Source organism: Caretta caretta, chromosome 1 (assembly GCF_965140235.1).
Source record: "Caretta caretta isolate rCarCar2 chromosome 1, rCarCar1.hap1, whole genome shotgun sequence".
In the NCBI taxonomy this organism is placed as follows: domain Eukaryota; kingdom Metazoa; phylum Chordata; order Testudines; family Cheloniidae; genus Caretta; species Caretta caretta.
The window spans coordinates 109,515,249-109,659,427 of NC_134206.1; the positions used below are offsets into that span (position 1 = coordinate 109,515,249).

General features: G+C 43.6%; 1 protein-coding gene and 1 long non-coding RNA gene across 6 annotated transcripts; one reads left to right on the top strand and one right to left on the bottom strand.

Moving 5' to 3' along the window:
• Positions 1 to 14,679: 14,679 nt before the first annotated feature.
• On the bottom strand, positions 14,680 to 66,629 carry ANKRD10 (ankyrin repeat domain 10). Of its 2 annotated transcripts, none has more exons than XM_048855244.2 (6): positions 66,429 to 66,629; positions 58,499 to 58,651; positions 51,464 to 51,555; positions 33,337 to 33,557; positions 19,215 to 19,310; positions 14,680 to 16,314 (listed from the first exon to the last, which is right to left on the bottom strand). In XM_048855244.2, exons 1-6 carry the CDS (start codon positions 66,627 to 66,629, stop codon positions 15,848 to 15,850), a joined length of 1,230 nt encoding a protein of 409 aa, XP_048711201.1. In that variant the 3' UTR covers positions 14,680 to 15,847. The 2 variants fall into 2 exon arrangements, with proteins under 2 accessions (XP_048711201.1, XP_048711214.1); XM_048855257.2 differs by lacking the exon at positions 66,429 to 66,629 and adding an exon at positions 61,415 to 62,643.
• LOC125638943 (uncharacterized) lies at positions 65,690 to 73,573 on the top strand. 4 transcript variants are annotated; one of them, XR_007357330.2, is made up of 3 exons: positions 65,690 to 65,859; positions 71,457 to 71,657; positions 73,443 to 73,573. It is a non-coding gene; the product is annotated as an uncharacterized LOC125638943 (long non-coding RNA). The 4 variants fall into 4 exon arrangements; XR_012669032.1 differs by having other exon boundaries at positions 65,696 to 65,859; positions 71,566 to 71,657; XR_012669033.1 differs by lacking the exon at positions 65,690 to 65,859 and adding an exon at positions 66,565 to 66,698 and having other exon boundaries at positions 71,566 to 71,657.
• The last annotated feature ends 70,606 nt before the right edge of the window (positions 73,574 to 144,179 follow it).

The window sequence follows — 144,179 nt, forward strand, 5'->3', positions numbered from 1 at the left end:
TTCCCCCTAGCCGTACCCGTAGTGGGGGAGCGCCCCAGCGACCCCTGGAGTGGTGCCTCCATGGCGTGGTATAAGGGGAGCTGCGCGCTCCCCCCACCCTCAGTTCCTTCTTGCCAGACAGAGGGGAAGGAGGGCGGAGTGTGCAATAGACATGAGCAACACATCTCAAAGAACACCAGTTACGGAAAAGGTAACTGTCTTTTCTTTTTCGAGGGATTGCTCATGTGTATTCCACAATAGGTGATTCAAAGCTATATCTGTTGGAGGTGGCTAGGAGTTCACAAATACTAGGTACGGAGTACAGCCCTGCCAAACCCAGCGTCATCCCTGGTTTGGGAGACGATCACATAGTGCAAGGTGAACGTGTGAACCGAAGACCATGTGGCAGCCCTACAAATGTCCTGGATGGAGACGTGGGCTGAGAAGGCAGCCAACAAGGCTTGCACTCGAGTTGAGTGCGCCTTCACAATCGGTGGCGGGGAGATACCCGCCAGATCATAACAGGTACAGATGCACGAAGTGATCCAGTTGGAGAGCCGCTGAGTGGAGACTGACTGACCTCTCATGCACTCAGCCGAGGTGATGAACAATTGCAAGGACTTTCTGAACCGCTTGGTCCGCTGGAGGTAGAAAGCCAGAGCCCATTGCACATCGAGGATGTGGAGACTGCGCTCCTCACTGGATGCATGGGGCTTGGGGCAGAGGACCGGTAGAAAAATGTCCTGACCCATGTGATAGGCGGAGACCACCTTCGGGAGGAATGCAGAGTGTGGGCTGAGCTGGACCTTGTCTTTATGGAAAACCGTGTATGGAGGCTCGGAGGTCAGGGCCCTAAGCTCCAAGACCCGCCTGGCCAACGTGATTGCGACCAGGAAGGCCACCTTCCACGAGAGGTGGGACCAGGAGCACGTGGCTAACAGCTCAAACGGGGACCCCGTGAAACGGGCCAACACCAGGTTTAGGTCCCGCTGCGGGACCGGGGGCCTAGCATATGGGAAGAGATGGTCCAAACCCTTGAGGAACCGGCCACTCATAGCATGGGAGAATACTGTGTGACCCTGCACTGGCGGATGCAAGGCCGATATGGCCGCCAGGTGCAGCTTGACTGACGAGGGCGCCAGGCCCTGGGCTCTAAGGTGGAGAAGGTAGTCCAGGACAAGCTGGATCGGGGCAGCCACCAGGGAAACACCCCACTCATTCACTCATCTGAAGAACCCGTACCACTTTGCCAAGTAGGCATGATGTGTGGAGGGCCGCCTGCTTTCTAGGAGGACGCGTTGAACCCCTTCTGAGCACATCCTTTCCTCCCTACCTAACCCTTGAGCAGCCACACTGTGACGTGGAGAGCCATTAGGTTGGGGTGGAGGAGGTGGCCCTAGTCCTGGGAGAGCAGGTCCGGGCGGAACGGCAACAGCCATGGAGGAGCAACCGCCAGGTCCGTGAGGGTCCCGTACCAATGTTGCCTGGGCCATGCTGGGGCAATCAGAAGGACCCGGGCCGTGTCCGTCTTTATTTTTTCCAGGACCTTGCTGATCAGTGGGAAAAGAGAAAAGGCATAGAGAAACTGGCCTGACCAGGACAGGAGGAAAGCATCTGAGATAGCACCCCTTCCCAGTCCTGCCCTGGAGCAGAACTGGGGACCGTGGCGGTTCTGTCTCATCGTAAACAGGTCCACATGGGGAGTCCCCCACACTCGGAAAAGCCTGTGAGCCACCTCCGGGTGGAGAGACCACTTGTGCTGAGAGGAGAAGTCCCTGCTCAAGCGATCCGCCCGTGCGTTCCGGGTGCCTGGTAGATGGAAGGCCTTTTGGCAGATGTTGTGGGCTATACAGAAATCCCACAGCCTGAGAGCTTCGCGGCAGAGGGCAGAGGATCGGGCCCCGCCTTGCCTGTTGATATAGAACATAGAGGCCACGTTGTCTGTGAGGACTCTGACCACCCTGCCCCCCAGGTGAGAGTAGAAGGCCACGCACGCCAGCCATACTGCCCTGAGCTCCTGGACATTTATGTGTAGGGTCAGATCCTGAGCCGACCACAGAACTTGGGTCTGAATATTCACCACGTGGGCCCCCCCAACCCAGGTCCGATGCATTGGACACCAGTTGCAGCGATGGGGCCCTGTCCCTGAACGGGCCCCCTTGGAGCATGTTGCTTGGGGCGGATCACCACCGTAGGGAGGCAATCACTGAGTTGGATATGGTGAGAACTCTGTCCATCCTGTCCCTGGCCTGGGAGAACTCCGAGGCCAACCAGAGCTGAAGGGTCCTCATCGTAAGTCTGGTGTGACGAACCATGTATGTGCATGCCTACATGTGACCCAAGAGCTGGAAGCACGCTCTGGCTGTTGTCACCAGGAACCTTGTGACTGTGTCGATGAGCCCCTTCAGGGTCTCAAACCTGTCTGGTGGGAGGGAGACTCTAGCCAACAAGGCATCCAGGAGCACCCCAATAAACTCTATCCATTGAACCGGGACTAACATGGACTTGCTGTTGTTTACCAACAGGCCCAAAGCGGTGCACATGGACAGGAGGAGCATCACGTGATCCCTCACCTGTGACTGGGAGCTGCGCATGACCAGCCAATCATCCAGATAGGGAAAAATCTGGACCCCCCCAGCGCCTGAGGTAGGCTGCTACCACCAACATACATTTTGTAAATACCCTGGGGGCAGTGGACAGGCCAAATGGGAGGACCATAAATTGGTAGTGATTCTGCCCCACCACAAAACAGAGGAAGCATCTGTGCCCCTCGAATATATGAATGTGGAAGTACGCATCCTGAGGATTGAGGGCAGCGTACCAGTCCCCGGGATCCAGGGAGGGGATGATGGAGGCCAGGGAGACCATGTGGAACTTGAGCTTCACCATGTACTGATTCAGATCTTGCAGGTCCAGGATGGGCCTGAGTCCCCCATTGGCCTTCAGGATAAGGAAATAGCGGGAGTAGTACCCCTTGGCTTTGAACTCCATAGGCACCACTGCAACAGCTCCTACTCCCAGGAGCAGCCCCACCTCCTGCTTGAGCAGAGTTTCATGCAAGGGGTCCCCCAGGAAGGACGGGGGCGGGGGATGGTTGGGCGGAGAGGACGTAAACTAGAGGGTGTAGCCCCAGGCTATGGTGTTGAGGATCCATTGGTCCGAGGTCATCTGCAACCACTCTGGGAGGAAAGCACACAACCAGCTGGAGAAGGGAAATTTTATTGAGGGTGGATCCCTGATGAGAACTGGCAGGGCTCCCCCGAGTGTCCCGTCAAAACCACCTTTTCCCCGCCTGCTTGCCCTTGGAGGACCCAGGCTGGGGGGCAGGCAGAGACTGCCTCTGAGGGCATCTCTTGTAGTCCCACAACTTCTTATAGCTGGCCTCGTATTTCAGGTGGGTGGCCTGAGCAGGAATCTGCTGCGGCTTGAATTTAGATTTATCCGGAGCTGGAACATAGAGACCGAGAGTCTGGAGGGTCGTGCGGGAGTCTTTCATGCCATGCAGACTTATATCCATTGCAAAGCTGGAGCAGAGCAGTTCCGACACACCTTCGCTAGCGGCAAGAAGGAACTGAGGGTGGGAAGAGCGTGCAGCTCCCCTTATACTGTGCCATGGAGGCGCTACTCCAGGGGTTGCTGGGGTGCTCCCCCTGTATGGGTACTGCTAGGGGAAAAACTTCCGGCAAATGGTGAGCACGCACACCTATTGTGGAACACACATGAGCAATCACTCGAAGAAGAAGTCTCCGTCAGGGGTCTGTTTCAGTTGGACTTGCTGAACGGAGCTCATGGTGTGAAGTGGGGCTGCTGCAGGCCCAGAGGGCCAATCTAAGGAAGTGGAGAATCCACATGGCTTACCCTGGAGGAAGAGCAACAATCCTGGGGTGGGGACTGGCACACCGAAGGGTTTCCTCCTAGAGACTGTTCCAAAGCTGGAGCCATAGCATTGAGCCTGTGGATCTGTGACAAAAGGTCCTTTACAGCCGTTCATTTCTATGATTCTCTACTTTGGTACTAGCAGTGGCCAATGAGAAATACAGTCAGCATGACAGGCAGTCGTCTCAGCACACTAGCAGCCTAGCCATTGTCAAGGTCTCCAGCCTCCTCCCACAACCCAAATTCTGCCTGCTTGTGACACAAAAATGAAATGTCACTCACTGTAAATTGGGACCTTCATAGTATTATGATTAATTGGCTGATATGTCTGCAGAGATCAATATGATGAATCTGCTGAGATGAATTTGCTACCACTCTTCTCTTCCTGGGTGGTGGTGGTATGGGGGTGGCTGGTGTGTGTGTGTGTGAGAGAGAGAGAGTGTTCAGGATAGTGGGTCATAGGGGCAGTGTTTCTGGAGGCCTGGACAGATATGCTGTTGAAGACAGTTGGAACCCATCAGGCCTGCGGGCCTAAGTCACGTTTGAAAATGGGATTTAGCAATCTAAGTCACTTAGGCCTTGCAACGTAGAGCAGAGCAACTCTAAATATCTTATAAAATCTTGGCCGTAGAGCCTGTCATAAATATAAAGGGAAGGGTAACCACCTTTCTGTATACAGTGCTATGAAATCCCTCCTGGCCAGAGGCAACATCCTGTTACCTGTAAAGGGTTAAGAAGCTCAGCTAACCTGGCTGGCACCTGACCCAAAGGACCTATAAGGGAACAAGATACTTTCAAATCTTGGGGGGTAAGGCTTTTGTTTATGCTCTTTGTTTACGAGGTTGTTTTCTCTTGGGACTGAGAGAGGCCAGACAGAAATCCATCTTCTCCAACCCATCCTAATCCAAGTCTCCAATATTGCAACCAGTATAGGTAAACCGGGCAAGGCGGATTAGTTTATCTTTTGTTTTATGTGAATTTTCCCTGTGTTAAGAGGGAGGTTTATTCCTGTTTTCTGTAACTTTAAGGTTTTGCCCAGAGGGGGATCTACTTTGTTTTGAATCTGGATACCCTGTAAAGTATTTTCCAACCTGATTTTACAGGGATGATTTTTACCTTTCTTTTTTTTAAATAAAACCCTTCTTTTAAGAACCTGACTGATTTTTCCATTGTTCCTAGATCCAGGGGTTTGGGTCTTTGATGATTTTGTAACCAATTGGTTAGGATATTATTCTCAAGCCTCCCCAGGAAAGGGGGTGTAGGGCTTGGGGGTATATTTTGGGGGAAGACGTCTCCAAGTGGCCTCTTTCCCTGTTCTTTGTTTAAACCGCTTGGTGGGGGCAGCATACCGTTCAAGGACAAGGCAAAGTTTGTACCTTGGGGAAGTTTTTAACCTAAGCTGGTAAGAATAAGCTTAGGGGGCCTTTCATGCGGGTCCCCACATCTGTACCCTAGAGTTCAGAGTGGGGAAGGAACCCTAACAGAGCCTTAGCAGTTGAAGTGCCTACAGCACTTGCCTCAGCTGTGATACACCCTGCAAGATACCAGGGGCCCTGTCAAGGCAAGGCCTGTTGAACACAGCACTGTGTTGCCCTCCATGGAGTCTCTAATTATATAACCATTGTCCTTCTTCTTGCATGTTATGATCAGCAATGAAATAGTTTAAAATGTTGACATTTAACTTTAAATTAGGCTTCCGAGTTAACCCAGTTACTGTTCACACCTCTTTTAGCACTATTGTTTCAGGCTATCTGCAAATGCAGGCAGACATCCCTCCATCAGTTTAATTCAGTTCACATTCCAAAGGTTGTTTTCATAGCCATATTTGTTAGAGGTTTTGTTTGTTTGAAAGTTGAGTTTTTTGAGCATAAGATGCAGCCATGAGGAAAAAGTCTCAGTTTTCACAAGCTGATGTCAGCCATTCTGTTCAATCCCTTTCATTAGCTGTCTCCAGAATTCTGAGGCAGGCCCAGTGCATTATTGGTGCAAACATGGCAGACTGGAGATAGTTACATTTGGGACAGGGTAAAACATTGTTTTGCAGGCCCATCCAAAAGCACTAAGGCAAGTGTGACTGTAAGAGCCCCTTAGAGAGCCCCTTGTTTTGTAAACCCCTACCAGGTCTGACACACTCCCTACTCCTAAGACATTGCCATCATAGTATTTATCTGTAAAGAGTATTGTGTGTAGTAGCAAATGAAAACTGGTGACACACAGGTCATTAATAGCACTGTGTGATGTATGGCTGGATGGCGTGTAAAAGGTCGTGTGTGTGTATGTGCTTGAAATATGTACCTAACATACGTTTTGGGGGCAGACTTGATAAACAAGTTTGTCCTAGACAAAGGCCTGTTGCATCACCTCTTTGCCTGTGTCTATAATGTAAATTGAGCAGGGGGATGCATGAGTTAATGGGCAGTTCATTTGCATCTGAAGTAAACACCAGTTGTCAGGAGGAGGAGGACGCAGCATGGCGTTGGCCCCCTGGAGCACAGACAGCAACGGAGAATAACTTTATCTGGAGATTCAAAAGAATCTATTTCCAAGGTTTACTGGACTATAAGAAGAGAGGGAGAGAAGCCCTTTGTTATCCACCCCTCAGAGAACAAAAAGACCGGGCTCTGTGCTTTGATGCGTGGTGGATCCCCAACTAGGTGGGCTGGTGCCAAGGAGAAGTAGCTTTGGGTAAGAAACTTATCTTAAGGATTGTAACTTGTTAAGTTTTAGACACTAGAACATCTGACTATACTTTTGTTTTATTTATAGCCATTTTCTGTTTCCATTGTCTCTATTTAGTATCACATATCTGTTCTTTATTAATAAACTCATTCTTGTTTTATTATAAATCCATCTCAGCACTGTTCTGTTAATGCGAAGTGTGCATCGTCTGCTGAGCCAAGGAGACAGTGGAGTTGGTATTTTCTGTATGTGTCCAGGGGCTGGATACTGCTGAGGAACCCTCTTCAAGAGGGTTCAGGATCTAGGAACGTCAAGCATTTTCTCAGGCGTCTGCCAGTCTTTTTCTTGCCTTACAGTGTTTGTTGGACTGGCTAACAGACTGGAATGTCTGGTAGCTGACACACAGTTTAGCAGCAGCAAATCTCTCTCTTGTTGAGACAGAAGGGTAACAAGATTAGCGAACAGGGAACTGCGAACAGGGGAGTTTGAGAAGGAGTTTGAAAGAGGGAGTCATAATATAATCGCTAGGGTTAGGAAGGGCCGCATCGCCAGTGCCAATGCTGCTGATGTCTCCTCCACCTGGACCTGTATCCAGACAGACAACCTAACCAGGGATGCTTCTACCCAGATCCTGGTGTGGATTTGCAGAGACTGTGGCCTGCATTTTCTCACCCCCAGAAAGCCAGGTTGGGGGGACCATCTAGTGTGAAAGGTGCCTGCTGGTGGAATCTCTCAGGAAGCCTGTGGGAGAGCTACAGGAGGAAGTGGCTAGGGTGAGGAGTTTCCGTGCCCACAAGGAATTCCTCAGGAGTATTCATATAGAGACATTCAAGGCTAAGGAAGCTATCTAACTAGAGAGGACTGCTGTCACACCACCACGGGAGGAGGATATGGCTCTGTCACAGGGAGGACACTGGCTGTTGGTTACTTCTGGCTGCAGGCAGTGCTTCACTGCTACTCCCAACCCACCCACCATGGTGATGAAAAATCGATATGCTGCCCTGGCAATGAGTGATGGGGAATCACCCCCAAAGGTGGAGGAGAAGCCATGTACCCCCAAGGCTGGGAAAATCACAGCCACCACTCCTTGGGGGAAACAGGGTACTAGTGGTTGGTGACTCTCTTTTGAGGGGGGCGGAGGCATCCATCTGTTGCCCTGACACGGCGAGGTATGCTGCTGCCAAAGGCCCATATCAGAGATGTTACGGAGGGATTGTCAAGGATCATCTGGGCTCTTACTACTACCTTGTGCTACTCATCCATGTGGGCACTAAAGATACTGTGAGGTATGACCCTCAGCAGATCAGAAGTGACTACAGGGCTCTAGGAGTACGGGTGAAGGAGTTGGGAGCACAGGTGGTGTTCTCTTCGATCCTTTCGGTCAAGGGTAGTGGCCCAGGCAGAGACAGATGCATCCTGGAGGTGAATGCCTGGCTGGGAGGATGGTGTCGCCAGGAGGACTTCAGCTTCCTTGGCCATGGGACGCTGTTCCAGGAAGAAGGACTGCAAGGAAAGATGGGGTCCACCTATCGAGGAAGGGGAAGAGCATATTTGGATACAGACTGGCTAACCTCTGGCTTTAAACTAGGTTCAAAGGGGGCAGGTGACAAAAGTCCCCAGGTAAGTCAAAAACATGGAGACCGGGGAGAAGGTTCGGAAATTGGGGGGAGCAAGGGCGGTTATAGCAGGGATAGAGTAGAGACAAGACAGAACTGGGGGGAGGGATCAAATCAGTAGTTTAGATGTCTGTACACTAATGTGAGCAGTATGGGGAATAAGCAGGAAGAACTCAAAATGCTAGTAAATAAATACAACTGTGACATAGTTGGCATCACAGAGACTTGGTGGGATAATACACATGACTGTAATATTGGTATAGAGGATACAGCTTGCTCAGGAAGGACTGGCAGGGAAAAAAGGGAGGAGGTATTGCCTTATATATTAAAAATGTATACAGTACACTTGGACTGAGGTTGAGATGGAAATAGGAGACAGACTTGTTGAAAGTCTCTGGCTAAGGATAAAAGGGGTAAAAAACAAGGGTGATGTCATGGTAGGGGTCTACTACAGACCACCTAACCAGGAAGAAGAAGTGAATGAGGCTTTTTTTAAACAAGTAACAAAATCATCCAAAGCACAGGACTTGGTGGTGATGGGGGACTTCAACTACTCAGACATCTCTTGGGAAAATAACACAGTAGGGCACAGATTATCCAACAAGTTCTTGGAATGTATTGGAGACAATTTTTTATTTCAGAAGGTGGAGAAAGCTACTAGGGGAGAGACTGTTCTAGATTTGATTTTGACAAATAGGGAGGAACTGGTTGAGAATTTGAAAATAGAGAGCAGCTTGGGTGAAAGTGATCATGAAATGATAGAGTTCATGATTCTAAGGAATGGTAGGAGGGAGAATAGCAAAATAAAGACAATGGATTTCAAGAAAACAGACTTCAGCAAACTCAGGGAGTTGGTAGGTAAGATCCCATGGGAAGCAAGTCTAAGGGGAAAAACAATTGAAGACAACTGGCAGTTTTTCAAAGAGAACATTATTAAGGGCACAAGAGCAAACTATCCCACTGCGTAGGAAAGATGGGAAGTGTGGCAAGAGACCACCCTGGCTTAACCAGATCTTCAATGATCTAAAAATCCAAAAAGAGTCCTACAAAAAGTGGAAACTAGGTCAAATTATAAAGGATGAATATAAACAATAACACAAGTATGTAGGGGCAAAATTAGAAAAGCCAAGGAACAAAATGAGATCAAACTTGCTAGAGACATAAAGGGTAACAAGAAAACATTCTACAAATACATTAGAAGCAAGAGGAAGTCTAAGGACAGGGTAGGCCTATTACTCAATTGGGGTATGAGGGGGGGAAGTAACAACAGAAAATGTGGAAATGGCAGAGGTGCTTAATGACTTCTTTGTTTCAATTTTCACCAACAAGGTTTGGAGGTGTTTGGAAGTCTAACATAGTGAATGTCAGTGAAAATGAGGTGGGATCAGAGGCTAAAATAGGAAAAGAACAAGTTAAAAATTACTTAGATGTCTTCAAGTCACCAGGGCCTGATGAAATGCATCCTAGAATACTCAAGGAACTGACTGAGGAGATATCTGAGCCACTAGCAGTTACCTTTGAAAAGTCATGGAAGATGGGAAGAGATTCCAGAAGACTGGAAAAGAGAAAATATAATGCCAATCTATAAAAAGGGAAATAAGGGCAACCTGGGGACTTACAGACCAGTTGGCTTAACTTTTGTACCCGGAAAGATAATAGAGCAAATAATTAAGCAATCAATTTGCAAACATCTAGAAGAAAATAAGGTGATAAGTAACAGTCAGCATGGATTTGTCAGGAACAAATCATGTCAAACCAATCTTATAGCTTTCTTCGACAGGGTAACAAGCCTTTTGGATGGGGGGAAACCGTAGACATGGTATATCTTGACTTTAGTAAAGCTTTTGATACTGTCTCATATGACCGTCTCATAAACAAACTAGGAAAATGCAATCTAGCTGGAGCTACTATTAGGTGGATGCAAATCTGGTTGGAAAACCATTCCCAGAGAGTAGTTATCAGTGGTTCACAGTCATGCTGGAAGGGCATAGTGAGTGGAGTCCCGCAGGGATAAGTTCTGGGTCCAGTTCTATTTAATATCTTCATCAATGATATAGATAATGGTATAGAGCAGTGGTGGGCAACCTGTGGCCCGCATGCAGCCCATCAGGGTAATCAGATTGCAGGCCATGAGACATTTTGCTGACGTTGCCCTTCCGGAGGCACAGCCCCCCACAGCTCCCAGTGGTCACGGTTCACCATTCCCGGCCCATGGGAGCTGCGGGAACCGGGGACCAGCACATCCCTGCGTCCCACTGCTTCCCGTAGCTCCCACTGGCCTAGGAGCTGAGCATGCGTGCAGAGCCCCATGGCCGCCCCTGATCCTTGAAGCCAGAAGGACCTGCCGGGTGCGGGATCCGGGCGGCACTTACCTGGTGCAGCTCCTGGGAAGCAGCCAGCAGGTCCTTTTGGCTCCTAGGGTCAGGGGTAGCCAGGGGGTTCTGCACGCTGCTTGTGCCTGCAGGCCCCGTGCCTGCAGGCCCCGCCCCTGCAGCTCCCATTGGCCGCGGTTCCCAGCAGTGGAATACAGTGGTGGGCACAGCTCACAGAGACCCACCTTGGCTGCCCCTCCGCCTGGGGGCTTCAGGGTCCTGCCAGCCACTTCCCGGCAGCTGTGCAGAACCAGGTAGGGAGCTTGAGAGCTACAGTGACCAGTCCAGCTCTGTGCCAAATATTGGGACAAATTGTGTCCTGACTGTCCCAGGATGTGGGACAAACAGCTAAATATCGGGATGTCTGGTCACCCTATTAGTCTCCCTCGCCGACCATAAGGAGTTTGTATTGGAGGTCCCCTCAGTGCACCAGAGGTTGATGACACCAGTCAGGACCAGAGACCTCCTGGACTATTGTCAGCAGGAGTAGGTGGACCCCAACACCTTCATTCAGCAAATGGGGTTGCCCACCCCACATGTGCCACAGGAGGTAAAGGCAGCCCTGCTCCCAGCCTCTAGTGTTCCCTGCCCACCCATTTCCTCTGGCCTTTCTAAGCTTCAGGTGAGGCCCCGACTGCTTTGAATTTCCCATATAAGCCAACTCAGTAAGACCTGGCTGACCTGATTCCAAGCCACGTCACAGGAACATCTATACAAGCTCATGCACCATGCTATTCATTTCTTCACCCTCATAGCCACCCCAGTACATAATGGTGGGACATGTTGCCATCTATGGAAGGTGAGAAGTCTTGGTGGGATTGCTTGTATTGGTGCCACAGCCTGTCAGGAATATAATTAGGCAGCCCCTTCACAGAGCCATGAACAGAGGCCTATTGTTGATGGTTTTTGGATTCCCATTACAGTTGTTTTTCTTGTGCTGAGAGGAAGACCCTGGCACATGCATATTGACAGTGGGCTGCCCCTTTTCTGCCTCTTCCAGAATGTCTTGTTGAGGTTCTATCTTCAGTTTTTCCCACACCTTTTGATTTATGCACATCTTATCCATAGGCCCACAAAGTTGCAGAACCTCCTTGTTGACCTCCTTCTGGCTTTCAGCTAATGGGCCATATATCCAATCCAGAAGGAAGGAATTGGATGGAGGGCTCACCTGTGACCAAGACTGTGGGGGTTGATTTTGTGCACTTGTTTGTTCAAGTCTCTAGGAAGTGTTTCTCTGAGTGGCATCGACTAGCTCCCTGAACTTTTGAGGAGCAGTGGATATTGTCCAGGCATCTCGGCTTGGTGTCCCCCTCGGAAACACTGATTGTAAACCTATGACCCTCACTTCCATTTATGTTTTTTCATTTGTTGTCCCCCAGAATCGGTTGATAGATGTATTTCTTCTGGTCCTTTCCCTCTAAAGAGCAGGAGGTCTTTTTTGGTTCACTAGATAAATTGCCTTCAGGGATCCATGAAGTATATAGGGACCCTATAGGCCTAACCCCATGCTGAGACACCTGACCATAATGCTGGGCCTGAGACCCTACTTACTCCAGACCTAAGCATAGACTTTGGGTCCCTAACTGCCCCAACCCTAACCCTGGGAGCACTATCTACCCCAGCCATAACCTGAGAAACTTTTTCAGCCTTAATGCTAAACCTAGGGTGGGAGGCCCTACCTGTTCCAACCCTAACCCTAGGGGACTGTACCTGCCCAAACCATCACTTGTGAAAGTTTATTTACTCCCAACACCTAACCCTAGAACATAGTACCCTTCCTCCCCAAACCCTAGGCTGGGGGCCCCTACCTGACTTTCACTGTAACCCAAGCCTGAGCCAGTTTTCCAGCCCAATTCTAACCCAAGCCCTCATTCTCACTGGGACACTTTCTGGTCTCACCCCAATCCTATACTGGGGTACCTCCATCCCTAACTCTGGACCAGGGGGACCCTACCTGCCTTATCCTAGCCCAGGCTAGAAGGGTGGAAAACTACTTCTAATCCTAACTTTAGGATGAGGTGCCCCATCTGCCCTACACCTAACTGTGGGCTGGAGGGACCCTACCTGCTCCAGCCCCAACTTTAGGCCAGAGAGACCATACCTGGCACTAGCTCAGCACCAACCTGAGACAACCTACATAATCTTGCAATAAAATGATGCATACTAGTTCCATCTCTAGGGTACGCATCCTCCCCTTTCCTTACACTGATTGGGTAAGAGCAAACCCCAATCACCTCATAAAATTACAGCTCTGTAGTGTGAAAACTAAATTTCCACTTTCTCAGCTCACAAACAGACTTCTACAAACTAGTCCCACCTACTGCATATACCATTCAATATAGCTACATTCCTGTGAATGCAGCTGCAGTGTATGCAGCTAATTCCTAGTGGGTATTGCCGGCGGCATGGGGGCAGAGGCAAGATTGGGTGCACGTTTACTGTAACAGTGTATTTCTTGGTTTTCAGTTTAAATTAAGCTAAACTCAACATTCTGGAAGGACATGAGCTGTCACTGGAAAATTAACCGTGTAAATGTTTTTTGCCATTTGATTGTATATAGTTCAAATCCATCTACACTTTTTCTGCCAGAAGCAGCTTTTATTACACTTGCTTTTCATTATACCATTAAAGTCAATGGAGTTACAAACATGTACGATAGCAAAATTCATCCTCCTATTCAAAACAGCAAATTTGAGACTAATAATTAAAAATAGTCAAATAGCCTTTAACTATTCATATCAGTATTCAATCTGTGAGACCAGGAGTATGCTCCATCTTTCTCCAATTCTCAGCCTCTGTACAGTAGTGAAAACAGGGCTATGGTAACAGCCTATATTTCTCACTTTCAATTCCAGTATATAAACTCAAAGTTTCCTCATCTATCTCCTTCTGAACTCACATACTGCACTCTTGCAACCTTGTTTTGCTTTGAGGACTTCAGTGGACCTTCCATATACTAAAAATGTTCAGAAGACATCTTGAGAATTTACAACAAGCAGCAATCAAGACCCTCTAGTTTCAGTTTTGGAAATTTAGTCTTGAAAGCAATAAGCATTTGAAGGAGAAGAGGGGTTTGAAGAAAATTTTTCACAGATAGGATAGAGATACTCAAGTTATTCAGTCAAATATTTTTGAAGAAAAATGTGTCTGAAATCTGTTTAAATAATAGTGAATGAAAGCCAAATATAGTATATATTTCCTTAAAAGCTTGTCTGGCAGGAAATTTAAGTCTTGAGTTATACTTCACTTGGGTACATAAAACCTCATTGAAAAACTATAAAATGTGGCCAAGCAACATGTGTGCAAGATTAGTTGTAACCTAAGGAGGAAAATTCAGACAGCACACTGCTATAAATACTAAGGGCTTTGATTTGCCAAATGAATATAAACAAAATCATATGTAAAACTCTAAAATAGCACTTGGAAAAAAATGTCTTAATCAAGCTTTAAGTTAATAAGTCTGAAGTGTTAGTTTGACCAAAATTATAGCATGCTAGAGGCGCCATGCTTCCGGTGAGATTTAGGTCCCCCTGCACATCTCATCTGTCACCAGAAGTTAAGTGCTTGCATTATTCTGGCCAACTGCTCCATTTGCTTATACTGTCATTGTAACTCAACTAGTATCTAACTCGCTACACTTTAATTTGCTTTGTGGTATTTTATATCGGAATGGTGATATATGAAACAATATTGTAAGTTCTATTAGAAAATACTGAGTTTTTCAGACTTTTTCCTAATGAAATGTTTAAGGGAAAACTAAGTACTACACAATTTCAGGGTGAAACACAAAACTAACATTTCTGATCTTTCTTTGGAACTCAGGACTGAGAGTCTTTACACATAATGTAGAAAACATGTACTAGTATCTTTGAAAGAACAAAGAAACTCAGTCAAAGATGACTTGCCAGCCTATTTACCTTCTTTTTTATAATTCCACATAATGAAAATAAACAGATTCCACACAGGCGTTAAGAAGGATTAAATAGGTAAGTGAGATTTGACTTTAAATCTATTAAACACTTGTTCATATAAATCAATGAATGTGTCACTTCTAAATAAAATAAATCCAGATACAATATGGAATTATTTTTTTAAAATTCAATTTGTAATGTCCCTTTTAAACAAAACAAAAAAAATTGATACAGTTCAAAGCTTACTGGGTTTCTCTCTTGTTTAATATATTCTCCCACCATTCTTTTATCAAATCACAAAAGTAGTATCTTACATTATTAATGTGTATACAGAGCACTTGTATGAATTTTTACTTGTGTTACAGGATTTAAATACAATGTATTTTCAGTGAACAAAGCCCTAAAAGTATCTTAACTGGCTAGATATACACGGCATTAGATTTTCAAAACAGTTGTAAAAAACACAAAGCAAACAAAATATATGTACAGTATATCAAAATCAGTCAAATATTTTGACCTGACTATTTCTATAACAAGTAGCAGTAATTTTAAATTGCATAAAAAGCAAAAACAGTGCCAACATGCATCCAGGCTATGAGCTATGGTAAAATATCAAACACATAAGTAAAGTAGAGAAGCAAAATAAAAAAAAAAGCCATAAATCAGAACCAATGCTGAAGCACACTCTCACTTGCAACTGACCATAGGTAATCTGCTTTTCCACTTCTATAATGCAAAGGGCCCTAACAATGAAGAAAAGAATTCCTATGCTACACTAAATTGAAAAATGTTTCTAACTTGTCTTTGCATTTTTAACATTTCATTTGTCATAGAACGAAAAGATGAAGTTCCAATTCTATTAAAGAAACATACAAATTCGTAAATCAGAGAAGCTCCTTTAAGAACAACACTTTTCAAACCTTGCATAGTGACAGCTGGCATTGATATCGCTACCATAGCTTCAGCAGAAAATACAAAAAAGGAAAATATTTACTTCAAGATTGATACACAAACACAACTTGTTTTCTGCACAAAATTCAATACAGTTTGATCATATTAATAAGAGGGAAAACACTTTTAAGAAGGGGAAAGATAGTGTTCACTAGCTTGGAAATAAAATAAAAAAAAAACAAATAAACGAACAAGTACAAAACCACAACATTCTATAGTAAAATGCAAAGAATAAACATTTCATTGTAACACCACCTACTTGCATCACTAGATAAGCCTCATACATGCAACAAATTAGAACTATAGTATAAGACTGTCAAATGAAAGATTTACTTTTTATATAAACAAAGTGTAAAAATAGTAATAGGTGCATTTTTCAGATTTAATGCTAGATGAGGATTTTTTGTCCCTCTCAAACATTTGCTAGCAATTTCAATATGAATTTGACAAACAAGATGTTGATTTAGGAACCATGATAAAGATACATTGTGCCTAAGACAGTATTATCATATTTCTGTTCAACTTTAACAGAATTGGAATGCTCAACAACACTGTTAAGTTCAGGGATGCTTTCAGCAGTATCCCCAAAACCATGATAATGCCCATAGTGCAAAGTATCTCCAAGATCTTCAGCCCATGAGGGCCTGTTAGACACAAAGCTACTTGGGCTTCCATTCAGATGCAGTGAACCACACATATCGGCAGAAGTATTCATGGCTTTTTCTGGTTCTTCAGTGCCATTACAGGTGTGAATTCTGTGCCTATTGGCAGAAGCTACTCCAGAAGTTATTCCATTAGGTCTTAATGTTAAACATTCTTCATGCCTGGAATCCATTCCATTGAACTGTGTTATGGTGGTGAAGTCCAAATGTCCATTGATGGTACATCCATTTGTCAATGCATTCAAAACGGAGCTACTGCTATTCATATCTGCATTAAGAAATACATCTGTCACCAAAAATTGAGAATCAATGGAAATACATCAAAATGTCTCCACTGCACTCCACTTTGTTTTTCAAAACCTATGCACAGAAACTTGGGGGTGGGAGTGGAAAGACACTTGAGTGCAAACCTAATTTTTATATTCCACGTCAACATAGGTGGTTTAAAAGTAATATAATCTGACTCTGACCAGTAAATTTGAAAGCTAATTTTAATTTCAAAAACATAATTGCTAACTAAATTAGAAATGTATATATATATATAGCTATGCTAATCTTTCTAAGACACTGTGAATTTTAGAAAAATAAAGAAGTTAAGTGACAAGTGTAGAGTAACAAAGCAGACAACATTCCAAACAGTATTTTGGGAAACAGGACAAATTTAAAATCCACCTGGAACTAAAGAATCTATGTGCAAGAACTTAAATTTGAGTGGACTACAGTTTTTAGCAGTGGTGATTATGTTTCTTGCCTCCTCTTTAGTGACAGATCTCAGGTAACAATACATGTTGAAGCAGGCAATATGAACAAGCTTGTGTCAATGGGGAAACTAATATAAAATGTTTCCTAAGGTTGTATATCAAACAATTTCAGTATAACTAGTGGTTTACTTGAGAATATATTAGGCGGGAACAATATGTTTTTTCTTAATGATAGATTTGTAACATCTGTACAATCCACATGCAAAATGCCATACAACAGCAAAATGCACAGAAGACCATAAGATTACTAACAGAAAACAAGAAATACTAAAAATATGCATGCAAAAAACAGACTGGTTTAAGCAATTTCTCATTTGAATTTTAGTAATTAGTACGCTAATTACCTCATCTGTAAAACTAAATTTCAGTCAAGTTTCAAATGTATGTTTTTGTAGTGGTACTGAAAGTACTAGCACAAAAATAGATTACTGGGTGTGCCCTAAAATTACCTATTGTGTGTGCACGTCTGTCTAACGATAGGCAGGGCAAACCTAGAAACTAGCTCTGTATTTTGATTTTTGAGCATTTTACATTTTGTTTTCTAGGTCTTTCTGAACGTATGCACATACATTTATGTACATATTAATGCATAAATCTTTGTGCAGAAAAGTATCATTTGTTTTATTTCTAGCTCAGGGCAGTTAAGTATTCTCTTACTAAATTGCCAAATTTTAAAACACGGGGTCTTTGTTTGAAGGAAAGGTAATGAGTACCACTGCTTTACACTGAAGAAGTGGAAAGTTGTGGTTCTCCACATAAATATAAACGGGTATATATAATATGACATTGGTATTTCACATATAGTAACACACAATGCCAAGGATGTGAATGAACTGAGAGTTATCTGTGACACTAAGTGCAGCAACTGAAGTTTCCTGCTTATCTCTACACTGCTTAAAATAATCACATTAACTAAACTTATTAGCCATAGAATCCTGTTGGAGGTCAAGTTCAAAAAAAAAAAAAACAAACTCAACATATTATGCCTACTAATATTGTGACGAAGACGCACATTAAAAATTTGATAAAATATTTATTAACTGGAAAAAGTGCAGTCCCGTTTTAAAATTGGTAATTTAGGCTAGCTTTGTTAACAAAGTTAACAATGGCATTTCTGTTAGTGAATATTCAAAAGCATATCGTGAATAGTTCTAGTGATAATTACAGCATTTTTATATTTGTTGAAAATAAGCACCTAAAACAATACACAATATTTATGAAAGAGAAAGTCAACTACTTTTCAATAAATATAAACATTTGGCAACTATCACTGGAGCTTTTCATCTACTTTCAAACTAATGAAAAGGTTGTTGTTGTTTTTTTAAATCCCTACATATTTTAATGTCCATTTAATATAATTTGGTGAATCCGACCTATGGTATCAAGCAGAAACATTTTATTATAGTATGACTTACGACATGAATATTCATTTAAAATTTTAATAATACACTAAAATAGTAACTCCTCCCTTTACCTACCAAGTGGATGGACAAGCTGACCCAAGACAATTTTTCTTAAGACAGCGTAACTCTATATACACTCTTGGGTTATTAAAAAGCATCTTGATCAAGCGGCCCCTGAAAAAATTAAAGTACTAATATGCACTACTACTAACAATATGGCTGATTTCATGAAGACTGATACAAAATCCAAAGAGTGGTTTCCAAGATTGTTCCAAATGGCAACTCAATGAAAGTCCCATGGCATCAATAGTCTTTTATCCACATAAAACAAAAGCAATAGCTGTTCACAATATGATTTCTACAGTCATATTGCGGTGTTTGAACAAATGTTGAACACACAGTCATTAGGTTTGGACTATTATTTGCATATGTTGAGCAAGTCTGAAACTAGCTAAGAGATATCACCCTGTTTCAAGAACTATATAAACCATTAGGATATAATTGCCAATATTGTACAAGGAAAAGTAAGTCTATTTGGTACCAATGAAATCAATCATTTAAAATACCTCCGAATTTTCCTTTAAGCTGCAAACATAGTAACTAAAAACAAGGCACATGAAATGTAAGCCTTTAATAAAAGTGAAATAGCCATAGTGAACTTCTATTTAGATTAGATCTATCAATAAGGTTTCCCTTATACCCTTGCAGTGTGTTCTATGAAACAGCTAATCTTTGATATCTACTTAAAAACCCAAATATAATAGCTGTTACAGTAATACAATAGTTTGCAAGACTCTGGACAACAGTGTGCAAAAAATAAAAGGATGTTTTATATTTAAATTAGAAATAAAATGCATATTGATTCTTGCAACGACAGGGAGTTTGCATTGCAGAAACTGTGTAAATTTCAATCTCTTTTGGTCCAACAGAACCACTCTCCTGTTGTTTGGTGTCTTCGACCATTTGAATGTTGTTGTAGTTAACAGGAAACTGTCCACTCCCACCTGATACAACAGCAACCTCTTTATCAATGTGCATATTGTCAGCATCATCCTCATTTCCTCCATTCATCATTGGTATTAAGCCATCAAAGCTATGAGCTGGTTAAAAAAAAAAAAAAAAAAAAAGGGTTAGATTTAGTTTAGATTTAGATTTAAAAACTTGTAGCCAAGCCAATAAGTGTAAATATTCTCATGAGAAAAAACCGGCTATATGGAAACTTTAATTGTATGGTCATAAAATAAGAATTCTGAGGGGTGCTTGAATGGAACTCTGGATCAGAAGTGACCAACTGTGGGAGAATTAATGATTTGGCAGGGGGCAGGGCTTAGCAGCCCTGGGGATCCTTTCCAGTTTATATCTTGTGTTTTTAAAGCTCATACTTTAGGGCTTCAGCTGGTCACCCACAGGGCTCAAGAAAGGATTCTTGCCCCCAATGTATCCTGGGGTGGGGATTTTTTGGTCACCCTCCTCTGAAGCATCAGAGATGGCCACAGATGGAGATCAGATCCATATGTGGGTCTGGCAAGAAATTTCCCCCCAGGTCAGATTGGCGGTGACCTTTGGGTTTTGGTCTTTTTGCCTTCTGCAGCATGGAGCGCAGGTCACTTGCCAGGATTATCTCACTTCATCAATTCCCTGCCATTGCAGGGACCTCAGGCATTGATGTACACTCAGTTTCTCCTATTTTCTGTCAGTGGCAACATAGTAGTTTTAGTCTCCTGTGTGCTGTAATACTTTGGTTGTTGGTTTTAGTGTGTGTTGATGCTGTTTGTTGCCCATCATATACAGAAGATCAGACTAGATGATCTGGTCATTCCTTCTAGCCTTAAACTCTGACTACGACTCAACACAAACTAGACACCCCATTACATTCAAGTACATTAGATTGATTTTTCTGGTGAAGTGAAGAGAAATAGTTGACATTTCAATTACCCATCATTAGGCTTCAGTTAGCACAATGATATGAAAGAGAGCAATTCATACTTCTCAGAGAACATTTCTAGCTTGGAATCAGACACCATTATATTGGATTCAGATTCTGAATGCTCTCTTTGGAACCATAAAGTCTATAGACAATTTTGCTTTTAAGTAAAAGTTTACATTCTGGAGCATAATTATGACTAATGCGTATGCATGCACCCGCTGCATCCTTGCACAGGCAGGGAACGTGTATGTCAAACTAATGTAGCTTAGCCATTTGCTTACAAGGGGAAAAATTGGCTTCATTTACCTCAAGCGTCTTATTCTCAACAGTATTGCTTCCAGAGCCACAATATAGGAGTCAGAGCCTTTCAGAAGGGGATTTTCATACTATAAGAGAACCTTTGGAAGTCAGTAGTGACAGTTGTAGTCTAGGACATCAAGCCTACTTGCCCCAGAGAGTACAGGTGGCCTTCCCTCACCAATGCTCTCCCTGTTTGCCTCCAGAACACCTAAACGTAACTGGGCTCCAAAAACAGTAGAGGGAGAGAGGGTGACCCAGTGTGGTGCTCTATAGAGGCTATACAGTCACAGAACAGGAGTTATGTAAGACAAGCAATGCCCTTTTTTCCTTCCTGGCTTTGCCTCCATGGAGCCTTGTTAATTGGCCAGTGGAAGAAGCACTGTGCTCCCCAAACTGCCTCTGTTCTTGCTACATTGTAGAGAGAAAAGACAGTTACCTTTTCCGTAACTGGTGTTCTTCCAGATGTGGTATTCATGTCAATTCCATATTAAGTGTGTGTGCTCGCCACATGCACCAGTGCTGGAAGTTTTTCCCTCAGCAATATCCATAGCGGACTGGCTCTGGAGCCCTCTGGAGTGGCACCCGCATGGCACAGTATAAGAGGCACTGCCGGCTCCCCCCATCCTCAGTTCCTTCTTGCCAGAAACTCCGACAGTGGGGAAAGAGGGTGGATTGTAGAATGGACATAAGCAACACATCTCAAAGAACACCAGTTACTGTCTTTTCTTCAAGTGCTTGCTCATGTCCATTCCACATTAGGTGACTCCAAAGCAGTACCCCTGGAGGTGGGTAAGAGTTCATGGACATGTAGATCGCAACACAGCTCTGCTGAACCCAGCGTCATCTCTGGCCTGCTGAGTGATGGCATAATAAGAGGTAAATGTGTGAACAGAGGACCATGTTGCAGCTCTACAGATGTCCTGGATAGGGATGTGTGCCAGGAAGGCTGCCGAAGATGCCTGCGCTCTTATCGAGTGGGCTCTGACAATCGGTGGCGGTGGAACCCCCGCCAGGTTGTAACAAGTCCTTATGCACGAGGTAATTCAATTGGAAATCCTCTGCGAAGGCACCGGGTGATCCTTCATCCTATCTGCTGTAGTGATGAAGAGTTGAGTCGATTTTCGGAAAGGCCTGGTACATTCTAAGTAGAAAGTCAAGGCCCTCCGGACGTCCAGGCAGTGAAGGCGCCTCTCCTCACTGGTCTTATGCGGTTTGGGACAAAACACTGTGAGGAAGATGTCCTGGTTCATATGGAAGGTGGAGACAACCTTTGGCAGGAAGGCAGGGTGGAACCGCAACTGAACCTTATCTTTGTAGAAGACCGTGTATGGAGGTCCTAAGGGCAGCTTTAATTTCAGAGACCCATCTTGCCAACGTCACCGCCACCAGCAACGCGACCTTCCAAGACAGTGGGAAAGGGAGCAGGAACCCAGCGGCTCAAGGGGTGGGCAGGTGAGCCTAGAGAGGACCAAGTTAAGATCCCACTGCAGGACAGGAGTCCACATCTGCGGGAAGAGTCTCTTGAAGCCTCTCAAGAATCTGACCGTTATGTCATGAGAAAACACAGTCTGGTCCTGGATCGGTGGGTGAAAAGCGGAGATGGCCGCGAGATGCACACTCATGGAAGTGTGTGCCAGGCCCTGGCTCCTCAGATGAAGCAGGTAGATTAAGATAGTGCCTTGCCTCTCTTGATCTTTGCCAGGACCCTGCTGATGAGAGGAATCAGAGGAAACGGGTACATCGTGTTCCCTGACCACGACAGGAGGAAGGCATCAGAGAGGGAGTCCTTGCCCAGGCCTTCCTGCGAACAAAACTGGTGGCATTTCCTGTTTAGTCTGGTGGCTAACAGGTCCACTTGGGGAGTTCTCCACCTCTAGAAGATCATGCAGGCTACTTCTGGGTGGAGCAACCACAGTAAGAGAAGTCCCTGCTAAGGTGATCTGCTAGTGTGTTCTTGACGCCAGGGAGGTGACAAGCTTCCAGATGGATTTCATGGCTGATGCAGAAGTCCCGAAGATAGTGTGCCTCTTGGCAGAGAGTCAACAAACATGCTCCCCCTTGCCTATTGATGTAGAACATTGAGGCCATGTTGTCCATCAGAACTCTCACCACCTTGTCTGACAGGTGAGGTAGGAAGACTCCACATGCCAAGCGGACGGCCCTGAGTTCTTTGACATTTATGTGTAATGTCACACATACCCTGGGTCTGGAGGTCACGGAGGTGCGCGCCCCAGCCGAAGTCTGAGGAGTCCGATACCAACTCGATGGAGTGATGGGGGGTGTCAAATGGAACCCTCTCCAAGATAGTCATGCGATCGCAGCGAGGCAAGTACCCTTGGGGAAATGGTAATGATCTTGTTCAGGTGATCTCTGGACTGGGAATGGATCGTCACCAGCCATTGCTGCAGGGGTCACATTGAGAGCCTGGCATGATGGACAACGTAGGCGCATGCTGCCATGTCATCCAGCAGGCGCAGGCAAACGCTGGCTGTAGGCAGGGGGAACGTGGAGACCTCCGTGATGAGGTCTGTCAACATCTGGAATCTTTCTAGCAACAGGAATGCTCTGGCGCAGGTCAAGTAGAGTACCATTCCAATGAATTCTATCCTTTGCACCGGAACTAACGTCTACTTTTTATCGTTCACCAGTAGGCCCAGGGAGTGGCACGTGGCTTGTAGCACCAGGACATCTCTTGGACCTAAGACCTGGAGTTGCCCTTGACTAGCCAGTCGTCAAGGTATGGGTAGATCTGGATGCCTGGACACCTGAGGTAAGCAGGCACCACCAACATGCACTTTGTAAACACCCTAGGTGCTTGTCATCAGGCCCAACGGGAGGACTGCAAACTGGTAGTGGTGGGGCCGCACAGTAAACTGGGGGAAGTGTCTGTGACCTTGAAAGACCGCTATGTGGAAGTATGCATCCTTCAATTCGAGGGTGGCATACTAGTCTCCTGGATCCAGGGAGGGGATGATAGAAGTCAAGGAGACCATGCAGAACTTTAGCTTCTTTAGATACTTGTTGAGGTCCATCAGGTCCAGGATGGGCCGCAGACCGCCCTTCGTCTTTGGGATTAAGTACCGGGAATATACGAACCCCTTGTTCCTGTACTCGAGAGGAACTTCTTCCATCACACCCAGTTGTAACAACCCCGTTTCCTCCTGTGCGAGGAGACTCTCGTGAGAAGGGTCCCTGAAGAGGGATGCGGAATGGGGTGGGTGGGAGTAAACTGTAGGGTATAACCCTCCGCCAAAGTATTGAGGACACAGCGGTCTGAAGTTATAGTTGTCCATGTGGAAAGAAAAAAAAGAAAGGTGGTTGGAAAACAGCAGGACAGACAAATCTGGGGTAAAAAGTCTGGCACATCGCCCTCGAGCGCAATCTCGAAGGAGGAGGTGGGTGGCTCGGGTGGTGCTTGTAGCCCATACTTTTCTTGGGGGGGGGGGGGCGGCTCCTGGTGGGTTTGACTCCGTTGGCCCTGAGATTGTTGCAGTCTGAACCACTTACGGGCTGGACTGGAACATACAGTCCCAGAGTTTTCAGGGTAGTGCAGGAGTCCTTAAGGCCATGCAGGTTACCGTCCGTCTGTTCTACAAACGGGGCCTGGCCGTCAAAGGGGAGGTCCTGCATCGATTGCTGAGCCTCCATTGACAGACCCGAGAGGAGCAGCCAGGATGCCCTTTACATGGAGATGAGCCGTGAAGCCTGCTGCTTCCGAGGCTGCTTGGAGGGCTGCTCTCATTGCAGCCGTGCCCTCTTTGAGGATGGCCCGGAATTCCTTCTTGGACCCTTTGTGTAGTGAGACTTCGAATTTGGACATAGACTGCCACATATTGTAGTCATAGTGGCCAAGGAGGGCTTGGCTCAACTAAAGGCTGGAAGACAAATTTTTCACCCAAACAGATCCAGTCTCTGAGTCTTTATTCTTGGGCATACCCCCAGGTTGCCCCTGCCTCTCTCTTTGTTTTAACAGCCTCAACTACAAGGGAGTTTGGGGCCAGGTGGGTATAGAGATACTCATGGCCTTTAGCTGGCACAAAATATTTGCACTCAGCCCTTTTTGAGATGGGTGACAGGGAGGAGAGGGTTTGTCATAGGGCATTAATTATTTTTGATACCCCCTCGTGTAAGGGTAAAACCACTCTAGCGGGTGCTGTGGAGCAAAGGATGTTGAACAGTGAGTCTGACGGCTCCTCAAGTTCCTCTGCCTGGAGCCCCAGGGTAGAGGCAAACCCTCTTCAAAAGCTCCGGATGAGCCATGACATCATCTTGCAGAACTGGGTGAGGGGGACCCATAAAAGCGTCTGGCGATGAGGAGGACAAAGCTAGCATTGAGAGCTCCAACACATCCCTTGGTAGTCCAACTGGCTGCTCCCCTAGGTCCTCATGGGCCTGGGGCCAGTCTTCCCCTGTGGAGCCTCCACCTCCGGAGGAAGGTGGGATGCTGCGGCCGATGTCCTATCTGAGGCCCCCACCACTGATCGGGCGGCCTGGGAAGACTGGGTGAACCCCCATGGATTCCAGGGATACCACACTGCCAGCCATTAGCCCGGAAGCCATGGGGTCGGTTGCGGTGCCTATGAGGTCGATGGTACCACTGGTGCCAGGACCTGTCCTGCTACCAGGGACTCCTGATCAGCACTGGAATTGTAAACAGAACGGACACTGTGGAATGACCATGACTGGCTGGCTCGGTGGCCCTCCTCACCGCAGTGCCTCGACGCTGACCTGTCCAATCGGGATGAGTTCCTTCTGCGGGACCCCAGGGATCTTCGTCGTTTGGCAGATCTGCGTTGGTAGATCTACACTTCACGCTGCTTGACCTGTAGCAAGATCTAGAGTGGGACCAGGAATTGAAGCGTGCCGGTTGTCGACAGAATCTTCCTGATCAAAGGGATTTGTGTCTTAGTGATGGGTGCCATTGGGCGGGTGACCAGTGACCCTGTTCCTCCAATCAATCACAGGACCGCTGCCGAGACATTGGAAACCCGATGGTCGGTCTCGACACTCATGCTGGGGGACGTGTGCCTCCACAGGTCTGCGCCAGGTTACCAGTGAGCCACGCCTCGAATCCCACTGTCAGTGCCAAGGGTCCAGAGACCAAAGAGGGCTTCTCTGAGCCTGCCTCCCAAAGTCCGAGGCATGACAGCTCCATGCAGCAAAGCGCTGGCGGGATGTCCCCTGTGATGGGGAGCAGCGCTGCTGAGGCGGGGACACTCTGAATGGTCCCAAGATGGGTTTACCACTTAGCTTGGTTACCGCAAGAGCTGGTGTGGGCGGCACTAGTAGCATCAGGTTCTCCTGCGCTGCCTGCAGGGCCTCGGGCATCGACGGGACTTCAACTTGATGGAGGCCCTTATCACTGTCCGATGTGACAGGCACAGTAGAGGAGGGGCTTGACCGCTTCATATGAGATAGGACGACTCCCGGATGGAGGCTTCCAGCCGTCCAGCACAGGTCTTGGCTCTCCTCCAGCCCTCTCCTTTCCCTTACAGGAAGTGGGAGATCTTCCCCTTGTGGACCTCTTGGGTTTCTTTGCCAGGGGTGGGGGAAGCAGTGCCAGCTCGTAGACAGCACCAGCAGGGTGCTCTGTACCAACACAGTGGTGCTTGGGGCTGAGTCGGACCTCTGCTCTGGTGCAGGGGTCAGCGCTAACTCCATCAGGAGTGCTTATGTGTCCTTCTCCTAGACACCTTAAACAACTAAAGTGTGGGTCGTTGATGGGCATGGGCCACTTACAACCGTTGCCTGGTTTAAAGCCTGGGTATCGGGCATGCCCCGTCCCTAGGTGGGGTCCCATCCGGGACCAACTAACTAGAACTAATACTAAGGGTAAATACTAAACTATATACAACTATTTTACAAAGAAATGTTTGTGAGACACACTGAACTAAGCGAAAGCTAGCCAAAGCAGCAGCAGAAGTTCCAGCACCATCATTGGCGGCAAGAAGGAACTGAGGGTAGGGGAGCCGGCAACATCCCTTATACTGCACCATGTGGGCACCACTCCAGGTCCCCTACAGATACGGATAACAGAAAAAATTCCGGCACCAGTACATGTGGCGCACACACGCACTTAATATGGAATGGACACGAGCAAGCACTCGAAGAATTGTGATTTATGCAGTGGCAAACCAAGCACCAAAAGACTTCTGACATGGCTACAGTATAGACACGGCTTGTTGAAGAGTATTCTCTCGGGTGCTCCAGCAGAACATCATTACTTAATTCTTAACAGGACTGGATGCATCACTTAAGTCATTTAGACACTTTTGAATATAGATGTCTTGACCTTGGATTTCTCTCCAAACGCCACACAGAGGTCCAACCTTTGTCAGAAATGTTCGGTGAGGTCCAAGAACCATCTTGTCTGCCTGATAGAATCTCGGTGATTGACACCTCCAGAGAATATATCAGCAATTTAGGAAGACAAGTTAACAAACCTGAACAGCTTGTACTCGTTTTGTACACTTGATTTAACCCACCCTTGTAATGGTTTCATCTGCAGATATGCAAACAGGGTGACAAGTCTGCAGACTGCAACTGAGCCCAACTTCTTCAGAAAACTGCCTTAGTAAGTTCTGTCAACTTGCCTCGAGGTAGACAAAGCTAAATCCCTTGTGAAATTTAGGGTAGATATTATGAAAGTAAAAATCTTAACTGGAATAAGGTCTAATTTTTTTCTTTACTCAGACCAAGAGAGTCTTGAAGATGAAACACTTCTTTAGGGCGTAACTTAACCCATGTTAAAATAAAATTCCTATAAGCCAGTCATCTAGGTATGGAAAGTCTGTAAGCCCTGATGATGCATGTGAGTTATGATCACAACCAAGGATTTGGTGAACCCCTTAGGAGATGCCACTCTCCCAAAGGATAGTGCCATCTATTGGTAATGATCATTGTACATCATGAACTTGTGGTACTATTTGTGCTTTCACCGTATCAAGTTGTGTAAGTAAGCAAGTAAACAAGGGACCCAAACCAATGCAGGACCAAAAAGGAGTTATGTTCCCCAGAAGAAACCATATGGAATCTGATTTTCCCTTGGGCATTTGTTTTTGGGGAAGTCTAGAATAGTTTGCAGGTAAATTTTATGAAAGGAAGAATACTGGGAATAAAATCCCTTTCTCCTGTAAGGATCTGACATTTTCTTTTCTCATAAATTTTACTAACGCCAAAACCTTGTCCTATAAGTTTCTTATGAGAGGGATCGTTGAAGAGAAAAGAGAGACTGAGTGTGTGAGAGAGAGACAGACACGACACACACACAACCCGGAACTGAAAGTCAGACCCCCGTCTGATAAATTTTCTGGTTCCATCAGCCCAAGAAAATGGTTTACTATGTCAAAGAAAAAAAACCCCTAAGGACAAACGGTCTCAAAAAGGGAGGCACATAGAAGGATCTGTTTCCTTAAAGCCTGGAACAGGGTCATCTCTCTCATCTTCAAATTGCTGCTTGGCAACAATGCTGCCTGAAGCAGAAGTGAAGTTCCTTCATCTATCCGCTCTGAAAGGTGTAAGACACTTTCTAGTTTGAATTTCTATGCAGAACTGACCCATAAATAGATGGCTGAGGCCTGAAGCAGTTGATTTAGTCACTTTCAGCTTCTCCAGGATCTCATTTGTTTTTGGATTAAGGTGGTCCATACACCTACAACAGAGATCCAAAATCTGTGTCTAAGTCTCAGAGGAAATGCTGAATTCCTAAACTATACCTGACTTCCTAAAGACACTACTGAAGTTAAAGATCTCTCAGCAGTGTCTGAGACAAAGGGGATCTTTGCCAGCCCCTGTGCCAGAATCTGGCTTTCCTAAGGAAATGGAAACTAAGCAAGGAGCAAAAGTCAGTCTTCTCAATTCCAACCCTTCACATCACCAACTCATAAAACTTTAGCACCTGCCTTCTCTAGAACTAGTGCATTAAGGATGCACTATTATCACAGATCCACAAAGTCCAGTGCTCTGGAACAGCTCTGGAATAGTCCCTGGGAGAACCTCTTCATCCGCCAATTGACTCGCACTGTGCAAATCCTTGTGTTCTGATAGGTTGACAATATGATTAGTGAACAGGAAGCCCATCTCATAGCCTTGCTCCAACCCAATTAGGATATACAAACCCTCTAGCATGGTGACCCCTGCATTCTTACCCCATCTGTCAAAATACGCTCCCATCAGGATGGTGGCTTCCAAGTAGGTCACATTCTAAGTCTTTTGCACACTCTGAAACCTTTTCCTAAATGCTTCAGGAGTCAATTCAAACTTGAGCAGCAAAGCTTTTTTGAATAGTTCATAGTCCCCAATATCAACTCCATCCATCTGGCTGTAAGCCTATATGGGTTGGGACCAAGTAAGGGGGTGAGACAGCGAAGCCAGCCCACAGGGTTAACCTGGTTCAAATTACAAGCCTTTTCAAAGGCAGTGGGGTAGGCATCTACATCCCTGCCTCCTTAAACTGGGGCAGCAATTTGGTATCTAGATTCCTTGTGGACTTGGCATCCCATGGCCTCTCCTCACTTACCCCTATGTGGGTCCTCTTGCTCCTCTGCTTCTTCATCTCCCATTCATGCTTTCATTACTTCTTGCAGTCTTCCAGCAACTTCTCTCTCAGCTCCAACTCCCATTGCTTCAAATCTGTTTATGACCTTGCTCCCCATGAAGACCCCTAGGCTGGATGGTGGAACTGGGTCTTGTGGACACCCTGCTGCTGCCCTGGCTGCTCTCTCTGGTGCTGTCCCTGGACTCTCTTGGACACACATTTGGGGCTGGAACCTGCCTCTTACACTGATCATTCTTCTCCAGCCATGCAATGTTTCCAAAGCCTAATCCTCTCTCTATGCACAGGTTTGCAATTCCTTCTTAGGAAGATGGTAATACACCATTTTCTGGCTATTTCCTTTGACTACTTTTGTTTTATTGCTGCTAGTCACGTACTGCAACATACTCCTGGTGCATTCAGCAACCAACCATACTCTTGGTGCATTCAGAAGCCATCCTCTGCTACCACCGGTCATGGAGCCAAAGGTCCAGTGCTCTAGAACAGTCCAGGGAGGACTCCCCTCAGGGTGCCAGACCTCCTTAGGATCTCACTCTTTCACTAGGGTAAGACATTTGGCTTCCCTGTCTCCTTGAACTGAACCTCAGAACCTCCAGCACCCCTGCTTCACACCATGAGCTCTCTTCAGTGAGTCCACCTGAGTTGGACACCCCAGAGAGATTTGTACACCCAAAGGGGGTAATGCACCCCCACGGTCAGCATTTGTAGGGACTTGGCAGGCACTGCAAGAACAGCAGTGTTTATTAGATGTCTGGAACATAGCATAGAAAGTCCTTGGTTAGCGTAAAGAAAACAAAATTTAGAGCATGCGCCACTCTGGTTATCCAAAGCCCAGCAAAGCAGTGTCCATCCTTGGCTCCTGCTCTCTCTCTCCATCCTCTTTGTTCAAGTTCCCAGGCCAGTTCTACTAGGCCCCTCCTCAGTCAGTCGTTGTCCAGCTGGTCAAATATGGCTAGCCTCCTCCAGAGGCAGTGGACCATTCATGGTCATTAGCTGCTAGGTACCAAAAGTTTGGTGATTGGATTTGCTGTTGTCTTCACAGACCATCCATTGACCTAGGCCCCAAACCCAACAGAGCCAGGTGCTATTCACACGACTGCCCAAGAGTAAACAGCCTTTTCCCAACCACCTAGTTATCCATGCAGCATATAGGGGAAACTGAAGCGCACACAGTACTCATAAAAATTAGCAGCAAAAATTCCCCACTTCATCAAAACTACCTTGGCAACAATGGTAGGGCAATCAAAAGCTAGCAACTCCAATAAGGAATAATCACAGCTGGGCACAGAGGATGGTGTAGAATCTTCAGAAAGCCGTCCTTTGACACCTTTAGAGGCATTTCTTGGAGATCATGCTGGATGTATCAGATGAGTGCCTTAGTGCAGGAGACTAAACCAAATGGCCCAGATACAAGGAAGTTCTCTCCTTCAGGACAACTAAGATCTGGGAAGGCCAACTGCAACAAGGTCTGGCTGAACCTCTTGGAGCCTCACCTTAGCGCAGAGCAATTTTTGAAGTCAACAGAACCTAGAGAAGTGCTACCCCTAGATTCCACCAAAATCTCAGATACTGCAGCCTCTGAAACTTCTTGAAGGGTTCCTACAAGGCTATCTTCTGCACAGACTGACTTCTCTGTCTGAGAATCTAGCAAAATATGGTGCAGAAGTGGGTTTCACAGACACACCACTCATGCCAAAAAGATTTTTTTCAAAGGCTTTTGCAACTTCAGGGCTGAAGGAAGTAATTTTGGAATACCACTTGCTGGTCTGGCTTGTCTTTTGGGGCTCTTTTAAAGGGCCAGCAGGTGTTCCAGGATTTTTGCAAAACTATCTTCTTTCAAGTACATAAAGACATTGCTCATGCCCAGTTCAGTCATTTGAAAGGGAAAGAATCACATCTTGTGAATCTCTGCTTTTTGCAATGCTACAAAAGGAACCCTGCTGGATCACTAATATCTCTGACTTCTGAAAATAAACAAAACCTTGTCTCATCATCAGCAATGCCGCTATTAGAGGATGATCTCTACCATGGATTTACAGATGGGTCCTGAGATGACTCAGGAGTCTGATCCTGGAACCACAGATCTGCCCACAGTAGGTACAGAGATTTCCTGGTGGGTCAGCTGCCTGCTGAAAAAGTTCTCTCTTTTTCCTTCTCTCTCTGCATTGTTGAGGGCAAGGCGCTTCTCCTTGAAGTGGACCACTGCCTGATGGAGGTTGGTTGGGGACTTGCTCCTCCCAGCTTGTGATGTCCACATCAGTTTTCTTCAGATACACTTTCAGTGTGTCCTTGTAGCGTTTCCTCTGACCACGGGATCTCCGACAATGAGCAAGTTAAAAGCAGAGGTCTTGTTTTGAGACACAATGTCCAGTCCAGTGGAGTTGGAGCATGAGGATCATTGCTTCAACGCTGGTGACACTGGCGTTAATGCAGCAATCCTCCCACGTGATGTGAGGATCTTTCGGAGGTATTGTTGGTGGTACCTCTCCAGACTCTTGAGATGCTGTTGATAGGTCACCCAGGTTTCGCAACCATAAAAGGAGTGTAGGAACAACAATAGTCTTATAGACCTTGGTATCCTGCCGTAGGTCACGGTCCGTGAAAACACGTCAGGATCCAAAGGACGCACTTGCGAACTGGATCCTGTGCTGGATCTTACTGTCAATTTTTGCAATTTGAGAAAGTTGGCTACCGAGGTAGCTGAAGTGCTCAACTGTCTCCAAAGTTTGTCCCTCGATGGTGATTTGTGGTGGATTGTGTGCAAGGCCTGAGGCAGGCTGATGGATCACTTTAGTCTTCTCAATATTGAGTGAGAGTCCCAAGCTTCAGTAAGCTTGTGCAAAAAAATCCAGTGTGGACTGAAGGTAATTCTCAGCGGGTGCAGGGATGGCACAGTCATCAGCACACTGAAGATCAATAATAGATGCACTGAGTACTTTAGACTTCAAGCGGAGACTTCGAAGATTAAAAAGTCGCCCATCCATTCTGTATTGAATGTCAACTCTATTGGGGAGGCAACCTTTAAAGAGGGCCAAAATGACTGCTAATTAGATGGAGAACCCAGTTGGGGCAATAACACATCCCTACTTAACCCCAATTTTGATGACGAAAGCTTGAATCTCCAGGCCATTACAGAGAATGGTGGCAGTCATGGAGAAGCCTTAGGACCTTAATACGTTTTTTGGAGTGCAGCCAAATCTGGCCAGTACCTTCCACAGAGTTTTGCCGGTGGAAAACCTTGTCTAACAAACCATTAAACTATTTATGTAGGATTTTTTTGGGAAGTACTGCATAATGCTGAAGGGAAAGGAAAACGTTCCCAACTACGGCATACGGCAGACAGAAAAACAGTGGGATTGTTTGTGAGGGCAGCTATTTATATTCTGGGTACTTTAAGAAGGCCTCCACCTAAGGCCTCACCAGTGCCAAGCAGGACTGGACAATTACCTCCCGTGTTGTAAGACAAGCGAGGCAGATGTCCTGCTCTACTGGCACTGGTGAGGCTACAGCTGAAGTACTATGTCCAATTCTAGATGTCACGCTTTAGGAAAATGATGTAGACAAATTAGAAACTGCCCAGATGAGAGCAACAAAATGATAAAAAGGTTTAGAAAACTTGATCCATAAGTAAATGTTAAAATACTGGGTTAACCTGATAACAGTGTTCAAATATGTTAAGGGTTGTTATAAAGAAGATGGTGATCAATTGTTCTCCATGTCCACTGGGGTAGGATAAGTAATAATGGGCTTAATCTGCTCCAAGGGAGATATACGTTAGATATTAGGAGGGGGAAAAAAAAAAATCTTTGATTCCAAGGTTAGTTAAGCACTGGAATAGACTTCCAAGGGAGGTTGTGGAACCCACATCATTAGAGGTTTTTAAGAACAGGTTAGACAAACATCAGTCAGGGATGGTCTACATTTACTAGGTTCTGCATCAGCATAGGGGTCTGGATCTGATGACTTCTACAAGTCCATTCTAGCCCTATATTTCTGTGACTATATATTCTTTATGACAGAAAGACGCTAAAAGATGCTCCGCAGTCCTTTTATGAATCAACATCTGAGTCAGAAGAGAGTGCACACATTCCTTCCAAGTTACTTCCTGTCCATCTAGCTCTGGGACTTGCAGAAGTGAGGTATGTACTCGCTAAGAGTGGGAACGTTCAAAGGTAATTCTTTAAGGAGGCCACCAGTCTTGTTTTCATAATTGTTTTATTCATATTTGATTCATGTATCCCTTTTTAGGGATGTCAAAAATAAACTTTCTAGCCCAGAGTACCTTCTGTTATTCTCACAGTCAACAGTGATATTGCCCCTCCCACTTTTACCTCTGAAGTCTCACCTTCAATCCTAGCTTTCTTTACTCCAGCAGAATCCACATCTTCAAAGGATCTCTTTCGACTTGTCCCACCATTGACTGGATTGGGACCTCCATTTAACGCGCCATTGCTAAAGAAACGGTTCAGGTGACAGTTCTGGAGGTTCAAGAGAAACTGGGCACACTCTTGGAAACCCTGGGTATGCGCAAGATCTGCTGCTGTCAGTCCACTGGCATTTCTCAAGCTGCACAATACAAAGAAACTGAATTACACTCATTCATCAACCCACCTTGACTGCTGCTGCTGCTCTTACTGACTAACTATCTGCAGGTGATGAGAGAGAAAGAACTTAAATAATTCCTTAATGGAAATTTGCTATCAATCTTAGTTATAAAACTAACTTAGCTCTTTGCACATATCTGGCTTCTAAGCAAAATTTGGGAGACAATATACTTTTCAATAAAATCAATATACTATGTGTCTTTAAAAAAGCATCTTCCTATTTAAACATCTCAAAATGCTTAATTTCTAAATTACAGTCTGAAGCATCTGACCTTTACACAGACTTCAGACTCCTAAATCTAAATCTTGAAATCTATCACCTTCTGCAGCTTATTTTGACAATCTATTTCTTTATCTTGAGTAAAAACCACCCTCAAAACAAACTTAACATGACTTAGCAATTGTCCATGGCATTCCGGTATCTAAGACAACAATAATTAACATCACTCATCTTCCTAACAATAAAATATAAAAGCTATGCTTAGTTAGGCTTTCCTTAGGATTTGTTTTTTGCTCGTTTCTTATTTCAAAGTGTGTGACATTATAAATGCTGGGGACTTCTTCTGTTATTTGGCTCAAGATTGGTCCAAGATGGAACACTGGCATTGAATTTTCTAATTTAGCAAGATTATGAATTAAATAAAGCCAGCTAGGACATCCACAGTTACAGACGAAAGTTTCAATTTGAAAGAGTTCTCCCTTTGCCCTTCCCCACTGATAAGCATTTACATGAATGGCCTCTGACAACAGTAAGCCTGTCTTTAGAAATATGGACATTAAAGTGTAATAAGAAAACGTTGCTACAAAAAAGTGTAGACAAAGGGAGTTGGCAGCAGCAGAATTAGAGGGAGGAACAGAGAATGCTGATGAATCTTTCCTAACTAGATACACTGTGAAACAAAACTTCCCAGCCAGAAAACTGTATCTTTACTTCTTAGATTTCGTAGTTTGGGCAAGAAGCTTATTACTTTAAGTTCCTGAAAATAAGTAGAGGGACCAACAGAGGGATAATTTAAGAGATTAACATAGCCAATCCATTGAACTGTCTCCTTTGTTGAAATTCCCGTGAAGTATAATAAATTGCTCTTGCCAAATACATGAAAACAAAGGAACTGAGCAAGTTATAGACAGGCTCTAAATTATACCAATGTGACATACGTAGAATAATGTTAAATAATGCTAAATAACAATGTTGACATTTAAAAACGTTATTAAACTATTTCACTGCTCTAAGCAGTAAAGAAAGGAGGGTAAAATGGTAAGAAGAGCTACACCAGCATTTCCCAAAGTGGTGGAGGGGGCAAGAAAGACTATCCAGGTGGAAGATGTATAAATTAAGATGCTTAGCCCTTTAACATCACATGGCAAGGCTGCAGAAGGGCACAACTACTTTCATTTTCCTGAAAGAGGTGTTAAGTTACTAATTCCCAAACTATTTAAATTAATGGGGGAGAAGAGAAAGTGAATTTTTTTTTTTTTTTTTAAAGCATGGTTTCTCCCTAACTTGAAGATCCAGGAACTTTGCCTTCTATGAAAGAGCTATCAGACTACTACTACTAGTAGTATTGCAGTAGCACCTAGGGGCCCTGCTATGCTAGGTACTATTAAAAAACAAAAAAAACAAAAATCCGGTAGCTGCACCAAAGAGCTCATAAATACATCGGGGGGGGGGGGGGGAAGGGAAGGTGTGAAGGGGGTGGGTGTTGAAAACTTCGAGTCAGATCTTAACTAAATAAAGCAAATGGGAATTCCCTATTTAAGGAGGCTAGTAATGGGAAGAAAGAAGTGGACAGAAACTGGAATTGACTGAGGGGGTTCCAAGAATCCAAAAGAGACCATCAAAGAATAAAAAAACCTAGTAAAAAATAAACCTAAACAGGCCTACCAAGTTTGGGTATCTTTTCTTAGACATATCTAGAAGGGAAGTTTGTTGACAAGAGCACAAAGTGACAAAGAAGCCACAGCACTCTGAAATACTAATGGAAGCTAACTGATGGAAAGACTTAAAATACTCAATTAGCAATCTGCATGGAACAGACAGGAAAGAACCATAGGGATTATTATAGTTATAGGATTTGGATAGAGGTCACACACCTTACAGGTGCAAAATTAACCTTCATCAAGCAAGCAAATGGGTTTTCCAAGCAATGTAATGGAAAAGACTGGTGAAAGCTGCTGCCATCCACCACTGACAGGAATCTGCGTAGACAATGAATCGCAATATTCTCACAGAATCTTCTAAAGGCCCTGAGTCAGAGCATGACTACATATTAAAAAAAACTAAGAGCTCCACTGTACCTTTAAAAGCACTAGCTTGGATGGGGGCTGGTGCCGACCTGGTCTATACCACCTTGGGAGCAAGCACATCCTCTTTCTATACCCCTTCAGGGGCTGCAGTAGGTATTCTCTTCCGTGGCTAGCCAGTGGTGCTGCAGATTTTCAGAGATGTTGGTAGCTAGCTCTGCCCATCACTTGTGCTAACATGAACATAAAACACTAACTATGTCCAGGATGGGAGTGACTCACTGCAGCATACCCTGCCTTTCCCTACACTTTATACCTTTCCTTACACTGTGTGTCCAAGGGTCTGGCTACAACTTGCTTCTCAAGTCATTATGATCCGAGCTCCTATATTAAAGTCTCCAAAAGACATTTCCAGATGAGAGTCAGAGTTCTACGCTTCCTCTAACAGGAAGGGAAAGAGGGATAGAGTGGCAAGCTGAATACTCCTTTTAACTATTAAGTGAGGTGGACTGTGCCTCTTACCACTGAACAGTAACTAAATGACCTGTATCAATTTCTGAATTAGTATAGATGACTGGGAAATAGAAGGCAAATCCAAGACTGTGGAATGTGACTGTATACCAGGGTTCACTGAAAAACAGAAAAGAGGCTAAACTGTTTCCAACTAGAAGACTTACTGGAGGCTAGTACTAAGGAATACAAGGTAGATTATTTCTCTAAAGTGACTCAGATTCTCGGCCATGATGCAATCAGAGGTGCCTGGTCAACTGATGAAGAGAATACTTCACACTTTCATACCTACTTGAAAAAGCAGTAAGTCTTCATAAACAACACCGATTCTAACAAGGCCTTAAGAACATAACAATGGCCATATGGGGTCAGACCAAAGGTCCATCTAGCCCAGTATCCTATCTTCCGACAGTGGCCAATGCCAGGTGCCAGAGAGGGAATCAACAGAACAGGTAATCATCGAGTGATCCAACCCATCACCCATTCCCACCTTCTGACTAGCAGAGGCTAGGGACACCATCCCTGACTTCATGGATCAAACCCTGAAGGGCAAAGAAATTTAAGAATACATGCCAATCTACGGACAACAGGGAAGGGAGTTCTATCAGACTTCAGGTTTCCCCTAATCTACTGTCCCAAATTTTTAGAACACTACAGAACACTCTGAAACCAAATTTTAGACATGGTTCTGACCAAACCCGGATAGGCCTGAACCTTGGGCTCTGACATCTCTTTCAAAAGAGCCCAAAGGCATTGGTTAAAGATTCCTGCTAGTGATGGCAGTGTGATGGAACTGTTGTACTTATAATTTTACAACACAGAATATGGAATCCAATCTGACAAGTGTCTCAAAAGGCTGTAAAGAGGATGAACTAAACTTCTTGACTTTAGCAAAGCTTTTGACACGGTCTCCCACAGTATTCTTGTCAGCAAGTTAAGGAAGTATGGGCTGGATGAATGCACTATAAGGTGGGTAGATAGCTGGCTAGATTGTCGGGCTCAACGGGTAGTGATCAATGGCTCCATGTCTAGTTGGCAGCCGGTATCAAGTGGAGTGCCCCAAGGGTCGGTCCTGGGGCCGGTTTTGTTCAATATCTTCATAAATGATCTGGAGGATGGTGTGGATTGCACTCTCAGCAAATTTGCAGATGATACTAAACTGGGAGGAGTGGTAGATACGCTGGAGGGGAGGGATAGGATACAGAAGGACCTAGACAAATTGGAGGATTGGGCCAAAAGAAATCTGATGAGGTTCAATAAGGATAAGTGCAGGGTCCTGCACTTAGGACGGAAGAACCCAATGCACAGCTACAGACTAGGGATCGAATGGCTAGGCAGCAGTTCTGCGGAAAAGGACCTAGGGGTGACAGTGGACGAGAAGCTGGATATGAGTCAGCAGTGTGCCCTTGTTGCCAAGAAGGCCAATGGCATTTTGGGATGTATAAGTAGGGGCATAGCGAGCAGATCGAGGGACGTAATCGTTCCCCTCTATTCAACATTGGTGAGGCCTCATCTGGAGTACTGTGTCCAGTTTTGGGCCCCACACTACAAAAAGGATGTGGATAAATTGGAGAGAGTCCAGCGAAGGGCAACAAAAATGATTAGGGGTCTGGAACACATGAGTTATGAGGAGAGGCTGAGGGAACTGGGATTGTTTAGCCTGCAGAAGAGAAGAATGAGGGGGGATTTGATAGCTGCTTTCAACTACCTGAAAGGGGGTTCCAAAGAGGATGGCTCTAGACTGTTCTCAATGGTAGCAGATGACAGAACGAGGAGTAATGGTCTCAAGTTGCAGTGGGGGAGGTTTAGATTGGATATTAGGAAAAACTTTTTCACTAAGAGGGTGGTGAAACACTGGAATGCGTTACCTAGGGAGGTGGTAGAATCTCCTTCCTTAGAGGTTTTTAAGGTCAGGCTTGACAAAGCCCTGGCTGGGATGATTTAACTGGGATTTGGTCCTGCTTCGAGCAGGGGGTTGGACTATATGACCTTCTGGGGTCCCTTCCAACCCTGATATTCTATGATTCTAGAACAAACTACAGAAATATCCAAAGATAATAAGGGGGGGGACTTTAATCATGTAGACACTTGTTGGAAAAGTTATGCAGCAAAACACAGAATGCCAAATAAATTCTTAGAATATACTGGGGCCAACTTCTTGTTTCACAAGCTGAAGTAACCAACCAGGGGGACAGCCCTTTAGAATTGATTCATTTAACAAGAAGGAATTAGTTACAAATCTGAAGTTGGAAGGCAATTTGGGAAAAAGTGATCATGAAATGACAGCTTTCACAATTCTAAGGAAAGGAAGGAGTGGCAAGAGCAGAATTAGGACAATGGATTTTAAAAAAAGAGCAGACTAAAATTCAGATAACTGGTAGGTTAGGTCCCATAGGAAAACAATCTAAGGTGGGGAAAAAGCTCGGGAGAGCTAGTGCTTTCTCAGAGACAATATCAGAAGCACAACAGCAAACTATCCTGATGCAAAGAAAAGATAAGAAGAATAGTAAGAAGCCAACATTGCTCCAACCAGGAGCTCTTTAATTACCTGAAAAATGAAAGGAATCCTACAGAAAGTGGAAACATGGACAAATTTCTAAGGAGGAGTAAAAAATAATAGCAAGCATGTATATGCACAATCAGAAAGGCACAAAAGGAGTTACATCCAGGAACAGACATAAAAATCAGTAAGAGAAGATTCTATAAATACATTAGGAGCAAGTGAGAAACAAAGAAAAGTGTAAGTCCACTACTTGATGGGGAAAAAGAACTAACAACAGATGACATTAAGAAGGCTAAGCTGTTTAATGCTTATTTTGCTTCAGTCTTTGCTAAAAAGATTAATGGTGACAGACACTCAACACAATTAATATTAGCAACAAGAGGGAACCAATATAAGTCAAAATAGGACCTTTGAGAGCTCATGGAAGATCAGGGAGTCAGATCTCAGGCTACTGGAAAAGGGCAAACATAGTACCTACCTTTAAAAAAGGTGAATAAAGAGGACCTGATGAATTATAGACCTGTCAGCCTAACTTCAATACCTGGAAAAATATTGGAACAAAATGATTAAACATCAATTTTTAAGCACCTAGACGATAAAAGGATAAGTAATAGCCAACGTGAATTAGTCAAGAACAAATCATGCCAAACCAATCCAATTTGCTTTTGACAAAGCTACTGGCCTAGAGGATGGGGGTGTAGCTATTGATCTGATATCTTGGTTTTAATATGGCTTTTGACACAATCCCACATGAGAGTTTCATAAACCAACTAGAGAAATGTGGTCTAGATGAAATTACTATAAAGTGGGTACACAAGTGGTTGAAAGACCGTACTCCGAGTAGTTATCAATGGTTCACTGTCAGACTGGGAAAATGTATCCGACGGAGTCCAGCAGGGGTCCATCACTATGTGATATCTTCATTAATGATTTGGATAATGGAATGAGGAGTTTGCTTATGAAATCTACAGATGGGAAGGGTTGCAAGCACTTTAGAGGCCAGAATTAGAATTCAAAACAACCTTGACAAACTGGAGAACTGGCCTGAAATCAACAAGATGAAATTCAATAAAGACAAGTACAAAATACTATTTTTAAGGAAGGAAAAACAAAAAACAAAAAAAATCAAATGCTCAACTACAACATGTGGGACTAACTGGCTAGATAGTAATACTGCTGAAAAAGATCTGGGGATTATAATGGATCACAAATTGAATAAGAGTCAACAGTGTGATGCAGTTGCAAAAAAAAAAAAAAGTTAATATTCTGGGGTGTATTAACAGAAGTGTCATACATAGGACATAGGATGTAACTGTCCCTGTCTACTCAGCTAGAGCACTGTGTTCAGTTGTGGGAAATCACACTTTAGGGAAGATGCGGAGAGAGAGTCCAGAGGCGAGCATCAAAAATGATGAAGGCTAAGAAAACTAGGCATGTTAAGTTTGGACTAAAGAAGATTGAGGGGAAACCTGATAACACTCTTCAAATATGTTAAGGACTGTTATAAAGAAAATAGTGACCAATTGTTAACCATGCTCACTGAAGGTGGAAAAAGTAATAATGAGCTTAATCTGCAGCAAAAGACATTTAGGTTAGATACTAGGAAAAACTTTCTAAATACATGGATAGTTATGCATTGGAACAGGCTTCCAAGGGAGGTTATGGAACCCCTGTCACTGGAGGTTTCTAAGGGACAGTTTAGGTTTACTTGGTCCTGCCCCAGGCCAGGGGGTTGGACGAGATGACCTCTCAAGGTCCTTTCCAATCCTATATTTCTCTGATTCTGTGAACTTGGGCTTGTAGACAGGGACATGCTTTCCCTTCAGAGCAATTTGTTACCCAACTGACAAAGTTTTGAGGAGGATGAGAAACAACACAAAATACTTTCCTTAGAAGGGATCCAAACAAGAAGTAACCCGGGGGGGGGGGGGGGAGGGAAGTGGGAGAGGAAGAAGAATAGCGAAGCAGAAAGACTGGGACTAATTTAGCCTTGAAAAACTACTGTAAGTTGGCCAGCCCAATCATAAGTTATATTCCTCAAACTTTTACTGTATTATGTATGATAAAAATTTCTTCATTAAGTTGCCTATCAAAAGGTTTATTTGCTCTAGGCAAGAACTTTCCAAGACTGGCCTAATTATTTGCACACAAAAAACAAAACAAATCCACACAACCCTTTTTCTATCCAAGAAATGGAGGACTTCTCTGAAGGAGCTCAGTCCAACTTTAGGAGCAGAATGGGAACTTCACTACAAAGGCAGCTCTAATGACATGAACGTTCTGATTCCTTTTTTGGCCCATCTACCCTACTGAGAGAAGCATAGAGCTGAACTGGCAAATATGACAAGGAACTTTTAGTTAACTTTAGATGTGCCTCTTTATTAAATCAGAAGGTCAAGTCACTCTGTATTTAAAGAACAGTTATGTCTGGCGTCTATTTAAAAGCAACTCCTTAATTCCTGCAAACAGATGAGCAACATTTAGGTTCTTTCTTGTGGAAATGTTTCAAGTTTGACACTGATTTTCTCCGAAGACTTTACACCAAAATTCTTGGATTAATGTAAAGACAGATATTTCCATTTTGCTCTGGAAAGTAAGGATGAATACAATGGAGAGAGAAATCTCAGAAAGAGGCTATACAAGATGGAGAAACCAAACGAGAAATTTAATTACATGAGAGGTATAGTCTAAACATGAATAAAACTGGATGACTGCAATGTTTGCTTGTTTACATTTTATATTTCTTGAGCTATTTGGCAACACAGGAATTTTATACATAAACTGTGCATGTTTTTGAATTTAAATGCTTAAATCCTCTGACTTGAGAAATACATTTATTTGTATACCTTCTCCTGAAGAGTTACGGACAACATTCAGCAATAGAGTTCTTCCCTTTCACCTGATCATTTTGCTTCATGCAACACGAGGTGTCTTCAGAACTATAACTTCTCTTGGTATAAAAGAGGTTTGTAGTTTTCACTCATGTTTTGAGTTTCCATTTTTCTCCTACAGTAAAAACACTTTACTTTTTGAAGAGCTTCATGCTGCAACTGAATTTACTAAAAAGAAACGTGTGATCAAATTCTTTCCTGCAAGTGAACAGATTTTTGCTGTCTTAGGGAAAAGAGCGAGTTTAATAGTTGTAAGTAGTCTTAAAAGATGTACCTCAAAGAATCTTCCACTTATAATGTCACATCCTTTAGAAAATAGAGCAAGTATTTGCTACAAAAAATAATCCAACTTTTTAATATAAAAAATATATATATATAAAATTCCCTGAAACTACCATTTTAAAGAGTGATTATCACATCACCTATTCTTTGTTAATGCCATGTGACAATCTAGGAAAATAAACCACAGTTTTTGTATATCAATGTAATACTTCTGTTAAAAAATACTGATCTCAATTTACTTATTGTTAGTTTACAAATAAAAATGTAGATATTGTAAATTAGGGTAAGCAAAAGCATGCAAATCTATAGATTCTATATCTGAATTCCTAGATTAGCATTAAAACCAATCACCGCAACAAATACCTCAACAGTATGCCTTGTGTGCAGAAAGGAAGCGATACTGAACATTCAATGCCACAACTGTAAGGTTTTCGGAGAAGCACCTGTGGCAGTTTCAGCAGTTTCTATATGGAATGCTCCCCCTTTCTAGGATTACTTGAAAAAATCAAGTCAATTCGAATTACGTAGCTGTAAAACATTGACATGTGTAGTTTTTACAGTTTCAGAATCTTCTGTTTGATTTAAACGGGCAATGGTGCATAAACAGGAAACTTATATCATAAGGGATCACATATTTGCAGGCAACATTAAGATTAAAAGTTACATTAACATACATAGAGTGCAGTAGCACGTTAGTCATTGTGTTTAAGCCATCACCATGTGACCACCTTAACAATGAGACACAGAGCCTTTCTGGCTTTTAAACATTACTACTTTCATGCTGAAGCCAATTTAATTGTGAAGTTCTTTGACGAAATTTAAATAGTATGGGCTAAAAACTACTGATCAACTCATGGCTTCAGTTACTTTAAATTTAATATGCTGTATCTCAAATGAATTAGTACTATGCTTATACAAAAGTTAGCAGAGACAAGGATTAAAAAAGGATCAGAACACTAATATGTCGACAGTGAGAAAAATCTTTTCCTACAGACATCAGTATACTAAAGTTTCTAAAGCAAAATATTTAAAATACTAAACTTAAAATGTTTTAACCCTTTGGTGTCCAAGTACAGAAGTTGCAAAATAATTTTTTAAAATGCATGTTCTTCAGATAGTGATAGTAGAAAAGGAAAAACACTCTTAATTAATGGCAGTTGAGATTTGCTGAAGAAGTTGTGAAATGTTTTGGTGGAAATACATACTGGGCTTCTACACACAGACATGAGAAGTTGGTGCCAAGTTTTCATTTCACATCCAGTGTCATGGTATAATGAAAGTTGAATTTTAATGAAAATTATTTTAAATATTTTTAAATCATTGGCCAGAGTCTCCCCTTACATCTCCACACAGAGCGTGTTAGGAGGAGGAGTGGAGTGCCATTCTACTAAGGCAATTCTCATACATTAATCTATGTCAGGGCCATGGTAGCTTGGGAACCATGGAGCTGTAACATTCAGCAGAAATTGACAGATTTTCCACATATGCTGTATTACACAATAAGTGTTTCCTAAACACTGTTCAAAGACCAGATAAAAGGGACTACAATAGTTTTCAAAGTGGTAATCTGTTCACCTAAGCACTGCACCATAATGGAAAAGGTTTTCTCCGCTAAAAAGGAAAAAGATCACAGAAACTTCCCAGATTGTCAACAGCAATGCTCAACGAGGCTTTACAGCATCACCACAGTACTTTGCCAGATTGACCCCAAGGAACGTTCACAGGAGAATACTAGAAGTTATAGAGTAAAAGAGAAACCCAGGCTCCAACAGAATACCCACTTGTTACAAATGCAACTGATGAAGTACCGCCATTTCTGCTATGTCAAATATATGTACCAAGGTCAAACTGGATGATCTACATTAGCGAGTCAGAAGAGAGTAAATATTATTGCTGCAGCTACTTAGTGACTAGAGACAGATTAGAAATTCAAGTTAAGACTTATTTCTATAACGGAAGTGTGTTAAGGAGGTGTCAAAGTAGAAATTGCAAGGGGTGTGTGTTTGTTTGCATCTATCAAAAGGCAAGAAAGTTGTATTTGAAGTGTCAAACCCACTCAGGAAAGACCACCAACCAAATAGTTTTCAAAAATCAAGACAACACACAAACCTGAGAAGCTTAGTAGTAAAAATGCTGCTGCAAAAGAAGCAGAGCTTTTACATGCCACAAAAGGACAGGCTGTGCATGGTTTTCAACAACAATCATCACCTCAACACTGCTCAATATACACAGAGAAGACCAACGGCAAAATATAGACAGACAGTTTAACCAAGAAAATTTCTCATGTCAGAAAGCCTGAATCATGTGGTGTGGGAACCCCTTTGGACAATAACCTATATGAAAACAAGTTATACTTGAGGGGAGTATTTAACATAAAAATTGAAGGCATGAAGTAGAACAAATGATATGATTGATGTAGGTCATCTTCTTAGAGAAACTTTTCTTAAATGTCAAGTGAAAGTGAAGAAATAGACATACAATGCAAAATTGCACCAATGGCAGTTAATTACAGACCAAATGATAGATCCACTAGTTTCCACTAGCGGTGAAAGATTTTTAGATTCAGAGAGCACTGGAATACCTTCTGCAACAAGATGACTGGATGTGATTATGTAAGTTAAGCTGACAAAAGACCTTCTGGGTTCAAAACTGGCAAGGTTTATGAGCAAGATTTAGATGAGCAAGAACTCTCTCATGACAAACTCAAAGAAAACTAAACCAAAAAACCCCCAAGCTCTGCCACACACTACCATATATAAAACAAGACAGAAAAAAACCCAAACTTCTAAAATATGAGTATTAATATACTAAAGCAATGGTTCTCAAAACAGTGGCCAGTGATGTACTTCTAGGCAGTTGGCAGATATGCTTTTGTCAGAGATAAAGCATCTGTCAGGCTTTGATGCAAGTCACAGACACAAAAGGTTTTTCAGAGCCTTTTTTCACCAATTAAACAAAATTTCTGTGTTTGTGGGACTGCTTCATGTTTTTCTATGCCAGTTGTTTCTTTGGAGTAAGTTCAGTCATTATCAGATCTGTTGAGAAAGCCAAAATTAGAGCTGGAGACAAAAATATGACAAAACTAAATTTGGCAAAAACTACCTGTAGAGATTAAAGCAACAGAGGCTGCAGTGAAATATAGTACGAGTTTAAAGTCATACACTCAGGCAGAGGGTATCAGGAGAACAAATACAGCAAATTCTACCCCTTCTCTTATTGTCACAGGCCTACAGCTAGTCAGAACCTGATTTTTGTGGCTAACAGGGTATTTCCCCACCACAGCAGCTGCTAAAATAACGCCCTAATGAACATTTTCAAATCACTATTCTCTTGGTCATCCTGAGGTCTCTCCACTGGATTCCAGAAACAAGCACTTTCTGTTGTAACTATCAACTTATTTTACAGAAAAGTTCCCCTACATCTGGATTAGTCTATCTGAAGAAGACCTGCATGTTGAGAACAAGCCCAATATGCTCCATCTTCGAGTCCATTTCCACAACAACGAATCCTAAAAACACTCCAAGAAGCCAGAGCCATGATCAACAACATCCTTTGAAGACAAAAACCTATTATCTGTACTTTCAAGTAATCAATTGAGCAAGTACTTAAACCCACTGGAGAAAAAAAAAATGTAGCAAATTACCACACAGCAGCATCTAAACTCCCTTTTCTAAGCAAAAGAATCAAGAAGTTTATGAGAAACTAGTTAACAATTCAATTAGGCTTATGCCAATATAATATATCCTTTCCAGTGGAGTTCTAGGCAGGGGCATGGAAAAAGATTTCTGTTGTTGCTTGGATGGAGGACTTCCTTTCCTCTATGGCAGGGGTTCTCAAACTTCACTGCACCATAACACCTTTCTGACAACAAAAATTACTATACGATCCAAGGAAGTGGGGCGGGTGGTGGGGAATCAAAACCGAATCCCAAGGGTTTCAGCCCTAGGATGGGGGCCTGTAACCTGAGCCTAGCCACCCAGGGCTGAAGCCCTCGGGCTTTGGCTTTGGCCCCCAGCGGTGGGACTCTGCCCCCGGCAAGTCTAACTCCAGCCCCAGCGACCCCATTAAAATGGGGTTGGGAGCCACTTTGGGGGCCTGACTCAGTTTGAGAACCGCTGCTCTATGGACTTTAAGCAGGCTCTCTCAAATGGCAGTATCTCTCATTTGTATCTGATAATACTGATAACTATGGCTGTCCCGCCTCATATTTAAGAGCATGCCGCTACCAGAAAAGACACCCAATTCTTATCTTAATAGAATCTGAAGGCAAGTTTTTTCCTGGACTTTTTGCTATTACTGAATACCCAAATAACTACAGCTGTGAAAAAAGCTCTGTCACTTTTGGCTGGCAAGGAGGCTAAGCCCAATCACATTCAGTTTCTGACTTGACTACAGCTATCCATGTGTGTGACTCTCCAGCCTAATGGACTGTGTTGTAAGGAAGCTTCCAAGCTTAAAGCACCCATTACTCCAAAATGAAACAGCCCCCACTTACCAAAAGAGGCCTCCAAGAGCACATTAACCTGGTGGTCTGGTCTCCCTACTGAATACAGAGTCAGGCTTAAGGTTTTGGTATTTTCAAAAACCTCTTTGAAATTGATCCTAACAAGATCTGTGTAACAAAATAGTTTAATTTCGATTGCATCTTCTTGATAATGTCCTAAATTACTTTAAGTAACCCAGAGGTATAGATGCCACAGGGAAGGTGAGGAATTGAATTTGGAAAGGAGGTACCTACAAGATGGTCTAAAGTTTGCAAAGGTCTATGTAGTGGTTTACCATAAATATGAAACACTGTGCTAAGAAGCATTTAAATGACAGTAAGATGGAAAATAAGCAATAAGAATTAGAAGTATTTGGGCATAACAAAACTACTAGGATAATTCTTCTATACTGAGTGCCAGTATTGCCAGGTATACTCTACTGGAGAAGAAGTGGTGTGGAAGTTCAAATAAGGAAAAGGAACTAAAGCACAGTGGGCATCAGCATAACACATTAAGAAAGATAATGACTGATACTTTGGGTTTCTCTGCAAAGGATGGAGTGAGTATATGAATGCTTTGATGCCAGAAGTCTTGACCATTGTGAATTATCACAAACACTCCAACCCAGTAAAGTAGGTAGAGATCTTGCTAACTGTATTGATAAAAAAATTACAAAGTCAAAAGGCCCTTCCTAAGTGTAAATAAGTATTTTTCCTGTACACATCAGGGCTCTCGTCATATTGAGAACTCTTTTCAAGCTCAAGGCTGAGCCCTGGCAAACCACAGAATGCTAACTGGGAATTAATACATAATCAATAGATCAGGCAACAGTTCTGGTTAGAAAGTAGCTGAAATTTTTGTGTCAGCTAGAGCTGAATGCATAAAGTATCATTGTGATGTAGGTCATTCACCCAACAGAAGCAGATGTACTACTGATTTCACAGTTTCAAATGCCACTGGTCTCATTTTGACTTTGGCCATTGACATGTCTATCTCAGTACTTCGATATCTTCCCCTGGAGACCAAATTAAGTTATCACAAACCAGGAAGGAAAACACTTTTTCCTCTGTAACTTTTCTCTAATGGCCATAGACAATGGTACTGGCGCATCACTACCAGGCTTTGACAGCTTGACAAACTATTTTTCTACAATATTTTACAGAACTCTTCCTCAAACAAATGAAGCTTTCATTTGTATTTCGGTATTCAAGAACCCTGAACAATATATCTGAATATTTCAAGAACATAGTATGGAAAGAACATGTGGAATTTCTTCCTTTTTATCAATTTAAGCAAAACAACTGCCCATAGCAAGATTTAGCGTGTTCATCTTAATGAACACATATCAAACTACCCCATGATCTCAAGTCAAGAGTTCTCTCGCCACCATAGCAGGATTCAGATGAATCAACAATTGGCCATTAGCAGGGGGGTCTCTTCCATCAATCCAACTCAAGACTGAGTCATTGAAGTAGTACAGCGTGGCTGCTCAAATGGCAGTTGCAGAAGCCTGAACTGTTCATACAAACAGGAAAAAGAATGATGTGATCAGAAATGTGTGATATGATGCACAGATGCAAAGTGCCAGAAACCGTTTTAAATGATCACGGTCATTAATAACAGCAGATATACTGATGTGTATTTCTTTCCCATTTATCCAACAATGCGTGTTCAGCATTTATATTTGGGTATCTTTTTTAAATGAGTGAAATGTTATAAAAGTGTATTTTTAGAAGTTATAAAATAATTTGGGTCTGAAAAAAGATATATTAAAAGGTCAAAAGAAAACCTGGCACCAAGAAATCTTTTCTTTGTAGAGTTTTGTGAATACTTGTTTCATCATTATTTTTAATGTGCACAATTTTGACAAATATATAAATTGTGCTATTATGCCATTTTAATAAAAATCCAGCAATTATGGATTACTTTTTTAAAAGCATTATCCATATTAATAAGTCAGTTACACAGCAAACCTTTTCACTCATATGAGGACATTGTGACCACCTGCTTCCCCCTCTTCAAGAATCCATGAAAACCATAGTTAGAAGCAAGCATTTCTATGGATATAGGACATCCTGTGCACAGAGTATGATTCACCTAATATGAGAAGGCAAATACCACCAAAAAAAGTCAAACTATTTTCAATGGGGTACATTTAATATTGTTTTACAATTAAAAATTTACACAGGAATGGAGACCCATATTTTCTTTCATCAATTAGGGAAATAATACAAATCTTAGTCCAGTTTAGACTGCAACATATTGAATTTATTTTATAGGAGTGGTGAACTACCAAACTGGAAATAAAGTAAACTTGAAGAACTTCAAGAAAGTAAATTTATTCAAACTAAAGTTATCATCATCTGTCCAACAAGGATAAAATTAAATACGGTCAATATTAGTTAGTTTCCAATTTAACTTAATGAGTAACAAGAATACTGTAAAAACTTATCAAACATTGTGGTAGCCCAAGTTAGCTTTTGCACTCAATTTTAAAAGAGCACTATTTCAATTATCAGGCTTTAATAAGAGATACCCTGATGAAAATATACTACTACTACTAGTAGTAAGTCCATAGTGAAACAATGGAGTCTTAGTATCCTTGTGTTACTTCCCATACAACACAAGTAAATGATGTGAAATTCAGCATACATTGTATACCTGTTTACATCAGGTGTCTTTATATTTGCCTATCTGCAGTCATAGTTGTATTCTCTGCATCTTCATGCAACTACAGTTTTTAGTAACAAAAACACTGTATAAAGAAATAAACAAGAATTTATTTATAGAAAACAGAACAAGAAGTGCAAATTACTATGAACCAAGGGCCAAGTTCACCACCAGTACCTGTGGGCACAGTTAACTAAAACCAGAGAATTATAATTGCTTTACTTCATCAGTGTATTTGATTCAATGTGTATAATTCCGTATTTAAAAATAAAACTTCTTTTGATTCCATATAGTCAATCATTTCATTTACTATATCCATGGTTGAATTAATTAGTATAGCTAGTGGGAAGAGTCCATTTTTTCCTCTTTAAGACAGAGAATAGATAAGAATAAAAATTTAATACTTAAGGTACTCTGCATTTTATTACATAATCAACAAGACTATTAACTGTGGGTCCAGATTCAAACCTGGATGCTTAAAAATCAAATACCCTTTTCAGATGTTTAAATATGGGGCTTAATTTTAGGCATTTAAATTTGAAAAACTACAGGTGAAATCCTGGCCCCACTGAAGTTAATGGCAAAACTCTCATTGAGTTCACTGGGCCCAGGATTTCACTCCATATGAAACTGATGAATCAAATTAAGGTATTGATCCTGCTAACTGATCTACAAACAGAGACTTGTGGGCTTACACAGAGTCCTACTACATTCACTTTGGGTCCATGCAGAGTAACAGTCCACAGAAGCAAATCAGATTGAAAAACTGAGGCCTTAGACAATAATCCCCTCAGGGCAAGGCCTGTTACTTTACTTGTCTATAAAGCCCCATGGAACACTGAAGGCACTGTATAAATATTGAAATACCACATAGACAAAATTGGTAATCTATTACATAAAATTGTCTTCAATCTGCACTATTTCTGTTGCACTTTAGATTACATTAGAAAGACCAACAATAGTTTTGGCCAAAGTTAGATACCCTCTACAAAAGTTTATAACAATATTTTGCCTACAACGCACAACGACATGTCAATATCAGGAAAGATTAATGCAATGATTTAAATTTAGAGCCGTCTTTCTTAATTGTACTGCTTGCATAAGGAAAACCCTATTAGTGCTAACCATTAGTTTATTTTACTTCTAGAATCTTATTTATTTCAAGTACTTTATTATAAATTTCTATACCACTTAACATTATCCTTTCAGCCAACTTCAAAATCAACTGATCACATACTAATTGATGATGATAATTAAGGTTTCCTCAATTCCACAGTAAATTTTAATTCCAGTTTGCCTCAAGCATTCACTTTCAGATGTATTCAGTTCAAAACGGGGATTTATAAAGTTAAATTTGATTTCAAGTAACATGTCAAGATTCTACTCAGAGTTTGCATAACAATTTTTAATTGAACACCATTATACTAGCAAGATAGTTGTGTTTAATATTATTAAACTGTAAATTACGCTTTCTGGACACTATATAGTACTGTAACAAAAAACTAATTAAGGCAGATTTCATTGATGCAGCATTACAAAAAACAGTAAGATGGAAACCAAAGGGTTAAACAAGAAATTAACTCAGATTCTTATTTCACTTATAACTCAGAGATTCACATTGCAGGTTAAAATACAAAACACACTAATTATCATTAAATAATAAAGCTAGTTCTAATTATAAACAAAGTGCTAAAGTATTTACAGTATTATAAGCCGTAGAGCTTATACTCAACATGTCTAGGTGAAAACTGCATCCATTTTGTCCATGCTGTAAGTTGCAAAAGTTTGTGAAATTTTCTGAATGTTTTTGCAGTATATAAACCTTTAAAGAAAAAAGTTAACAGTGCAAATACACAATATATACTAACAAAAATTATTACACTAATAGCTAAGTGAAAGTTTTTTTGGCAAATAACTCTGCTCTAGCTCTTTTGTAAATGTATTCATTAATATGATGTATAAAGTGTTGTAATAGATAACTACATAACAGACAAGATGTAAAATTTTGGGGCATTTTACAGAGGTGTGATAAATATGGTTTTAATAACTTAAAAATACACTCCGTTTCATATATTGCACTGATTGATATCATTACAAGTGCAATATTTTTTATTACAAGACATGTTAAAAACCTTAAGTTTTACAATAAATGGACATGTCTAACTGAAATTTTCTTAATAAGATGTTTGCTGTTCTGATTTTTTTCAGTTTTATTAGTATCTAGGTTTGCTATCCTATGTTAGTTAGTTAGACACACAACGACCAAGCAAAAAACCTCACTTACTCTATTTGAGCTCCATGAGCTACAAGGGCACTTAAGGAATCCATACTACCAGAACGTGCTGCTTTATGAATAGGGGTTTCACCAACATAATCCTGAAAAGACAGAGCACATTTTGTCAGGTATAACTGCCCCAAAATAAATAAATAAAATAAAATAAAAATTACATTATTTCTAAACATTCAGTGGCTTTTTCCTGATATGAATTAAAGAAATGGATTAGTAAAGGTAGCCAGTATCCATTTGTGAATGTGACCACTACTTTAATAGTATTGTAAAGGTTTTTCTGGGTTTCTCTATTTTGGCTGCCTCATATGGAAACTAATATCACGTGATTATGGAATGATCCTTCTTTGAGGCTATCATCATCCATTAGTATTACAGTAGTGCTCAGAGATCCAAATCAGGATTGGAGCCCCTTTGTAATTGTTGCTATATAAACAGCCCAGCAAAAATACAAATTCTCTTTCATGCAATTCTCCCTCCTCTCCCTGCCCAAAAAGCCTTTACAGGTTTGACAGGCAATCTACAGCAGTGGTGTCAGTTTCATTTGTAGGAGAGGGCTGAATTCTGATTATGATCCATGGGCTCACTATGAATTCAGAACTACATGCTTCCCACAATGTGCCACGGATCTCCCACTGACAGCAGTAAATGTACCCAGAGATCATAAGGAGAATGTGGGCTTGAAGTAAATGTTCAGTTGGTTTTTCAGTGCTGTACTGTTGCAGTCATCGCTCAGTGAGAAAATATGCTTCCCTTAAAGCCACCACTATTCCTGCCCTGTGTTTTTTTTCCCCTTTCCCAATCTTTGCAAGTCTCTTGTTCTCTCTGCATGTCCTGCACCGCAGCAACTCCCAATTCCTACCCCAGGTGCTTCATTCCTACCCACCATTCTATCTGTTAAGATGATAAATGTCAGAATTAACTATTTAACTGATAAGGATCATCACTGGGTTTTAGAATTGATGATCCAATGCAATTAATAAAGGATATGGGGGTTCACAGCTCTTTTAGTCATTGATTCAGGGTATCTGCAGAGTAAGACAGACATCACTGCATCGGTTACATTCTGTTCACGTTTGGAACCTTATCTCTGCAGCTGTGAGAACTAGATTTTTTTAAAAATGAAAACCAAGATTCTGCACATTCTGGTTATGCCTTGTGGGCCACACAAAGACAGCTTGCAGGTTAGTTCCGGATAGTGGAATGTATGTTTTATATACCTGATTTAGAGTCTGTCAATAGTTTGTTTCATAGTAAGGATAATTTTACAAGGGTCATATCCGTGCTCAGCTGACATTAAGCATGGTTTGTTTTAATTCCATTCTCCATTTTAAGTAAATCTTTTTGTTAAGGTTACTGTTATATGCATACTGTCACACCGACCTTTTCAAAGAGAAGACAATCCTATAACTTCTAAAAGAAGAGGTGCTGAAGGACAAAGTTTCTCTGGAACCTCCATCCCCCTCAGTCTTGGGCAAGGGCACAGACAAAGATGTCCTATCTCCGTGAGTTGTGTCCCCATCAGACAGAGACAGGAGGAGTGGCCAAAAGATCAAGGAGAAAACAAGAGCTGACAGAGGTATTGGTCAGAACAGGATTTCAGCTTATGTTTTCAGCTTGCTGCTTTGCATTATTTTCAGAACCAATGAAATAAAATATATGTTACTGATTAGAAAAGCAGGAAAGCTGGCCAGTTACACCGATAAAAACTCCGTTCTATCTGCTACACAGCAATTGTCCCAGACAATGCAGAAAAACAGACAAGACACCAAGAATGTGGTTGAGCTAGGCTACTATCCAGCAATAACTTGTCCAGTGCAGGCCACCAACCCTAGTGTAATCAGTTCCACACCCACTGGAGGGCTATCATCAGCCTCCAACATCATTAACCAGCACTGGTGCCGAGACTCATTGCCCTCTCTCATCTGAGGGTAAGGGAGTAGGGAAAAGGGGGCCTCATTGTATTGATCATTAGGAGCTCCTATCTCATTTCCCATTTTCTTTAGGAGACGCCTTCTCCTAATCTGCTTCCAATTCTGATTTATCAGGAAACTAGACACGCCCCCCCACTGCATGCTTACCTGCAGTAAGCACCTGCCAACCTGGAACAAAAATGAATTTTACAACATAACCAACCCACCAGCTCCCTGGGCTGCTGAGAGGAAGGCAAAAAACTCCACACTGACCTGCTCAGGCAAATCTGACAGAAATGAAAAGGAAGGAATTTTCTCTAAGACATAACTAACATGACTTCCACAGCAAATCCCAAGAGACCTGGTCCAACTCTCATCCCAAGAAGCGGAGGTGGGGAGCTTTTCTTCCACTGCAGAATAGCACCCAGGGCTGGTAAGAAGCTTATAAACCAGGAGTTCTCAAACCAGGGGTCAAGACCCCTCAGGGGGTCGTGAGGTTATTACATGGGGGGAGGGGGGGGGTCACAAGCTGTCAGCCTCCAGTTCAAATCTCGCTTCGCCTCCAGCATTTATGGTAGTGTTAAATAAATTAAAAACACTTTTTTAGATAAGGGGAGATTGCACTCAGAGCCTTGCTGTGTGAAAGGGGTCACCAGTACAAAAGTTTGAGAACTGCTGTTATAAACCCTTAAGTGCACAGGAGCCAATAGGCTTTGCTACTGCCTTATGACCTACCATTCAGCCCAGAGTCCCCTTATAGACCATGAGAGGGCTGAATGTCTTATTAAGAGGATTAGACAGAGGTGTGCTCCTTAGATGGCTCAAGGAGTTTTTTTCCCTGCTGTCCCAGAAAAAAATCCCTCAAACACCCGTGAGACCATGGAGTGGGGTGGTAATGCCGCTCTAATTACAGACATTTAGTGGATTAAGGGAATTACAGAAAATATGATCATTGTGCTTATTTACAGCATTTGTTTAATAGGAAATCCTATACTTAAGGTGGCAAAATTTAAATTATAACTACTATTCACTTGCTACACCTCTACCCTGATATAATATGGTCTTCGGGAGACAAAAAATCTCAAAGTGTTATAGGTGGGACCGCGTAATATTCAACTTGCTCTGCCCCCGTTCCCTGACCGCCCCCTCCAGAGACCCCCGTCCCTAATCACCCCCAGGCCCCCCCCCACCCAACCCCCTCTGCTCCCTGTCGCCCAACTGCTCTGACCCCCTATCCACATGCCCCGCCCCGACAGGCACTCATCGGCAGCAGCAGGAAGCGGAGCAACGTGGCCCCAGCCTGCTCCACTCCACCAGCTCCCAGCGTGGCACTCCGCTTCCCGCTGCAGGTGAGTATGGGGGCGGGAGGGGGAGCTTCCGCTTCCCACCGCCAGCGAGTGCAGGGAGGTTGGGGAAAGGACGCCCCCCGTACTCACCGGTGGCAGAAAACAGAGCGATGCGACCCTAGCCGCCTCCACTTTCCTTGCCCCGGCCCCAGTCGTGTCGCTCAGGGGGGTTGGCGAAAGGTCCTGCACTCACCTGCAGCGGGAAGCAGAGCACCACAGCTGGGAGCTGGCGGAGTGGAGCGGGCTGGGGCCGGGCTGCTCCGCTTCCGCCACTGCCGGTGAATGTGGGGCAGGATCCCTTCTTCCAAGCCCCCTCCCCTGAGCAACAGGGCTGGGGCAGTGAAGTAGGCTGCTCCCGGCCTCCCGCTAATTCCCCAGGCCACTCTGGGACTGCGGGGCCCCCAAAAGTGCCCCCCCCCGAAGCTTCTGCCTCCCAGACCCTGTGCGGGGGACGGGGGGGAGGAAGAGACCCTGACAGCCCCCGAGACCCTCTGCCCCTTATCCAACCCCTCGGCCACGGCCTGCTTAACACGCTGCTCAGAGCAGCGTGTCAGAGCTTTTACCACGTTGTATGCGAACCCACGTTATATCAGGTCGCATTATATCGGGGTAGAGGCGTACTTTTGAAACACTCTTCCGGAGCAATGAAATTATTTACAATTATTTTTAACTAGAAGATGATTGGTTTGTTTTGTTAGATTATGAGGAAAAAACTCAAGCATGTTGATATTTACATCAGACTGGAAAACACAACCCACTTACCATTGAAAAAAGTTATTCCCCATTCCTGAATTTAAAAAAAAAACAAAAAACCTGAATTTTGAAAACTAGCAAGTAAATTTTATTCTTTCGGAAGGACATCTGAGATCAAATTTATGGGAAAATTAATGAATTCTCCCTACCTCCAAAATTACTCTTTTTATTAGGTACAATACTCTGGATAGATTACCAGATAGAATGGGTCAACAGGAAGAACCAATCTCTCTTTTCCAGTGGCCAACAGGCTGCACAGAGTACAGCAAGAAAAGCACTTCTCATCCAGACCCTTTCTATGAATCGGTTGTTACTACAAGGGAAGGCTCATCACACTATACTGAGACAAGCAAAGAAGCTAGCTGGATAATAAAGCTATAAATCTGGAAATTCAGTTCTTAGTTTGAGGATGCTCAGTTATAGCAGATCCTAATTAAGCCCCTCTTGTGGCAACAAAAATGCACCTTTCTGAACAACAGCTCCAGAGGTTGATGATGGGGTAACTTTTGTGTGGGAAGTTGTTCATGTCTCATTGAAACAATCATAGCACAGTCCTTCCTCAAGGCAAAATCTAACCTCTTTCCCTCATGCAAGCCTCTATTAAGACACAGTAAAATGTGACTTCAGTAAATGCTCTCCTATCCCATTCATCTTAACAATCGAGACCATTTGGATATTAAAATTGTCACATAAAATCTAAAAATGAAAGTTGTATTTTAACTGTGCAACTTTTTCTTTTAAAAAAATTACATTAGAAGTTAACGTTACTACAGTGGAGTTAACTTGACAATATTGCACATCCTATTTGTTTCATAGTAAATATTATACAGCATAAATAGAGTGAAAGTAACCCCTTTATTTATTTAATAGTGAAGTATTACCTAGGCAACTGTAAAATTTCTGATCCACCACTGTAGATTTCTTTTTTTAAATCTATATATCTGTTTATATTAATTGCCACTCCACAGCATTATAATAAATGTTTTCACTGCTGCTAGAACAGCGATTTTCAAACTTCACTGCACCATGACCCCAGGAGTGGGGACTGAAGCCTGAGCACACCTGAGCCCCACTGACCCTGGGAGCTGTAGTCTGAGTCCCAACACGCAGGGCTGAAACCCTTAGGCTTCAGGTGGTGGGGGCTGGGCTTCAGCCTTGGGCCCCAGCAAGTCTAAGCCAGCCCTGGCGACCCCATTAAAATAGAGTTGTGATCCACTTTGGGGTCCTGACCCACAATTTGAGAACCACTGTGCTAGAATATATATGGCACATTGTTCAGCACTAAAGGAATTTATGGTCATGCTTGCTGTGCATTAATAACCACATTTTTTGCAAAGTCACAACAGTACAAATCTGTAATTATTACTGCTTGTCTCTATTACTGTTAAGAAAGTTCCAGAGTACAAAAGTCACCCACACAATTTCATTGCCTGTTATACTAATCCATCCTCCACCCACAAATAAATCTTAGTCCGGCCTCACAATACAGTAATGAAGATTAAGTAGCTCAGATAAAATCTATTCAACCACTGATATTATGATGCTGAAAAATGTGTGTCTTTTAAAAACAGTTTAAAGAAGTCACTTGTTGAATTTTATAAAGACCTTTAGCCTCAGAAGAGAAATATTATGAAAACAAGTACATCCTAAAATAATCTCAGTCAGCTCCTATTAATACCAGTTAGAATTTTGATTGAATCATGTTGCATTGACTAGTGGTTTCCATTATTTAATTAGATATGGTGGCTTGACTTACAGTTGCATTTTTTACATTCTTATCTGTTTAAGAGATGCATTGTAACAACAGAATTGTGGTCATGCTGCTAATACCACAGCAACTTGATAAAGACAGTTTTACTGAAAACAGCAGCCACAGCTCAAATCTTGGAGCAGAAAAATGGGTTATTCAAATCTTCAGTTGAGTTAAAACACATTTACTAAAACTGTCATTATAATTTCTTTATAAATCTCATTTTATAAGACACTTATGCTTTCTACAGTTAATGCATGAGATACAAATAATTAAAACTTTTTCCGAACTATCCTTCATTAAGGACTATGGCCCAGAGCCACAAAGGTACTTAGATTCTTCAGTCCCGTTTTCAGGCCTCATTGCAACCCATAAAACTCCTGCTCAGCTGCTGCCTAATCCTGTAGGCACCTGAACTCACTCAGTGCCTAAGTTTTCAGCATAAATATTTCCTAGGTGCATATGATTCTGCCCATGGGAAAGTGCACTGCTACCTCACTCCCACCTAAGCCCAAGAGCAATCCACAAACTGGCAAGAGGAAAGACAAGTGAATGCCTATTTTGTGTTCGGGGCCCAATCCAGTAGGTGTGTGGTATCATTCAAAATCCACTCACGTTATAACATTCAGCCCAAATGATTGGAGCACTCAGCATGGGATGTGGGAGAACCAAGTTCAGTTCCCCACTCTGCATGATGGGGAGAAAGGATTTGAATAGGTGTCTCCTACTTCTAAGCAGCGTGTTTAACTCCAGAGCTATGGGATATTACAATGTGAGACTACTTCAATCTCTGCTGTTGAAGCTTTGGCTGAGTCACTGGAGCAGTGGGGCTGGAACCTGGATCTCCCACCTAAGTGATGCACTAACCATGAGGCTTTAGAGTCTCTCTCTCCACCCTCCCATGGTGGGTTCCTAGCAGAGCTAGGCACCTCTCTGCAGCCTGGATGTAGGTTACTATCTCCATTAAAAGGGTAGAGCTTAAGAAACCTCTCCCATCCACATCTGCCACTGGCTAGTTTAGGTTGCTCCTCGCCTAGCCAGCTAGCTTTTGGGCATCACATTCTAAGATGCCTATCCTCTCCCCATTCATCGTGTACCAGGTTTGGGCACCTAACTCAGGCTTTGTGGATTGCAACACTGTTCCTATGACTTTTTAGGTGCCTAGAAGTTAGGCACTGCAACACTCAGCACAAGTCCCTTTGTGGATCCAGACCTATGTGAGTATTTTTTAAAAAACTAAACAAATATCAAACCCAACATTAATCCATACCTGCTTGTTTATGTTGGCCCCTGCTTGAACCAACCAGATCAGGCACTGAGGATGTCCTCCAAAAGCAGCAATATGGGCTGGTGTTTGGGCAAAACGTGTTGTACAGGCATTTACAGTAGCGCCAGCTCTCACTAATTGCATTAGACACTCCAGCTTAAATAGACAAGGGGAAAATAATTCAGAAATATTACCCATCAAATATACCCTGATACTTTACAGATCACTGATTAAATTAAAGGAGAAAGTGGAACAATATCAGTTTAAATTGACCATTAGTGGAAGCAGGCTGAACAACATGACTAACAAAATAATAAACTGGGCCTTCACCACCTCTTCCAGGTTTCTCAGGGTATGTCTACACTACCCGCTGGATCAGCAGGCAGCGATCGATCCAGCAGGGATTGATTTATCGCATCTAGTCTAGATGTGATAAATCAAACCTGAGCGCTCCCCCGTTGACTCCTGTACTCCACCATCACGAGAGGCGCAGGCGGAGTCAATGGGGGAGCAGCAGCAGTCGACTCACCATGGTGAAGACACCATGGTAAGTCGATCTAAGTACATCAACTTCAGCTACATTATTCACATAGCTGAAGTTGCATATCCCCCCCTCTTCCCCCAGTGTAGACCAGGGCTCAGTCACTAAAGAAGTAGCCAAGAGAAATTTAATTCTTGCCAAAAAATCTTTAACAAACCCAACACCATTAATTTGATAAGGAAAAAACTGATACTTTAGAGATGATTATAGTAGGGATTTATATAATGTTTGCTTCTGTCAGAAAAGGTGTTAAGTTTCTGATCTGGAAAGTTGTGAATGCGACTTTAAACAGACACGGTCAAGTAGCATTTGCTAGAACTTTGTTTATTCAATAAATTAAAACCTACCGTGAACTTAAATGTTCTCAGGAAAGTTTAAAAGGAAGGGAGCATGAAGAGTATGCAATAAAGAATTACAACTAAAAATTCTACTTTAATATTTCCCTGCAGCTTTGGAAACCCAAACTCTAAAAAGAAAGTAAAATGCTTATTAACTTTTCAGTGCCCTTGCTGAGTTCATTGACAAAAGTAACACAAAAACGCTGAAGAGTATGTGCATTACAATTCTTTCCATTTAAAATTTCTGTAGTGCATTCAGTGGTAACATAGCAAAAGGATCTGTTTGGGTTTTTTGGTTGTCTTTTCAAATATGATCACTTTGGCAGTTTCTCTTTATCGTAACTCTTCACTTAACGTTGTCACATTGCTGATCTATTAGGGAACAAGCTCGTTTAAAGTTGCGCAATGCTCCCTTATAACAAAGTTTGGCAGCTGCCTGCTTTGTCCACTGCTTGCAGGATTCTCTGAAAGAACAGCCCCTCCTTGTGGGGATTAGAACCGGGGGGGCCAGCAGCCCCCCCATCAGCTCCCCTAAATTCCCTGTAAGGTATGTGGCTTGGCAACTGCCCAGCAGCAGTTCAGGTGGCCCTCCCCCCACTGCCATGCTGATCCTTCCCTCTGCCTTGGATCCTGCCCTCTGCCCAGAGGGTGGTGGGGGACAGGGGTGCTGATATCAGGATGTCCCCCTGCTCCTTCCTCCCCCCCATACCCCTCTCTACCAAGCAGAGGAGGGGGACAGGGCTCAGGGACAGAAGGAAGGGAGCTTGCTGGAAGCGGTTGCTTCCTGTTTGATCTGCTTAAAAGGGCAACATACTTGAAGTGGGATCAGAGTACTTAAAGGGGCAATGCACCTCTCTGTCTCGCTCACTCATGCACGCACCCCCCAGCACTTTGGAAAGTCAGCACCTTTACAGCCATGCATATGCTGTCAGGAGGAGGGATCGGTATGCTCCAGCTGGATAGCATGGGCTCATCATCATGTTCAGTTTTTGCAGGGAAGGGTTTGCAGCTACTGCCCTACATCTATTGTGTTTCCTCCCTCCTGCCTCAGTCCATGCTTGTAGAGTGTGAGACTACATTAACAGCAATGTATTAACCCTTGAGGGCTCAGCTGAGTGCTAGTTCATCGTTTAGCAGCAAGGCATTCCCGGGGAAATATTCCACCCTCTTACTCCACCACTTCAACCAAGCTTCACAATCATTCATTGCTGTGTACAATATTAAACTGTGTTTAAAACTTATACTGTACATGTATATAATGTCTTTTGTCTGGCGAAAAAAATTTCACTGGAACTTAAACACCCCCCCCCCCCCCATTTACATTAATTTTTATGGGGAAACTGGATTCGCTTAACATGGTTTCGCATAAAGTTCCATTTTTCAGGAACATAACTACAACATTAAGTGAGGAGTTACTGCATTCTGACATTCAATCTCATATCATACTATGCTGAAATTTTTAATATTTCAACATTAAAATAATTATGAGAATGCTTTGAAAAGATGTCAGATTAGTAGGGGGTAGCAGAATTGCAAAGGTAATGGCTTAGAGAAAAGTGGTTGGAAAATTGTGTCACGCAATAGCACCAACTTTTGGCCTTCAGGAACAGGAATCATTAGGAAGTTAGTTTATGTACAAACATACATTTGTTTTATACTAGGCATCACTGTAGTATGCTTAATTTTACTCTAAAGAGTAAAGAGCATGTAGATCAAAGTTTTCGAGTCAAATGACTAAAATCAGGCATCTTGGTTTGAAAATTTTAACAAACACATGATCACTACATATATTTTCTAAACTTCAACTGTAATTGGGCAAATGTGTTATGGCATTAGCGACTGTCCCTACCAGTTTAATAAAAAAGTTAAAATTCAATCTGTAATTTACGAATTTATAGATTTAGTTTTAAGAGAACTTTGATTACTAACTGTACTTCTCTGTTGAGAAAACAGAATGTATAAACAGCATACAGGAAATAAAATGCATTAAAAACTCTCAGTGGATTTAAGATTGGGTATAAAGGAAATATAGTAACTCACCATGCAACAGAGAGGGTTCAGAGAAGAGCCATGAGAATGATTAAGGATTTGAAAACATGCCTTATAATGACAGACTCAAACAGCTCAATCCATTTAGCTTAACAAGGAGAAGGTTTAGGGGAAAACTGATTATAGTCTATAAGTATCTACATGAGGAGCAAATATTTAATAATGGACTCTCACTCTAGCAGAAAAGGGTATAACACAATCCAATGGCTGGAAGTTGAAGCTAAACAAATTCATAGTGGAAATAACATATACATTTTTAAGTGAGGGTAATTAATCATTGGAACAGTTTACCAAGGGTTGTGGTGGATTCTCCATCACTGATAAATTTTTAAATCAAGAATGGATGTTTTTCTAAAACTTATGCTCTAGGAATTATTTGGGGAAGTTCTATGACCTATGTTTTATGGGAGGTCAGGCTAGAAGATCACAATGGTTCCTTCTGGCCTTGGAATCGACGAATAAAAGTATCTTGGGGTGAGCAAAGAAGTATAATGCTAATGAGCCTAGCTCCCACAAACCCTAACATTCAACATGGGAGAAGGTATTCTTTGAAAAGAAATAAATAGATGCTAAAACAACTGCAGTAATAATTAAGAGTTATATCAAGGGGTAACGAACTTAAAGATGCTGTAATAGAGATACAGTTGTAGTAGTGGTGTGAACTCTGCAAAATTTGACCACCATTACCAACACTGGTTAGCCTCCACTGGTGTTTACACACCAAGGCCCCCAATGTTGTTGATGGGTTACCATAATCAAGCAGGGGTAAATAATTTGTTTAAGACATCAGTTACAGCCAGCGGCCCATCCACCAACATTACAAACAAAGGCGAAATTGAACCAGCATTAGCAATTGTAGGAGATTTTGCAACATAAAGACTAAGCTATCTAAAGGTTCCAGTGAAAGTGCTAATCTTTCACTCTGCCAAGAGCAAAGGATTTTTCTTTTTTTGTCATATAAATCCAGATTACTGGCCTGAAGAGAGGCAGGGAAACCTTAATGACCACTTACTGTGAGCTACACGTAGGTCACAGTCTGTCAACTCCAGAGAAAAGCAATGCAACTGCAGAACCAGTGCCCTTCTTCTAGCATTTAAGGTTGATTTGTAACCCACACTAACATGGTTTCAAAGCCTGTAACTCAACAAGGTTATTTTTAAAATGGTTCTTTTTTTTTTTCTTAAACTTCTTCTCTAATTTTAAGAAATCTAATAATAGAGAGGATGAGTTGCTGCGCTTCATTGAAAGTCAGAACATGTGGCCTTCTGCCTCATGGACTGAGAGACCTGCTTCTCGGAGTCCCAACTCCATCAGAAAATGGAAGTAGCTGCTAGTCAGGAAGAGGCCAGAATCCCTTATTCTTGTCCCATGGACTCGAACACTGAGCACTGGTTTTGGTCATCATCTTTTTGGTTTCTTTAATAAAAAAAAAAAAAAAAAGAATATTTTTCAAGTTCATGATATAGCTACAATGGGGATTGGGAATCAGGGTTAATCAGAGGAAGATGGGGGGGATTCCAGGGATTTACACTTACAAGATGGGGAAGGGGGATACTGGATTACGTATTTTTTTTTTAAGTTGCAGCCCAAAGAGGAATAGAATTTACTTACCTTACATTATATATATGAAAAGTAAAATAGTCCAACAACAACAACAGTCAAGGATCACAAAACAATCAAGTATTAAAAAAGTAAGAGGCAAGCTGATATGGTCATGGAAAAAATATGGCCAATTAGTCAAGGATTTAAAAAAAACCCAAAAAACAAAACCACCACATAAATATAGAAGGAAAGCATTTTAAAAAAAACAAAACAAAACAAAAACCCACCACTATCTTGGTGCTGTATTCCTGCCCTCAATTCCCTTGTCTGGATGCTGGCTATTTAGATCATATATTCTTTTATATATTGACCTATCTTACAGCTCTGTACAACACCCAGCATAATTCAAGGCACTATATAAATGAACTAGACAATATTTTCTTGAATACTAACTAATTTGGATGCATTTTAGAGTAGCAGCCGTGTTAGTCTGTATTTGCAAAAAGAAAAGGAGTACTTGTGGCACCTTAGAGACTAAAAATTTATTTGAGCATAAGCTTTCGTGAGCTACAGCTCACTTCATCGGATGCATTCGATGAAGTGAGCTGTAGTTCACGAAAGCTTATGCTCAAATAAATTTGTTAGTCTCTAAGGTGCCACAAGTACTCCTTTTCTAATTTGGATGTAGCTGATTTTCCAGGAATCCCTTAGTGTCCCAGGAGACAAGCATATCTCAGTTTTCAGGGAATACACAGAAAACAGTGACTGCTCCAGGGGTATCTAAGGTAAAAAGGAGCAGCTTGGGATTGACTGTGGTTTATATTCATGAACATATTTCAACACCAAATCCTACCAGTGGAGGTCCATACTGGCAAATGAGCCCTCAGACCTTACGAATACCAGGGCACAGTTACCTGCTATTACAATTAATCATATGTTTTCTTACTGTTTTTTGTTTTAGAACTGTTCTCTATTTGTAATACTTTCTTAGAAACTAGAATACGGCATTTATCTTCCTACTACCTTTACCCTTTTCCATTTACAAATATTGATCCTGGTCATCCCTTCCTTACCTTCCCAACCCTCCAAAAAAATTTAGTCTCTTTCTAATAAAACTAGCCATTTCAGTTTGCTTCCTTGTGGGGGCAGTCACCAAGATAACAGTTCTTGTTTACTGATATTAGTCAAAACATCTACTTTTTTTTTTTTTAAAATGATCTATGAAGATAGTGAGGCAGAGTCTCTTCTGTACCCAGTACCTGCTTGGTGCAGGAGGGAGTGGGTGTCTACAAAGGAGCAACCTGGGGCTCTACAATCCTGGAAATTGTTCTACACAAGTCCCAACATACATAAGAATGCTGGTCTAAGGTTTGCCTGATGGCTTTGGCACCCATAAGGAGTACTCCACCGGTCAGGGATGACCAGAGCACAATAATGTTTCAGCTACATCCCCTACATGGGGATGAGGGTAGCCTAGGAGCTGGATTCACATCACTAGGTGACTGACCCATGCCAAGAGAATCGGTAGCTGGGATGGGAAGATCTGTCACATTTATGGCCTCTTTGCTCTTCTAGAGCAGCAGAAAGGGGCTAGAATAGGGAGGAGAGTCAGGTCCAGTAATTTATTTTTTTATAAACAAATGTTTTTAAAATCCACAATATGTTTAGAAATGCAATTAATTTCACCTCCAGTTATGATAATTTTGAACTAGAATAAGCTCCACTCAAGAAAACACAAGAGCAGGAAAAAAAGTGTGTGCATAAGTTCAATGGAAGTGGCTGTTTTCATTTCTCAGCAACACGCTGTATTTATGTTTATCTAATAAAAGATGTTCCCAAATTTGTGATCTGGTACAAAAATACCTGGAACTAATTACCTGATAAATGTCTATTTAAAATATTGTATTTTCCCCTAGCACAAATATAAGAAAAGGTTTGTAATTGAAATATACTACATCAATGTGTACAGAAACTCTTCATAAACCCAGATACAGCAAGGCTCTGCTACAGCAAAGGAATTCACTGAGGTTTAATGAACCAGCTCTGTCCCAACCTTGGAGAACTGAATTGAGGCGCCTTAATTTAACCGTGTCCTGCTTATCCTCTTTGTTGGCTTGCCCTCTTGGCTCTCTCCTCAAAGGCTTAGCCTCTTTTAATTGAGCTAATTGCTCTGACTTGCCACACTGCCAAAAGTGCAGCAATCTAAGAGCACTAAAATATTAGTTATGTTTTCATGTATCCTATCTGTATGCAAAACTGTATACAAACAAATCTTCTGCATTCCCTTTAGTATTTTCATTAAAGAAAGATGTCTGGCCACGGCTTGCAGGCCTGACTGGTCCCTCTACACGTTCCTTTAAGAACCTTATAAAGCCTGATATAAAAAGCAATGGTTAAAGGCACAAACGGCTGCCCTGCCCCCCATAATACAAGAAAGGAAAGAGCCGGAATAAGGCTTGCAGACAGAAAAAGTCACAAAAGATGAGGGGAAAGAACCATTTTCAGGGACTGGGGAAAATAAGGGAGTTAACGTTCAGATGTTTGGGGGCCACCACGCTTCGTTCACACGGGGCCACGTCCTGCCCGCAGTTATAATACACAACTGTCTCCGGGGACCCAGACCCGACACAGCGGCTGTGGCGCGACCCAGCGCGTCCTTTCACCTCCCAGGCACGGCAGCGAGGGAGCCGCCAGGGCACAGATCCCCCCGCGCCGCTCACACGCAGGGCCCCTGGGCCGCGCTCCGCCCAGCGATCGCCTCCTTCCCAGCGCACACGCCGGTCGTCACAACACGGGCACCAAAACAGAGCCAAGTCTCCAGGTGGAGCCTGCGCGCGCAAGAAGGACCGTTACTAGACCCGGGGGGGGGGCGAGACGAAAATGTGGTTCCTCAGGTAACTCAATACCCCGCCCCGCCCCCGCGCGCTGGGGGAGGAGCACCTGCCCCCTCCTCCTCCCCATTGGCTCCCGCAGCCGCCGCCAGTGACCCCGGCACCTTTCGAAAGCTTGGCCAGGGGCCACGGATCTGTCCCTGTCAATAAAGCGCCGGGGAGGGGGCGGCGAGCGTCCCAGGGGCCGGCCGGGCTCATTCGAGGCACCGGGCCCGATGAGCTGCGGCGCTTCCTCGTCCCATCAGCAAGCGCCGGCTGCCGGGGCCCGAGTCGCCGCCCCTCCTCCGGGCCCGATGCCGAGGCGGCCCCGGCTCTCTCCCGGGACGTGGACAGGCCCCCCCACGAGAGCCCGACCCGTCCCGCGTCCCCCCCGGCGCGGGGCCGACAGGAGCGCCCCCCACAGCCCGCTCCCTTGCGCTCCCTGGGGGGTGGGGACGGCCCCGAGACTCCCGCTGAGCCGGGTGGCGGTTCCCAGGCCGTCCACCCGCGGCAGCGAGCACGGCAAGATGGCGCCGTGCGAGCCTGGGGTCCCGCGGGGCAGCGCCCCCTCCCCGGGCCGGGCCGGGCCGCACCTTGCCGAAGTGCGCGGCCCAGTGGATGGGCGTCCAGCCGTAGAAGGAGTCCTCGACGGCCAGGTCGGAGCGGGGCGAGCCCTGCAGCAGCGCGCACAGGCTGGGCAGGTCCCCGTCGCGGCAGGCGCGGTGCAGGGGGAAGCGCAGGGTCAGCAGCTCCTCGCTGGAGAATCCCGCCTCCGGGCCGACTCCCAGCGACATGGTGACAGGGGGCGACGGAGGCTCGAGGCTGCTGCCGAGTCCCGACCGACTCCGAGCACAAAGAACCAGGTGGGGCGGGCGCGTGGCTCCTCCCCGAGCGGCGTGGGCGGAGCGGCCAGCGCGCGGGGCGGCGGGGAGGGGAGCGGTTGGACGGGGGCCGCGCGCGCGCGCTGAGTGTTCCTGCGGCCCCTCCCCCTGTCACCGCCTGCAGGCCGCCAGCCGCTGGTGCCGCGAGCTTGACCGGGAGCTGGAGGGAGCGCGCGCAGCATCGGAGCGTTGGCCCTGTGATGACGACAGTCCGATCCCGCGCGCTCCGGCCACCCCGCCCGGCGCCGCGCAGGGCCTAGCCGCTCAGGGAGTCGAGGGGACTAAGCTGGGGGCGGCAACGAGCAGCCCAGAGAAGCGTCACAGGAGCCGCTCCAGGGCGGGCGTGCAACGGTGCCTCAGACTGATCATGGGCAGCCTCGCCTTAGTGTCAGGCGTTCCTGGGGAGTCGATTTTTGTCACCCAAACCAACTATATCCGTCCATAATGCAACTTTACATCTAGGCAAGGGGGGTGCCAAGAGCTACTGAAGTGAACTGTAAATCCTGTATGTAATGGAAACCACTTCAAGCCCTAGGGTGCAGGAGCAGCGCTAGTTCCAGCATCTATGCTAGGCACAGTAAGAAAAATGCTGCTGGAGACCTTATCACAATTAGCTTTAAGGCTGTTTAATTTGTATCAATTGATGTGATATTGAGAATTTGTGTTTTTGAGTCATAAAGTTCTAACTTTTTGACTCTCAGTATCCACTGCCATCAGTCCCATTGTCGGATCTTCCCCTTTCCCACAGCTGTGAACAGTTACGTTGTTAAATGGAAAAAAGCTTAAAAATAAATGGTTGAAATTATTAAAAAAATTTAATTCTGGCAAGGCTATTTATAGTCCAGCTGGTGTCTGAAGTGGTGAGAAAATGTACACTTGCCATCTCTCCTCCATCCAATTGTACTGCTGCTGCAACTTACATTATGTAGCTACCATAAAATCAATGCTCTCTCACAACAACCAAACATAATTCTGGATCCTGAGCAAGAACAGAATTTTGCACTTTCAAAAGGAACAGATCCATTTTTCAAAATGGATGATATGGTGGTTGCAGCTCTTCAAAACATCCTGGTTCCAAGATATTGTGAAAAGAAAAAGGACTATTGTACTTACACCACTCATCAGTTTAAAGAACCCTGGGTATAAAAATTGCCTTTGCAAAACTGATGAATTCATGGCTTAATGTATTTTGTGTCATCAAATATTTTCAATTAAATATGAAAAGAGAAGAGCTCTTGCCATTCATGTGGAATGAATAAAACACAAAGATGCTGTGAAAAATCAGAAATGAACTCTTTTTTTAAAAAATATCAAAGAGGACACACTTCAGGAAAGTCTAGTGCCAGCAGAAAAAATACAAGAAATTTACCATGGCGTGATTGATCATTTATTTTAATCAAGATTGGCGCAACACATGGCTTCCAAAATGTCTATCAGATTCACAAATTGTGCAAAAAAACAAAACACCCACCAACCCAAGTCTTCTGAACCTACAAAAGCACCTAGAATTCCTAAAAGTGGCACTGAAATTGAAGCAACTTTTAGTTAATGATCTCAAATTAGAACATTTTTCTCCTCAGTCAGAACAGATCCCTCCAATAGGGGAAATAAATGTTTCCTGATTTCTGTTGGTTATTTTTCAAAGATGGAAGGGATTTAAAAATGGCTTACTTGATTTTTACCACGATAATGAGGAGACAAGTAATGCTATTGTTGTAGGTATTTCAAACATAGAAGAAAGTGACCTTATATAAAGTGTGTGGTCTTGTGTAGCTAATAACGTCTCTGACTTTGGAAAAAACAAGTCAGTTTACCAGAAGCTAAAACAAATGAATGACAGAATGGTTCAGATTGGATGCAAGTGCAATGTGATTCATAACTGTTAAAAATGGCATGAAAGCTAACTTTTTTAAAGGGTTCCACAGCCTATCCTGGCAATTACAGGCTGGTGCATCTAATGTCAGTACCAGTCAAATTGGTAGAAACTATAACAAAGCAACTGAATTATCAGACACAAAGATAAACACAATTTGTTGGGAAAACATGACTTTTGTGAGGGAAAATCGTGCTTTACCAATCTAAAATTCTTTGAGTATGTCAACAAGCATATAAATAAGGGTGATACAGTCGATACAGTTACGCCTGGGGGAATTCTGTGCCTAAAAATTCTGTGCACAATATTTTAAAATTCTGCAAAATTCTGCATATTTTATTTGTCAAAATAACACAATATAATCACACCAGTTTCAATTATTTTTGGTCATTTGTTTCAAAATACCTGTCAGCAAGTATGTCTGTAACAATACAAACAACAAAAAAGATTTAGGAAATGTTTGACAAATAGATTCCTTACTAGGCATATTAATACAGAACTCTGAGTAATAATTCATTTAAACTACAATATAGAACCGTATTTCCCACACCCTGCAGAAGCACTGCAAAGGCTTGAGGGAGTCAGGGGTAACGGAGGAGCTGAGGGAGAGGGAAGTAAATTGCTGGGAAGGAGTCTGGGTGTGAACTTGGAGGGTTGTTGGGTATGGGTGGGAAAAGTATGGAACAGGTATTTTAGGGGGGTGGGGAAGGATTGTTAGGGAGCTTCCCCCATGCAGACCCTAGCTGACCCCTAGCCTCTCCCATTCAGTCAGGCACATCTGCCCCTGTCCCCATGTGTCCTGCACCCCTACTCAGACACCCCCCTCCTCATATGGCTCTGTACCTCCTCCCCATCCCTATGTGTCTCTGTGCCCTCACCCAGCCACTCCCCTATGTAGCTCTGCACCCCCTTTGCCATCACCATGTGGCCCTGCACCTCCCTCCCGCCTGAGGCTCTGTGCCTCCACTCCCATTCAGCCCCTTCTCCAGTCTGTCCTCCCCTTTCTGACCCCTCTCCCCCAGCACCCCACCCTGTCGTTCTCCCCATAGCCCCTCTCTCCTGACCTGGCCTTACAGGTGTTGTGAAGAAAGTGGGCTCCTTCCCTGGCTGGCTGGGAGCTGCTGCTTTGTTCTATCTCTACAACGCTCTCTGGTGGACAAAAGGCAGAACTGCAGAAGTTATTTTCTGTTGGGAGCGCTGCTGTTCTTGCACCATAGCGTCCTCTGGTGAGCAAAAGCTGGAACTGCAGCAACATTTTGGCAGAAGCTTTTTTCCCTACAAAAAATTAAAAATATGCACAGCTCATTAATTATGCACGTGCACAGTATTCTCCCAGGAATAATATAGTGTGCTTTTTTTTCAGAAAGCATTTGACAAGTTCCCTCACCACAGGCTTTTAAGTAAGCAGTTATGGGACAACAGGGAAGGTCCTCTTATGGATCAATAACTTGTTAAAAGGTAGGACAGAAAGAGTAGCAATAAATAGTAAGTTTTCACAGTGGAGTGGAGTCCCCTAAGTATCTGTTCTGGGACATGTGCAGTCTACATATTCATTTGTGATCTGGAAAAGGGAGTTAACAATGAAGTGGAAAAGTTTTCAGACGATACAAAATTATTCAAGATAATTAAGTATAAAGCACACTGTGAAGAGTTACAAAGGAATCTCACAAAAACGGAGTGACTGGACAACAAAATGGCAGATGAAATTCAACATTGATAACTTCCAAGTAATGCATGTTGAAAAAAATAATCCCAACTATATGTATATAATGATGGGTTCTAAATTACCACTCAAGAAAGAGATCTTGGAGTGATTGTGGATAGTTTTCTGAAAATGTCAGGTCAATATACATCAATGGTCCAAAAGGCTAACAATGTTAGGAACTATTATGAAAGGGATAGAAAATAAGACAGAAAATATCATAATGCCAACTATATAAGTTCATGGTGTGCCAATTATGGCTGCCTTATCTCAAAAAGGATATACTGGAATTGGAAAAGGTTCAGAAAAAGGCAACAAAGATGATCAAGGCTATGGAATGGCATCCATAAGAGGACAGACTAAAAAGGATTAGGGCTGTTCTTAGAAAGGAGATGATTGGGGGTATATGATAGAGGTCTATAAAACCTTGACTAGTGTGGGAAACAAGTGTTTTTTACCCTTTCCCACAATACAAAAACCAGAGGACACCTAAATAAATGAATAGGCAGCAGGTTTAATATAAACAAGAGGAACTACTTTTTCAAACAAAATGCACAATTAACCTGTGGAACTCATTGCCATGGGATGTTGTGAAGGCCAAAAGCATAACTGGGTTTAAAAAAGAACCAGATAAGTTCATGGAGGATAGGTCCATCAATGCCTATTAGTCCAGCTGATTAGAGATCAACCTCATGCTCTGGGCAACCCTAAGCCTCAGATTGCCAGACACCAGGAGGGGAAGACTGGGTGGATCTCTACAAAACTGCCCTGCCCTGGATCTCTGGTATTGGCAACTCTGGGAGATAGGATACTAGACTAGATGGACTATTGATCCTACCCAATATGGTAGTTCTTATGCGTATAAGAAACTTCTTCATAATGTGCCAATGAGGTATCTGTCCTTCTGCCTGCAATGGAATGAGTCCTACCACACTGGCCTGCATTAAAGCAGAGTGGATAAAAATACAGGATGTTTTTGAATTTATTTTTTTAAATCAGGTTTTTTTTATTTAAATAGGATTTACTTGTTATTTTAAAAATAAGCCTGTTTATAATTAAATCTGAATTTAATACAAAATTTGTTAAGGCCTAAATTTATTATAGTTTCTTAAAATATTTAAATCAAAAATAAATATGCTGAATCCATGAAAATTCCTGTCCCCAGACTTTGTCTCCTGAACCCCAGCTGGAGATGATTCTCAAAGAAGAGGAAAAAGATAAAAATGAGTAACAGAAGCCCCAGATCACCTCTCTCCCCTCTTCTCTACTCACAGCATCAACACCACTTGAAAGAAAAGGAAGCATCATTGAACTGGGGGTGGGGTCCTGGCTGACAAGAATCCAACTAGACTGCTGTAAGCATGTGGTAAGATAAATCCTTTTGCTTTAAATTCACTTAGTTTGTTAAGTTAGGCATTAGTTTGTGTTTTATCTTTTATTTCTTTGTAACCAATTCTTACTTTTATGCCTCATTACTTGTAATCACTTAAAATCTAAATTTCTGTAGTTAATAACTTGTTTTACCTACACCAGTGTGTGTTTGGACTGAAGTGTTTGGGAAACTTCATTTGGGATAACAAGATTTGTGCATATCATTTTCTGTTAATGAAACAACGGACTTTCTATGAGTTTGTATTGTCCATGAGGGTACTGGGCAATACAAGACACACATTTCTGGGGACAAGTCTAGGACTTGGAATTTGATGATGTTGCTCTGTAATATAATTTAGGCATGGCTAACTGTATCACTCTTACGATATAGCTGGGAGTAATTTACATGCTGGAGGCTCTGAGTGAACAGGTCAGGAGTGGCTGCTCCCACACTAAAGCAGTGTAAAAGGTTCCCCAGGTTGGAGTACTGAGGGGACACAGCTGTTCAACAGTCCAGATTGTACTCTAGGTAATGTCACAGTAGCAAAAAGATGCACCAAATTTAGTGTAAAGGTTCTTTTTAGTTGTAAATCAATATGTCGTAATAGTTATATCAACCAATGAGAATATACCTTTCTTTGTAAAATAACTGAAATAAAATAGAAATATTGATTAAAATCAATTATTTAAACCAAGGCTTTTAAATCCATATGTTGGTTTAAATAGCTGATTTAAATTGCCTTGATTTAAAATCAATCCACTCTGTATTAAAAGCATATTTATTTCAGAGGGGGAAAATTATGCCAAGATTATTTGGGAAGCATTCAGTGAGGATGATCAGGAATCTTTCTTTGTTAAATTTACTTCCTACATAACCTGATGGGAGTATTTTTGAAGCACTCAAAAAGCTAGAATGCAACAATACCAGTTGTATAGAATTAGACTGTCATTCTAAACTAAAGAGAAGGAAAGAGGACCATCAGTGCAGGCTATTTTGCGCAATCTCTATAGAACAGGTGAAAATCTGAGGAGGAAGCAGATAAGGGATTGTCAAGATGCAGTGCATATCGTTAGAAATGGTATGATGGAGACATCTGTTTCCAAACGTGTCAGTCTTCTTACTGGACAATGAAGTGGAATGGTTTGATACTGAGAAGCGGGCTGAAGTTCTTAACCTTGAGATTGATTTTAATAAGCTATATGATGAGTACAGCATTTTACAGCAAATTAGAAAAATAATTTCAAAGGAGCAAAAAGCTGATCAAAGATGCTGGAAGTTTTCAAAAAAATACCACACATTTTTAAACTTGTATCTTTCATGCTTTCAATTCCAGTCTCAAATAAAAATCCTTTTGCAGTATGCAGGTTAGTGACTCAGCTTGGGAGGAAAGAAAGGAACTGATTAAGTGAACGTATTGTGAAAGCAAAGCTAGGTATAGGTACACTGAAGTATGTCTTGTGATGACATTTATGAATGTCAGAAAGTCTCCAGATTTGCTGAAAACAGCAAGAAATTACAGGTTTAAGAAGAAAAAAAAAAACCAGGAGCAAAGGCATTCAACTACAGGAGAACCAACTTATATAAGTTAAATGAAATAAAATGTGTTTATTTATTAAGTCTAATGAATGCCTTTTGGCTGTATCAGTCATTTGGTGATGGTATACTATTTTCGCAGCTCTGATAAATCTTGAGTTTTGCTTTGGTGTTGTATTTTGATGATTTCCAGATGGTATTTAAGCTCCTGAAGGTGTTCCTGGATTTATTGCTTTTTTTTTCCAGATGTCCTGGCTTGTTCCACCATTCTGGCTGATGGTGCTGCCCAAGTATGTGAATGTTTCTACATTGGTGAGAACATAATCCTCTATCCATACTGGTGATGGTGAGGCAATATTAAAGGTCATGATATCTGTCTTATTGTGGTTGAGTCGAGTTATTTTTTCTTGTATATGGTGTTGGGTATGTGATAGGAGAGCTACATCATCTGCGAAGTCCAGGTCTTCAAGGGATGAGAAGAGTGTCCATTTAATGCCTCTTGGCATGTCTTATGTTGTACACCGCATTACCCAGTTGATCTTTTGGCCTAGAACAATCTCAAACCAAGATCTATGGACACAGTGCAGCCAAGAGGATCTGAGCACCATCATTGCCAGGAGGCATGAATCATAGAATCATAGAATATCAGGGTTGGAAGGGACCCCAGTAGGTCATCTAGTCCAACCCCCTGCTCGAAGCAGGACCAATTCCCAGTTAAATCATCCCAGCCAGGGCTTTGTCAAGCCTGATCTTAAAAACCTCTAAGGAAGGAGATTCTACCACCTCCCTAGGTAACGCATTCCAGTGTTTCACCACCCTCATAGTGAAAAAGTTTTTCCTAATATCCAATCTAAACCTCCCCCACTGGAGATGGATTGGTCATGTGCTTAGGATGGAAACTGATTCCATCACCAGAGTAGCAATAAGATGGACACCTGAAGGCAAGTGAAAACAACATGGCGAAGAGCTATGGAAGCCGAGCTGAAAAACCTGGGGCACAGCTGGGGAACCACTGAAAGACTTGTCAGAAACAGACAGGAGTGGAGGAGCTTCGTCATTGCCCTAAATGGCAGAGGCATAATAGGAACATGATGATGATGATGATGATACTGTTTTCCTTTGGTTATTTTTAAATAAAATTAAACACACACAAAACATTTAAACAAGCATTAAAAATGAAGTAGCCTATACCCTATCACACTTTTAAAAATAAGATTCACAATACAACTGGTAATTTTCCATATTGTTTATTCATGTCATGAGCATGAACTTTGCATGCACATGAAAAATCTGACACACATGCTGGTCCTTATTTTCCGCTGGGGACAAACTGCTTACTCCACAATAAATGAGTTTCAACATAGCCCAGGCCTTAGCTATTATGTTATGTAATGAAACCTTTTGGAATATGTCTGTGATGGGTTGCCCCCCCTTCCGGGGTGCCACCTGACGTACTGGGGTACCACTGAGCCCACCTGTTCCACGAGCCTGGACTCACTCGCCAGGCCCTCAAGCCTCCTCTAGCACACACACAGATAGGGACACACCCAGCTGCAGAAAGACACTTAAATCAGTTGTGCAGGGGAAGGCTTTCAGCTAAGGAATTGCTCAGCACTCAAGGGGATGGGGAAGAGAAGGGGATATGGGAATGGGCGGGGGTACGGGGAAAGCAGGATCGCAGCATGGGGCGTTCCCTAGGCGGTGGCAGCCCCAGCAGGGAGGCAACTGTAGCACACTGAGAAACAACACTAGCTATTTTATGTATTGCCATAGTCTCCCATAAGGAACAAACCTACATTGTACTGGCCACCATACAGAGTCTGAGACAATACCTGCCCTGAGGAGTTAATAAACCAATGAGGCACCTGGGTTTTAGCCTAAATTGTCAGGCCTTGACCACAGTATAAAAAGGAGACCTATAATTTTCCACTAATGCAACTGCACTGTGCTTGCCTACACTGGCAGCAAGGGGACCTGTAATTCTCTATAGGTGCAGCTCCACCTGTGGGAGTTTAGTTGTAGACAGAACTGGGTGGTGGGTGTGACGGGTTTCCCTCGGGGTGCATCTGGAACTGGGGTACCACTGAGCCCCCTGATTTACCAGCCTGGGCTCCCTCTCACACTGCACTGCCGTGATAAGCTGCAAAGCCCTCCAGCCTGCACTTTCACCAGCATTCATACAGGTAGGGACACACCCAGCTGCAGTTGCATGAAGGGCAGACTCTCTAACCACCAGTTTCCCCGCCTGGGATCCCAGAGTAGTACAGTCCTGCCCTGGTCAAATCTGGCCAGCATATGGGTTTAATACTTGGTCCGTCTCTCCCTTAATTTGAAGAAAACAATGCATTCTCTTCTGCTAATGGGGTACTATACCTTCATGCTTAGAGGAACACAAACACAGCAATATTCTCTTCCTACTGCCCCAGAGGAGAGATGCTAACTTTTAGCAAATATTCTTTCTTTTCCCAGAGGAAAATGCTGTAATGCACAGTACCTTAATAATAATTCCCACTTAGGGACCCCCCCTAGTCTAGACAAAGTGTGCTGCTTGCACTTTCACATTTTGAGCAGTGGTACTTCAGGTCCTCCTCAGGGGAGAATGGTTGCTATTAAAAAGCAAAAAATGTTAACATTTAACTTTCTTAAAAATTATACTAATTAATACTACATTGAATCTAGGATTGTAGGATAGGATTCTCAAAAGTGCCTAAGTGATTTGAAAGTCAATAGAGCAATCTTCTAGATTATTTTGAAAGTCACAAATAGAAAATTTAGAGTTACAGTTCCCATAATCTAAGAACATATGAACGGCCATACTGGGTCAGACCAAAGGTCCATCAAGCCTAGTATCCTGTCCTCTGACAGTGGCCAATGGCAGGTGTCCCAAAGGGAATGAACAGACAGGTTATCAAGTGATCCATGCCTGGTCACCCAATCCCAGCTTTTGGCAAACAGAAGCTAGGGACATCATTCCTGCTCATCCTGGCTAATCTCCATTGATGAACCCATCTTCCATGAATCTATCTAGCTCCCTTTTGAACCCTGTTATCATATTGGCCTTCACAACACCCTCTGGCAAGGAGTTCTAGAGGTTGACAGTGCATTGCGTGAAAAAATACTTTCTTGTGTTTGTTTTAAACCTGCTACCTATTAATTTCATTTGGTGGACCCTTGTTCTTGTATTATGAAAAGGAGTAAGTATTATAAGAAGGAGTAAATACAAACCTATTCATTCTTGTCAACAACACAGTTCGGCACAGGCAGCAAGCAATGGACTCAGAGGAGACAGGAAGATGGTGTTTAAACCATCTCCTAAAAGAATACAAAAGCAAATTTGACAAACTAAAGAAATTCATTAAGCCCTGGTCCTGCAGACAATTATGGAAGTGAATAATTTTATTCCAACTGAAATGAGTTGGATTATTCCTCTGCATAAATGTCTGCAGGACTGGGGTCTGGACCTGGAATCGGAATAGTAGCTGTATTCTTCCCTTGTCACGCATTATCACCACTAGTAAAAAGACGGCTGGCTAAATCCTACACTTGACACCAGTGTAACCCCACTGCTGACAATGGATTTACACTGATGTAAGTCACTGGAACCTAGTGAACAATTCTGTTGATACCCAATAAAATACAAATAATACACAACATTTATGTGAAAAAGGACTAGAATCCAGACCACTGTCTTAGATTCATTGATTCCACAGAAACTTTTAGAAACTTTTGTGATTGATGTTTGTTGCTTTATACACAAGGGGCAGTCACCTTTAAGACTAGAACCATATCTTAATGTCACTCAGATAAATTAGTGATGAACTGCATTTAGCTTCAGCCAAAAGATCTAACAACTGCTTTAGATTTTTAAACTTTGGAAAAAGACTAGATCTCTATTAATATCCTTTAATACTATTTTTAGGTTGAGGAGTGTTTTAGATAATTGCAGCTTTTATTAACCTACAAAGGATGTGTTGACAAAACAATTTTCTTTTGACTAGTAGCTGCCTGAAATAGCAGATCTAAACATTGCTGGAGTTCTGTAATTTGTTTATACAAGTATAAATATTTTAGTAATTACATACCAAGTGGACCAGAATTTTCTTTGTCTTTCTGGGGTTAGCAGCCTAAAGTTTCTTAATATAGAAGCAACTATTTTCAAAAGTACTGGCAGAGCCAAGCATCTTATTTTTAGATTTCCTTCCAGCATCAAAGAGTGTGAACTACCTTGTGGATCTGATAAGAGATCCTGATTTCTCAGACAATGTATGACTCTTATCTCTAAACAAATCAGGAATAGGGCTGGTCAAACAATTTCCCATCAAAACTGTTTTTCAGTGAAAAATTGGGTTGTCAACCAAACAACATTTTTCGTGAAAACCACCTGATTTCTACAGAAAATTTCAACTTTTCAAAAAGATAAACACTCAAAATCTGAAAAATGTCAGCCAAAACCTGCAGAATTTCAATTCTGAAATGATGCCATGGTGCGTTATAGAATTTTAGCTGGGGCACTTCATGCCTCCATTCTGTATTGGCTAGGTTTCCCAGCTGGACTGCATCTGAAGTCCATTACACTGATGCTCATGATAGTAATACTGCAAGGCACTAACGTTCATCATATAATTGTTCCCCCCCCTTATAGGGTCTCTGGAGTGCTGAGCTACATAAACATTTGTCCTGAACAGTCTTTGGTGGCATTCTCTGTGCATCATTAGTCAGACAAGCATTAAACCAACTCACTATAGCCTCCACACTGCTCCCTAAGATCCCACAACACACCCTGCTTCAGCGGCCAATTGCCATGGAACCTTCCTCTCATGTTGACCTATGTACCTCCTGAGCAGAAGGAAATTAGCAGCAGCATATTTACCCTTAGACCAGGGGTTCCCAAACTTGGTTCATGGCTTGTTCAGGGTAAGCCCCTGGCAAGCTGCGAGACTTTGTTTACCTGAGCATCCGCAGGTATGCCGCTCTGGCTGCTGTTCGCCGTTCCCAGCCAATGGGAGCTGCCTCTTCCTGCAGCTACCATTGGCCGGGAGCAGCGAACCGCGGCCACTGGGATCTGGGAGCGGCCATACCTGCAGACGCTCAGGTAAACAAAGCATCTCGCGGCCCGCCAGGGGCTTACCCTGAACAAGCTGCAAACCAAGTTTGGGAACCCCTGCCTTAGACTATCCATCATACTGCCCTCTGCTGACCTATTAGTGCTCATCCAATTCCTCACAAGAGATACCCCCTCTCATGCTAGATCAGAGTTTCTCAGTGACCAGTCTGTGGTCACTGAGAAACTCTGATGTACTCAATGCTTTTTTTGCCTCTGTCTTCACTAACAAGGTCAGCTCCCAGACTGCTGCACTGGGCATCACAACATGGGGAATAGATGGCCAGCCCTCTGTGGAGAAAGAGGTGGTTAGGGACTATTTAGAAAAGCTGGATGTACACAAGTCCATGGGGCCGGACGAGTTGCTTCTGAGAGTGCTAAAGGAATTGGCGGCTGTGATTGCAGAGCCATTGGCCATTATCTTTGAAAACTTGTGGCGAACGGGGGAAGTCCCGGATGACTGGGAAAAGGCTAATGTAGTGCCAATCTTTAAAAAAGGGAAGAAGGAGGATCCTGGGAACTACAGGCCAGTCAGCCTCACCTCAGTCCCTGGAAAAATCATGGAGCAGGTCCTCAAAGAATCAATCCTGAAGCACTTACATGAGAGGAAAGTGATCAGGAACAGTCAGCATGGATTCACCAAGGGAAGGTCATGCCTGACTAATCTAATCGCCTTCTATGATGAGATTACTGGTTCTGTGGACGAAGGGAAAGCAGTGGATGTATTGTTTCTTGACTTTAGCAAAGCTTTTGACACGGTCTCCCACAGTATTCTTGTCAGCAAGTTAAAGAAATGTGGGCTGGATGAATGCACTATAAGGTGGGTAGAAAGTTGGCTAGATTGTTGGGCTCAACGGGTAGTGATCAATGGCTCCATGTCTAGTTGGCAGCCGGTGTCAAGTGGAGTGCCCCAGGGGTCGGTCCTGGGGCCGGTTTTGTTCAATATCGTCATAAATGATCTGGAGGATGGTGTGGATTGCACTCTCAGCAAATTTGCGGATGATACTAAACTGGGAGGAGTGGTAGATACGCTGGAGGGCAGGGATAGGATACAGAGGGACCTAGACAAATTGGAGGATTGGGCCAAAAGAAATCTGATGAGGTTCAATAAGGATAAGTGCAGGGTCCTGCACTTAGGACGGAAGAACCCAATGCACAGCTACAGACTAGGGACCGAATGGCTAGGCAGCAGCTCTGCGGAAAAGGACCTAGGGGTGACAGTGGACGAGAAGCTGGATATGAGTCAGCAGTGTGCCCTTGTTGCCAAGAAGGCCAATGGCATTTTGGGATGTATAAGTAGGGGCATAGCGAGCAGATCAAGGGACGTGATCGTCCCCCTCTATTCGACATTGGTGAGGCCTCATCTGGAGTACTGTGTCCAGTTTTGGGCCCCACACTACAAGAAGGATGTGGATAAATTGGAAAGAGTCCAGCGAAGGGCAAAAAAAACGATTAGGGGTCTGGAACACATGACTTATGAGGAGAGGCTGAGGGAGCTGGGATTGTTTAGTCTGCAGAAGAGAAGAATGAGGGGGGATTTGATAGCTGCTTTCAACTACCTGAGAGGTGGTTCCAGAGAGGACGGTTCTAGACTATTCTCAGTGGTAGAAGAGGACAGGACAAGGAGTAATGGTCTCAAGTTGCAGTGGGGGAGGTTTAGGTTGGATATTAGGAAAAACTTTTTCACTAGGAGGGTGGTGAAACACTGGAATGCGTTGCCTAAGGAGGTGGTGGAATCTCCTTCCTTAGAAGTTTTTAAGGTCAGGCTTGACAAAGCCCTGGCTGGGATGATTTAATTGGGGATTGGTCCTGCTTTTGAGCAGGGGGTTGGACTAGGGTTGGACTAGGGGGTTGGACTCCTGAGGTCCCTTCCAACCCTGATATTCTATGATTCTATGACTGTTGCTGGTCCCTGAGATCTCCCTGACACAGTTCAGAAAGGCAGCAAGCTGGTCCCCGGTATCAAAAAGGTCGAGAAACACTGTGCTAGATAATTTAATACTAAAAGATACATCCTTTTAGAGATATGTGAGGTTGACTTGGATTAGCTTTGCCAGATCTGTGTTACTGTATCCCTCAAATTCCCAAAGATAAAGCTCAGGTACAAACTAGAATAAAACAAAACACAACCCTGAAAACTGACCATAGTAAATAAGCTGAGAAAGTCACATCCTCACACACATTCTCCACCTCAAAATTCCTCTTTGCATGGAAATAATCTTAGTGATAAAGGGAAAACAGAAATAAATTGATATATAGAACTATTGCTTAATGGAGATGTTTTCAAATTCTCCCTGAGACATCAGTGGTATTGAGGAAATTTACTCCCTCTGGAAAGGTTCCAACACCAAGAAGTAGGGTGACCAGATATCCCAATTTTATAGGGACAGTCCTGATATTCAGCGCTTTGTCTTATATAGGTTCCTATTACCTCCCATCCCCTGTCCTGACTTCACATTTGCTATCTGATCACCTTACCAAGAAGGTTATTTCTGGATTACAACTTCCCTGAATCTGATTAGATACTGAAAGTAACTGAGGGGAGATGACAGATTTCAGAGTAACAGCCGTGTTAGTCTGTATTCGCAAAACGAAAAGGAGTACTTGAGGCACCTTAGAGACTAACAAATTTATTTGAGCATAAGCTTTCGTGAGCTACAGCTCACTTCATCAGATGCATACTGTGGAAAGTACAGAAGATCTTTTTATACACACAAACCATGAAAAAAAAACCTGGATTTGTGCTGGAAGTGGCCCAACTTGATTATCATACACATCGTAAGGAGAGTGATCACTTTAGATAAGCTATTACCAGCAGGAGAATGGGGTGGGGGGAGAGAAAACCTTTTGTAGTGGTAAACACCCATTTTTTCATGGTTTGTGTGTATAAAAAGATCTTCTGTACTTTCCACAGTTTGCATCCGATGAAGTGAGCTGTAGCTCACGAAAGCTTATGCTCAATTAAATTGGTTAGTCTCTAAAGTGCCACAAGTACTCCTTTTCTTTTTGAGGGGAGATGGTGTTTTCCAGGGTACTGGTTCAGCATAAGCAGCAGCTTCAACTGACAATATGTGCTTAACATATCACACGGATTGCTCAAGAATGGAGAAAACAGATTCAGATTAATTTTAAAAAAGCCAAAACACTGATTCTTATTGTGCTGTCAAAATATTGTATTGATCTTGGCAAATAAACAAAGTCATAAGAGGCCTTCAGAAAGTGAAGAATATTATTAAAAGATAGTCCTGCCTTAGCCTGGAAACTGTAAGGGGAGAACTGTCATTATTGGTGTCTTGTATATTATTGGGCTCATCACTGACAAGTAATCAAATAAAACCTTTTCAGTACTGTTTACATTTATAGCTATAATAATGTGCAGCAAATATTAGAAGCAATTTTGGTCATAATAAGAATGAGGCTAAACTAAAACCTCACGTCCACTTGGACTTTAGGTTTTTAAGAATAGGGTAGAGAAACATATGCCAGTGATGGTCTATGTATATTTGGTCCTGTCTCAGTGTGGGGCACTGGACTAGGTGACCTCTCAAGCCGTACATTTCTATGATTCTACTAAAGTGTCTTTTATCTCTTCAGTGGAACACAGAAATTGCCATACTTGTTCAGGCAAGTGGTCCATCTAATTTCAGTATCCGCTGTATGTATGGTACATACATGTCCCTCATTACTGTAGTAGCTGAGCACCTCACAATCTTTAATGTATTTATCTTCTCAATACCCTTGTGAGGTAGGGAAGTGCTATTATCCCCATTTTACAAATAGGGACCTGCGGCCCAGAGGAATTTGAACACCTAACTCCCATTGAAATCAGGGAGTTAGATGCCTAAATACTTTTGAGGATCTGGGCCAGAGAGACTAACACCCGGAGTCTCGCCGATATTTAAGCATCTAATTTCCATTGAAATCAATGGGAGTTAGGGGCTTAAATACCTTTGAGGATTTGGGCCTAAATAACTTGCCCAAGGGCATGCAGGAAATCTATGGCAGAGCAAGGAAATGAACTTAGGACTTCTAAGAAGTAGGCTAGTATTCTAGCCTCTGGCCATTCTTCCTCTTTTTTAGCTTAGACAGTAGCCCATACCAAGTACTTGCAGGTGGACAATTATGGACTAACCTCTCCAGAGGAAGGTTCATTCTAACTACCACCAGTTAATGGTTAGCCTATGACCTGGAGCAAGAGGATTTATATTCCTTCTTTTTATTCTTACAGTTTTTCTGTCTGATGTAACTGGATGTTCTCATTATCCAGAACAATGGCATCAAAATAAATTGAAATCCTTTTTTAATCCTGCTTTGCTTATAGTCTCAATGATGTGGCAATGAATTCCATTGGCTAATTATGCACTATGTAAAAAAGTATTTTATTTTAACTGTGTTGCCTTTTTGTATTATGCAAAAGGGTGAACAGGAATTCCTGATTTACCTTTTCTGTACCATTTGTTGTTTTGTGTATCTGTATATAGTCCGTTTTAATAGTCTCCTTTCTTGTCTGAACAGTCCCATTCTTTTCACACAGAAGTCTTTCCATTCCATAGTTCAGAGGTCTTGGAAATGGATCCACATTCTGTGGTCAGGCTTATTTCTATATTATATATTTGGTTTCCCAGACAAATAACCACGTATAGTTATTAATTTAGTCTGCGTGCATTATATGTTATAAAGAAGGAAATTAAAAGTGAAGGCTAACCTGAAAACGACACCCTTGTATGGCAAAAGAAAGACACAATATATAATTTAATAACAGCATCAGCCTTTTGGTTTGAATTTCCTGGTTTGCATGAGCTTCATCATATGTTTTAGTATTTAATTTATTAAAAAAATCAAAAAGATAAAAAGATTCAATGAATGCTATAAATAAATACATATTGTGTTATATACACAACAGAACGTATTCCTGATTTTTCATGATCAAGTAGAATCAATCTCACTGATTCAGTAGGTCATAGTTACGTGTGTGTGTAAAAAGTAGTAACCAGATCTGCTGGTGGCTGGTGTTTCAGGGTGAACCTTCTCTGCTCCAGAATTCTGCTTCTATTGTTTCTTTAAGGGAAAACTCCACCAATTGTGAAAATGAGACAGAGCTGTGCCTCAATCTGAATCAGTCGGAGCAGGTGGACTTTGTTACTGTGCTGGGACTATAACAGTATTAAGAGCCCAGATCATCAAAGGTATTGTGGTGCCTAACTCCCATAGTATGCTGTAGGCTGTGTGGCTGTCCCTCTCTGTCACTCTCTGAGGGAGGCCACGCCTCCTCGCTGCCACATCCCTCTAAAGGTGAGCTCAAAAGGGGGAAATTAGCTGCACCTTCCAGCTGGGCAGCACAGAATGGCAGTCTATGAGCCCCAGGTTTTCAGTCAGGGTGATGCAGCAAACAGTGAGTAGGCTCTGGCCTGAAGTCAGGGCAAAGCAGATAAGCAGTCTATAAATCCCAGATAAGGGTGAGCACCAGCACAATTTAGGGGCTCAGGTAAGGGTGAGCACCAGCAGAGGCTAGGGTCATAGCTCGGCAGACAGTAAACTAACACGGGCCTGCTGGCCTAATATGGGGAGGCTGCCACCCCAGGGGTGGGGTATCAGAGGGTAGGAGGACACGGGCCGACCTGACTCCATTGCATGCCAGCCCAGGGCCCTAACAGTGGCAGAGTGGTCCACCACTGGGTCAGCGGGGATCTGCCAGCAACACACTGACCTAGAATCAGGCCAGCTCTTAACCAAACAGTTGTCTAGTTCCCCATGGCTACTTCCTACAAACCCGGGTTTTGATACCTCTATGAAGTGAGCTGTAGCTCACGAAAGCTTATACTCAAATAAATTGGTTAGTCTCTAAGGTGCCACAATTGGTTAGTTTCTAAGGTGCCACTTTTCTTTTTGAAAATACAGACTAACTCGGCTGTTACTCTGAAACCTCTATAACATGGAGGTCCTCCATCTTCTTGGGAAGCTCTGGCCAGTCCCCAGGCAGCAGCCCCAAAAGCTCCTCATTATCTCGGTTGGCCAGCAGCCCAGGGAGATCTGGCCAGTCCTCAGTACAGCGGGGTTCCTCTAGAGGTTCCAGCAGCTGGTGGGATGTGTCTGTCACCCTTGGCAGCACCAACCCAACTGAGCTGTAGGATCTGCTTTTTGTGCTTAAGCTTCCTGTTCCACCCTTCTGCTTCCGGCAGGGCGGACATGGCTCTCCTTGTTCTGCCCACCAACGGGCATGTTGTGGTCCCTCCCTGTCACTCTCTGAAGGAGGCCACACCTCCTCGCTACAGATGCCCTCTAAGAAGGATGAAGAAGGAACAGAAGAATTTATGGACAGTAGTAATGATGGTGGTTAGTTTTCTTTTAATTGCGTTTGCTTTCCCTTGATTTATTATATATTGGTTAGCTATTGAGGAAGAATAGAGTCTGTGACTCTGGAGACAGATAACTTGTGTTGTGTCCCTAACAGAGCCTAACAAATGTAACCTCAGAAAGGGGAAATAAAAGTTTGGTTTTAAAAAAAATTGTGAAAAAACACAATTCTGCAGATGAGATAGTAGTGTGATTTACCTGTATAATTCTATGCCCCATTTTTTGTATGTACGAACATTATGTGTCTGTTTTTTTACTGTGCCAGAACACAGATTGTGAAAAACCTCTCCTCTTTCTGCAATGCCGCCTAGGTCTTTTTGCTGAGAGGTTACAATTATGTTAAAATCTAGCCATATGTATAAATAGTTTAAATTATTCCTTCCAACACATGTTACCTTGAATTGGTTGTTGCTGAGTTATCGGCTCTCATGTTGCCTGTTCACCTAAGTTTCTGGAGTTCCTCATGTTTTATGAGTCTTAAATTTCCTAAATCATTTTGTCATCTGAAAATTTTGCTTCCTTTCCTAGATCATAATAAATACATTATAGTCAAGTCGTAGTATGGATCCAGTAGCAACTCTGGTTACCTTTGTTCTATTTTGAAAATTGACTACTTATTCGTAGTCTTTGTTAGCCAGTTCTTACTCCATCACAACCTCCCAACTCCCAACTCCATTCCTGCTTACTGTAGTTTCCCTATTAGCATCTTGGGAGGGACTCTGACAAAGGATTTGTTAAAGTCCAGATAAACTAGGTCAATCAATCTCCATCGTCCACTATTTTGTTGATACCATCAAAGAACTGCCTTAGAAACACTGCTTTCCATTTACAACACACACTTTGCTTCTCTACAAAAGAAAAAGGACACTAAACTTTCTATACTACTACATGCCACAAGGGGCCACAGCAATGGTTCCCTCAACCCACCCAGCAATATTGTTAACCTATCCAACTATACTCTTAGCTCAGCAGAAGCAGCTGTCCTATCTCGGGGCCTCTCCTTCTGCCCCTCCACCCCCACGAACATGATACAGTTCTGTGGTGACCTAGAATCCTATCTTTGACGTCTCCGACTCAAGGAATATTTCCAACACACCTCTGAATAACATACTAATCCACAGAGACCTCCCTACCAACAATACAAAAAGAAGGATTCTAGGTGGACTCCTCCTGAAGGTCGAGACAGCAGACTGGACTTCTACATAGAGTGCTTCTGCCGACGTGCACGGGCTGAAATTGTGGAAAAGCAGCATCACTTGCCCCACAACCTCAGCCGTGCAGAACACAGTGCCATCCACAGCCTCAGAAACAACTCTGACATCGTAATCAAAAAGGCTGACAAAGGAGGTGCTGTTGTCATCATGAATAGGTCGGAATACGAACATGAGGCTGCTTGGCAGCTCTCCAACACCACTTTCTACAAGCCATTACGCTCTGATCCCACTGAAAGTTACCAAAAGAAACTACAGCATTTGCTCAAGAAACTCCCTGAAAAAGCACAAGATCAAATCCGCACAGACACATTGTAAGGAGAGTGATCACTTTAGATAAGCTATTACTAGCAGGAGAGTGGGGTGGGGTGAGAGAAAACCTTTTGTAGTGATAAACACCCATTTTTTCATGATTTGTGTGTATAAAAACAAACATCTTCTGTATTTTCCACAGCATGCATCCGATGAAGTGAGCTGTAGCTCACGAAAGCTTATGCTCAAATAAATTGGTTAGTCTCTAAGGTGCCACAAGTACTCCTTTTCTTTTTGCTTTCCTTTAGATACCAGGAAGTGGTGTTAGCAACAGTTGGAAACTCTCCAGAAATGTTTCTAGTGTAGAGTTTGACTCACCAACTTCAGAGACTAGTTCAAAGATTAGGGCTAATACCTCTCTCTGGAAACACTTTGAACCACAAGAGTGGGTGGTTTACTGTATCACTTAGTATATAATCTGGTTTTCATGGGGGTTTTTATGTAGTATTCCCTTTACTCAAAAAGCTTCTTTGCTGAAGTTAAAACTGTTTTTGTGAATCATCCTAAAATAGAATAGGAAATAAACACGTAGCTCAAAACACTGTACTTCACTAATTTATGCATAAATAGGGCCCTACCAAATTCATGGTCCATTTCGGTCAATTTCACAGTCATAGGATTTTAAAAATTGTATATTTCATGATTTCAGCTATTTAAATCTGAAATTTCAGGGTGTTGTAACTGTGGGGGTCCTGACCCAAAAAGGAGCTGTGAGGGGATCACAAGGTTATTGCAGGGGCGGTTGCAGTAGTGCCACCCTTACTTCTGCGCTGCTGTGGCGGTGGCTCTGCCTTCAGAGCTGGGCGGCTGGAGAGCGGCAGCTGCTGGCTCGGAGCCCAGCTCTGAAGGCAGAGTCACCGCCAGCAGCAGCGCAGAAGCAAGGGAGGCCTGGTATTTCTGCGCTGCTGCTGGTGGGGCGCTGCCATCAGAAGCGGTCACCCAGCTAAGGGCCACCGCTTTCCGGCCGCCCAGCTCTGAAGTCAGTACAGAAGTCACGGTGGCGATAATGTGACCGCCCCCAAAAACAACCCTGCAACTCCCTTTTGAGTCAGGACTCCCAATTTGAGAAACTCTGGTCACCCCCGTGAAATCTGTATAGGGTAAAATGACACAAGACCAGATTTCATTTTGGGGGGGGGACCAGATTTCACAGTCCATGATGCATTTTTCATGGCCATGAATTTGGTAGGGCCCTATGCATAAAAGTTATGATGAAAACAGATAAACTACTAGAAATAATCAAATGGTTAATTTAGTTCACACAGAAGCATTAACAGTGGAGTCCTAAGGCAAAGTCTGATTGTTTTTTCAGGCCACTCATGGCACAAAGACCAGTAAATTAAAAGTAAGAGTAGCTGAACACATGGAAAAGAAGGAGGGAATGGAAAAGCAGCAAACTGAAAGCCCTTTATCCTCCTTCCCAGTCCTCAGTTCTCATAGTTTTGTCTGGCAAGGAAAGCAGGGAATCTGTCTGACATTCAGATAATTACTGATGTATTGCTCTCTTGTAGGAAAGTAGCAAGAGCAGCTGCATGTTGTAAGCCAGAGCCAACTCCTCCCCGCATCTTTTCCCATGCCTGACTGCCTCATGTGGAGTGATGATTGCAGAACGTCTAACTATTGAATAAACTAGGGTTGGGTTACAAGACAACCCTAGTTTTATTAGAAAAAAGTTTACTGTTGCATGAAAAAGCCTTTAAAAATCCCCACTATTTAGCAAGTCATTTGATTGGGTGTATAATAAATAAAAATAGATGTGTACACTACAGTTCTTAAAGTGCCATCTTTTATGAGTTTGGGAAGAGTGACCCATCCCCTCATCTATCAGGCTTGTAAATTCTGCCTCCATTCATCTAGTTAACACCTGTGATTCAGTTGGCCCATGCTCAACTGTGAACAAGAATCCAGGGCCTAGACAGTAAGAGGGAGTCTGTTTTATTGTGCTGCTTTTTGACAGGTCACATTTCTTTCCCCCTCCCACTTTACCTGGCTAGACTGGGGATTAGTTTTACCTGAGAGACACAATGCCGGCATTATGGTATAAAGCAATCTCTGTAACGAATCAATACTGTCATCATTTGTCCCTGGATCAGGCCTGAATCATCACAACAATGAACGAGGCCCTGCTAAGAGCAATGTTTCTAACTCAGATCAGCTTAGGAATGCCTGGTCGAAAAGGGACCCTGGCAACTCCGGTCAGCACAGCTGACTGGGCCGCAAAAAGTCCAGTTGACTGCAGCGGGGCAGGTAGGCTCCATGCCTGATTCCATGCAGCTTGTGGAAAGTGCTTGGCATGTTCCTTTGGCTCCTAGGGGGAGGGGTGGCCAGGGGTTATTTGCACGCTGCCCCCACCCCGAGTGACGGCTCCACAGCTCCCATTGGCCAGGAGATCAGCAGTGCCGAAAGCCTGCGGCCCGAACCCCCTCCCACCCCCCAACTCCCTGTCCCAGCCCTGAGCCCCCTCCCGCACTCTAAACCCCTTGGCCCCAGCCCAGAGCCCCCTCCTGCACCCCAAACACCTAATCCCCTGGGGCCTCGGAGAAGGGGCAGGGCAAGGGTGTTCAGTTTTCTGCAATTAGACAGTTGGCAACCCTAGATCAGCTTGTAGGGGCCACCGTGATAGACCCCTACTGAAATACAGTAATGCCAAATTCATGTTCCCATTTATCTTTACCTTCTAGATGGAATGTAAATCAGAGGTCCTGACCACATGCGTTCACTAAAGATCCTATTAGTGAAAGAAGGGGTATATGCATAGGGTCCTGTCCAATTTCAAGTTTGAGTAGTCCCTGAATTCCTCCTGAAAATTCACTAGATATGTGAATCTATGTAGTCGTTGTCACTTTCTGTCATAAATTGCTGTGTAGTATTAAATATTTGTCGTGTTCCACCCCACAGTTGGCTACACTTCAGTGATGGGTGAAATGACTCCTGTATATACTATTTGCACAGTGCTTTGGAATCCTTTGAGATTTAATGTGTATGCATTTCCCATGAGCCAATGGAAATTGTAGGTTTTTTTTAAGCAGACATTAAAAAGGAGACATGAGGTGCTGTATAATACACATTTTGACTCATCTGATTGGAATGCACAGCTACTGTTAGGGGAGCTATGTAACTAATCATACTTAACTTAAAAAGACAGCAAATAAGCATTCACATATTAAGGATCAGGTATAAAGTTACTGTTTATATATTTTGTTTACTGTTTAGATGGAATGTTAAAGCAGGACATTTGTGTAACACATTTATTTGAATATGAAACAGCAACAAAACATGCAACTTGATTCATTATAGAGAGATCTGAAGGTAATAATCCAACAATCTTTCTTGAGAAAGGGAAGATATTTAAAAAGAGAAAAGGACATGAACATTTCCTACAAACAAAAAACGATAAAAGGTGAAGTGACCTAATTCATGCCATTACCGATGCCCTCCAACCTTTTGAAATGTCCAAATGTATTAAGTTGTTTGAGGGGTTTTCAGTTCCTCCAGTATGACACTTCTTACTGGGCCTTATCTTTCTAAGGGATTGTGTGATTCTTCTTTCAGAGTTGTTTGATGAAGTACCTCTAGTAACATACATCTCACAATGGTTGTGGCCCACATTTCTCAAGTTTGTCTGTAAATGTTGGTGTGAGTGAGTAAAGGTTAAGTCAGTCTGCATCATCAAGATACATTTTTGTTCTGGAGAAAGGCTGTATGACAGGAACCATCTTGTGGTAGTTTCTCTTGCAAAGAAAATGTGGGGGACTTGGGGGTTTTTTTGTTAGGTTTTTTGGGGGAATTCTTTTGTTTTTTTAAAGTCTGTTGATCTTGGAAAGCTGTAGTTAAGGTTGAAGCAACATTTCCATTATAATTTCTTCTGTTCATTTATAAACATTTTATTTTGGGTCAAATTTGACATCTTTTAGCTGGCTAACTCATGGGAATGTTGTAGTTCTGTCAAGTCTCTTGCACTGAGCAAGTGAAACCCAGAATCAAAATAACTCAACTGCTTACTCACAGAGAATTAAGATTTGACACGTGCATAACCATTCAGTCATCAACTAGATAAAAGCTAGCTTGGGTATGTCAACACATACTGAAATTACAGTCCCCAATTATCGTGCAGCAATACCTTTAGAGGATAGGTCAGTTCTGATGACCATTCACTTCTTGGGCTCTCTGCTGAGGTCAGGTGCCAGTTATGAAGTATTTTGGGATATGGACACTTATTCACAAAGCTGGGCAGAGACCAACATGCTGTTATGGACTGGGATGTAGGCGGTCAGGTCCACAGGTTGGGGAATAAAGTCAATGGTCAGCACTGCCAGTTACCAAAGTCAGGGGTCAAGCCAGAGTCAGGGTCAGAAGTCAGAGGTCAGGGTTGGAGACGAGACATAAGGGCAGAAGGAGAGGCAAGGATCAAGCTCAGTGGGAACAGCAGCATCAAGCTCAGTGGGAACAGAAGCAAAGACGGCAGTAAGACAGGAACAGGGTTGTGTGTGCAGGAGGCAGGCACAAGCAAGGTACAATGCAGCCACAACAGGAAACCACCTTGTTGCTCAGACAAACTTCCTTCTCCTGGCTTAAATAGCATAGTTGGACCAATCAGTGGAGTCAGGCGAGCCTCCAATCAGAGGTCCAGTTGGTGGTGCCTTGGCTGGGGCTATAGCCCTGACAGCTTCCCAGCCCACCTGGTTTTAGTAGCCATTGGATGGAGGCCAGGATGTGGCAGCTGTCTGGGGACTCCCAGGGCTGGGTGCACAGCCCGGGACATCACACATACTCATTTCACAGAGACTATTGACCAGCTGTTAGGTACTTGCACTGGTAAAATTAAATAAATTAAATAACAACTTTAGTTAAACCAATTCAAGTTTTATGTATCAGCTAGTCCTTAGTCATGATTTTAAAGTGATAACATCTTTAAATAATGCTAAATTAGGTCATCTGATTTCTCTTGGATGGTTTTCTGTCCATTGCAATGACTTTATAGCTAAAGATATGATTATGATTTGAATATATAGGACAGTTACACACAGAAAGCGACATATGCGGCCCACAATGGTAAATAGGTTGAGAACCACTGGGGGTGATAGACTGACCTGAGTTAAGACACTCTTTAAATCTGTTAACTATGTAACTAATTAAGACTGTTGTTAAATTACTAGCAATGAATTATTATTAAGACTAGGGGATTACTTGAATATAAAAACAAGACAGGTTGGAGGCACCGGATAAAAAGTAGAGCTGGTCAGAAATTTTTTGACAAAATATTTTTTCAACAGAAAATGCCGATTTATTAAAAGTGAAACTTTTGGTAGAAACTTTTGATGAATTTCCCATTTTGAATTTTTTTTTAAAAAAAGGTTTTAAATTTTCAAAATGTCTTGTTTCAACGTTTTTGAAATGAAAAGTTCTGATGTTTAATTTGAAACTTTAAATTAACAACTTTGTTTCAAAATTTTAGTTTTATTTTTTTAAAACAAATTTAAAGGTAAAAATCAACATGAAATGTTTCAACTGACCCTATCAAAAAAAAGTCAGATTTTTAGTTCTCAAAAGTTTTCAAGATTCTGACTTTGTCCCAATTCGAGATGGGAAAATTCTTTCAAAAATTCTCATGGGATGGGAAAACTGTTTCCCACTGAGCTCTCATAAAGTGAGAGAATGAAGAGATCCTTTCCCAAAAAGTAAAGGAGTACTTGTGGCACCTTAGAGACTAACCAATTTATTTGAGCATGAGCTTTCGTGAGCCACAGCTCACTTCATCAGTGGCTCACGAAAGCTCATGCTCAAATAAATTGGTTAGTCTCTAAGGTGCCACAAGTACTCCTTTTCTTTTTGCGAATACAGACTAACACGGCTGTTCCTCTGAAACCTTTCCCAAAAAGTGGGTCTGGTGTGATAGTCATGAATACTAGGCATATGGGTAGAACATAAAGACTAAAATATAGGTTATATGTAGGTACAAAAGGTTATACTGCTTACAGAGGAAAACATTTTTAAATGCACAGGCTCTGAAAAATAAATGATCAAAACTAATGAATAAGAGTTATAACAGTTTCATATGAGCTATTCCCATTTCCGTACCTCATATCTCATCAATAGCTCCTTTAAGAAAACCAGCTTCTGTGAATCTAGTGCTCTTCAAAGACACCCATGCTGTAATCTAAGGATTATCATAGAATATCAGGGTTGGAAGGGATCTCAGGAGGTCATCTAGTTCAACCCTCTGTTCAAAGCAGGACCAGTCCCCAATTCCCCAGATCCCTAAATGGCCCCCTCAAGGATTGAACTCACAACCCTAGGTTTAGCAGGCCAATGCGCAAACCACTGAGCTATCCCTCCCCCCAAAAAGAAAGAAGCCCCAGTGAGATTATAGTATGGCCTGTATCTATACATATGTGAGTAAGACTCAAAAGTGCCAGTTTCTGATCTGAAATATCTTGGTACTTCCACTGTTGTCATTGCATTGATTTCAATGCAATTTTCCAGATTTATCGGCTGTAACAGAGATTGATTAATTTTGCAGATTCTTTGCTATTAAGAACTAAATCATCAAGAAATGTTGGGAATTTCAGTCCTTCTTGGAAAGAAGCTGTGTCACATGAGAAATTTGAAAAGCAGAGAAATTGCTAAGACACAGTCTGAATGTAGTCTGTTTTCATGAGAGTACAGTTGTAAAACGTTGTACTACTCTGCCTCCCATCAACTCTTTAAAAACAATTATCATTTAAAAACTGTCTGAAAAAAGACACTTAATCTTATAATTTTTTTCTTCTAATTTCTTAGCACATCCTGGTTTCACTTCCCTCTGATAATCTGGTGATGAGCAATTTTATAAACCTGGATAGATTTCAGACACAGCCCCCCATTGATGTCAGGATCAAAATATATAGGGCCAGATTCTCAGTTGGTGTAAATCAACATAGTTCCACTGAAGTAAATGGCGCTATTGTGATTTACACTGGCTGAAGCTCCGGCCCATAAAACCTAATTCTGACCTGGAAACTCCCATTGACCAAGATTACAATAGCCCTACCTCCACAGGTTACAGTTTTATTCAAATGTACCAGGACAACATTTTGAAGTGGATTAGGTGGATTGAAGTGGATTAATTTAGAGAATCTGGATGAAGACTGCCTTTTGGAAATTTATTGGAACAGCAGACTCTCTCTCCCTGCCCCTTTTTCCACTTTGGTGCATTAAGTTAATGTCTAATTTGCTTGAATGAAACCTTTTGCTTCTATTTTATGGTAAACTATTTGTTCTCTAAAAATATTATCCTTTGCTACAGACAAATGAGACATTCCCCGAATCTGTGGGGAAATGTGAACTCACTTTTCACTCAGAAAAGCCCTGAGATGTAATACCCATAGGGAGTGTATATGGGGGCAGAGTCTGATCAATATTAATCAGTAACATTTCTTGTGAATTCATGCACTAATGAATGTTAGCCCGCTCCATCATTTCCACTGGCTTCCAGGCTTTCATTTGCTGCTCCTTCTATGTAAGTAGACTTAGATTTCATCTGGAGCAGCATGATATTTATTTTTTACAATGCCCAGCAGATACAATTAAACTAGACAAGATAAACTTTAAAAGCATATGCACTAGCTTCAACTCTTCACATTCACCATCTTGTTTTTCACTGGTCTTACCTCCTCGAGCTCTCGCCAGTGCAGAGGGCCAAACTCTGATCTCATTACACTGGTATAAATCTTCAGTAACCCCATGACAGAGTTCACTCACCAGGTCAGCACTTCCTTCTGGTTTTCTCAGGGATTAACTCTCTCAGCCAGTGCACCCCCTCCCGGTGGTGCCTCTCCTGTGACCTTCTTTGCCTGCAGACTTGTCTCAGCTCAGGAACTGCAGTGTCCTTCTCATGACTCAGCCCTCTGGCTGTGTCACCATCCATGTTTCCCCACTTCTGGGGAGTATCCCAGTTCAACAGTCCAGCCACTTCCCCAGTGGCAAGTGGTGGTGGGGGGACCCAGGCCCATCCACCACTCTGGGTCCCGACCCAGGGACTCTGTAGATAGCAGCCCCCTGTTCCTCTGGTCCCTACCAGTAACTGCTCTGTCCAAGGTGCTACCCTTCCTGCAGCCCAGGGAAACACAATTCTCTCTCCTTGGGCTCCCTGCAGCCACTGACTCTCTGGCCCTGCAGTTCCTTTTTGTAAGTCCGCTGGGTCCTGATTGGCTGCTGTGTGCAGCCTTTCTCCAACGGGCTGCTCCTTGCGCAGCCTCCCAGGCTGCTTTTAACACCTTCCTTTCTGGTGTGGGGTGAACACCTTATCACAAACCCCACTAAAACCTGTGGAATTGTAACAGCTTTACACCAGACTAATGGAGATCAGAATCTGGTTCAACACGTTTTATTAAGGGAATTATTTAAGATACTGTACTTTGTACCATGCCTGACTGAATTCAATTGGTTCTCTTCAGTAGACAAGTTCATGCAAAAACGGTAGCTTTGGGTAGGTGGACTGAGAATGGATCACTGCCTGATTCAGCTGAAAACACATTGTGGTCTATTAACATGGAGGCCTAGCCTCATGCCATCCGAACCGTCACTACATTTTTCAGTGTGCAGCTGTTTTTGTTCTGCTTTCTGAAGCAGTTCACCTTTGAGCAGAGAGTACCTGTGCAAAATGCAAGCCCTAAAAGCAAACATTTTAAGTGACAAGAGCATGAGTTTACAGTGTAGCTGGAGATTAGACCGGAAACTTCTATGTGTTCTTTACTACATCAGTTAGTGCCACGCCTGCTCTCATATTAGTATTGACATTATTTTATCAAAGCCATTAATTCTAATGTACAAACTGTTCTCGTATTTGAATATATTTCTTCTGAAACTGAAGCTGACATTTTGAAGAAAATATATTTGATTTAATTTTGTTGCTTCCGTTCCTAAATTGTTTACAAGAGTAGACTTTAAAAGCTACATAGAAAATTTTTACAGGGAGGCTTAAACCACAGCCATTATTTATATCAACATACAATAATTACATAACTCCAAAGGAATGGCACTGTGATATTTTAAGCATTAAGGCAGGACATGAAAGACGCTGTCTAATATGTTGAGGCAAGATCCTTAATGTCTAATGTCTTCAGCTGCTTCAGATATTAAGATGATCACTTGATGTTTAAAAATATATTCTTGAAATTTCTGCAAGTTCTTTCTGTGTGAAGGGATTAATTTCACAATCTAGTGTTTTCATTGAAAGCCCTTATGCTCTTTTTTCTGTCCATCATAGTAACTCTGAAAGCATCCTGTAAATTCCAGTCACCACAGAGTATGTTATTGCTATTAAAATAATGATCTGTTTAAACAAAAAATAAAAACTACAACCATTTTGTATGTGTGCACTTTGATTTTTCTCACCGTAATGCTATGTGCGCACACAAAATACATATAGGAGAGAAGTTTGGCTCAAGATGGCATGGAAATTTGGTGCCATATGCAAAATGGTAATTGAAAGATTTCCCAATAGCTATGCCCCGTATGGTTATATGAATGGAGGAAGGGACAGAATAGATTATTTCTTTCCACCAGTAAAGTTTAGTGAAATGTTAGCAACATAATTTGACATTTAACAGTGGTTTTCAGTGGATTTTTCTTTATCTAATGCAGTTTATGCTAATTGTAGTACCGTACTACAGTTTCACAGGCCTTAGCCTAAACAACTATCAGCTGTAGTATATTTGTTCCTTATGTCACTGTCTAGCTAAGACATTTCTGCCTTTTTTAAAATTTAGTTTCAAACTTCTTTTAGTGCTTGTGAAAGTTGCCAGTTTGACTGACATCCTTGGAGTCTAAAGCCCTCTGTTAACCGGTACAGCAAGGACACTAGCAGCAGTGCAATCTTCACCTTGCTGCCTTGTCAGTATGTCTCTATCTTGATCCAGAACTAAACTGGAATCTTTGTGGCAGGAGTCTCCATACTCAGCCAGTTCTTGATCTCTTTGTTGAGACTGCTAGAAAGGGAACCAGTTCATGTCGGGGTTTGGGTTTTCTGGTAACATTCTTGGGTCAAATTCATTGAGGGCTAATAGCTCAGTTGAAGTACAGGTCATTTGGGTGACCATAAACAATGCGTTTACATAATTTCAAATATTTGGGGTTAGTTTGGCAAGTGGAAGAGTTCTAAAGTTTGTGGGGTTTGGGTGGGGAAAAAAAAAAGGTTATTTAAACCCTTAACTTCACGGTAAAAGTTCTTGCTTTGTAGGAATAAGTACTCAGAAATTCACTAGGGAGCCATAGGGATTTAATCTGATATAGATAATCTCCTCATTTGGGGCACGGGGAAGAACTAAACAAAGGCCAAATTAAAAGGATCAGCCAAGATCTATATTGTATGCACTGGCCCACATCCTAGGGCGCAGCGCAGCCCAGCCTATTTGCAGTTCACCAGTTGTAAATTCTGGACTTTAGGCCATTGTAGTTGTCTATTGGAAGATCACCCCAGTGTTGGGATTCCTCTGGTAGGCTAGAGCCAGCAGAGTGGCTCCTACGCACCCATTCCCACGAACTCTTGGATACTGCTGTGGAGGGTGTAGCTGTGAAGGAGCATAGCTAGGGTTTCCATACACTCATGGATTCTCACCTGCCCTAATGGCTCCTCAGGGCTATTGGCAGATGGTGTAAAATAGAGCAGCCTAAGTTACATCAGAGGACTTGCTCAGCATATAGCATGGGGATGGGTATAGTTTAAGAACTGGGACAGAACAGAATATAAAATGGAATAGAGCAGTGGTTCCTAAACGTGTTCTGCCGCTTGTGCAGGGAAAGCCCCCGGCGGGCCAGGCCTGTTTGTTTACCTGCCGCATCCATAGGTTCGGCCGATCGTGGCTCCTAGTGGCCGCAGTTCACTGCTCTAGGCCAATGGGGGCTGCTGGAAGCGGCACAAGCCCAGGGGCGTACTGGCCGCTGCTTCCTGTGGCCGCCATTGGCTTGGAGCAGTGAACCGGGGCCAGTAGGAGCCGTGAGCTGCATCACTCAGGATGTGAGCTGCATACATGTTGCTGACTGTAAGTGTTCCTGGCAGAGAGTTACAGTGGCAAAGCATCATGAGGCACTCAGAGTTACAGAATAAGAGGTAACAACCCCACACTGGTCTGGATTACATCCTAGAACATTACAGTGATGCAGGGACTACACTTGCTTCTATATTTGGTTTAAGCTCCTTATTCTAATACCCAAAACACTCGGTAGCATCTCTCCTGCCTACATCTCTGCCCTGATCTCCATCACTATATCCTCTGCTCAAGATTCTCTCCTGACCACTGTCTTCCTGTCACAGGCGTCTTTCACAAAACCTTGTACATCTGGAACAACCTCCCAGATAATCCAATATTCCTTTCTCCTTTAAGAAATGTATGAAAACTCAGAGGTTGTATGAAGCAATCCCGCTGCTGTGACCACGTTCTTTTCTGTTTTGAATTGTGCCTTTAGGTTCAAATCCTGAAGTCTGTACTAGGCAAAGCTCCCAAAGGAATCAATGGGAGCTTTATCTGAGTGAGGACTGTGTGATTTGTCCCTTAAGACCAGGAAATTGTGTTTTATACACAGGGAATCAACTGTTACACAATGATCTATGCGCTGCTATCAATAATGTTTATTTTAAAATGTCTGTCTAGAGTAGTGGTGGGCAACCTGCAGGCCACTAGACAGTTTATTTACATTAACCATCCTCAGGCATGGCCACCCACAGCCCCCAGTGGCCACGGTTTGCTGTTCCCGGCCAATTAGAGCTGCGGGTTTCAGTTCCTATTGGCTGGGAACAGCGAACAGCAGCCACTGGGAGCTGCAGGCAGCCACGCCTGTGGACAGTCAATGTAAACAAACTGTCTTGCAGCCCACCAGCAGCTTACCCTGACAGGCCGCATGAAGCCTACGGCCCTCCACCACTATACTCAACTATAGAGTTAAATTTTGATTCTTACATACTGAATAAGAAAACGAGAGTTTTCATCTCTACATGTAATGACATGTATCAAACATTGCCTTATAACTATTAATGAATCAATTCAATTTCCACACATAATAATGTGGCAGTGAGTCTAGTCATTCAAAAATTGTACATACAACCACCCACAAACTTAGGCAAGAGAGGAAGAAAGACAATTTTTGCCACAAAAATAAATTGAAAAGTCCACTATGCAGACATAGCTCAAATAACTCTTGAGCTCAATAGTAGTAAGCCGGCTGTATGTTAATAGGAAAGGCGGCATAGTCTCTGCCCCTTATAGGCCCCACAAACTTCATGGCAAGCTTGACCCATATTCTTCAGCAAGACACCTTGCTGATGTGACACTCCGTGGAGCAAATTAGAAATGCTGCTGCAGCAATTTCAGATTTTTTTAAAAAAATTAGATTTTTACTGAATTAAATATGGAAATTAGACACAAGGAATATGGTACTGATTGTATTACTAATTTTATGTTGCCCCTAATTTCCAATATGCTGCCAAATTCTGTGCTGAAAAACATAACTGCATTGTAGAAGGGTTTTGTTTTTTTTTGGGAGGGGGGCGCAGGGGGAAGAGAAAGTGGAGACAAAACTTTGGCAACTGGGTAGGATGTTGTCGGGGCTAGTGGCCGCAGGGATAGTTTGCTTAACCCACAATCCCAAACCACTTTCCCATAGTGGCTGGATATTTCTGTTAAAATAATCTGTAGTAAAGAGTGAAAGACAAGGGTCCCAGAGAATATTTAATATTCATATACAATAGTTTCCAAAAACATTGCACTATGACTAGATCAAATATCATGCAACTCCTGTACTATTCTCCACCAGGATGTGTGTATTGCCCCCCAAGAGGTTAGGTTCCAGAATAAAACAATAGGGATTGCAGCATTTTATAGTATGTTTGTTTTTAAAGAGGTTATATTGTATGTTTGCTTTGGGGCATGGGATGACATCAAATTGTGTATGTTTTACTAAATTTATGGCATGCTTTGGGAAAAGATAAGTGTGTGACATGATTTAATTTCACAGCCATGAATGCTACAAATTTGGTCAAATTCTGGTCTTAGCTACAATGGTGAAAATCCAGAGTGGCTCCATTAAAGGGGATTGGTGAATAATTTTGTAATTAATAACTTATCTAGGTCCTGATTATCCAATACAGTCAAGCACACCTCAGACATGAGGAGGTACGGTGGCTGCAGGAAGCCAGTCACAGATCCCTGATCTTTATAAGAAGTTAGAGTAAATTCTTCCACAGATCTTACACTATGGGAGAATCAGGCATTAGGGATCTCTATAGCCCCCCCCCCCCTTCCACTTTTGCTGGAGACAGTGGTATGACTAGGGTCAGAAGCAGCCCAGGAGTGGCACCCTGACAGCTGTGAATTTCCCCTTTGTAAGTTTGTGGATAATTCCCTTATCTCCTAGCATATTTAGACCCCTTTGCCACAGTTATATGTTGCAAACTGGCCTCAGTGGACCGGAGAATCTGGCCCTCCATGAATGCCTGTCTTTTTTGTGAAATACCTGTGACTAACTTGGATTTTTTCCCCCACAGTTCACCATATGATTTCTATGAATAAAATTTGCATTTGTAAGTTATTTGTGGGCAGTTTATTGTGAATTTGAAACTTAAGAGGATATTTGTTTTGATTAGTCACATCATATGATTTCTGTTTTCTGGCTCAGGACCCTGCAAAACACTTAAACATAAGTCAATTTGACTTCTTTGGGACTACATATGTAAGTAAAGTTATTCACATGTGTTTTTGGGGTTGGGCCTGGATGAGTGTCATGCTGTCTAGAGTGGCTCACAACGAATAGTGAGTGCCACTCTCAGATCAGACTGTCAGAAAACAGGGTAGACACCCCAAACTGGTGGGGTGTTCTATAGTTAGATTTCACCAAACCAGTAACAAATGCAAACTCTTGGATCACTACATTAATCTTACCATGTAGTCACAGACAATCCCTTTAGGCACTCCAGCCTATCCTGCCAGCCAGACAAACTGGACTTCATGATAATGGTTACATAAACCGAAAGTCACATCACAGCAGGTTATTCCCAACCCAAAAGGATCAGTTGCTTACTCCAGATCAATTGGTGCTTTGGATCTCACACCAAAGACAATGCTGACAGATGATCTATAGTAAACAAGAGGTTTACTAGCTAAGAAAAAAAGAATATTTTATCTGCTTTAACAGATGAGTCAAAGTTTATAAGTCCAAAATTATAGCAGTTGATGTAATAAACTGCTAGTTTTCCAAAAGTCTTTTCAGGGAACCCAGATGTTTCTGGGGATCTCAACTTCTCATCTAGTATCTTCCCTGTAAGGTCTAAACAGTCAGATTCAGGACTATTCTTTGATTCCATATTTATATCTTCTTCTCCAGCAGACAAGCTGACAGTCTCTCTAAGCAGGTGCTTTTTCCTTTGATGTGGATGAGGAGGAAATGCAGACTGAGTCTGTGAATTCCCGTCGTTGAACACAATAGCCCTTGCTCTGAAGTTAAGACTTTTACCTTTCCAAGGCTCCAGTTGCATTTGATGGGTAACTTAATTCAAGGGTATACACAATGTAAAAGCAAACAACATTCCTTCATTAGTTTTCATGAAGTTTACACATCAGGGACATTCTCATTTTAACACTCATTTGAGTAGGGTTAACTAGTTACAGAGATGTACATATAACGTGATAGCAATCAACAGGTTATAGATAAGTGAAGACATCATTAAAATTTCCTTTGAACTAAACAAGTGAATTGGCCTGATTATACTAACCTTTTGACACTCCTTTGATTTCTATTAGTATATGAACGAGCTAGCTTGCAGCCCTGTCCTGAGCTGGCACCAGGATAGACAGCGTCACAGACTGAGATTCTCAGGATTTGTCTACATGACCAGTCCGTACATGGCAAGCTGGGGTGTAAATCTACAGGACACTAGCATGCCATACACTAACTGTGTGGATCCATTTCAAAGGGGAGTAGATCAAAGCATACTAGGAACTGATAGTTTACCGAAGCAGCAGAGTCCACATGCAGTTAGTGGGTGCCACATGAATGCACTGTAGATTTACACCCTGGCTTGTTATGTACTAACTGTTCATGTAGACAAGGCTTTGTCTGGTGCAAATGTTCACTTATGATTTAAAAACTTTCTGAAAATATTTTCTTAAAATTCCCTTCCCCCCCTCCCCCACTATGAACATCCAAGCCAGCAAACTTGTTTGCTAGAATATTCTCAGAAAGGGAGCTCAGAGTTGCAAAAACACCCCACAAATTAACTTCCTATTTTTGTTTCAGTATTCACCTGACTGAGAGTAGTATTTGGCCAAATGTCTTCAAACCAACCTTCTCTCATTTTGTGTAGCCAATTAATATTCTATTTTATTCAGTTTGTGGTATTCATAAAGTATTTGGAAAAAAATTGAAGCCATTTTGATCAACCTTTAGAAGTCTGGAAATTCCAAAGACAGTGCTAATGTAGAGTCCATTCTTGTTAAGTGGGTATCTTGAGATTTTTACAGTTCTGAATGTAAACTACTTCTAGCAAATTTGTTTCCCTTCTGACACCAGGCAATAGTAGAAACAAACGCAAGAGCTTAATCACTTAGTAAGTTGCCTTATCTATCATTGCCAATAGGTGCCAGTCTAGCAACTCAGATGATATAGATACATGCAACAAAATTTCCTGACGACAAACAGGATCAACTAAGATATTTTGAAGTGTGATATTAAATTGTTCCTTGAAGAGTGTGTACTGCATTTTCAAGGCCACACTGAATGGTTACAAGAGAAGGGTATAGTTTTGGAAAATTGCTCTGAGCAGCAAAAAAAGGGGGGTGGGGAGGTGGGACTTACTCTTAAGGAAGCAGGAAATTTCCATGTCATTCAGAGTGAATGTCAGAGCTCATGGGAGTTTTCTGTAAACAGAAGACAACCATTTGACTTCAGTAGATCTAGTCCATATGCAGGCAGAACACAGAGACAGCTTTCACAGTAAAATGCTTACTCTTAAGGAGGGTAGGGAGACTAGATAGTAGAGGGCAGTAGTAAGAGGCTATGCATTCCCCCACTTTTAGGCAAGGCCCTGTGCACCATGTACTTACACTCACAGCTACATAATTTACCTTTTTTTGGCCAGGATGTCACAAATCTGTACTGCATACATCTTAAAAACTATCAGTTTTCCTACCATTTTATAGCTTTGCAACTTGCCCACATACCATTTTAGGTGCACCACAGGTGGTGCAGAGGAGCAGAGGCTGGCAAAGTGTGTGAAGGACCAGGAAGCGTCTAGTGGCATGAGGATCAGAAGGGGTTTACATACCTTGGGAAGGATTGGGGGGAAGTCTTGCAGGCTAAGGCAGTTGTCATCCCACAATTGCTGACTGGCACAGAATAGAAGTGGAGAACTCCACTTCTGCAGAGCTTGGAACCCAGACACCAGGTGCTTCCTCCTGTAAGCCTCCACTGCTCCCCTCAAGACACTGCTTTACCCTCTGCTGCTGCCTTTTCTCTGCTCTTCCAAATGAGAAGCAGACAGTTAATCAAATGATTTTGTAGGCCTTCAGTTAACGAAGGAATCACTGCTAATAAATCAATATTGTAATTCAGTTCCTATTGCCACGTTCATATAAATGCTGCATACTTACTGCAGAAATGCCACAAATTTAGGGCTTTGATGGAGGGCTTAGCATATACAATGTGCTGCATGGTACATGGAGCCTTGCCTCTTGGTACTAGACAGAACGGGTAAGAACCAGAGCAGGTCAGAGGAGGCCAGCACAAGTTGCCATCTGATGACTGTTTTGTGGCCTGTGTGAATTAGTTTGGTCTCAGTCCATGTTCATGGTAGCCAGGGGAAGCATGAACATTGGCAGTACTTTTGCTATGATATCTGGCATTTTTTGTAAAGCCTCAGCACCTGGAATCATGATTGCATGAAACTCTCAGCCATCGTTAAAAGGATTGCAGAAGAAAGCTTGAATATCTGAACATGAAAGTCTAAACAACCAGAAGGCAAACACCCACCACCTCAACACTTGTTATTTTTAAACCAATATCCTGACTGGGGACAGGGGGAGTTGACTCATGATTTTTGAGGGCTTAGGGTAGGCAATAGTTTAACACATAATAAAAACCACCACCTCTGCAGTTGGTTGTTGGCAGTGTCTCTGTGGAGGATAAATTATTTAACGGGTATAGCAAGTGAACTCACCCACAGAGGCGGCCTATTGTAGATTAGAATTGACACTCATTGGCAAGGTGGCACAGGAAAGCTAGCTCTGTCCTATATCTGGACACAGATAGGACTTCAGTTTTCACTGCCATCAATCTGGTAGTTTCACCTCTACTCCATTTGTAATATAATGCAGTGTTGCCAACTGTGATTTTATGGAAGACTTGCAATATCTAGTTTTTCCTCTAAAGGTCCCAGCTGATGTGAAGTGATTACAAGGGAATCGCAACTTTCATTAAAAAAAAGAAGTGTCTAGCCCTAGTAAGTTTCATGATTGCAGAGAAAAGCTTGAAAATGTGACCTAGGGGCTCAAAACCCCAAATAAAAACACCCCCAAATTAGTATTTTAAATCTCATGATTTTGGAAGCTTGATTTATGATTTGAGTGCTTGACTAATCAATAGCAAGTATGACATGTATATAAGCAATACATATTTGTTTACCTGTTGTTCCTCATGAAATATATCTTAATTCTTGTTGCCTGCTGAGAGTGGGTGTGGAGTTATACATACCTGAGGAGACACTCTTCCTGGCTCCTAAGTATTATAATCTAATTCAGACAAAGACAAATCAGTGCAAACACATGGAGGTACTGTTATTACTTCAAGTTGGTTTTGGAATCTTGTAGTGGTTATTTTTGGAAGGCTTTATGGAAGAAATATGTCTTGAGAAGGGAGTGGAAAATGGAATGTGGTATTTTATTAATTCATTCTGAGGAGCAAAACTTGAAACAAAAAATGTAACTAAAAATCCTGAACTGTTTCTTAACCCAGCAACTTTGTAATTTCAGTGCTCCTTCAGGAAGGGGTTCCAACTTGAATTTATGCTAAATATATTGCACCATTTTACTATCACACATGACCATGGAAATTGCATGGAGAACAGGAAGTACAGCTGTGACATGAATTATGATTAACATTCTACTTCAAATCCCTAAACTTGAACCATGTGTCTCCCCAGGTAAAAAACTGTATTTGTACTTCTAGAATGTCACATGAAAACGTGAGGATTCTTCACTGTGTTAAAATGAATAGTTAATCTCTGCATCAGCAGTGCTAATGCTTTTGGATAATGTTTAGTAATTAGTTCATATTACTCCTTTGAAGGACACACGGGTTAAATGTCTGAGTGACCCAAACAACTGCATGTTGTCAGATGGTTTAGCTGTGCAGTGACTTTGTAAAATCATTCAAGTGGTTTATAGGTTCGTTTATCAACATTGCTGTTGAGTGTTCTTCCATTATCTGCAACTAGATGTTAAACATGCTTTTGCACTGCTTTGACTTCTGTTGATTATGTTACTTTATCTTGGCATTGTAGGTCCTTAAAGAGGAATCAAATTAAGGTTTCTGTGTCTGGGTGTGTAACATGCATCCCACAGTCACAAGAACTTTCTCTTTTTAAACTGCAGTAGCTGCCCCCATTCCCACTTCTTTGGCTTCTCATCCTTTCGTTATGCTACAGAATCCATCTGCCAATCTTACATCCACCACTGATTGAGATGGCAATATTATACACTTGGGGCAATTATGAACAGATTAATTCAGCATCTGTATCAGCTTTTACTGGTGCAGACTCTACTGATGGACAGTCTGCCTGGAGAGGAGCTGAAGTGACATGAAATGTTCCTTTCAGGGACCCTGCAGCTGGTTAGTACATTTCAAGAAACTGAAGGGTGGCCCACTACAGGATATGCTGATTCCACATATTGTCATTAGAATATAGACTGGTGAGCTGCTCTGAAACTAAAGTTGCCCACCTCCAGCGGAAACTCCAGAGCTAGAAATTGTGTGGGTAAGAAAGTCTTAGGGACAAAGAATACCCAACTGGCAAAAAGCAGGGGCCACTCAACCTCTTAAGATTTAGACCAATCTCAGACACCAACACTTGATATCCTGAGACATTGCCATGAGTTAGAGCCCTGACAACCATCATGGGTGGGGAAAAATGTATCAAAAACATGAGTGACCAAAGTCAGGAATGCCTTCTCTGAAAAAGAGAAATCTGTCCACACCTCTCAAGTGTGTGATAGATCGTCCAGTAGAACAGCTTTGAATCCCTCCCCAAAGAACATTTGATATGGCTATCAAAAACTGAAAGTTTATGGTCAAAAATACCAAGAACCAAAACATTTTGGCTTGGGTGATTTATCAGAAAGCAAAACCAGATTCTTTAAAAATAGAAAATTTTTGCTGAAAGAAAAAAACAACCCTATTCCTCCCCCCAAAGGTTTTACAGAAAAATTTCCACAGCCTTACTGGTTAGTTTTCCAGCAAATAGATTGAATACTAATAATGACTGACCCATCCCTAATCCAAAAAAACCCCCAAAAACCACACATATACAACACACCACCCACTAGAAGTGGCAAAGACCATACTTCATTAGTATCTATCCTCTGCCAACATTCTGTATCCCTCTCAGTCAAGAATGAGATCAAGCTAAGGGACAGAGGTGGCAGCAGGAATAGACATCTTCCATATAGATATGGTCAAATATCTGGTTTGGAGAACTTTTTCCACACAGAAGCCTATTTGCAATAAGAGAACCTAAGAAGAACAAAGGATGAGCGACACAGAAGGAAGGGACACACTGAGGAAAAAGATGATTATGAAGGGAAAGCAGTGAAAGAGGGAAAATAAAAAATGCCAGACAAAAAACCACATGACTGAAATCTAGGAGAGCAGGAGTGGAGCACACTTTGGCTTTGATTCTATTGCTACTCTCAATTTACTGCATTTTGGTGCCTAGCTATCACAATTACTGTTGCTGTACAACACACCACTTCACCTTTAAACTAGAAGAGTAAATAACTATATATAAGCAGAGATATTCTTAAGGAATTCATCATTCAGATTTCAGTGCTTTTATGCAATGATTCATCAGCTGGCAATTAAAAAAGTTTCTCTAATTGTGCACATGGAAATAAGTAAGTGTGTGCAGAAGTTTGTGTGCAAAAAGGCTTCTGTATATGCAAATGGTGTGTGCGCACACAGTTGGAGACTAGGGAAAGGCCAACTGGACACATAGTCCAAAGGGCTAATTTCTAACCTGAAATCTTAAAGGTTTAAATACATCTGATGGGGGAAGGAGGTTTTGTTTTGTTTTTTAAAAAACTTGGTTTCTTTGGCCTTTAGCAGCATTTAATACAGTTAACCTGTTTTGTGGTATTGTCTGGAATTAGGTTAAACTGGTTTGGATTCTTTCTGTGCCAGAGATTGGTGCCACTGGATTCCATTTTGGGATTTTACTTTTTTGGTTAGACCTTCAGGGCTTGATTCTCCACTACATCCAAGCTGTACTCAGATGGAGTGGCAAGGGAACCACAGGGAGGCGGTTGAAGCTGCCCAGTCCCCATGCAGTTTAGGGGCTACACTTGGGCAACCCTAACCTATGTCACTGGTGCAAGGTCCCTCAGGGACCTTACACCAGTGGAGGACCTGCTATAGTGGATCTCTGCTCTGCTGCACATCCTCCTCATGCCCCTCCTTCTCCTTATGCTAGGGGTGGGAGGCAGTTGGTGCAGGCATTGCAAAGTAGCTGTAGTGGAGCAGGATTTGGCTGTTCATTTTTTGGTGTGTTTTGACTTCTATATTTTGGATTCACGGTTATACCAATTACATAGATTTATTGAGTCTTGTTTATTGCTGTCAGTTTTAACTGAGATATTCAAGTCAAATATCTAAAGTTAAATCCTATTAAGAATGGAATGGTATTGATATATCGTAGAATTGTTTTGGGCATTTGCCCCTTTCTGGTCAATTATGTATGACTATTGTGATAGTAGGTGTCACTGTTAAACATAGTCTTCCAAGTTGTTTTCCTTCGTGTGCAAGTGTTCAGTCTTGGACAGACATGCCATTTTGTTGTTAGTAGTTTTAGTTGTGCAAAGCTCTATGCAGAAGAGGTGGCCCTTGGAAAAGGAGCTGTGGGAGCAAGCCAAGGAGTTTGCTGTCTGCCTGGGTCTCTGATTGGTACCAATTCTTGGGGCAGAGTTGCTCCCTGGGAACCAAACACTAGGCTGCCACTCCTGAAAGAAGGGATCACCTGCAAGCTGTTTGACCAGCTCTGCTTCAGGACTGTGTATGTGAAAATAAAAAAGTTACATTTACTCAGACTCCACTGTGATGGGTGTCCTCCCAGGGTGCCACCTGGAACTGCGGTACCTCTGAGCCCTCTGACTCACCAGGCTGGGTTCTCTCAGCACTATGCTGCTGAGACAAGCCGTGACCCACTCCTACACTCCCACCAGCATACATTCAGGCAGGGACACACCCAACTGCAGTTGCATGCAGGCTTTGGCCAGTTACTGTATGAAACAACAATAGAGAGGCTGCAGCCAAAATAACCCACAGCTCTGGGGTCTCAGGCTGGGAAGCTGGATCATCCTGCCCTGGTCAAAATCCCGACCAGTATGAATTTGTTACTCAGTCCGCCTCTCCCTCAACGTGAAAAGGAACATGCACAATACACTTGTGTTAAACCAAGCTGAGATTTTCCCTAGACATTTCAAAGTCACACTGGTTTAGATTAAAACATAAGTTTAACTACAAAAGATAGATTTTAAGTGATAGCAAAAAGATCAAAGCAGATTACCTAGTTTGCAGTTTTCTTTGTTTACTAAGTTTAGATACTAGAAAGACAGGATATGAATTTTTCATCCTGACTGATGATACAAGCAGGCTTGCAGATTTGAGGCCCAAGCTGCACTTGCTTGCAGCTTGGGCTCCCCACCCCTGTTTCAAGTCCTTTTCTTCCAGAACATCTTTCAGGTGTTGAGTTGTGGGGAATGAAGAATTCCCTGCCTTATACAGCTTTTCCATATGGCAGGAACCCTTTGTTTCAAACTTGGTTCCCAGACCAGTCTGTGGGAAAATACAGGTACCCAAGATGAAGTTCAGAGTCATGTGGTCTGGTCACATGCCCTTGCAGAGTCACAGCCGCCATTACTTACAGGCTGGCCGAAACAGGTACAGGAAGGCTAAGCTATTCCACAGCCCATTGTTTTTGATGAACCATTAACACTGTCTGGCTTCTTCACAGTTGTACCTGAAAGGCTGGCTGTGGGTGTTTTCCAGAGTAAGCCCATTTGAAATACAGATTCATAGTCAATATTTATAACTTCAGATAAATAATGATATGCACAAAAATAGGATAATCATATTCAGAAAATCATAACTTTTCCAATGACACCTTACATGATCCATCTTGTACAAAATGGATCTGTAACAGGTTGCAGACTCACCACCACAGCACCTCCTGCTGGTTGCTCCAGGAATTATCTCCATGGGTGGTGTCCCACCCATTGTCTGCTCTGCTGTCTGGGACCCGCATTGCTCCCTGGCTTGCGGCATCCTCTTCTGGACACAGTCCTCCAGCTATGCTCCACTTGGAGCTCTCCCCTTCCAGGGGGTATACACAGTCCTCAGTCTGCACCTGCCTTCATGGCCAACTGCAGCCCCAAAGTCTAGACCCTTGCCTCAGGGAATGCCACAGTCTGTATCAGGCCATGCTCCTCCACAGCCAGGTACAGTGTAAGGGGCAGACCTAGGCCCACCCACCACTCTGGGTCCCAGCCCAGGGACCCTCTGGCTGCAGCCATATCCTGACCCACTTCTCTCCCCTCTACTGCTCATGCTCCCTGGCCCACTTCCCCTTTGGCCCTTGCCCCTTCTCAGCCCAGCAGCTATCAGGCTGGAGCTTTCCCTCTGCTCCCCTGAGCCTGCCCAGCACTGCTCTATCTAAGGTGCTATTCCTAGGAGCCAGTCCTTCTCCCTTACTTGTCAAGGAGAGACTGATGTCTGCTGCTTTGCAGCCTTTATATTGGGCCCAGCCTGGCTCTGATTGGCTGCCTTTCTGCCCCTCTCTGATTGGCGGGGTTATGCTCAGCAGCACCAAGGGCTGCTATTAACCCCTTGTCTGCCAAAGTGGGGCAACTGCCCCACTACAGCATCATAATTATGCCATAATCATATCAATAATATTATTATGACAAATATGGGATATAATGTCACATCCACATCATTGATTTCTCTTGCACTGGGAAGCTAACCTGCAAGTCACTGGAATCTGCTGCTCTTGGGCAGATGGGTAATGCTGGTATTGGAATGGGACACAGGTGCCAGAAGAAGATAATATCCTGGGATATTACCCACATTTTAGATTTATCCTGCAAGCATTTTGTTTTTGTCTTTTTTTACTGTCTTTATAATACTCTCAGATTACCAAGAGAAAGACAGACCAACGGATTTGAGATATCTAGGAGAGATTATCATTGAGTGTACACCACTATTGCCTGAGTTTACAGACAGGGCTAAGAGACTGAAGCTGACATGCGGCAGCTAGAGCTCCTGTTGCAGTGATCCCCAAACTTTTTACTTTGCACCCCTCCTTATTTCTGTCCACACACATACACGCGCACCCAGTGATGTTTGGGAGTCAGGACTGGGGCCATGGTCGGGGTCGGGGCTGTGACTGGGAGCAGGGCCATGGTTGGGGCCGGGGACTGAGGCTGGAGCTGAAGTCATGGTTGAGCTGGGATCCAGGGACTGAGGCCGGGGCCACAGCTGGGGATGGATCTGTGGCTGGGAGCAGGGCTGGGCCAGGAGCAGAGCCGTGGCTGGGCCGTGGTCGGGGTTGGAGTCTAGGGGCAAGACTGGGGCTGGGAGCTGAGCCGCAGCCATGCTGGCAGCCGGGGCTGTGGACAGGTGTGGAGCCACAGCTGGGCAGCTGGGGGGTGGGGCTGGAAGTGGAACCATGTCTGGGAGCTGGGTCCAGAGCAGAGCTGGGGGCAGAAGAGGGCTGGGGTAGTGCTTCCTCCCCACTCCCTGTGGGGGACTGGCCTGTGCCCCACCGCGCCCACCTGAATGTTCCTCCGTGCTCTGCTGGGAGGTGCACCCCACAGTTTGGGGACCACTGGCCTATTGTACATAGGGTACCTAATTGTGTAGTACTCTGGTCAGTCTGTGAATTGGTTGGCTGATCTTAAATATAACTCATTTGTGTGGGGCTTGTGCTTTTTAATGTTTATACAACAAAGTTGAGATAAGTTTCTTGATATTTGAGGAAATGAATCTGTTTTAATTTTTAAATAAAAAAATGAAGTGGAGTGTATGTTAGAGGCAGCTTTTGTGTCTGAACTGCTAGTTACCTGGGGCCATTTTATAAAGGCAGCTGTATAAATGTATTTTTAGTTTATTATTTTTTATTATTACTTCACTCTTGGCTAGCTCCCAAAATGACTTTTTAGTACTTATACAGCTCCTTCTCTTCTATGCTTTGCTAAGTGTCTCAGTCAGAGACAGAAGTATGCTAAAATGTATTGAAGCCAAGAAAGCTGAGATAACAAAGGCAGTGTCCGTTTTCTGCAGAAAAGAGAGTGAAGATAGCTGGGCCATGTCTACATTGGGTTTTAGCCATCAATATGGATACACTGTTGCAAACCCCTAGTGTTTGTCCAGTGGGGAAAATTGCACTCTATGGGTGTAAATAATGTCTTCTCTAGGGGCTTGCACTCATGCAGCTATGCCAGTGGCTAAAATCCTGGGGTAGATAAGGTCTTATTTCAGCAAAACTCCAGTGAATGTGTGACAGAGAACAGGAGCATTTCCTGGCACTTGATGTGCAATTGGGGTTAACTTCCAGGGGCATCCAAACTGGCTCACAAACGGCATCTGGCTCTTTTGAAGTTGCCCCCCATTCTCTGTCTACCACACTAGGGAGAGGAGGGGGGCTTGGGCCTTTTGCCCTATGGCGGTGTGGTGGGGCTAGGGGCTTCTGCACTGTGGGGAGTGGGGTCTCTCAGCTTTGGCCCCGCGGGAGTCAGCTGCCGGGATTTGGGGCTTCAGCCGAACTCATCTTGCTCCTCTCCCTGCACGGGGCCTATGGGGAAGGACTGGAAAAGTGATTGTTGGGAGACAGAAGAAAAAAAATGCCCTGTGGGATAAATCCAGTCCTTATTTAGGCAAAACTCTCATTGAGCTCAGTATGGCATAAGGATGCACCCAGCATACACTAGTGTTGTTTAATCGAATTGCACATTGCAATAGAAAATACTACTGGGTCCCATTCTTCCCTGTGCATTGGAGCAAAAGAGACTAAGAAAGGCCATTTTGCAGCAGGGTTTTTTAAATCTATAGACTTAACTGAGTGGTTGGTTAATTAGTTAGCTAACTGAGTGATTTCAGCAGAGGAGGCGAAAGACTCTGCATTGATTTCTATAAGCAAGTGGAGGGAAGATGTTGTTGCAGTGCTTTTGACTCAGCAGACTATATAGATTTTGGTGATCAAAGACTGTAACTGAGACTCAAGTGAACTCTTCCTAAGCTTTGGGGACCTCTGAGGTACTTCACAGTATGTTTTTGTGGGAACTGACCTGTTTAGATTTAATTTGTTTTCTTTATGTTTATGTATAACTGTGAAAATAATGAGGAGTCCTTGTGGCACCTTAAAGACTAACAAATTTATTTGGGCATAAGCTTTCGTGGGCTAGAACTCACTTCATCAGATGCATGGAGTGAAAATACAGGAGCAGGTATAAATACATGAAAGTGTGAGGTCAGTCTAATGAGTTAAAGCAATTAACAGCAGGATACCAAGGGAGGAAAAATAACTTTTGCAGTGGTAAGAGAGTGGCCCATTACAGACAGTTGACAAGAAGGTGTGATTAACAGTAGGGAGAAATTAGTATTGGGGAAATTAAGTTTAGGTTTTCTAATGACCCAACCACTCTCAGTCTCTATTCAGGCCTAATCTGATGGTATCCAGTTTGCAAATTAATTCCAGTTCTGCAGCTTCACGTTGGAGTCTGTTTTTGAAGTTTTTTTGTTGAAGAGTTGCCACTTTTAGGTCTGTTATTGAGTGACCAGAGAGATTGAAGTGTTCTCCTACTGGTTTTTGAATGTTATGATTCCTGATATCACATTTGTGTCCATTTATTCTTTTGCGTAGAGACTGTGCGGTTTGGCCAATGTACATGGCAGAGGGGCATTGCTGGCACTTGATGGCATATATCACATTGGTAGATGTGCAGGTGAACGAGTCCTTGATGGTATGGCTGATGTGGTTAGGTCCTATGATGGTGTCCCTTGAATAGATATGTGGACAGAGTTGGCAACGGGGTTTGTAGCAGGGTTTGGTTTCTGGGTTGGTGTTTTTGTTGTGTGGTGTGTAGTTGCTGGTGAGTATTTGCTTCAGGTTGGGGAGCTGTCTGTAAGTGAGGACTGGCCTGTCTCCCAAGGTCTGTGAGAGTGAAGGATCATCCTTCAGGATAGGTTGTAGATCCTTGATGAGGCGCTGGAGAGGTTTTAGTTGGGGGCTGAAGGTGACAGCTAGTGGCGTTCTCTTACTTTTTTTGTTGGGCCTGTCCTGTAGTACGTGACTTCTGGGTATTCTTCTGGCTCTGTCAATCTGTTTCTTCATGTCAGCAGGTGGGTATTGTAGATTTAAGAACACTTGATAGAGATCCTGTAGGTGTTTGTCTCTGTCTGAGGGGTTGGAGCAAATGCAGTTGTATCTTAGAGCTTGGCTATAGACAATGGATTGTGTGATGTGGTCTCGATGAAAGCTGGAGGCATGTAGGTAGGAATAGCAGTCAGTAGGTTTCTGGTATAGGGTGGTGTTTATATGACTATCGCTTCTTGGCACTGTAGTGTCTAGGAAGTGGACCTCTTGTGTGGGCTGGTCCAGGCTGAGGTTGATGGTATGGTGGAAATCGTTGAAATCTTGGTGGAATTCCTCGAGGGCCTCCTTTCCATGGGTACAGATGATGAAGATGTCATCAATGTAGCGCATGTAGAGTAGGGGTGTGAGGGGATGAGAGCTGAGGAAGCGTTGTTCCAAGTCAGCCATAAAAATGTTGGCATACTGTGGGGCCATGCGAGTACCCATAGCAGTCCTGTTAACTTGAAGGTATAAATTGTCCCCAAATCTGAAATAGTTATGGGTGAGGACAAAGTCACAAAGTTCTGCAGTGACCTAGAATCCTCCTTTCGACGTCTCTGACTCAAGGAATATTTCCAACACACCACTGAACAGCACACTAACCCACAGGAAGCTTCCTACCAACACTACAAAAAGAAGGATTCTGCGTGGACTCCTCCTGAAGGTCGAAACAACAGACTGGACTTCTACATAGAGTACTTCTGTTGACGTGCACAAGCTGAAATTGTGGAAAAGCAGCATCACTTGCCCCATAACCTCAGAACACAACGCCATCCACAGTCTCAGAAGCAACTCTGACATCATAATCAAAAAGGCTGCCAAAGGAGGTGCTGTTGTCATCATGAATAGGTCGGAATATGAACAAGAAAAGCTGGACGTGCACAAGTCCATGGGGCCGGACGAGTTGCATCCGAGAGTGCTGAAGGAACTGGCGGCTGTGATTGCAGAGCCATTGGCCATTATCTTTGAAAACTCGTGGCGAACCGGGGAAGTCCCGGATGACTGGAAAAAGGCTAATGTAGTGCCAATCTTTAAAAAAGGGAAGAAGGAGGATCCTGGGAACTACAGGCCAGTCAGCCTCACTTCAGTCCCTGGAAAAATCATGGAGCAGGTCCTCAAAGAATCAATCCTGAAGCACTTGCATGAGAGGAAAGTGATCAGGAACAGCCAGCATGGATTCACCAAGGGAAGGTCATGCCTGACTAATCTAATCGCCTTCTATGATGAGATTACTGGTTCTGTAGATGAAGGGAAAGCAGTGGATGTATTGTTTCTTGATTTTAGCAAAGCTTTTGACACGGTCTCCCACAGTATTCTTGTCAGCAAGTTAAGGAAGTATGGGCTGGATGAATGCACTACAAGGTGGGTAGAAAGCTGGCTAGATTGTCGGGCTCAACGGGTAGTGATCAATGGCTCCATGTCTAGTTGGCAGCCGGTATCAAGTGGAGTGCCCCAAGGGTCAGTCCTGGGGCCGGTTTTGTTCAATATCTTCATAAATGATCTGGAGGATGGTGTGGATTGCACTCTCAGCAAATTTGTGGATGATACTAAACTGGGAGGAGTGGTAGATACGCTGGAGGGGAGGGATAGGATACAGAAGGACCTAGACAAATTGGAGGATTGGGCCAAAAGAAATCTGAAGAGGTTCAATAAGGATAAGTGCAGGGTCCTGCACTTAGGACGGAAGAACCCAATGCACAGCTACAGACTAGGGACCGAATGGCTAGGCAGCAGTTCTGCGGAAAAGGACCTAGGGGTGACAGTGGACGAGAAGCTGGATATGAGTCAGCAGTGTGCCCTTGTTGCCAAGAAGGCCAATGGCATTTTGGGATGTATAAGTAGGGGCATAGCGAGCAGATCGAGGGACGTGATCGTTCCCCTCTATTCGACATTGGTGAGGCCTCATCTGGAGTACTGTGTCCAGTTTTGGGTCCCACACTTCAAGAAGGATGTGGATAAATTGGAGAGAGTCCAGCGAAGGGCAACAAAAATGATTAGGGGTCTGGAACACATGAGTTATGAGGAGAGACTGAGGGAGCTGGGATTGTTTAGCCTGCAGAAGAGAAGAATGAGGGGGGATTTGATAGCTGCTTTCAACTACCTGAAAGGGGGTTCCAAAGAGGATGGCTCTAGACTGTTCTCAATGGTATCAGATGACAGAACGAGGAGTAATGGTCTCAAGCTGCAGTGGGGGAGGTTTAGATTGGATATTAGGAAAAACTTTTTCACTAAGAGGGTGGTGAAACACTGGAATGCGTTACCTAGGGAGGTGGTAGAATCTCCTTCCTTAGAGGTTTTTAAGGTCAGGCTTGACAAAGCCCTGGCTGGGATGATTTAACTGGGAATTGGTCCTGCTTCGAGCAGGGGGTTGGACTAGATGACCTTCTGGGGTCCCTTCCAACCCTTATATTCTATGATTCTATGATTCTAAGAGGCTGCTGGACAACTCTCCGACACCACATTCTACAGGCCATTACCCTCTGATCCCACTGAGGATTACCAAAAGAAACTACACCATCTGCTCAAGAAACTCCCTAAAGAAGCACAGGAACAAATCTACACTGACACACCCCTAGACCCCCAACCAGGGGTATTCTACCTGCTACCCAAAATCCATAAACCTGGGAATCCTGGACCCCCATCATCTCAGGCATTGGCACCCTGATAGCAGGATTGTCTGGCTATGTAGACTCTCTCCTCAGGCCCTACGCTACCAGCACTCCCAGCTATCTTCAAGACACCACTGACTTCCTGAAGAAACTACAATCCTTTGGTGATCTTCCAGAAAACACCATCCTAGCCACTATGGATGTAGAAGTCCTCTACACCAACATTCCACACAAAGATGGACCACAAGCCATCAGGAATAGCATCCCCGATACCATCTCGGCAAACCTGGTGCCTGAACTTTGTGACTCCTTGTTGTTTTTGCTGATACAGACTAAACCTGTGAAAATGATGTATGTTATAAAGTAGCCATGTTATGTTGCAAAAATTAAGTTGTTATTGTTATTAATTATGTTTCTTTACAATTATAAGATTTCATAAAGTTGGTACTTAAGAATTAAGTTAATTGCTTTTGGACTTGATGGTGGGGAGGTTGACCCTGTGCAATCCTTGCTGAAAATCCTCAGTGACTGAATTCTGGGTCTCCTGTGCTTTTCTATGGGAGTTGTTTTATGGCACTTAGAGGAAGGGCAGTGAAGTAAACTCTAGCCCACCCGAAGGTTACATAATCACATTTATTCTTAAGGTGAAACATTACCAAAAAACATAAAAATAAAAAACAGGCTGAAGCACTCACCAAACATACCAGAAGTCACCCATCAGTCTTATGAAGCCCTAGTCAGTCAAAGTCTTTCCAACCCTTCCACAGGATTGGGGCCCCTCATTTGCTGAATCAAAAGAATGCCCTGTGTTAGTTCAAACCCATCCTTTTGTACCGTAAGCCCTTTGTTTGTCTTCTAGTCTCTGGAAAACCAGTTTGAACCAGTATATCCAAACTACTGCCCGGAATGGTACCTCTTGAGAGTTGTTTAGTCTCAGTAGCACATCTTAGAAGCACTCCCCCCCGCCCCAGAGGTTTTAGTTCTTGGAGGAGCTGTAGTAATCTTCTCCCATGGAAAAGAATACTGCCATACATAAGCCGTTCATAAATGTAATACAATGGTCCCCAAAGAGACTATATTGGGATTGCAATATCTGTCACAGGAGTTAATGCTAATAAGCCCCTTTACATTACTCTAGGACAGTGGTCTCCAACCTTTTAAAGCACAAGATCACTTTTTGAATTTAAGTGCAACTCAGGATCTACCTCAAAGAAAATAACAATAATCACGCAAACCCAAACAACCTTGCCACACCCCCTACTCCACTCCTTCTCTGAGGCCACACCTCACTCACTCCATTCCCACTCCCTCCATCGCTCACTCTCCCCTACCTTCACTCACTTTCACTGGGCTGGGACAAGGGGAGGGGGTGCAGGCTCTGGGCTGGAGCCGAGGGGTTCAGAGTCTAGGAGGGGCTCCAGGCTGAGCCTGGGACAGGGGGTTGGAGTTCAGGAGGGGGTTCAGGGTGCAGGCTCTGGGAGGGAGTTTGGGTGCAGAAGGTGGCTCAGGATTGGGGGACGGGGTTGGGAAGCAGGTGCAGGGTGCAGGCTCCAGGAGGGGGCTCAGGGCTTAGGCAGCGGGTTGGGGTCCAGGCTCTGGGAAGGGGCTGGGGCAGGGGGTTGGGGTACAGAAGGGGGTATGGGAGGGGGCTCAGGGCTGGGGCCAGGGGTTGGGGTGCAGGAGGGGGTGAGGGCTCTGGGAGGGAGTTTGGGTGTGGGGGGGCTCAGGGCTGGGGCACGGGGTTGCGGTGTGGGAGGGGTTCAGGGTGCGGGCTCCAACCGGGCTCCACTTACTTCAGGCAGCTCCTGGGTGGCAGTGCAGAGGGGCTAAGGCAGGTTCCCTGCCTGCCCTGGCCCTGTGCTGCTCCTGGAAGCGGCCGGCATGTCTGGCGGGGGGGGGAGGGGCAGGTGGCTCCGCACACTGCCCCCGTCTGCAGGCACCGCCCCCACTGGCCATGGTTTCCTGTTCCCAACCAATGGGAGCTGTGGGGGCGGTGCCTGCAGGCAAGGGCAGCATGTGGAGACCCCCTGCTCCTCCCCCCATTCCAGGAGCCGCTGCCGGACATGCCGGCCACTTCTGGGAGCAGCGCGGAGCCAGGGTAAGCAGGGAGCTGGCCTTAGCTCTGCTGCACCGCTGGACTGTTCGCAGCCAGTCTCCCTGTTTGGACCATCTGACAATCTCAGGGGCTGAGACTGAAACCGACTGTCAGAGGCTCCACGATTGACCAGTTGATCGCGATCTACCAGTTGGTGACCACTGCTCTACGAAATCTAAGGCTGTCATAGTGCAATGCCTGCTCTATAGACCCCCCGCTGGTTAAGCAAGGACCTGCAACTTTTCCCTCAACACCCTCCCTTGGGGTTCAGAAATAAGAAGCTCGCCTCCAGAGTCTTTAAACACTATTCCCCCCTTATCCTGGAGTCTATTTTGTTTAGATCATTGAGCTTCCCCAAGATATCACTCCTTTATGACCAGGGGTCTTAGCCCTCCCTCTTGGGGTTTTAGTCCTGCTCCATAGATCTTCTCTTCAAGTTTGCAAATCTTCCCAGCCCTCCTTCTCAGGGCTGGTGTTTTCTGTTGGGCTTCTTCCTCCTTAGAACAGGAGGCCCACAGCTCCCCTAGTTGGGCTGGTTAGTGACCTCAGGCTAGCTGTGACTTTCAATCAGCTTCTCATTCACCTGGTCCTTGTCTCCCAGCCGTTCCCAGGCTCAGAGAGTTCCATGAGCAGGCAAGCCCTCTCTTGCTGGTCTATCCCTCTGTCCCAGAGCTGCTTCTTCTCCTTGGGTGGGAGAGGGGAACCCTGCTTTCTATACAAGGTTCCTGGTCCCAGGCCTGTAGGGGAAAACGTGTGCTTCTATTACCTTAATGCAGACCATTCCCCTGGGATTTCTTCCTATCCCCCCACATTTGCCTTTCATTTTCCTAGACCACTGAGACGCCCCCCCAAAAAAAGACCTTAAAAGGGGACATACTACAAATATGGGGTGCGATGACCCCTAGGTCCTATTACATTTAATGGAACAGACCAGCCCTGCCACAGGACCTCATGGTCTATACTGTTAGTCTAGTAAGCTTTTGTAATTTTGTTAGTGCTTGCATACTGAGGCGTGAGCTGTCTTATGAAACATCTGACTTCAATAAAGGTGTAGGGGGCCTAAAATGATACCTCTTTCAAAAATCGTGACACTTCTTGCTGACACAACTTCTGCTACCAGTTTCCACAGTTTGCAAAAATATTTCATTTTAACAGTTGAGGATTCTTGTGTTTTTTGGTTAGTCAAAAATGCTAGTAAGACTGATTACAATTCAGCAATGCCCTTCGGATTTGTCTTTGTCAAACTCAAACACTGGTAAATCAGAATCAAATACTGGTAAATCATGGTTTGTCTGGGTTTGGGTGATTAACCAGAGGTTGTGTGCAATTCATAGATTTTTAAGGCCAGAAGTGAGAGTTATGATTACCTAGTCTGATGTTCTGCAAAACACACACCATGTCTTTGTTTATAGCAACCTCTGGTAATTGTCTGCTGTCTCATCTGCTGATCCAGCATTGACACTGTCAAGGTTCCTCCCTCATTCTGAACTCTAGGGTACAGATGTGGGGACCTGCATGAAAAACCTCCTAAGCTTATCTTTACCAGCTTAGGTCAAAACTTCCCCAAGGTACAAAATATTCCACTCTTTGTCCTTGCCGCTACCACCACCAAACTAATACTGGTTACTGGGGAAGAGCTGTTTGGACGCGTCTTTCCCCCCAAAATACTTCCCAAAACCATGCACCCCACTTCCTGGACAAGGTTTGGTAAAAATCCTCACCAGTTTGCCTAGGTGACTACAGACCCAGACCCTTGGATCTTAAGAACAATGAACAATCCTCCCAACACTTGCACCCCCCCTTTCCTGGGAAATGTTGGATAAAAAGCCTCACCAATTTGCATAGGTGACCACAGACCCAAACCCTTGGATCTGAGAACAATGAAAGAGCATTCAGTTTTCTTACAAGAAGACTTTTAATAAAAATAGAAGTAAATAGAAATAAAGAAATCCCCCCTGTAAAATCAGGATGGTAGATATCTTACAGGGTAATTAGATTCAAAAACATAGAGAACCCCTCTAGGCAAAACCTTAAGTTACAAAAAAGATACACAGACAGAAATAGTTATTCTATTCAGCACAATTCTTTTCTCAGCCATTTAAAGAAATCATAATCTAACCGTACCTAGCTAGATTACTTACTAAAAGTTCTAAGACTCCATTCCTGGTCTATCCCCGGCAGAAACCAGCATATAGACAGACACACAGACCCTTTGTTTCTCTCCCTCCTCCCAGCTTTTGAAAGTATCTTGTCTCCTCATTGGTCATTTTGGTCAGGTGCCAGCGAGGTTACCTTTAGCTTCTTAACCCTTTACAGGTGAGAGGAGCTTTCCCCTGGCCAGGAGGGATTTCAAAGGGGTTTACCCTTCCCTTTATATTTATGACAGACACAAATAAAATCTGAGGCCTCTTTTCCGCACTTTGTTTGAGTGTGTGTCAAAGTGACTACTGTGAATTGACTTAAATAACAGAAAAGATTAGCTTTTCTTTCTAAAACCATTGGCCTCTGACATTTGATATCTGTAATTCCTTTTCGTCTGTATTTTAGATTCAGCTGCAGCTCCCTCCTCCCTCCACAGATGATATTGAAAAAATTTTCTTCATCTATGTGATCCTCTCTTGTTCCCTCTTTGTATTGTATCAGTTTCCCCTTGTTTTATCAAATAGGTTCTGTAACCCACATGCAGTAGAACCTCAGAGTTACAAACACCTCAGGATTGGAGGTTGTTCGTAACTCTGAAATGTTCGTAACTCTGAACAAAACATTATGGTTCTTCCTTCAAAAGTTTACAACGGACCATTGACTTAGAACCGCTTTGAAACTTTACCATGCAGAAGAAAAATGCTGCTTTTAACCATCTTAATTTAAATGACAAGCACAGAAACAGTTTTCTTATCTTGTAAAAAAAAATTTAAACTTTGCCTTTATTTTTTTAGTAGTTTACGTTTAACTCACTACTGTGCTGTATTTCCTTTTTTCCCCCCTCTGCTGCTGCCTGAATGTGTACTTCCGGTTTCAAATGAGGTGTGTGGTTGACCAGTCAGTTCGTACCTCTGGTATTTGTAATTCTGAGGTTCTAATACATTTTACTCTTCTTAATCGTCTTTCATTTTGAACTTTAAAAACTTCATGCCTCTATTTAGAATCACCATGATGCATTGCTGGGGGTGAGGGCTGTGGGGTGGGGCCAGAAATGAGGGGTTCAGAGTGAGGGAGGGGGCTCTGGGCTAGGGCAGGGGGTTGAGGTGTTGGGGGTGAGGGCTCAGGAGGGAAGTGCAGGCTCTGGGGTGAGGCCAGGGATGAGAGGTTTGGGGTGTAGGTGGGGGCTCCAGGCTGGGGCTGAGGGGTTCAGAGTGTGGGAGGGGGCTCAGGGCTGGGGCAGTGGATTGGGGTGCTGGAGCGGGTGTGGGGTGTAGACTCCAGGACGGAGTTTGGGTGCAGAAGGGGGCTATGGGCTGGGGCAGGGAGTTGGGGTGCAGGAGGGGGTGAGGGGTGTAGGCCCTGGGTGGTGCTTACCTCAGACTGCTCCGAGAAGCAGCGACATGTCCCTCTGGTTCCTAGGGCCAACGGGAGCTGCAGAGCCGGTGCTTGGGGTGGGGGGAGCTCATGGAGCCTCCTTGGCCGCTTCTACACCTAGGAGCCAGAAGGACATGCCGGCCACTTCCTGGGAGATGCACGGAACCAGGTAGGGAGCCTGCCAGCCCTGCACCAACTGGACTTTTAAGAGCCCAGACAGCACCGCTGACCGGAGATGCCTGGGTCCCTTTTTGACCGGGTGTTCTGGTCGAAAACTGGACATCTGGCAACCTTAGTTCTGGCCTGTGTTTTGCTTCATGTACCAAGTGCACTGGGCAGAAATGGAGTAATGAAGCTGACCTAAAATTGATGCCCAACTTCTAAAAGTCTGGTGCTTTATGCTGTCTCTTGCTGTAGGCCGCCCTTATGGATTTTCAGCAGAATATGTCACATATTCCCTCCCCACAACAAGGCATCTGTATTCTTGTTTACAGTTCAGAACTTGTTGAATACTTTCAGATAGACCCTTCTCAGTATCGGCTTCTCTTTCACTCCTTTTCCTGCCAATGCTGCACACTTCCTATGTTTTTAAAACAATCAGAGGGCTAGTCTTTAATTACCAGGAAATCAATCCATCAGCACAACTGCTTAGTATTCAAAACTTCAAAGGAATAACATGCTGCAGAGATATTTTCCTCTTTATATATGCAGGGATTTTTTAAAATTTGTGGTATATTCAGATTATTTGGCTAGGTGAAGGAGTGCTGCACTCCTACTGGCAACATATTAATATCTCTCTGCCTGGGTTAAGAATTCAGACTTAATGACAAGCTCGTCATTGGCAAACTCATTTATGCTTGATTTTGGGAGCACAACTGGCTGCTTCGGAGGAGCAGCTTCCTCTTCATCTGAGCACATCCTGTGTTAGTTAAATGCCTTAATCATAAACATATGTTACAGGAAATATGGTGTAGCACGTAGTCTCCTTTTTTCCTTAGACTTATGACTAAAGGGCACAGTCAGTGTTGGTGAGTCTGAAAATTAACATTTCTTGACAGTCATCTTATTTTCAGGTCTGAACTTTCAGAAAAAAACATTTCTTGTACTGTACATACACACCGCTATGACATGCACAATTAAGTATCCGTGCCACAGCGATATGTACCATTTTAATTAAGGTGAAATGGACTGTGAGATGCATGGGGGGGAGTTGTTTGTTTGTTTTAACTAATTTTCAGCTTACAAAATGTTTAAGGTTTGAGGCTTAAGGGGGCTGACTCTATAAATTTTTTTTCAAAAAAAGAAGCTATTTCTATTTAAATCAGTGGAAGAATGACCTCTGTAAAACGCCTGTGCTCTTCCTGGGACTACATACCAATGCTCTCAAACATAATGGGAGAAGTCGATTTGAACACAAAAATATTGAACTCCTCAAAAGTTCCTTAGGCTATGTCTACACTAGCACTTATGTTGGTATAACTTATGTCGCTCAGAGGTGTGAATAACCCCCCCAACCCCCCTGAGCAACATAAGTTACACGGGCCTAAGCGCCAGTGTGGACAGAGTTATGTTGGCGGAAGAGCTTCTCCCTGTGGTTATTTTGCTTTAAACATTTGTTCTGAGATACAGCTCTGCATATCAGCCCTGGAGTACACTTTCAAAACAGCCTTGTGTTTTTTAAGTTACAAGGATACATAAAAAATGGAAAATATTAATGTCTTGAGATCAGATTCTGATACTATTACTTGCATAGAGTAGTACCTACTCCTTGAGTAATCCCACTGACTTCCGAGGGTCTTCTTGATGAGTAAGGCACTCCTCCATGTCAGTAAGAATATGGAAATCTGGTCTTTAATATTTAATAATACTGAATACATTACTAATTAAGGTCTACTCTGACAGTTGTTATGCTGGCAAAAATTCCATTGAGTTTAATAGGGACTTTGCCTGAGAAAGAACTGAAGGATTGAGCAATAGTTATTGTGACAAAGTTCCTCCTCTACCTTGGTGGGTCTTGCGCTTATTGGCGGATTTGCTCACCTTGGAGCTTCACGGCAGTCCTCAGCTTGGCCGTTTTTCTGAACCCACAGTCCAGGTCGACTCCTCCTGTGTCTGACCAGGAGTTGGGAGGATTTGGGGGGAACCCGGGCCCGCCCTCTACTCCGGGTTCCAGCCCAGGGCCCTGTGGAATGCAGCTGTCTAGAGTGCCTCCTGGAACAGCTGTGCGACAGCTACAACTCCCTGGGCTACTTCCCCATGGCCTCCTCCCAACACTTTCTTTATCCTCACCATAGGACCTTCCTCCTGGTGTCCGATAATGCTTGTACACCTCAGTCCTCCAACAGTCCGCGTTCTCACTCTCAGCTCCTAGTGCCTCTTGCTCCCAGCTCCTCACACGCACACCACAAACTGAAGTGAGCTCCTTTTTAAAACCCAGGTTCCCTGATTAGCCTGCCTTAATTGATTCTAGCAGCTTCTTGATTGGCTGCAGGTGTTCTAATCAGTCTGTCTTAATTGTCTCCAGAAGGTTCCTGATTGTTCTGTAACCTTCCCTGTTACCTTACCCAGGGAAAAGGGACCTACTTAGCATGGGGCTAATATATCTGCCTTCTATTAATCTTCTGTAGACATCTGGCCCGACCCTGTCACATTATTTACAAGTCAGATACACTGCACAACTTTCACTGCATGCTTAAATAAGCATATCTGAAGTCATATTGTGACAGAGCCACACTGATATGATTCCTGCTACACCTTTAAAGAAACTGGGGTGTTAGCTTAAAGACCATAGGCTAAAGCCATGTCTCCACTACAGAGTTTGGTAGGCAGAGTTTATGATGCTTTAATTAAACCACTGTTGCATGTCCACACTATGGTCCTTGTGGCTGCAGAGTACATCCACACTAGCAGCTCTTGCATCGACACAGAGAGCAGTGCACTGTGGGTAGCTATCCCACTGTGCAATTGGCTGCAGGCTGCTTTGGGAAGGGTTTGCAATGCCTCATGGGGCAGGTACAGCATCACATGATGTGGGTTTCTCATTGCAAGAGAGAGCAGGATTTCCACGTTAATTATTTGCTCTTTGCTGTCAGAGCGGAGTGACATGCTCAGCTATCAGAACTTCATGGAGCTTTGAAAGGGGAGGAGCTCATGCCTGTGTAGCTGGATAGTTGAGTTCACAACAGTGAGCAGAGTGGTCACGGTGGGCATTATGAGATACTGGGGAAGACCAGTTATGGCAACATAACGAAGGAACCGCAATTTCTACACTGACACTTCGTTGCTTTAACTTTGCCGCAAAAAGCTTTATGCCTCTTGTGGTTTTATTTTGTCAGCAAAACAGGAGAGTTTTGCTGACAAAAGTAGCTTTGTAGAGTATACACCTCCACTGTTTTGTCACCAAAAGCTGGCTTTTGCCAACAAAACTGCATAGTGTAGACCAGGCCCGGATCCTGATGTGATCTCTTAGGCCTAAATACCTTTGTGGGTCTGGGTCTTAGTTTTTAGTCTGATAGAAGTCTTAGGTCTGGTCCAAACACAAAGCGGTACCAGTTTAAACTTGTGACTTTAAACTGGGCTTGCAAAGCCAGTCAGTTCACTGGTCAAATACTATAAATTGGCCATCTATTATATAACCAGGCAATTTTTCCAGCAAGAATGCCCTGATGTAGGTGGTCGCCTACCTTTTTCATTGCATCACGGTGCCATTTGTTAGCAAGCCTACTTAAATGTCTTGATCACTCATTTTTCTACATGCTGATGCCACCGGTTGACAAAATGATGAACTAATTGGAAGCTGACTATCTTGCCTGGCTGAAATATCCTTGAACAAACACTGTATGTATGTATATCTTGATTTGTATACCAGGCCATCAATGTATATGATTAGAAGACACAGTCCCTGTCACAGAGTTTACAGTCTAAACCGATTAGACAAACATACAGAAATGAAGTCAGAATGGAGTGGGGAGGGAGAGGAGGGTTCACAGTCATTCAACTTATTTCCCCAACACAAATTGATGCACAGCCATTAAGCTGCTTCAAGAGTTGGCCTGCTGGCTACCTAGCATAAATGCATTTTAAAACGAACTTTTGCTTTTATAGTTATTATGTGTTCGTTTTATTTCTGTTTAACTTCATTTTTGTTTTGCAGCTGTTCAGTCTTGAATAATGTTCACATTTAAATGCTACCCTAACATTGCTAAGAAGGTAATCAGAATAATGATCCTTTCACTGCTTTAGAACTTCATTTCAGTTGAGATATTTGTGCCTAATTACAAAAAAACAAGGGTACTTAACTGAATTATTTTAACTCAGAAAAATGTGAGGCTATGTCCATGCCATAAACGTGGGGTGATGCAAGTGTAACCCCTTTGGTTTAAAGAGCATGGCCCCTTTAAATCTTTTTCCTGAGCGGGGAAGGGCTGATAGTTCTGGAAGGAGGAAATGCTGGTGGGGGGAGCAGAGAGCGAGAGGAGAGTGAAAGGATGTGTGTGTCTGAAGCTCCAGACAGAAGGGCGGCAGCCAGCAGGTTCTCACAGAGCGAAGGAGCCAAGAACCTGCCTGAAGCCTGAGAGGGACAGAGTGGCCAATAGGGGCACCCCAGGACAGGAGCCAGGAGGAGCACTGTGCCAGGGAGGAATCGCTCGAGAAGGACAGGCTGGAGCTGGACCCAGTTTCACTGCTGCCCAGAGCTGCATGGGGCCATAAGTACGGGGGCTTGTGACTTTGCATTGGGAATAAGGAAGGACATTGTTAGCTAGTTAAGTGGGGACGTGGTCACTCTGTGTGGCTTTGCAGAGAAGGGCAGAAGAGGGCACCGGAGGGGTTTGTTGGGGAAAGTTTACTGGTGCCGAAGATGACCAGGAGCACCCAAGACTCACTGCCAGATTGGAACTTTGCCCAGGACTCCTGAACTCTGTGTGCAGACACATTGCTCGGTGTCTGCCCTTCCAGACTGTGGTACTACTGGGCCTGTGGGGCCTTGTGTTGAATGCAACCCTGTTTTACCACTCCACCTATATTTCGCCCTGTTATTTTTCTCCTTTGATCCCTCTGTAAATAAATATTTCCCTTTCCTATATTCATTGTACTCTTCCAGTGTGTGTGTGTTCACTTTGGGGGGTTTGGAACAGGTGCCTTTGGGGTGGAAGGGACTTTCCCTGCTGCATTCCTGCACGTGCCTTCTCTTGGCCAGAGCTGCCCACAGAGCAGACTCCATCTTGGCCTCGAGGGTGCGAAAGTTGCACAAGTTACGTAAAGCCACCACAGTTATTGTATTGCTCATTTGTGTGCATACTTGGCTGCTTGTGTTGGCACTGTGCATACTCACTGAGACTGCCTGTGTTGATGCACAGTGCATTTCACCATGGGGAGGTATCCCAGTGTGCCATTCGCCACCATATGGTGCACTCATTGTCTTTTGGGAAATTTTGGCGGAAAAGAGCCACAAAGGAGTGACTGGGTGCAAGGGCTCCAATTCCCATCATGCAACTTTCTTCATCCCATAATGCCACCTGTATCCCATAATTTTTTCACTTTAAAAAAAAAATCCCACAAACCTGCTTAGCACTTTTTGCTGTTCACCATCTCTGACAGAAGCATGGAGCCTGCAAAGCCTGGCACTATTTTAATGAAAGTTGCAAACACAGCATGAATGATCCTCCAGTATTTGCAGAGCTGCAGGAAAAACTGCAGCCAGGGGAGGCATGATGATTTTTTGAGGACAGGTTGTTGAGAGACATAGTGAAAAGCAATTCCAAGTTGCTGTTGGCATTAATGGAGCAGTTGCAGACCATGGAGTGCTGATCCTGGGCCTGAGAAATGAGCAATAACAGGTTTGGGACAATGAGTAGTGGCTGCAGAACTTTCGGATGAAAAAGGCCACCTTCCTGGATCTGTGTGCCAAGCTCACCTGAATCATCTAGTGCATGGACACCAGAACGAGTGCTACAATGACAAAGGAGAAGACAATGGCGACCTCACTGTTTAAACTTGCAGCACTGGGTTGCTTCTGGTCAGTGGGCAATCCTTTTGGAGTTGAAAAATCCACGGTGGGGGCTATTGTCATGCAAATGTGTAGGGCCATTAATCATATCCTGCTACACAGGACTATGACTCTCAGCAAAGTGCAGGAAATAGTGGATGGATTTTCAGCAATGGGGTTCCCAAACTGCAATGGAGTGACAGATGGAAAACATATCCCTATTTTGTCACCAGCCCACCTTGCCACAGAGTACATCAATAGAAAAAAACTACTTTTCTATGGTTATGCAAGCATTGGTGGATCACTGGGGATGGTTCAATAGTATTAGTGATGGCTAGTAAGGGAAGGAGCATCTTTAAGAACACAGGGCTGTTCAGAAAGCTGCATCGGCTGGCCAATTACCATTGGCGAAATTGAAATGCCAATATTGATCCTGGGGGACCCAGCCTACCCCTTGCCCCTCTGGCTCATGAAGCCATATGCTGTCCACCATGACAGCACCAAGAAAAGATTTCAACTACCAACTCAGCAGGTGCAGAATGACAGTTGAATGTGCGTTTGGTAGGGTGAAGGGATGCTGGCGCTGTTTACTCACAAGACTGGATCTCAATAAGAACAATATTCCAATGGTTATAGCTAGGGCTCTCAAGCGATTAAAAAAATTAATCACAATTAATTGCCCGATTAAAAAAATTAATCACAATTAATCATGCTGTTAAACACTAATTGAATACCATTTATTTAAATATTTTTGGATGTTTTCTACATTTTCAAATATATTTATTTCAATTACAACACAGAATGAAAAGTGTACAGTGCTCACTTCATATTATTATTTTTTATTACAAACATTTGCACTATAAAAAATAAAATAAATAGTATTTTTCAATTCACCTAATACAAGTACTGTAGTGCAATCTCTTAATCATGAAAGTTGAACTTACAAATGTAGAATTATGTACAAAATAACTGCATTCAAAAATAAAACAATGTAAAACTTTAGAGCCTACAAGTGCACTCAGTCCTACTTCTTGTTCAGCCAATCGCTCAGACAAACACGTTTTTTACATTTACAGGAGATAATGCTGCCCACTTCTTGATTACGTCACCTGAAAGTGAGAACAAGCATTTGTATGGCATTGTTGTAGCCAGCATCACAAGATATTTACATGCCAGATGCGTTAAAGATTCATATGTCCCTTCATGCTTCAACCACCATTCCAGAGGACATGTGTTCATGCTGATGATGGATTCTGCTTGATAACGATCCAAGGCAGTGCAGACTGACGCATGCTCATTTTCATTGGCTGAGTCAGATGCCACCAGCAGAAGGTTGATTTTCTTTTTTGGTGGTTCTGGTTCTGCAGTTTCTGCATCGGAGTGTTGCTCTTTTAAGACTTCTGAAAACATGCTCCACACCTCGTCCCTCTCAGATTTTGGAAGGCACTTCAGATTCTTTAACTTTGAGTTGTTTATCTTTAAAAGTTTCTCATTGGTATCTTCTTTGCATTTTGTCAAATTTGCAGTGAAAGTATTCTTAAAACAAACAACATGTGCTGGATAATCATCCGAGACTGCTATAACATGAAATATATAGCAGAATGCGGGTAAAACAGAGCAGGAGACATACAATTCTTCCTCAAGGAGTTCAGTCACAAATTTAATTAACGCATTATTTTTTTTAACAAGTGTCAGCAGCATGGAAGCATGTCCTCTGGAACTATGGCCAAAGCATGAAGAGGCATATGAACCTTTAACGCATCTGGCACATAAATATCTTGTGATGCCAGCTACAACAGTGCCACGAAACCCGCTGTTCTCACTTTCAGGTGACATTGTAAATAAGAAATGGGCAGCATTATCTCCCGTAAATGTAAACAAACTTGTTTCTCTTAGCGATTGGCTGAACAAGAAGTAGGACTGAGTGGACTTGTAGGTTCTAAAGTTTTACATTGTTTTGTTTTTGAGTGCAGTTATGTAACCAAAAAAACCTACATTTGTAATTTGCACTTTCACAATAAAGAGATTGCACTACAGTACTAGTATGAGGTGAATTGAAAAATACTATTACTTTTGTTTATCATTTTACAGTGCAAATATTTGTAATCAAAAGTAATATAAAATGAGCAGTGTGCATGTTATATTCTGTGTTGTAATTGAAATTGATATATTTGAAAATGTAGAAAAACATCCAAAATATTTAATAAATTTCAATTGGTATTCTATTGTTTAACAGTGTGATTAAACACAATTAATTTTTTTAATTGCAATTAATTTTTTTGAGTTAATCGCATGAGTTAACTGTGATTAATTGACAGCCCTAGTTATAGCTGTTTGTTGTGTCATGTATAAGATATGTGAGATGAACAGGTGGGGGAAGTTCCACTGGGATGGAAGTGGAGCGGCAGTCTGCTGAGTTTGAACAGCCAGAGATTCAAGGGGCGTTAGAAGAGCTCAACAGGGAGCTGTGTGGCTGAGGGAGGCCTTGAAAGAGCACAGCAGTGTGGTGTGGAGTGCTACCTGGCCCTGCAGTTTTTGGGACTCTTAGGAAGTGTGTAGTGCTTGGTGTATATTTATGAATATCACACTGCTTTGTCTTTTAATGCACCTATGAATTATGCAGTGCTTGCAGTATATTTATAAGTTTTTCACTGAACCTATGAGTTCTGTGGTCGTGTAGAAATACAAGTAGTGGGTACTTTGAGTAGTGCTGGGCACTCTGAAGTGTATATTATGATGTGATACAGATGAATTTATTTTCAAAACTAGAAATGTATTGTGTACTGAAAGCAGTGCAAAACATTAATGTGCAATTAAAAAGCAAATACAATACAAACTTCTCAAATAAATTAACAGAACAGAACTTTAAAATTAGAACAGTAGAAAACATTCCTCTCCATTTTGGCTACATACACACCAATCGTAGCTCTCATAGGTGAGTGAATATGAAGCTGTGGTTGTCCTTACTATCCCCCGTATAGAGTGTCATGAGTAGGGATGCAGCCATAATGCCAAATGGAATATTGGGGGCATAAGGAAGTGCTAAAATGGAGTTCTCCATTGACTGAAAAGGGAGACAAGCTCATGATAGTTGGACCTGTAGGTCAACAAGAATCTGAAGCATTTATGTTTACTGGCTGAGAAACCCCATTATGTCCTGGTGCATATCCCGCTCCTTTTCCTGCGGGATTCCTGGGCCTTTCTCCATACTGTTTGCCACATTCACTCTCGAGGCTCTCTGTTCATGGTCTGATGCATCACCGGCTTGCAGGGGTCTGTGTCTCAGGCTCTTCAAAGGTACTGGAGCTGCAGGGTGGTGGTGGGATCTCCACCAGGTATGGCATGCATCTCTTGGTAAAAGCAGCAGGTCTGGGGCTCAGCATGAGATCTCTTGTAGGCCTCCCTGGCCTTGTGGTATGCCTGCCACAGTTCCTTCACTTTCACATGGCACAGCTGCTGATCCCTGTCTTACTCCTTCACCTGCATCCCCTGTACAATTTTTTCACAGATGTCCACATTTCTACAGCTGGTCCACAGAACAAGCCTCACACAGCCTCTTCTTCCCACAGGCCCAGGAGATTCCCACAGGCCGGAGGGCATCTAATGTGCGGAGCGGGCATGATTGGTTTGGCAGTTGCTCAAAACAGTGAAGAGCTGCTAGGTGTGCTCACTAAGCTGGACAATCCAGAAAAGGTATTTCAAAAATATGTGGGGATTCTAAAGAGCGGGGTGGCTTCGAATCTCTGTGACCTCTGGGCAATGGAGTTCATATTTGTGACCTGAGCAGACATTGTTGGACAGCTGCTGGAGGACTGTTAGTGTGAACATAGGTCACAGAGTTTTGACACTTGCGCTGCATCAACCATGGGCAGTAGGTGAAAGTGTTGTTAGCTCCCAGCTCCTCCCCCTCAGCCCGAGGCCCTGCCCCTCTCCTTCTTTCTCCTCTCCTTCTCCCCCCCCCACTGGAGCACACCCACCCCCCATGCAGCCGCTGGTCCCGGAGCACTGGGCAGGCAGCACGGCCAAAGTGGCCCTAGCCCCAGAGCGCCAGGCGGGTGGTGTGGCTAGACCAGCCCCAGCCCCGGAGTGCTCCCAGCCCTGGAGTGCTGGGCAGGTAGCATGGTCCCAGTGCCCCCAGCACTGGGCGGATGGACAGGCGGCATGGCATGGTCCCAGCCCCAGTACCCCCAACCCCAGTGCCCCCAGCCCCAGGCCTTGTTCGCACTGGCCCCAACCTACCTGCCCCAGCCTCTCAGCCACAGAAGAGCAGGACGGGAAGTGGAAGCAAACAGGAGGGGGTTTCGGGGCTGAGCATGGGCAGGGTCATGCAAGGCTGTTTGGGGAGGCACAGCCTTTCCCTGCCTATACTACCTGCCGCCCATGGTGTCAATCTCAGTAGGTCAACCATGGCTCAAAGCTGCTTGGGCAGGTGGGGTTACTGCCTTGCTGTAACAGTGTGCTTGTGTTGTCTGGAGACAATTTCAGTGTAAACACATGCACAAATAGGTTGACGCAAGACAACTTACATCAACCCAACTTTGTAGTGTAGACCAGGCCCATGGCTAAGTCAATTGGAGACCATAAAGTCTTGCTCTGTAGTGTTACTGTTGTTACTATTCTAATAAGTTAGTGCTTTAAATTATTTGACCAATATTTGACTGGTCAATTGGCCAATTATTTTGGACTGGTCAGATGCCCAAACCTATTTTAAATTTGTGCAGTGTCTCTTTGAAGATAAACCCTTATTGACCTCAATAGGCAAAATCCGGAAAGGCGCAGAGCATCACTCGCAGGGACCAGATCATCCTCTCCTGCGATTACACCCACAGGAGGGGTCTAGGGGAAAAACCTCAACAAGGTTCCCTTCATTTTGCTCCTTGGGGTGAAAGGAGGGCTAGTGTCCTGTAGAGTGGAATGTGAGTCCCGTAGGAAGCCAGGCCATCTGTATGGAGAATCTATGCCTCCACAGCAGTGGATCCCCACACCCAATTCAATTGTTGGAACAGGCTGCTACAGGGGCCAACAGAAGGAGGCGGGACACTGCTGTGGTGGAGGAGGAGAGACATTCTTACTTGAAGAATGCTATCAGTATGCAGATTTTGAGAGATGATCCCTGAAAAAGTTGGCCAACACTCCATGAGCATGACTGTTTTCTCACTTTACTGGTGTAAAACCGATGTAATTCCACTCAGTGAATTACTCCTGTTTACACGAGACATATCTTTGGAAGCAGAGATATACTTTATTACTTCCGCACAGGCTCTAAAGGGATACGATAAGAAGAACACAGTATGTTCAAGCAAAGAGGAAACTGAATTTGTCTGTGTATATTCCAAAAAATAAAAAAAATAGGCCCTGTATCTAACTGGAGTGAGAAACAGATGTAGCAACAGATGTTGTTAAAGGTGCCTGTGAGTTTCCTTTGTAATCCACTTTTTCCAGTTGCTCATAACTTTCTGGAACTCTCACCTTTTCTGATGAAGTATACTATATATGGCCTCTGCCAAAGAGACTTACTTTTTAACTCTGAGCTAAAGTAGTACAGCCATTGAGGGGAGGAATACACTTTTCTCCATGCTAAACCAAGACACTACCACTAGCAACCTCTCTTGAACAGCTGTCATGCCAACAGGGGGGCTGGAACCATGTTTATGGTGAGGGTGCTGAGAGCCATTGGACCAAACAGTAAACCCTGTACAGAATGGAAACCACTTCAAGCCGCACCTCTAGCTCTAGCACCTATGAGTGTCAATATATGGCTAAGAGGAAAAACTAGAAAATCTGATAAGGAAATAAAAAAAAGCTGTTAGTTTCTTGTTAAAATAAAAGGGCAGACCCTGAAGTTGTGTCTGAATGTTTAGTCACTATTCTCTCATGCAAAACTCCTACTGATTTAAATGGGAGTTTAGCCTGAGAGATGACCTCAAGATTTATTTCGCATGTCAGCTACTTTCATTTAATAATGCAGTTTTCCAAAAGTGCCTGAACTGTAGACATAGATTTACATACTGACTGTAATGATGCTAAAAAAGAAGTATATATTGATCACTGGGGTAGAAGTTGGTCTGGCTAATAGTATGATCTAGAACAGGAAAAAACGGAGGGAGGGATAGCTCAGTGGTTTGTGCATTGGCCTGCTAAATCCAGGGTTGTGAGTTCAACCCTTGAGGGGACCATTTAGGGATCCGGGGCAAAAATTGGGCATTTGGTCCTGCTTTGAGCAGAGGGTTGGACTAGATGACCTCCTGAGGTCCCTTCCAACCCTGACATTCTATGAAAATCATGAGGAAATTGTACAATAGGTGTTTGTTTGATTTTGCAGGAATTGTTCTCAATTTGTACAGGGATTTTTTGGTACCATTTGCAGTGCATTGTCCTGATCACTATTCTACACTGCAGCTGGGAGCAAGCTTCCCAGCCTGGGAAGACAGATTTGTTCTCGTGGGGCTCAAGGTAATGTGCTAAAAATAATGGTGTGGATGTTGCAGCACCCGCGGAGGCTTGGTCTAGCTGCCCGAGCTCACGCCTACCCTAATCCCAGATCTGAGCTCAGACGGCTAGACCAGGGGTTCTCAAACTGGGGGTCGGGACCCCTCAGGGGTTCGCAAGGCTATTACGGGGAGGGGGGGGTCACGAGCTCTCAGCCTCCACCCCAAACCCTGCTTTGCCTCCAGCATTTATAATGGTGTTAAATATATAAAAGTGGTTTTAATTTATAAGGGTGGGGGGGAGGTCGATTTCAGAGTCTTGCTGTGTTGAAAGGGGTCACCAGTACAAAAGTTTGAGAACCACTAGGCTAGACCAAGCTTCTGCTGGTGCCACAACATCCACACAGCTATTTTTAGTGTGCTAGCAGGCATCTGTCTGTCTAGGCTGGGAGGCTCACTCCCAGCTGCAACGTAGATATACCCTAAGGGTACGTCAATACAGAGGGTGACCAGACGTCCCGTTTTGGCCAGGACAGTCCCTTTTTTAAGCCCTGTCCCTGCTGTCCTGACTTTTTTGGCAAAAGTGGGCATTTGTCCTGTTTGGTCTTGCCAACTTGATCAGTCGGCAAGAGCAAGTGGGACAAATGCCCACTTTTGTCAAAAAAGTGGGGTGGGGAGGAATGTGCTGGTGGGGGGGGGGGGGCAAGCAGCAATGTCAGCCCCGTCAGGGGAGGAAGAAAGACTCGGTCATGGGGAAGGCAGGGTTTGAGCGAGCAGTGGTGCCAGCATCAGCCTCAAACAGGGGGCAGGCAAGCGGCTTGGGCCAGCCCCACCTGGGGAGCTTGGGTGAACGGCTCAGGCCAGCCCTGTGGAGAGGGGAAAAGGGCTTGGGCCAGCCCTGAGCTGTGTCCCATTTTCCCTTTGGGAAATATGGTCACCTTATGACAATATAAGGATAAAAAATGCACGACTGCCTTGGGTCAGCTGACTCAGGCTCAGGGGGCTTGGACTCTGGGGCTGAAAAATCGCTTTCCAGACTTTCAGGCTGGGGCTGGAGCGTGAGCTCCGGTACCCTGCAAGCCCAAGCCCAAATGTCTACACAGTAATTTTTAGCCCCACAGCCTGAGCCCCCATCAGCCGACCAGGGCCAGCCGTGGCTATGCTGCGGGTCTCTTATCCCTGTGTATCCTCAGACACTTTCTCAAGGTTAAATAAGTAAATCAAGTTGCTTTGGTGGTGCTGTTTCTTCACACTGGCATTAAACAGTAACACTCAAGCCAAAGCAGTTCAGCAAGGCAGCAGTTAGGGACTTCTGTGTAGTTATGTCAGGCAGCAAAGTAGAAGGCCCACACTTAGGCCTTGCCTCTGTCTTTCTCTCGTGACCCAATTTAGTGTTGATGTAAACGTTGTTGGAACTTGCATGCCAAATGCAAGTTTGTTAGAAGACAGTTATAAATGATAAAACAGCATAGCTTACTCAAATTGGACAAGCAGTGGGTATAGAAAACAAATGTAACTTACATGTTGAATAGTGGAAAGGTTGTACAGCTGGAAAAGCAACTAATATGAGAATGCAAGATAAAGTAAGAGAGGGGTCAGGTTTCTTTTCCTACAACACCCTTTTTGCCTCTGAACATGTCTTGCACACCTGGTGATTATCAAATTGGTACAGGTTATTCTGCTTTACCATTTATACCCATTTTGTGGGGAGCTGGGGGTGGGGGACATAGGCAGTTCTCTGGAGGCAGGGGGTTGGGAAGCCCAGGGGGCGATAGGGAGGGGGGTGGGGGGACGTGAGGGGAGGTTCTGGGGATCCAGGGGTGGGTTGGGGAGGGGCACATGGGGGCTCTCTGGAGGTGGGTGGGTTTGGGAGCCTGGGGGGGATGAGATGGGGAGCTGGGGAAGGGGCATGGGAGGCTCTGGGGAGCAGGGGCTGATGGGGGAGGCTAGAACCAGGGAGTGGGACTGGGAAGGGCTGGAGTTGGGGGACATGAGCTGTTTGAGTGGCAGAAGCATAAGAGGTGGTTCTGGGGGGCTGACAGGTGGGAGTTGGCTTCAGGGAGTCAGTGGAAAGAGGGCTGGGGAGCCAGGAGCTGATGGGGGATGGGGTGGAGCCAGGAGCCCTGGACAGGAGATGACCTAGGGGAGCCAAGGGGCTGGAGGTAGGGGTTGAGATAAGAGGCGAGAGCTGGGGAGCCAGAAGATGATTGCAGGAGGGAGGCCGGAGCCATGGGACCAGGGGTTAAGCAGGAGAGTCAGGAAAGTAATGAGGGGAAGGTAGCTGGAGGCAGGGAGTGGCACAGGAAATGGGATGGCATAGGGGAAAGACAGGAGTTGTGGGAAGGAGGGATGGCTGTGTGGTTGGGGGAGTTGCAGCCATCAGAGGTGTTGGGTGGGGGAGCTGAGGGCAGGTATCTAGATGCTGTTTCGATCCATGTTCTCTACATGGGTGGATGTGTGGGGAGCAATTTGGGTTATTTTCATGACCATAGGGCTGGGGTACTGGATGCCAACAGGGAGGTTATGTTATCTTTACTCTCTGGTTAGGCAAGTAGAACTTGTGTCACAGCATTGCAGTGAGCCCAGCAGTGTCTCAGATGACTGTGAAGGGGATTGGTGAGGGCTGTTAGGGGAAGGATGGTGAGGTGTAAACTTTGAAAATTCAGAAGACTTGGAGAATTTGTCCAAACTGAAATTCTAGCTGGTTTAGGGTCCCTCAGCCCCCTAATTCATTTACAACCGCTTCCAGCAACCCAAAATGTAGATACTTTGATTTAAAGGTTCTGTATAAACAAAACAAAATGACCCTGGAAAAAACGAGCTTTGTGTTCCTGCTTTCCACTCTGTTGCTGGGGTATTGGAAGCAGCATTCTGAAGAGTCCTATTCAGTGTAGCTTCTTGTTTCGAGAAGAAAGCATGATATTTGAAGTTATGTTGAACATTTTTTTGATTCCATCTAAATGTTCAGTCAACTCAAGTTAAGCACCAGTTCATGTGGACCTGTTGGGGATGGATCACTTGATGATTTCTGACCAAAGTACTTGGTACGTAATTTAAATGGTTTGTCACTGCTAAACCGAACAGTTACAGTATCTGTTGTCTTGATGCTATTGAATTGACTATGCAAATAATTAAGAGAAAGCTAGACAGTATGACTGGGAAAGCCTCTGGTTTCCAAACCTATTTCTACCAGTAAAGTAGGAATCTTACAGTGCCTATAGGCAACCTTCTTATGAAGCCATTAGAATGGTATGTTGCACTGATCATAGAATCATAGAATCATAGAATATCAGGGTTGGAAGGGACCCCAGAAGGTCATCTAGTCCAACCCCCTGCTCGAAGCAGGACCAATTCCCAGTTAAATCATCCCAGCCAGGGCTTTGTCAAGCCTGACCTTAAAAACCTCTAAGGAAGGAGATTCTACCACCTCCCTAGGTAACGCATTCCAGTGTTTCACCACCCTCTTAGTGAAAAAGTTTTTCCTAATATCCAATCTAAACCTCCCCCACTGCAACTTGAGACCATTACTCCTCGTTCTGTCATCTGCTACCATTGAGAACAGTCTAGAGCCATCCTCTTTGGAACCCCCTTTCAGGTAGTTGAAAGCAGCTATCAAATCCCCCCTCATTCTTCTCTTCTGCAGGCTAAACAATCCCAGCTCCCTCAGCCTCTCCTCATAACTCATGTGTTCCAGTCCCCTAATCATTTTTGTTGCCCTTCGCTGGACTCTCTCCAATTTATCCACATCCTTCTTGAAGTGTGGGGCCCAAAACTGGACACAGTACTCCAGATGAGGCCTCACCAATGTCGAATAGAGGGGAACGATCACGTCCCTCGATCTGCTCGCTATGCCCCTACTTATACATCCCCAAATGCCATTGGCCTTCTTGGCAACAAGGGCACACTGCTGACTCATATCCAGCTTCTCGTCCACTGTCACCCCTAGGTCCTTTTCCGCAGAACCTGCTGCCTAGCCATTCGGTCCCTAGTCTGTAGCTGTGATCAGACAGAGATTATTGGGAGGGGGGGGAAATGGCCAGGGACCAAATTGAAAGATACCTAAATATAAAAGGATTCATGAATTCACTTTGTCATCACTCCAGTTAATCCTGGTTGTGTATGCACCTGTAGCGTGTTGAAGATTCATAGGGCTGCAGTGTTTGGGAACTCCTGAATTCAAAGCTAGCCCGATAAAATCTATTTTGCCTCATTTTAAAGTAGACTTTCTCATTATAACTGCAGAATGCATTTCCATTTCATAGGTGTTACACATAAGGAGCGGGAGTATGACTTCTGGAAACCTACCAAAAGACTTGGAAGCTGTGGCTGCAGGGTTGTCTTTTAAAGTCCACTTTACATAAAAGCAAAACAAAACCCCCCCACATAATTGTCCAAAGAAACAATCCTAGATAAACATAGAAAAAGGAGATGAACATTTTTGAGCCAACCACAGTTCTTGAAAGACTTTATAATACTGCCTAGTGTGTTTAAAAATGAACTATAGTACCCCAGTGCTTTGATGGAAGTGGGAGGCTTAAGGGCCACTGAACGCTGAAGAGTTAATTCCCTGCTCACATGCATTATTTTCCACTGGTGTAATTACATTTACTTCAGCGGAGTTACTCTTGACTTATGCCAGCGTAAGATGAGAATCAGGCCCTGTGAATCATCTCTGTTGCATGACAATGACAGAAGCACCGATAGTGGGTCACTGTGTGTGGGTCCTGTGTGGAAATTCAACATGTTTAATAACCCTCATGCTTCTCCTTTGTTAACAATTGTGAAGTAAGCTCTCTTTGGCCTTTCTACAACATGTAGGGTTATTGGCTCAAGGCCTTTGTAAGGACTTTTTTTAAGGTACCCAATGTGCAAGGTACCCAATGTCTTTGCTTACTTTAGCAGTGCATGTTTCTTCATTTTAACTGAGTGAATTTAAAGAGAAGCAAAATGGACAGTTGTTGCTAGCAAGGCTGTGAAAACAGAGGGAGGAAAAGATGAAGGAAATAAAGATGCACGGCTGATCTGACCAATCATCATTGGTCACGCAAACTCTTACTGACTTCAGACCACCTTTAACTGTTTTTTTTAGTCTTCTTGGGAACCACGGATGTGATCCTTTCTCAGGCCTTATGTACACTGGGGATTTGTCCTGACGGCAGCCATTGCTGGCCAGCTGCTAGCATAGCAGGAGCAATGCAAACCTGTGCTGTAGATAGGCAAAGCTGATATGAATCATGATTTGCACAGGTGTCGCTTACTCTGCTTTCAGTTCATTTCAATAGCAGTACTTGTGGAGTAAGGTGCTACTGAATGTGAGGAAAGGTGGCAAAAGTGGGTCTTAAGTGATGATACACAGGACTATAATCTAAACATAGGCACTTGTGGTGATCCACGAAACACTCATCCCAAGGTAAATGGTGATATTTATTGACTAATCTGTAAACTGTTTCTATCACCTTAACACTTGAGTGCCTTGTGTGTATTAAAAATAAATACAAAGTTGTCAAATTATTCTGTAGCACTAAAAATAGAGACTCCATACGCTCACGTGGTCTGCTTCAAAAATAGTCCAGAGATCAGATGAAAGCTTGACTAAACAAAGATATATTACAGTGGGCCCTAATGCTTGCCAAGTATGGTGCCTGGCCGACTGCCAAAGGGAGCAGGTTCCAACAGCACAGGCTCTCCCCTGAGAATGTCCTGCTGTCAGGCCTGGAGAATGCAACCCAAGAGCTGACAGCAAGAATGACCCAGCAGATTACAACTGTTGCTATGGGATATGGAGAGAGTGAGGATGGGGCCCATTCCACCTTTGTAATTTGTAAAACATGCCAAATATCACAGTCATTGAGCACAGATACATTTTTTTTAATAAAAAACCCTTTCGAAATCTCACTGACAATTCAAAACACCCCCACATTCCTATCAAATATACTATTAACCCTCCTCCCACCCATCCACAATCACAGGCAAAAGCCTGAGAACAGAGACTGGCTATTGCACCATAAACACATTGACTAGGGTGTTGCACACTTTGTTACATTTGAAGAAGCTCATTGCACACCACAGGCTCCCTGCATTCCTCCATTCCCAACATAAACTCCCTGTGTGCCACCCTCCGATCCCCCTTTATTTCTGCAACCCCCATCTCCTCTCTCATGCCAGGGGTTCTGTGTACTCCCCCCAGAGATGGGTTCCTCATTTTCCCCTCCCTGGCAGAGGTTCTGTGTGCTCCCTATTCCCCCTTCTGCCACATGCTAAGCACTCTGTGTGTGCCCCAGTCCTCTTCCCCCATTTCATTATCATCCCCCCATATTAGAGGTGCTGTGTGACCCCAATTCCCCCTTCTCCTGTACCAGGGTCCCTGTCATAGGTTGCCTTGTCTAGTTCAACCCCAGGGGGTGAGGGTGGCTATCTGTCTCCTCACAGACATCCTTCGCTGGCTGTAGGCATTGCTGTAGAGCCAGCTTAGAGTGCAGAGTATAGTCCTCTCGTTGTAAGCCTTTGGCGGGTGGCAAACATAAAAGAGGCACAAAACAATCAAAAATGGTAAGTGTTAACCAAACAACACTGCAGCCCACAAAACTGTCTAGACTCACCCAGCAGTTCCCCACAAGGTAAGGTAAGAGGTCCGTAGTCTCTGTAAAAAGGTCTAGGCCCAAAGGATCCAGGCTGAGCATCCTGTGTTCTAAACACAAAAGGGAAAACAAAGTGAAGACAATCCTGTTATTCAGGGGTGAAAGTAATTTAAGGGACTTACTGGTACACAGGGCTGGGGTCTTGAGCAAGGTGTGAGGGGGGCTCAGGTGGAAGGGGCGGAAGGGACGGGGTCTTTAAATCCCTGGGCCCTTTAAATCGCTGCCAGAGCCCTGGGCCCTTCAAATCACCACCACTACCCGGGGGCTCCGGCAGTGATTTAAGGGGCCTGGGGCTCTGGCTGCGTTAGCTGTGGTCAGGAGCCCTGGGCCCTTTAAATCACCACCGGAGCCCCATAGTAGCGTTCGTGGTGGCCAGGAGCCCCGGGGTTCTGGGGGTGATTTAAAGGGCCCGGGGCTCCTGGCCACCGCTGCGACCCCAGGGCTATAGCCACAGGGCTCTGGCAGCGATTTAAAGGGCCAGGAGCCCAGGGCCCTTTTAAATTGCTGGCCTGGAGAAGCTGCCCCCTGCTGGTACGGTCGGCTGTGTACCGGACAGTACCGGCTTACTTTCACCTCTGCTGTTATTTCTCCAGCAGGTCCAGATGGCAGAGGCTCTTCAGCCATTTTTCTGGTAGGCAGCCCTGTTCTGTGAGGCCAGGGAGGTTTAGCTCTGCCTCCTGCCTCCTGCTCCCTTGTAGGGGGTTGGACACTCCCCTTTAAGGAGCTGTCCTTCTCCAGGTTTGAGAGGCCTCACATGTTGCACCGGGCTGGGTCTGTTTGTGCCCAGAGGAGCTCTTTAACGTAAGAATAGTTATACTGGGTCAGACCAATGATCCATCTAGCCCAGCATCCTGTCTCCCAGCTGTGGCCAGTGTCAGATGTTTCAGAGGGAATGAACAGAAGAGGGCATTTATCGCATGATCCATCCCCTGTTGTCCAGTCCCAGCTTCCAGCAGTCAGATATTTAGGGACACCCAACGATCTTGGCTAATAGTCACTGATGTACCTATCTTTCATGAGCTTATCTAATTCTTTTTTTAACCCATGTATACTTTTGACCAGGGGTCAGCAACCTTCGGCACGCAGCCCATCAGGGTAATCCACTGGCGGGCCGCGAGACATTTTGTTTACATTGATCATTTGCAGCAACTACCCTCCGCAGCTCCCAGTGGCTGCAGTTTGCTGTTCCCAACCAAAGGGAGCGGCAGGAAGTGACGTGGGCTGCAGGGACGTGCTGGCCGCTGCTTCCCGCAGCTTCCATTGGCCAGAAACAGTGAACCACAGCCACCGGGAGCTGCGGGGGACCATGCCTGCGAACGGTCAACATAAACATAATGTCTCGCGGCCTGCCAGCGGATTACCCTGATGGGCCACGTGCTGAAGGCTGCCGACTCCTGCTTTAACTCCTTCATGATTGGGGTGGTAATATGTCCCACCACCGTCCTCTATTCTTCCCTCCATGCCAGGGGCTCTGTGTGTCCCCATTCCATCACATTTTTATTTCTTTTCTTTCTGTCTGGGAGATAATTTATTCAGGGTGTCTACCTTTTAAATTGTATTGTGTGGATGGGCAGAACTGAGGTGGGGGGTATGGTTAAGATGGAAGGTGTTAATGGCTACCATCAACCGGTTCTTTGATCTATAGATAATTACTAACTGCTAACGAGATGGAAGGGACTCTGTGTGTGTGCCCCATTCCCCCTTTTTTTGTTTTCTAATTTTCATCAGCATCAGTTAGGTACTGCCCACTGATGCCCAGACCAGTCCCTGAAATTTTGGAACTGATCAGATGCAGCATTCAAAAGTTATCATCATAGCAGACAGACAGACACCAAGTGGACAGACAAGGAATACCATCAAATTGAGTGCAGGACCTTGCTTCACGCAGCCAATGACCATATTTTCAAAACCCAAACGAGGATAATTGTGATTCACGAGTGTCCACAAAATACTCATACAAAAGTACTCATTTTTTAAAACGTGCTGGTGTCATTATGGCTAAGTTCTGACTCAACATATGCATATTTTTCAGAGTGCAGGATTTTTTCCCATTAATGTAATTCTCTGAATGACTTTATCATGAAGCACTGAACAAGTGTAATTAATATTCACTTTGAGTGAAACAACAGCCTTGATTGTGTCTGCACTCAGTTCACTTTTCAAACTAGCCCGTTCATCACACAGAACACTTGTTCTACTCGACTTTCTGTTCCTGGTAAACACAGATCAAATTCTGCACAGTATAGAAATATGTCTTGAATGAACACTGGTTATTAGAAATCAATTTTAATAAAGAATATAATGGATCAACATCATTACCTTGAATTGAACCTGGAAGAAAAGACAAAGTCAGTTCAGTTGTTGAACTGATGTAAAAAAACATCCTGTGATCAACATTGCCAAGCACGTAGGCAGCCATATCCTGGACCCTCAGAAACTTCTGAGTGCTCTTGAAGGGTAGGTCCTAAAGAACATAGCAGTAATCCAGGACAGAAGTTAGAAAAGAATGGACGACTGTGGCAAGGTCTGTATCTGAAAGAAGTGATCACAATAACGTTATGAAATAAAAAACAATTTAACAACACATTTTGACTGTTAAGCTGTCTGGAATGCCAGGAACAATCAGGGATACAGAAGCTCCCTAAACCTCTTAGACATAGTGTGGTCAAACCCCTTCAGTAGCTGAGGTAGGCACCTGCTCTGACACAGACTCAGAAAAGGACTAGAGATCCTAGCCAATAACCAACTGAGCATAAGCTCCCAGTGCAACATGAGGGCCAAAGGCAGCAAATGCAATCCTTGGATTTATAAGCAAACATTAAGTTGAAGTAGGGAGGTGTTATAACCACTGTACATGGCATTAATGAGGCTGTTATTGTAAGACTGTGTTCAGTTGTGGGGTTCACACTGTACTGGAAAATGTTCAGAAAAGAGGTCCGTCAATGGTAAAGAACAATGTCTGTAGCCTGGAACAATTATGTGCAGAGTGTCCACACGAACCCTAACCTATATGGTGTGTGCCACAATCAAAACTTGAGGTACAAAACCTTAGAATTTAGGGCAGTGGTTCCTAAACACCAGTTTTTCCCTGTTGAGACTCTCTTCGGGTGAATTGACAGCTAAAAAGCTCCTCTTCAAGTGGCCCATTGCAGCAGCACAGTGGCTGCCATCTCTTTAATTTTATCCTTTTGTTTTAGAATGCAAGCTCTTTGCCGTCATTCCCTTCTTTATTAGTGTGTCCAGCAGCTTGGCACTTCCTGGATAAATAAATAATTCTCTCTGTTTTCTTGTTCAGCTTGTCTCTTATTTTTCCATTCTATTTTTTATTTTATTGCTCTTTCTTATTATTTGCTTCTCTCTTTTCCCCCCTCCCTAGTTCACTAACTCACTAGAAAATTATGTGCTGCTCAGGATGGGGTAGGGATCACCTATTGACACCACCCCTGTTGAGCTGAGTGGTTCAGAAGAGAAGCTTCAGCTGCCTGGCTGCTGCCTGTGACTGCAGCCCTGTACCTTAGCTGCTCCTCCAACTGTGAAAAGGACTACTGTGGGAGCTGAGAAGGAAGCAGCAGAAGCACATTTCCAGTGGGAGCAGGGTGGATCTATGGCCAGGTGGTTTTCCCCCGTTCCACTGTTCCTCTATCCCATTTTCTCCCCTCCTAACCTCACCTGGCACCTCCCTGATAGTGGGGATTTGCTCCCCAGGTAGGAAGACACTGGTTTTAAGAGTTATAGATTATAACCAACAGCTTCAACTGCACTCAGAAGCTAGCAGGTGGTCAGTGAGCAACAAGGAGCACGGGTGTTAGTGCCAATGGTGGCTTACTCCACTTAAGGGGACAGGCCGGATCCTGCACAAATTAAAGCGTCAAGGCTCTTTTTGAAGGTAGCTTTAGGTAGGACACGTGGCAATAATTAGCTCTGCGTTGCAATACATAAGTGTTGATCATTGCGGGGAGGGTCAGAAAGAAACAGTCAGTCTCTAGGTTAAACCTACAAAAGGAAAAAATACATTGCCCACAGGTTTCCTAAAACAGCCATTGATCCAATATGACTCCAAGACTGCAAACTACTGACTGTCACCAT

Coding starts and splice junctions, on each gene's coding strand:
- ANKRD10 (XM_048855244.2), bottom strand. CDS start 66,629: ATGTCGCTGGGAGTCGGCCCGGAGGCGGGATTCTCCAGCGAGGAGCTG. Junction 51,556..58,498: donor GGGCCAACATAAACAAGCAG/GTATGGATTAAT, acceptor CTGTCTTTTCAG/GATTATGTTGGTGAAACCCC. Junction 33,558..51,463: donor GCTCATGGAGCTCAAATAGA/GTAAGTGAGGTT, acceptor TGTATTGTGCAG/CTTGAGAAATGCCAGTGGAC.